This window comes from Chiloscyllium punctatum, unplaced genomic scaffold (genome assembly GCF_047496795.1).
Source record: "Chiloscyllium punctatum isolate Juve2018m unplaced genomic scaffold, sChiPun1.3 scaffold_54, whole genome shotgun sequence".
Classification (NCBI taxonomy): Eukaryota; Metazoa; Chordata; class Chondrichthyes; order Orectolobiformes; family Hemiscylliidae; genus Chiloscyllium; species Chiloscyllium punctatum.
Genome location: NW_027309789.1, coordinates 4360552 through 4500328, shown reverse-complemented (window position 1 = coordinate 4500328; position 139777 = coordinate 4360552).

The following is a 139777-nucleotide window of genomic DNA, read 5'->3' as shown; positions in this document are numbered from 1 at the left end:
GAAACAGAGAGCGCGAAACAGAGGGGCTGAAACAGATGGCGAGAAACAGAGGGACTGAAACAGAGGTCAAGAAACAGAGGGGCTGAAACAGAGGGCAAGAAACAGAGGGGCTGAAACAGAGGGGCTGAAACAGAAGGGCTGAAACAGAGGGGCTGAAACAGAGGGCGAGAAACAGAGGGGCTGAATCAGAGGGGCTGAATCAGAAGGGCTGAAACAGAGGGGCTGAATCAGAGGGGCTGAAACAGAAGGCGAGAAACAGAGGGGCTGAAACAGAGGGCGAGAAACTGAGGGGCAGAAACAGAGGGCGAGAAACAGAGTGGCTGAAACAGAGGGTCTGAAACAGAGGGCGAGAAACAGAGGGGCTGAAACAGAGGGCGAGAAACAGAGGGGCTGGAACAATGGGGCTGAAACAGAGGGCGAGAAACAGAGGGGCAGAAACTGAGGGCGAGAAACAGAGGGGCTGAAACAGAGGGGCTGAAACAGAGGTTCTGAATCAGAGGGGCTGAAACAGAGGGCGAGAAACAAAGGGGCTGAAACAGCGGGCGAGAAACAGAGGGCGAGAAACAGAGGGGCTGAAACAGAGGGGCTGAAACAGACGGGCTGAAACAGAGAGCCTGAAACAGAGGGCGAGAAACAGAGTGGCTGAAACAGAGGGCGAAAAACAGAGGGGCTGAAACAGAGGGCGAGAAACAGAGGGGCTGAAACAGAGGGGCAGAAACAGAGGGGCTGAAACAGAGGGGCTGAAACAGAGGGCGAGAAACAGAGGGGCTGAAACAGAGGGCCAGAAACAGAGGGGCTAAAACAAAGGGGCTGAAACAGTGGGGCTAAAACAGAGGGGCTGAAACAGAGGGCGAGAAATAGAGGGGCTGAAACAGAGGGCGAGAAACAGAGGGGCTGAAACAGAGGGCGAGAAACAGAGGGGCTGAAACAGAGGGCGAGAAACAGAGGGGCTGAAACAGAGGGGCTGAAACAGAGGGGCTGAAACAGAGGGCGAGAAACAGAGGGGCTGAAACAGAGGGCGAGAAACAGAGGGGCTGAAACAGAGGGCGAGAAACAGAGGGGCTGAATCAGAGGGGCTGAAACAGAGGGCGAGAAACAGAGGGGCTGAAACAGAGAGCGAGAAGCAGAGGGGCTGAAACAGAGGGGCTGAAACAGAGGGGCTGAAACAGAGGGCGAGAAACAGAGGGGCTGAAACAGAGGGGCTGAAACAGAGGGGCTGAAACAGAGGGCGAGAAACAGAGGGGCTGAAACAGAGGGCGAGAAACAGAGGGGCTGATCAGAGGGGCTGAAACAGAGGGCGAGAAACAGAGGGGCTGAAACAGAGAGCGAGAAGCAGAGGGGCTGAATCAGAGGGGCTGAAACAGAGGGCGAGAAAAAGAGGGGCTGAAACAGAGGGGCTGAAACAGAGGGTGAGAAACAGAGGGGCTGAAACAGAGGGCGAGAAACAGAGGGGCTGAAACAGAGGGGCTGAAACAGAGGGGCTGAATCAGAGGGGCTGATTCAGAGGTGCTGAATCAGAGGGGCTTAATCAGAGGGGCTGAAACAGAGGGGCTTAATCAGAGGGGCTGAAACACAGGGCGAGAAACAGAGGGGCTGAAACAGAGGGCGAGAAACAGAGGGGCAGAAACAAAGGGCGAGAAACAGAGGAGCAGAAACAGAGGGGCTGAAACAGAGAGCGCGAAACAGAGGGGCTGAAACAGATGGCGAGAAACAGAGGGACTGAAACAGAGTTCGAGAAACAGAGGGGCTGAAACAGAGGGCAAGAAACAGAGGGGCTGAAACAGAGAGGCTGAAACAGAAGGGCAGAAACAGAGGGGCTGAAACAGAGGGCGAGAAACAGAGGGGCTGAATCAGAGGGGCTGAATCAGAAGAGCTGAAACAGAGGGCAAGAAACAGACGGGCTGAAACAGAGTGGCTGGAACAGAGGGCGAGAAACAGAGGGGCTGAATCAGACGGGCTGAATCAGAGGGGCTGAAACAGAGGGACTGAAACAGAGGGAGAGAAACAGAGGGGCTGAAACAGAGGGGCTGAAACAAAGCGGCTGATGCAGAGGGCGAGAAATAGAGGGGCTGAAACAGTGGGGCTGAAACAGAGGGGCTGAAACAGAGGGCGAGAAACAGAGAGGCTGAAACAGAGGGCGAGAAACAGAGGGGCTGAAACAGAGGGCGAGAGACAGAGGGGCTGAAACAGACGGGCTGAAACAGAGGGGCTGAAACAGGGGGTCTGAAACAGAGGGCGAGAAATAGAGAGGCTGAAACAGAGGGCGAGAAACAGAGTGGCTGAAACAGAGGGCAAGAAACAGTGGGGCTGAAACAGAGGGCGAGAAACAGAGGGGCTGAAACAGAGTGGCTGAAACAGAGGGGCTGAAACAGAGGGGCTGAAACAGAGAGCGAGAAACAGAGGGGCTGAAACAGAGGGCCAGAAACAGAGGGGCTGAAACAAAGGGGCTGAAACAGTGGGGCTAAAACAGAGGGGCTGAAACAGAGGGCGAGAAATAGAGGGGCTGAAACAGAGGGCGAGAAACAGAGGGGCTGAAACAGAGGGCGAGAAACAGAGGGGCTGAAACAGAGGGCGAGAAACAGAGGGGCTGAATCAGGGGGGCTGAAACAGAGAGCGAGAAACAGAGGGGCTGAAACAGAGGGCCAGAAACAGAGGGGCTGAAACAAAGGGGCTGAAACAGTGGGGCTAAAACAGAGGGGCTGAAACAGAGGGCGAGAAACAGAGGGGCTGAAACAGAGGGCGAGAAACAGAGGGGCTGAAACAGAGGGCGAGAAACAGAGGGGCTGAATCAGAGGGGCTGAAACAGAGGGCGAGAAACAGAGGGGCTGAAACAGAGGGCAAGAAACAGAGGGGCTGAAACAGAGAGGCTGAAACAGAAGGGCAGAATCAGAGGGGCTGAAACAGAGGGCGAGAAACAGAGGGGCTGAATCAGAGGGGCTGAATCAGAAGAGCTGAAACAGAGGACAAGAAACAGACGGGCTGAAACAGAGTGGCTGGAACAGAGGGCGAGAAACAGAGGGGCTGAATCAGACGGGCTGAATCAGAGGGGCTGAAACAGAGGGACTGAAACAGAGGGCGAGAAACAGAGGGGCTGAAACAGAGGGGCTGAAACAAAGCGGCTGATGCAGAGGGCGAGAAATAGAGGGGCTGAAACAGAGGGGCTGAAACAGAGGGGCTGAAACAGAGGGCGAGAAACAGAGAGGCTGAAACAGAGGGCGAGAGACAGAGGGGCTGAAACAGACGGGCTGAAACAGAGGGGCTGAAACAGGTGGTCTGAAACAGAGGGCGAGAAACAGAGAGGCTGAAACAGAGGGCGAGAAACAGAGTGGCTGAAACCGAGGGCAAGAAACAGAGGGGCTGAAACAGAGGGCGAGAAACAGAGGGGCTGAAACAGCGGGGCTGAAACAGAGGGGCTGAAACAGAGGGGCTGAAACAGAGAGCGAAAAACAGAGGGGCTGAAACAGAGGGCCAGAAACAGAGGGGCTGAAACAAAGGGGCTGAAACAGTGGGGCTAAAACAGAGGGGCTGAAACAGAGGGCGAGAAATAGAGGGGCTGAAACAGAGGGCGAGAAACAGAGGGGCTGAAACAGAGGGCGAGAAACAGAGGGGCTGAAACAGAGGGCGAGAAACAGAGGGGTTGAAACAGAGGGGCTGAAACAGAGGGGCTGAAACAGAGGCCGAGAAACAGAGGGGCTGAAACATAGGGCGAGAAACAGAGGGGTTGAAACAGAGGGGCTGAAACAGAGGGGCTGAAACAGAGGGCGAGAAACAGAGGGGCTGAAACAGAGGGCGAGAAACAGAGGGGCTGAAACAGAGGGCGAGAAACAGAGGGGCTGAATCAGAGGGGCTGAAACAGAGGGCGAGAAACAGAGGGGCTGAAACAGAGAGCGAGAAACAGAGGGGCTGAAACAGAGGGGCTGAAACAGAGGGGCTGAAACAGAGGGGCTGAAACAGAGGGCGAGAAACAGAGGGGCTGAAACAGAGGGGCTGAAACAGAGGGGCTGAATCAGAGGGGCTGATTCAGAGGGGCTGAAACAGAGGGGCTTAATCAGAGGGGCTGAAACAGAGGGCGAGAAACAGAGGGGCTGAAACACAGGGCGAGAAACAGAGGGGCAGAAAAAGAGGGCGAGAAACAGAGGAGCTGAAACAGAGGGGCTGAAACAGAGAGCGCGAAACAGAGGGGCTGAAACAGATGGCGAGAAACAGAGGGACTGAAACAGAGGTCAAGAAACAGAGGGGCTGAAACAGAGGGCAAGAAACAGAGGGGCTGAAACAGAGGGGCTGAAACAGAAGGGCTGAAACAGAGGGGCTGAAACAGAGGGCGAGAAACAGAGGGGCTGAATCAGAGGGGCTGAATCAGAAGGGCTGAAACAGAGGGGCTGAATCAGAGGGGCTGAAACAGAAGGCGAGAAACAGAGGGGCTGAAACAGAGGGCGAGAAACTGAGGGGCAGAAACAGAGGGCGAGAAACAGAGTGGCTGAAACAGAGGGTCTGAAACAGAGGGCGAGAAACAGAGGGGCTGAAACAGAGGGCGAGAAACAGAGGGGCTGGAACAATGGGGCTGAAACAGAGGGCGAGAAACAGAGGGGCAGAAACTGAGGGCGAGAAACAGAGGGGCTGAAACAGAGGGGCTGAAACAGAGGTTCTGAATCAGAGGGGCTGAAACAGAGGGCGAGAAACAAAGGGGCTGAAACAGCGGGCGAGAAACAGAGGGCGAGAAACAGAGGGGCTGAAACAGAGGGGCTGAAACAGACGGGCTGAAACAGAGAGCCTGAAACAGAGGGCGAGAAACAGAGTGGCTGAAACAGAGGGCGAAAAACAGAGGGGCTGAAACAGAGGGCGAGAAACAGAGGGGCTGAAACAGAGGGGCAGAAACAGAGGGGCTGAAACAGAGGGGCTGAAACAGAGGGCGAGAAACAGAGGGGCTGAAACAGAGGGCCAGAAACAGAGGGGCTAAAACAAAGGGGCTGAAACAGTGGGGCTAAAACAGAGGGGCTGAAACAGAGGGCGAGAAATAGAGGGGCTGAAACAGAGGGCGAGAAACAGAGGGGCTGAAACAGAGGGCGAGAAACAGAGGGGCTGAAACAGAGGGCGAGAAACAGAGGGGCTGAAACAGAGGGGCTGAAACAGAGGGGCTGAAACAGAGGGCGAGAAACAGAGGGGCTGAAACAGAGGGCGAGAAACAGAGGGGCTGAATCAGAGGGGCTGAAACAGAGGGCGAGAAACAGAGGGGCTGAAACAGAGAGCGAGAAGCAGAGGGGCTGAAACAGAGGGGCTGAAACAGAGGGGCTGAAACAGAGGGCGAGAAACAGAGGGGCTGAAACAGAGGGGCTGAAACAGAGGGGCTGAAACAGAGGGCGAGAAACAGAGGGGCTGAAACAGAGGGCGAGAAACAGAGGGGCTGATCAGAGGGGCTGAAACAGAGGGCGAGAAACAGAGGGGCTGAAACAGAGAGCGAGAAGCAGAGGGGCTGAATCAGAGGGGCTGAAACAGAGGGCGAGAAAAAGAGGGGCTGAAACAGAGGGGCTGAAACAGAGGGTGAGAAACAGAGGGGCTGAAACAGAGGGCGAGTAACAGAGGGGCTGAAACAGAGGGGCTGAAACAGAGGGGCTGAATCAGAGGGGCTGATTCAGAGGTGCTGAATCAGAGGGGCTTAATCAGAGGGGCTGAAACAGAGGGGCTTAATCAGAGGGGCTGAAACACAGGGCGAGAAACAGAGGGGCTGAAACAGAGGGCGAGAAACAGAGGGGCAGAAACAGAGGGCGAGAAACAGAGGAGCAGAAACAGAGGGGCTGAAACAGAGAGCGCGAAACAGAGGGGCTGAAACAGATGGCGAGAAACAGAGGGACTGAAACAGAGTTCGAGAAACAGAGGGGCTGAAACAGAGGGCAAGAAACAGAGGGGCTGAAACAGAGAGGCTGAAACAGAAGGGCAGAAACAGAGGGGCTGAAACAGAGGGCGAGAAACAGAGGGGCTGAATCAGAGGGGCTGAATCAGAAGAGCTGAAACAGAGGGCAAGAAACAGACGGGCTGAAACAGAGTTGCTGGAACAGAGGGCGAGAAACAGAGGGGCTGAATCAGACGGGCTGAATCAGAGGGGCTGAAACAGAGGGACTGAAACAGAGGGAGAGAAACAGAGGGGCTGAAACAGAGGGGCTGAAACAAAGCGGCTGATGCAGAGGGCGAGAAATAGAGGGGCTGAAACAGTGGGGCTGAAACAGAGGGGCTGAAACAGAGGGCGAGAAACAGAGAGGCTGAAACAGAGGGCGAGAAACAGGGGGTCTGAAACAGAGGGCGAGAAACAGAGAGGCTGAAACAGAGGGCGAGAAACAGAGTGGCTGAAACAGAGGGCAAGAAACAGTGGGGCTGAAACAGAGGGCGAGAAACAGAGGGGCTGAAACAGAGTGGCTGAAACAGAGGGGCTGAAACAGAGGGGCTGAAACAGAGAGCGAGAAACAGAGGGGCTGAAACAGAGGGCCAGAAACAGAGGGGCTGAAACAAAGGGGCTGAAACAGTGGGGCTAAAACAGAGGGGCTGAAACAGAGGGCGAGAAATAGAGGGGCTGAAACAGAGGGCGAGAAACAGAGGGGCTGAAACAGAGGGCGAGAAACAGAGGGGCTGAAACAGAGGGCGAGAAACAGAGGGGCTGAATCAGGGGGGCTGAAACAGAGAGCGAGAAACAGAGGGGCTGAAACAGAGGGCCAGAAACAGAGGGGCTGAAACAAAGGGGCTGAAACAGTGGGGCTAAAACAGAGGGGCTGAAACAGAGGGCGAGAAACAGAGGGGCTGAAACAGAGGGCGAGAAACAGAGGGTTTGAAACAGAGGGGCTGAAACAGAGGGGCTGAAACAGAGGCCGAGAAACAGAGGGGCTGAAACATAGGGCGAGAAACAGAGGGGTTGAAACAGAGGGGCTGAAACAGAGGGCGAGAAACAGAGGGGCTGAAACAGAGGGCGAGAAACAGAGGGGCTGAAACAGAGGGCGAGAAACAGAGGGGCTGAATCAGAGGGGCTGAAACAGAGGGCGAGAAATAGAGGGGCTGAAACAGAGAGCGAGAAACAGAGGGGCTGAAACAGAGGGGCTGAAACAGAGGGTGAGAAACAGAGGGGCTGAAACAGAGGGCGAGAAACAGAGGGGCTGAAACAGAGGGGCTGAAACAGAGGGGCTGAATCAGAGGGGCTGATTCAGAGGGGCTGAAACAGAGGGGCTTAATCAGAGGGGCTGAAACAGAGGGCGAGAAACAGAGGGGCTGAAACACAGGGCGAGAAACAGAGTGGCAGAAAAAGAGGGCGAGAAACAGAGGAGCTGAAACAGAGGGGCTGAAACAGAGAGCGCGAAACAGAGGGGCTGAAACAGATGGCGAGAAACAGAGGGACTGAAACAGAGGTCAAGAAACAGAGGGGCTGAAACAGAGGGCAAGAAACAGAGGGGCTGAAACAGAGGGGCTGAAACAGAAGGGCTGAAACAGAGGGGCTGAAACAGAGGGTCTGAAACAGAGGGCGAGAAACAGAGAGGCTGAAACAGAGGGCGAGAAACAGAGGGGCTGAAACAGAGGGGCTGAAGCAGAGGGGCTGAAACAGACGGGCTGGAACAGAGAGCGAGAAACAGAGTGGCTGAAACAGAGGGCAAGAAACAGAGGGCCAGAAACAGAGGGCGAGAAACAGAGGGACTGAAACAGTGGGGCTGAAACAGAGGGGCTGATACAGAGGGCGAGAAACAGAGCGGCTGAAACAGAGGGCGAGAAACAGAGGGGCTGAAACAAAGGGGCTGAAACAGTGGGGCTAAAACAGATGGGCTGAAACAGAGGGCGAGAAATAGAGGGGCTGAAGCAGAGGTCGAGAAACAGAGGGGCTGAAACAGAGGGCGAGAAACAGAGGGGCTGAAACAGAGGGCGAGAAACAGAGGGGCTGAAACAGAGGGGCTGAAACAGAGGGGCTGAAACAAAGCGGCTGATGCAGAGGGCGAGAAATAGAGGGGCTGAAACAGTGGGGCTGAAACAGAGGGGCTGAAACAGAGGGCGAGAAACAGAGAGGCTGAAACAGAGGGCGAGAAACAGAGGGGCTGAAACAGAGGGCGAGAGACAGAGGGGCTGAAACAGACGGGCTGAAACAGAGGGGCTGAAACAGGGGGTCTGAAACAGAGGGCGAGAAACAGAGAGGCTGAAACAGAGGGCGAGAAACAGAGTGGCTGAAACAGAGGGCAAGAAACAGTGGGGCTGAAACAGAGGGCGAGAAACAGAGGGGCTGAAACAGAGTGGCTGAAACAGAGGGGCTGAAACAGAGGGGCTGAAACAGAGAGCGAGAAACAGAGGGGCTGAAACAGAGGGCCAGAAACAGAGGGGCTGAAACAAAGGGGCTGAAACAGTGGGGCTAAAACAGAGGGGCTGAAACAGAGGGCGAGAAATAGAGGGGCTGAAACAGAGGGCGAGAAACAGAGGGGCTGAAACAGAGGGCGAGAAACAGAGGGGCTGAAACAGAGGGCGAGAAACAGAGGGGCTGAATCAGGGGGGCTGAAACAGAGAGCGAGAAACAGAGGGGCTGAAACAGAGGGCCAGAAACAGAGGGGCTGAAACAAAGGGGCTGAAACAGTGGGGCTAAAACAGAGGGGCTGAAACAGAGGGCGAGAAACAGAGGGGCTGAAACAGAGGGCGAGAAACAGAGGGTTTGAAACAGAGGGGCTGAAACAGAGGGGCTGAAACAGAGGCCGAGAAACAGAGGGGCTGAAACATAGGGCGAGAAACAGAGGGGTTGAAACAGAGGGGCTGAAACAGAGGGCGAGAAACAGAGGGGCTGAAACAGAGGGCGAGAAACAGAGGGGCTGAAACAGAGGGCGAGAAACAGAGGGGCTGAATCAGAGGGGCTGAAACAGAGGGCGAGAAATAGAGGGGCTGAAACAGAGAGCGAGAAACAGAGGGGCTGAAACAGAGGGGCTGAAACAGAGGGTGAGAAACAGAGGGGCTGAAACAGAGGGCGAGAAACAGAGGGGCTGAAACAGAGGGGCTGAAACAGAGGGGCTGAATCAGAGGGGCTGATTCAGAGGGGCTGAAACAGAGGGGCTTAATCAGAGGGGCTGAAACAGAGGGCGAGAAACAGAGGGGCTGAAACACAGGGCGAGAAACAGAGTGGCAGAAAAAGAGGGCGAGAAACAGAGGAGCTGAAACAGAGGGGCTGAAACAGAGAGCGCGAAACAGAGGGGCTGAAACAGATGGCGAGAAACAGAGGGACTGAAACAGAGGTCAAGAAACAGAGGGGCTGAAACAGAGGGCAAGAAACAGAGGGGCTGAAACAGAGGGGCTGAAACAGAAGGGCTGAAACAGAGGGGCTGAAACAGAGGGTCTGAAACAGAGGGCGAGAAACAGAGAGGCTGAAACAGAGGGCGAGAAACAGAGGGGCTGAAACAGAGGGGCTGAAGCAGAGGGGCTGAAACAGACGGGCTGGAACAGAGAGCGAGAAACAGAGGGGCTGAAACAGAGGGCAAGAAACAGAGGGCCAGAAACAGAGGGCGAGAAACAGAGGGACTGAAACAGTGGGGCTGAAACAGAGGGGCTGATACAGAGGGCGAGAAACAGAGCGGCTGAAACAGAGGGCGAGAAACAGAGGGGCTGAAACAAAGGGGCTGAAACAGTGGGGCTAAAACAGATGGGCTGAAACAGAGGGCGAGAAATAGAGGGGCTGAAGCAGAGGTCGAGAAACAGAGGGGCTGAAACAGAGGGCGAGAAACAGAGGGGCTGAAACAGAGGGCGAGAAACAGAGGGGCTGAAACAGAGGGGCTGAAACAGAGGGGCTGAAACAGAGGGCGAGAAACAGAGGGGCTGAAACAGAGGGCGAGAAACAGAGGGGCTGAAACAGAGGGCGAGAAACAGAGGGGCTGAATCAGAGGGGCTGAAACAGAGGGCGAGAAACAGAGGGGCTTAAACAGAGGGGCTGAAACAGAGGGGCTTAATCAGAGGGGCTGAAACAGAGGGCGAGAAACAGAGGGGCTGAAACAGAGGGCGAGAAACAGAGGGGCAGAAAAAGAGGGCGAGAAACAGAGGAGCTGAAACAGAGGGGCTGAAACAGAGAGCGCGAAACAGAGGGTCTGAAACAGATGGCGAGAAACAGAGGGACTGAAACAGAGGTCGAGAAACAGAGGGGCTGAGACAGAGGGCAAGAAACAGAGGGGCTGAAACAGAGTGGCTGAAACAGAAGGGCTGAAACAGAGGGGCTGAAACAGAGGGCTAGAAACAGAGGGGCTGAATCAGAGGGGCTGAATCAGAAGTGCTGAAACAGAGGGGCTGAATCAGAGGGGCTGAAACAGAAGGCGAGAAACAGAGGGGCTGAAACAGAGAGCGAGAAACTGAGGGGCAGAAACAGAGGGCGAGAAACAGAGTGGCTAAAACAGAGGGTCTGAAACAGAGGGGCTGAAACAGAGGGGCTGAATCAGAGGGGCTGATTCAGAGGTGCTGAATCAGAGGGGCTTAATCAGAGGGGCTGAAACAGAGGGGCTGAAACAGAGGGGCTGAAACAGAGAGCGCGAAACAGAGGGGCTGAAACAGATGGCGAGAAACAGAGGGACTGAAACAGAGTTCGAGAAACAGAGGGGCTGAAACAGAGGGCAAGAAACAGAGGGGCTGAAACAGAGAGGCTGAAACAGAAGGGCAGAATCAGAGGGGCTGAAACAGAGGGCGAGAAACAGAGGGGCTGAATCAGAGGGGCTGAATCAGAAGAGCTGAAACAGAGGGCAAGAAACAGACGGGCTGAAACAGAGTGGCTGGAACAGAGGGCGAGAAACAGAGGGGCTGAATCAGACGGGCTGAATCAGAGGGGCTGAAACAGAGGGACTGAAACAGAGGGCGAGAAACAGAGGGGCTGAAACAGAGGGGCTGAAACAAAGCGGCTGATGCAGAGGGCGAGAAATAGAGGGGCTGAAACAGAGGGGCTGAAACAGAGGGGCTGAAACAGAGGGCGAGAAACAGAGAGGCTGAAACAGAGGGCGAGAGACAGAGGGGCTGAAACAGACGGGCTGAAACAGAGGGGCTGAAACAGGTGGTCTGAAACAGAGGGCGAGAAACAGAGAGGCTGAAACAGAGGGCGAGAAACAGAGTGGCTGAAACCGAGGGCAAGAAACAGAGGGGCTGAAACAGAGGGCGAGAAACAGAGGGGCTGAAACAGAGGGGCTGAAACAGAGGGGCTGAAACAGAGGGGCTGAAACAGAGAGCGAAAAACAGAGGGGCTGAAACAGAGGGCCAGAAACAGAGGGGCTGAAACAAAGGGGCTGAAACAGTGGGGCTAAAACAGACGGGCTGAAACAGAGGGCGAGAAATAGAGGGGCTGAAACAGAGGGCGAGAAACAGAGGGGCTGAAACAGAGGGCGAGAAACAGAGGGGCTGAAACAGAGGGCGAGAAACAGAGGGGTTGAAACAGAGGGGCTGAAACAGAGGGGCTGAAACAGAGGCCGAGAAACAGAGGGGCTGAAACATAGGGCGAGAAACAGAGGGGTTGAAACAGAGGGGCTGAAACAGAGGGGCTGAAACAGAGGGCGAGAAACAGAGGGGCTGAAACAGAGGGCGAGAAACAGAGGGGCTGAAACAGAGGGCGAAAAACAGAGGGGCTGAATCAGAGGGGCTGAAACAGAGGGCGAGAAACAGAGGGGCTGAAACAGAGAGCGAGAAACAGAGGGGCTGAAACAGAGGGGCTGAAACAGAGGGTGAGAAACAGAGGGGCTGAAACAGAGGGCGAGAAACAGAGGGGCTGAAACAGAGGGGCTGAAACAGAGGGGCTGAATCAGAGGGGCTGATTCAGAGGGGCTGAAACAGAGGGGCTTAATCAGAGGGGCTGAAACAGAGGGCGAGAAACAGAGGGGCTGAAACACAGGGCGAGAAACAGAGGGGCTGAAACAGAGAGGCTGAAACAGAAGGGCAGAATCAGAGGGGCTGAAACAGAGGGCGAGAAACAGAGGGGCTGAATCAGAGGGGCTGAATCAGAAGAGCTGAAACAGAGGGCAAGAAACAGACGGGCTGAAACAGAGTGGCTGGAACAGAGGGCGAGAAACAGAGGGGCTGAATCAGACGGGCTGAATCAGAGGGGCTGAAACAGAGGGACTGAAACAGAGGGCGAGAAACAGAGGGGCTGAAACAGAGGGGCTGAAACAAAGCGGCTGATGCAGAGGGCGAGAAATAGAGGGGCTGAAACAGAGGGGCTGAAACAGAGGGGCTGAAACAGAGGGCGAGAAACAGAGAGGCTGAAACAGAGGGCGAGAGACAGAGGGGCTGAAACAGACGGGCTGAAACAGAGGGGCTGAAACAGGTGGTCTGAAACAGAGGGCGAGAAACAGAGAGGCTGAAACAGAGGGCGAGAAACAGAGTGGCTGAAACCGAGGGCAAGAAACAGAGGGGCTGAAACAGAGGGCGAGAAACAGAGGGGCTGAAACAGAGGGGCTGAAACAGAGGGGCTGAAACAGAGGGGCTGAAACAGAGAGCGAAAAACAGAGGGGCTGAAACAGAGGGCCAGAAACAGAGGGGCTGAAACAAAGGGGCTGAAACAGTGGGGCTAAAACAGAGGGGCTGAAACAGAGGGCGAGAAATAGAGGGGCTGAAACAGAGGGCGAGAAACAGAGGGGCTGAAACAGAGGGCGAGAAACAGAGGGGCTGAAACAGAGGGCGAGAAACAGAGGGGTTGAAACAGAGGGGCTGAAACAGAGGGGCTGAAACAGAGGCCGAGAAACAGAGGGGCTGAAACATAGGGCGAGAAACAGAGGGGTTGAAACAGAGGGGCTGAAACAGAGGGGCTGAAACAGAGGGCGAGAAACAGAGGGGCTGAAACAGAGGGCGAGAAACAGAGGGGCTGAAACAGAGGGCGAGAAACAGAGGGGCTGAATCAGAGGGGCTGAAACAGAGGGCGAGAAACAGAGGGGCTGAAACAGAGAGCGAGAAACAGAGGGGCTGAAACAGAGGGGCTGAAACAGAGGGTGAGAAACAGAGGGGCTGAAACAGAGGGCGAGAAACAGAGGGGCTGAAACAGAGGGGCTGAAACAGAGGGGCTGAATCAGAGGGGCTGATTCAGAGGGGCTGAAACAGAGGGGCTTAATCAGAGGGGCTGAAACAGAGGGCGAGAAACAGAGGGGCTGAAACACAGGGCGAGAGACAGAGGGGCTGATACAGACGGGCTGAAACAGAGGGGCTGAAACAGGGGGTCTGAAACAGAGGGCGAGAAACAGAGAGGCTGAAACAGAGGGCAAGAAACAGTGGGGCTGAAACAGAGGGCGAGAAACAGAGGGGCTGAAACAGAGTGGCTGAAACAGAGGGGCTGAAACAGAGGGGCTGAAACAGAGAGCGAGAAACAGAGGGGCTGAAACAGAGGGCCAGAAACAGAGGGGCTGAAACAAAGGGGCTGAAACAGTGGGGCTAAAACAGAGGGGCTGAAACAGAGGGCGAGAAATAGAGGGGCTGAAACAGAGGGCGAGAAACAGAGGGGCTGAAACAGAGGGCGAGAAACAGAGGGGCTGAAACAGAGGGCGAGAAACAGAGGGGCTGAATCAGAGGGGCTGAAACAGAGGGCGAGAAACAGAGGGGCTGAAACAGAGAGCGAGAAACAGAGGGGCTGAAACAGAGGGGCTGAAACAGAGGGTGAGAAACAGAGGGGCTGAAAGAGAGGGCGAGAAACAGAGGGGCTGAAACAGAGGGGCTGAAACAGAGGGGATGAATCAGAGGGGCTGATTCAGAGGGGCTGAAACAGAGGGCTTAATCAGAGGGACTGAAACAGAGGGCGAGAAACAGAGGGGCTGAAACACAGGGCGAGAAACAGAGGGGCAGAAAAAGAGGGCGAGAAACAGAGGAGCTGAAACAGAGGGGCTGAAACAGAGAGCGCGAAACAGAGGGGCTGAAACAGATGGCGAGAAACAGAGGGACTGAAACAGAGGTCAAGAAACAGAGGGGCTGAAACAGAGGGCAAGAAACAGAGGGGCTGAAACAGAGGGGCTGAAACAGAAGGGCTGAAACAGAGGGGCTGAAACAGAGGGTCTGAAACAGAGGGCGAGAAACAGAGAGGCTGAAACAGAGGGCGAGAAACAGAGTGGCTGAAACAGAGGGCAAGAAACAGAGGGGCTGAAACAGAGGGCGAGAAACAGAGGGGCTGAAACAGAGGGGCTGAAACAGAGGGGCTGAAACAGAGGGGCTGAAACAGAGAGCGAGAAACAGAGGGGCTGAAACAGAGGGCAAGAAACAGAGGGCCAGAAACAGAGGGCGAGAAACAGAGGGACTGAAACAGTGGGGCTGAAACAGAGGGGCTGATACAGAGGGCGAGAAACAGAGCGGCTGAAACAGAGGGCGAGAAACAGAGGGGCTGAAACAAAGGGGCTGAAACAGTGGGGCTAAAACAGATGGGCTGAAACAGAGGGCGAGAAATAGAGGGGCTGAAGCAGAGGTCGAGAAACAGAGGGGCTGAAACAGAGGGCGAGAAACAGAGGGGCTGAAACAGAGGGCGAGAAACAGAGGGGCTGAAACAGAGGGGCTGAAACAGAGGGGCTGAAACAGAGGGCGAGAAACAGAGGGGCTGAAACAGAGGGCGAGAAACAGAGGGGCTGAAACAGAGGGCGAGAAACAGAGGGGCTGAATCAGAGGGGCTGAAACAGAGGGCGAGAAACAGAGGGGCTTAAACAGAGGGGCTGAAACAGAGGGGCTTAATCAGAGGGGCTGAAACAGAGGGCGAGAAACAGAGGGGCTGAAACAGAGGGCGAGAAACAGAGGGGCAGAAAAAGAGGGCGAGAAACAGAGGAGCTGAAACAGAGGGGCTGAAACAGAGAGCGCGAAACAGAGGGGCTGAAACAGATGGCGAGAAACAGAGGGACTGAAACAGAGGTCGAGAAACAGAGGGGCTGAAACAGAGGGCAAGAAACAGAGGGGCTGAAACAGAGTGGCTGAAACAGAAGGGCTGAAACAGAGGGGCTGAAACAGAGGGCTAGAAACAGAGGGGCTGAATCAAAGGGGCTGAATCCGAAGTGCTGAAACAGAGGGGCTGAATCAGAGGGGCTGAAACAGAAGGCGAGAAACAGAGGGGCTGAAACAGAGAGCGAGAAACTGAGGGGCAGAAACAGAGGGCGAGAAACAGAGTGGCTAAAACAGAGGGTCTGAAACAGAGGGGCTGAAACAGAGGGGCTGAATCAGAGGGGCTGATTCAGAGGTGCTGAATCAGAGGGGCTTAATCAGAGGGGCTGAAACAGAGGGGCTGAAACAGAGGGGCTTAATCAGAGGGGCTGAAACAGAGGGCGAGAAACAGAGGGGCTGAAACAGAGGGCGAGAAACAGAGGGGCAGAAACAGAGGGCGAGAAACAGAGGAGCAGAAACAGAGGGGCTGAAACAGAGAGCGCGAAACAGAGGGGCTGAAACAGATGGCGAGAAACAGAGGGACTGAAACAGAGTTCGAGAAACAGAGGGACTGAAACAGAGGGCAAGAAACAGAGGGGCTGAAACAGAGAGGCTGAAACAGAAGGGCAGAAACAGAGGGGCTGAAACAGAGGGCGAGAAACAGAGGGGCTGAATCAGAGGGGCTGAATCAGAAGAGCTGAAACAGAGGGCAAGAAACAGACGGGCTGAAACAGAGTGGCTGGAACAGAGGGCGAGAAACAGAGGGGCTGAATCAGACGGGCTGAATCAGAGGGGCTGAAACAGAGGGACTGAAACAGAGGGCGAGAAACAGGGGCTGAAACAGAGGGGCTGAAACAAAGCGGCTGATGCAGAGGGCGAGAAATAGAGGGGCTGAAACAGAGGGGCTGAAACAGAGGGGCTGAAACAGAGGGCGAGAAACAGAGAGGCTGAAACAGAGGGCGAGAGACAGAGGGGCTGAAACAGACGGGCTGAAACAGAGGGGCTGAAACAGGTGGTCTGAAACAGAGGGCGAGAAACAGAGAGGCTGAAACAGAGGGCGAGAAACAGAGTGGCTGAAACAGAGGGCAAGAAACAGAGGGGCTGAAACAGAGGGCGAGAAACAGAGGGGCTGAAACAGAGGGGCTGAAAGAGAGGGGCTGAAACAGAGAGCGAGAAACAGAGGGGCTGAAACAGAGGGCCAGAAACAGAGGGGCTGAAACAAAGGGGCTGAAACAGTGGGGCTAAAACAGAGGGGCTGAAACAGAGGGCGAGAAATAGAGGGGCTGAAACAGAGGGCGAGAAACAGAGGGGCTGAAACAGAGGGCGAGAAACAGAGGGGCTGAAACAGAGGGCGAGAAACAGAGGGGTTGAAACAGAGGGGCTGAAACAGAGGGGCTGAAACAGAGGCCGAGAAACAGAGGGGCTGAAACATAGGGCGAGAAACAGAGGGGTTGAAACAGAGGGGCTGAAACAGAGGGGCTGAAACAGAGGGCGAGAAACAGAGGGGCTGAAACAGAGGGCGAGAAACAGAGGGGCTGAAACAGAGGGCGAGAAACAGAGGGGCTGAATCAGAGGGGCTGAAACAGAGGGCGAGAAACAGAGGGGCTGAAACAGAGAGCGAGAAACAGAGGGGCTGAAACAGAGGGGCTGAATCAGAGGGGCTGAAACAGTGTGGCTGAAACAGAGGGCGAGAAACAGAGGGGCTGAAACAGAGGGGCTGAAACAGAGGGGCTGAATCAGAGGGGCTGATTCAGAGGGGCTGAAACAGAGGGGCTTAATCAGAGGGGCTGAAACAGAGGGCGAGAAACAGAGGGGCTGAAACACAGGGCGAGAAACAGAGGGGCAGAAAAAGAGGGCGAGAAACAGAGGAGCTGAAACAGAGGGGCTGAAACAGAGAGCGCGAAACAGAGGGGCTGAAACAGATGGCGAGAAACAGAGGGACTGAAACAGAGGTCAAGAAACAGAGGGGCTGAAACAGAGGGCAAGAAACAGAGGGGCTGAAACAGAGGGGCTGAAACAGAAGGGCTGAAACAGAGGGGCTGAAACAGAGGGCGAGAAACAGAGGGGCTGAATCAGAGGGGCTGAATCAGAAGGGCTGAAACAGAGGGGCTGAATCAGAGGGGCTGAAACAGAAGGCGAGAAACAGAGGGGCTGAAACAGAGGGCGAGAAACTGAGGGGCAGAAACAGAGGGCGAGAAACAGAGTGGCTGAAACAGAGGGTCTGAAACAGAGGGCGAGAAACAGAGGGGCTGAAACAGAGGGCGAGAAACAGAGGGGCTGAAACAGAGGGGCTGAAACAGAGGTTCTGAATCAGAGGGGCTGAAACAGAGGGCGAGAAACAAAGGGGCTGAAACAGCGGGCGAGAAACAGAGGGCGAGAAACAGAGGGGCTGAAACAGAGGGACTGAAACAGACGGGCTGAAACAGAGAGCCTGAAACAGAGGGCGAGAAACAGAGTGGCTGAAACAGAGGGCGAAAAACAGAGGGGCTGAAACAGAGGGCGAGAAACAGAGGGGCTGAAACAGAGGGGCAGAAACAGAGGGGCTGAAACAGAGGGGCTGAAACAGAGGGCGAGAAACAGAGGGGCTGAAACAGAGGGCCAGAAACAGAGGGGCTAAAACAAAGGGGCTGAAACAGTGGGGCTAAAACAGAGGGGCTGAAACAGAGGGCGAGAAATAGAGGGGCTGAAACAGAGGGCGAGAAACAGAGGGGCTGAAACAGAGGGCGAGAAACAGAGGGGCTGAAACAGAGGGCGAGAAACAGAGGGGCTGAAACAGAGGGGCTGAAACAGAGGGGCTGAAACAGAGGGCGAGAAACAGAGGGGCTGAAACAGAGGGCGAGAAACAGAGGGGCTGAAACAGAGGGCGAGAAACAGAGGGGCTGAATCAGAGGGGCTGAAACAGAGGGCGAGAAACAGAGGGGCTGAAACAGAGAGCGAGAAGCAGAGGGGCTGAAACAGAGGGGCTGAAACAGAGGGGCTGAAACAGAGGGCGAGAAACAGAGGGGCTGAAACAGAGGGGCTGAAACAGAGGGGCTGAAACAGAGGGCGAGAAACAGAGGGGCTGAAACAGAGGGCGAGAAACAGAGGGGCTGAAACAGAGGGCGAGAAACAGAGGGGCTGAATCAGAGAGGCTGAAACAGAGGTTGAGAAACAGAGGGGCTGAAACAGAGAGCGAGAAGCAGAGGGGCTGAATCAGAGGGGCTGAAACAGAGGGCGAGAAAAAGAGGGGCTGAAACAGAGGGGCTGAAACAGAGGGTGAGAAACAGAGGGGCTGAAACAGAGGGCGAGAAACTGAGGGGCTGAAACAGAGGGGCTGAAACAGAGGGGCTGAATCAGAGGGGCTGATTCAGAGGTGCTGAATCAGAGGGGCTTAATCAGAGGGGCTGAAACAGATGGGCTTAATCAGAGGAGCTGAAACACAGGGCGAGAAATAGAGGGGCAGAAACAGAGGGCGAGAAACAGAGGAGCAGAAACAGAGGGGCTGAAACAGAGAGCGCGAAACAGAGGGGCTGAAACAGATGGCGAGAAACAGAGGGACTGAAACAGAGTTCGAGAAACAGAGGGGCTGAAACAGAGGGCAAGAAACAGAGGGGCTGAAACAGAGAGGCTGAAACAGAAGGGCAGAAACAGAGGGGCTGAAACAGAGGGCGAGAAACAGAGGGGCTGAATCAGAGGGGCTGAATCAGAAGAGCTGAAACAGAGGGCAAGAAACAGACGGGCTGAAACAGAGTGGCTGGAATAGAGGGCGAGAAACAGAGGGGCTGAATCAGACGGGCTGAATCAGAGGGGCTGAAACAGAGGGACTGAAACAGAGGGAGAGAAACAGAGGGGCTGAAACAGAGGGGCTGAAACAAAGCGGCTGATGCAGAGGGCGAGAAATAGAGGGGCTGAAACAGTGGGGCTGAAACAGAGGGGCTGAAACAGAGGGCGAGAAACAGAGAGGCTGAAACAGAGGGCGAGAAACAGAGGGGCTGAAACAGAGGGCGAGAGACAGAGGGGCTGAAACAGACGGGCTGAAACAGAGGGGCTGAAACAGGGGGTCTGAAACAGAGGGCGAGAAACAGAGAGGCTGAAACAGAGGGCGAGAAACAGAGTGGCTGAAACAGAGGGCAAGAAACAGAGGGGCTGAAACAGAGGGCGAGAAACAGAGGGGCTGAAACAGAGTGGCTGAAACAGAGGGGCTGAAACAGAGGGGCTGAAACAGAGAGCGAGAAACAGAGGGGCTGAAACAGAGGGCCAGAAACAGAGGGGCTGAAACAAAGGGGCTGAAACAGTGGGGCTAAAACAGAGGGGCTGAAACAGAGGGTGAGAAATAGAGGGGCTGAAACAGAGGGCGAGAAACAGAGGGGCTGAAACAGAGGGCGAGAAACAGAGGGGCTGAAACAGAGGGCGAGAAACAGAGGGGTTGAAACAGAGGGGCTGAAACAGAGGGGCTGAAACAGAGGGCGAGAAACAGAGGGGCTGAAACAGAGGGCGAGAAACAGAGGGGTTGAAACAGAGGAGCTGAAACAGAGGGGCTGAAACAGAGGGCGAGAAACAGAGGGGCTGAAACAGAGGGCGAGAAACAGAGGGGCTGAAACAGAGGGCGAGAAACCGAGGGGCTGAATCAGAGGGGCTGAAACAGAGGGCGCTAAACAGAGGGGCTGAAACAGAGAGCGAGAAACAGAGGGGCTGAAACAGAGGGGCTGAAACAGAGGGTGAGAAACAGAGGGGCTGAAACAGAGGGCGAGAAACAGAGGGGCTGAAACAGAGGAGCTGAAACAGAGGGGCTGAAACAGAGGGGCTGATTCAGAGGGGCTGAAACAGAGGGGCTTAATCAGAGGGGCTGAAACAGAGGGCGAGAAACTGAGGGGCTGAAACACAGGGCGAGAAACAGAGGGGCAGAAAAAGAGGGCGAGAAACAGATGAGCTGAAACAGAGGGGCTGAAACAGAGAGCGCGAAACAGAGGGGCTGAAACAGATGGCGAGAAACAGAGGGACTGAAACAGAGGTCGAGAAACAGAGGGGCTGAAACAGAGTGGCTGAAACAGAGGGGCTGAAACAGAGGGGCTGAAACAGAGAGCGAGAAACAGAGGGGCTGAAACAGAGGGCCAGAAACAGAGGGGCTGAAACAAAGGGGCTGAAACAGTGGGGCTAAAACAGAGGGGCTGAAACAGAGGGCGAGAAATAGAGGGGCTGAAACAGAGGGCGAGAAACAGAGGGGCTGAAACAGAGGGCGAGAAACAGAGGGGCTGAAACAGAGGGCGAGAAACAGAGGGGTTGAAACAGAGGGGCTGAAACAGAGGGGCTGAAACAGAGGGCGAGAAACAGAGGGGCTGAAACAGAGGGCGAGAAACAGAGGGGTTGAAACAGAGGAGCTGAAACAGAGGGGCTGAAACAGAGGGCGAGAAACAGAGGGGCTGAAACAGAGGGCGAGAAACAGAGGGGCTGAAACAGAGGGCGAGAAACCGAGGGGCTGAATCAGAGGGGCTGAAACAGAGGGCGCTAAGCAGAGGGGCTGAAACAGAGAGCGAGAAACAGAGGGGCTGAAACAGAGGGGCTGAAACAGAGGGTGAGAAACAGAGGGGCTGAAACAGAGGGCGAGAAACAGAGGGGCTGAAACAGAGGAGCTGAAACAGAGGGGCTGAAACAGAGGGGCTGATTCAGAGGGGCTGAAACAGAGGGGCTTAATCAGAGGGGCTGAAACAGAGGGCGAGAAACAGAGGGGCTGAAACACAGGGCGAGAAACAGAGGGGCAGAAAAAGAGGGCGAGAAACAGATGAGCTGAAACAGAGGAGCTGAAACAGAGAGCGCGAAACAGAGGGGCTGAAACAGATGGCGAGAAACAGAGGGACTGAAACAGAGGTCGAGAAACAGAGGGGCTGAAACAGAGGGCAAGAAACAGAGGGGCTGAAACAGAGGGGCTGAAACAGAGGGCGAGAAACAGAGGGGCTGAAACAGAGGGCGAGAAACAGAGGGGCTGAAACAGAGGGGCTGAAACAGAGGGCGAGAAACAGAGGGGCAGAAACTGAGGGCGAGAAACAGAGGGGCTGAAACAGAGGGGCTGAAACAGACGGGCTGAAACAGAGAGCCTGAAACTGAGGGCGAGAAACAGAGGGGCTGAAACAGAGGGCGAAAAACAGAGGGGCTGAAACAGAGGGCGAGAAACAAAGGGGCTGAAACAGAGGGGGAGAAACAGAGGGGCTGAAACAGAGGGGCTGAAACAGACGGGCTGAAACAGAGAGCCTGAAACAGAGTGGCTGAAACAGAGAGCGAGAAACAGAGGGGCTGAAACAGAGGGCCAGAAACAGAGGGGCTGAAACAAAGGGGCTGAAACAGTGGGGCTAAAACAGAGGGGCTGAAACAGAGGGCGAGAAATAGAGGGGCTGAAACAGAGGGCGAGAAACAGAGGGGATGAAACAGAGGGCGAGAAACAGAGGGGCTGAAACAGAGGGCGAGAAACAGAGGGGTTGAAACAGAGGGGCTGAAACAGAGGGGCTGAAACAGAGGGCGAGAAACAGAGGGGCTGAAACAGAGGGCGAGAAACAGAGGGGTTGAAACAGAGGAGCTGAAACAGAGGGGCTGAAACAGAGGGCGAGAAACAGAGGGGCTGAAACAGAGGGCGAGAAACAGAGGGGCTGAAACAGAGGGCGAGAAACCGAGGGGCTGAATCAGAGGGGCTGAAACAGAGGGCGCTAAACAGAGGGGCTGAAACAGAGAGCGAGAAACAGAGGGGCTGAAACAGAGGGGCTGAAACAGAGGGTGAGAAACAGAGGGGCTGAAACAGAGGGCGAGAAACAGAGGGGCTGAAACAGAGGAGCTGAAACAGAGGGGCTGAAACAGAGGGGCTGATTCAGAGGGGCTGAAACAGAGGGGCTTAATCAGAGGGGCTGAAACAGAGGGCGAGAAACAGAGGGGCTGAAACACAGGGCGAGAAACAGAGGGGCAGAAAAAGAGGGCGAGAAACAGATGAGCTGAAACAGAGGGGCTGAAACAGAGAGCGCGAAACAGAGGGGCTGAAACAGATGGCGAGAAACAGAGGGACTGAAACAGAGGTCGAGAAACAGAGGGGCTGAAACAGAGGGCAAGAAACAGAGGGGCTGAAACAGAGGGGCTGAAACAGAGGGCGAGAAACAGAGGGGCTGAAACAGAGGGCGAGAAACAGAGGGGCTGAAACAGAGGGGCTGAAACAGAGGGCGAGAAACAGAGGGGCAGAAACTGAGGGCGAGAAACAGAGGGGCTGAAACAGAGGGGCTGAAACAGACGGGCTGAAACAGAGAGCCTGAAACTGAGGGCGAGAAACAGAGGGGCTGAAACAGAGGGCGAAAAACAGAGGGGCTGAAACAGAGGGCGAGAAACAAAGGGGCTGAAACAGAGGGGCAGAAACAGAGGGGCTGAAACAGAGGGGCTGAAACAGAGGGCGAGAAACAGAGGGGCTGAAACAGAGGGGCAGAAACAGAGGGGCTGAAACAAAGGGGCTGAAACAGTGGGGCTAAAACAGAGGGGCTGAAACAGAGGGCGAGAAATAGAGGGGCTGAAACAGAGGGCGAGAAACAGAGGGGCTGAAACAGAGGGCGAGAAACAGAGGGGCTGAAACAGAGGGCGAGAAACAGAGGGGCTGAAACAGAGGGGCTGAAACAGAGGGGCTGAAACAGAGGGCGAGAAACAGAGGGGCTGAAACAGAGGGCGAGAAACAGAGGGGCTGAAACAGAGGGCGAGAAACAGAGGGGCTGAATCAGAGGGGCTGAAACAGAGGGCGAGAAACAGAGGGGCTGAAACAGAGAGCGAGAAGCAGAGGGGCTGAAACAGAGGGGCTGAAACAGAGGGTGAGAAACAGAGGGGCTGAAACAGCGGGCGAGAAACAGAGGGGCTGAAACAGAGGGGCTGAAACAGAGAGGCTGAATCAGAGGGGCTGATTCAGAGGGGCTGAAACAGAGGGGCTTAATCAGAGGGGCGGAAACAGAGGGCGAGAAACAGAGGGGCTGAAACAGAGGGCGAGAAACAGAGGGGCAGAAAAAGAGGGCGAGAAACAGAGGAGCTGAAACAGAGGGGCTGAAACAGAGAGCGCGAAACAGAGGGGCTGAAACAGATGGCGAGAAACAGAGGGACTGAAACAGAGGTCGAGAAACAGAGGGGCTGAAACAGAGGGCAAGAAACAGAGGGGCTGAAACAGAGGGGCTGAAACAGAAGGGCTGAAACAGAGGGGCTGAAACAGAGGGCGAGAAACAGAGGGGCTGAATCAGAGGGGCTGAATCAGAAGGGCTGAAACAGAGGGGCTGAATCAGAGGGGCTGAAATAGAAGGCGAGAAACAGAGGGGCTGAAACAGAGGGCGAGAAACTGAGGGGCAGAAACAGAGGGTGAGAATCAGAGTGGCTGAACCAGAGGGTCTGAAACAGAGGGCGAGAAACAGAGGGGCTGAAACAAAGGGGCTGAAACAGAGGGCGAGAAACAGAGGGGCAGAAACTGAGGGCGAGAAACAGAGGGGCTGAAACAGAGGTTCTGAATCAGAGGGGCTGAAACAGAGGGCGAGAAACAAAGGGGCTGAAACAGCGGGCGTGAAACAGAGGGCGCTAAACAGAGGGGCTGAAACAGAGGGGCTGAAACAGAGAGCGAGATACAGAGAGGCTGAAACAGAGGGCGAGAAACAGAGTGGCTGAAACAGAGGGCAAGAAACAGAGGGGCTGAAACAGAGGGCGAGAAACAGAGGGGCTGAAACAGAGGGGCTGAATCAGAGGGGCTGAATCAGAGGGACTGAAACAGAGGGGCTGAAACAGAGGGCGAAAAACAGAGGGGCTGAAACAGAGGGCGAGAAACAGAGGGGCTGAAACAGAGGGGCAGAAACAGAGGGGCTGAAACAGAGGGGCTGAAACAGAGGGCGAGAAACAGAGGGGCTGAAACAGAGGGGCTGAAACAGAGGGGCTGAAACAGAGGGCGAGATACAGAGAGGCTGAAACAGAGGGCGAGAAACAGAGTGGCTGAAACAGAGGGCAAGAAACAGAGGGGCTGAAACAGAGGGCGAGAAACAGAGGGGCTGAAACAGAGGGGCTGAATCAGAGGGGCTGAATCAGAGGGACTGAAACAGAGGGGCTGAAACAGTGGGCGAGAAACAAAGGGGCTGAAACAGCGGGCGAGAAACAGAGGGCGAGAAACAGAGGGGCTGAAACAGAGGGGCTGAAACAGACGGGCTGAAACAGAGAGCCTGAAACAGAGGGCGAGAAACAGAGGGGCTGAAACAGAGGGCGAAAAACAGAGGGGCTGAAACAGAGGGCGAGAAACAGAGGGTGAGAAACAGAGGGCGAGAAACAGAGTGGATGAAACAGAGGAGCTGAAACAGAGAGCGAGAAGCAGAGGGGCTGAAACAGAGAGGCTGGAGCAGAGGGCGAGAAACAGAGGGGCTGCATCAGACGGGCTGAATCAGAGGGGCTGAAACAGAGGGGCTGAAACAGAGGGCGAGAAACAGAGGGGCTGAAACAGAGGGCGAGAAACAGAGGACGAGAAACAGAGGGGCTGAAAAAGAGGGGCTGAAACAGAGGTGCTGAAACAAAGCGGCTGATGCAGAGGGCGAGAAATAGAGGGGCTGAAACAGAGGGGCTGAAACAGAGGGGCTGAAACAGAGGGCGAGAAACAGAGAGGCTGAAACAGAGGGCGAGAAACAGAGGGGCTGAAACAGAGGGCGAGAAACAGAGGGGCTGAAACAGAGGGGCTGAAACAGAGTGCGAGAAACAGAGGGCGAGAAACAGAGGGACTGAAACAGAGGGGCTGAAACAGAGGGGCTGAAACAGAGGGCGAGAAACAGAGGGGCTGAAACAGAGGGCGAGAAACAGAGGGGCTGAAACAGAGGGCGAGAAACAGAGGGGCTGAAACAGAGGGGCTGAAACAGACGGGCTGAAACAGAGAGCCTGAAACAGAGGGCGAGAAACAGAGGGGCTGAAACAGAGGGCGAAAAACAGAGGGGCTGAAACAGAGGGCGAGAAACAGAGGGGCTGAAACAGAGGGGCAGAAACAGAGGGCGAGAAACAGAGGGGCTGAATCAGAGGGGCTTAATCAGAAGGGCTGAAACAGAGGGGCTGAATCAGAGGGGCTGAAACAGAAGGCGAGAAACAGAGGGGCTGAAACAGAGGGCGAGAAACTGAGGGGCAGAAACAGAGGGCGAGAAACAGAGTGGCTGAAACAGAGGGTCTGAAACAATGGGCGAGAAACAGAGGGGCTGAAACAGAGGGGCTGAAACAGAGGGCGAGAAACAGAGGGGCAGAAACTGAGGGCGAGAAACAGAGGGGCTGAAACAGAGGGGCTGAAACAGAGGTTCTGAATCAGAGGGGCTGAAACAGAGGGCGAGAAACAAAGGGGCTGAAACAGCGGGCGAGAAACAGAGGGCGGGAAACAGAGGGGCTGAAACAGAGGGGCTGAAACAGACGGGCTGAAACAGAGAGCGAGATACATAGAGGCTGAAAAAGAGGGCGAGAAACAGAGTGGCTGAAACAGAGGGTAAGAAACAGAGGGGCTGAAACAGAGGGCGAGAAACAGAGGGGCTGAAACAGAGGGGCTGAATCAGAGGGGCTGAATCAGAGGGACTGAAACAGAGGGGCTGAAACAGAGGGCGAAAAACAGAGGGGCTGAAACAGAGGGCGAGAAACACAGGGGCTGAAACAGAGGGGCAGAAACAGAGGGGCTGAAACAGAGGGGCTGAAACAGAGGGCGAGAAACAGAGGGGCTGAAACAGAGGGCGAGAAACAGAGGGGCTGAAACAGAGGGCGAGAAACAGAGGGGCTGAATCAGAGGGGCTGAAACAGAGGGCGAGAAACAGAGGGGCTGAAACAGAGAGCGAGAAGCAGAGGGTCTGAAACAGAGGGGCTGAAACAGAGGGTGAGAAACAGAGGGGCTGAAACAGAGGGCGAGAAACAGAGGGGCTGAAACAGAGGGGCTGAAACAGAGGGGCTGAATCAGAGGGGCTGATTCAGAGGGGCTGAAACAGAGGGGCTTAATCAGAGGGGCGGAAACAGAGGGCGAGAAACAGAGGGGCTGAAACAGAGGGCGAGAAACAGAGGGGCAGAAACAGAGGGCGAGAAACAGAGGAGCTGAAACAGAGGGGCTGAAACAGAGAGCGCGAAACAGAGGGGCTGAAACAGATGGCGAGAAACAGAGGGACTGAAACAGAGGTCGAGAAACAGAGGGGCTGAAACAGAGGGCAAGAAACAGAGGGGCTGAAACAGAGGGGCTGAAACAGAAGGGCTGAAACAGAGGGGTTTGAAACAGAGGGCGAGAAACAGAGGGGCTGAATCAGAGGGGCTGAATCAGAAGGGCTGAAACAGAGGGGCTGAATCAGAGGGGCTGAAACAGAAGGCGAGAAACAGAGGGTCTGAAACAGACGGCGAGAAACTGAGGGGCAGAAACAGAGGGCGAGAAACAGAGTGGCTGAAACAGAGGGTCTGAAACAGAGGGCGAGAAACAGAGGGGCTGAAACAGAGGGGCTGAAACAGATGGCGAGAAACAGAGGGGCAGAAACTGAGGGCGAGAAACAGAGGGGCTGAAACAGAGGGGCTGAAACAGAGGTTCTGAATCAGAGGGGCTGAAACAGAGGGCGAGAAACAAAGGGGCTGAAACAGCGGGCGAGAAACAGAGGGCGAGAAACAGAGGGGCTGAAACAGAGGGGCTGAAACAGACGGGCTGAAACAGAGATCGAGATACAGAGAGGCTGAAACAGAGGGCGAGAAACAGAGTGGCTGAAACAGAGGGCAAGAAACAGAGGGGCTGAAACAGAGGGCGAGAAACAGAGGGGCTGAAACAGAGGGGCTGAATCAGAGGGGCTGAATCAGAGGGACTGAAACAGAGGGGCTGAAACAGAGGGCGAAAAACAGAGGGGCTGAAACAGAGGGCGAGAAACAGAGGGGCTGAAACAGAGGTGCAGAAACAGAGGGGCTGAAACAGAGGGGCTGAAACAGAGGGCGAGAAACAGAGGGGCTGAAACAGAGGGGCTGAAACAGAGGGGCTGAAACAGAGGGCGAGATACAGAGAGGCTGAAACAGAGGGCGAGAAACAGAGTGGCTGAAACAGAGGGCAAGAAACAGAGGGGCTGAAACAGAGGGCGAGAAACAGAGTGGCTGAAACAGAGGGGCTGAATCAGAGGGGCTGAATCAGAGGGACTGAAACAGAGGGTGAGAAACAGTGGGCGAGAAACAAAGGGGCTGAAACAGCGGGCGCGAAACAGAGGGGCTGAAACAGAGGGGCTGAAACAGACGGGCTGAAACAGAGAGCCTGAAACAGAGGGCGAGAAACAGAGGGGCTGAAACAGAGGGCGAAAAACAGAGGGGCTGAAACAGAGGGCGAGAAACAGAGGGTGAGAAACAGAGGGCGAGAAACAGAGTGGATGAAACAGAGGGGCTGAAATAAAGGGGCTGAAATAGAGGGGCTGAAACAGAGGGGCTGAATCAGAGGGGCTGAAACAGAGTGGCTGAATCAGAGGGGCTGATTGAGAGGGGCAGAAACAGTGGGGCTGAAACAGAGGGGCTGAAACAGAGGGCGAAAAACAGAGCGGCTGAAACAGAGGGCGAGAAACAGAGGGGCTGAAACTGAGGGCGAGAAACAGAGGGGCTGAAACAGAAGGCGAGAAACAGTGGGGCTGAAACAGAGGGGCTGAAACAGAGGGGCTGAAACAGAGGGGCTGAATCCGAGGTCGAGAAACAGAGAGGCTGAAACAGAGGGCGAGAAACAGAGTGGCTGAAACAGAGGGCAAGAAACAGAGGGGCTGAAACAGAGGGCGAGAAACAGAGGGGCTGAAACAGAGGGGCTGAAACAGAGGGGCTGAAACAGAGGGGCTGAAACAGAGGGCGAGAAACAGAGGGGCAGAAACAGAGGGCGAGAAACAGAGGGGCTGAAACAGAGTGCGAGAAACAGAGGGCGAGAAACAGAGGGACTGAAAAAGAGGGGCTGAAACAGAGGGGCTGAAACAGAGGGCGAGAAACAGAGGGGCTGAAACAGAGGGCGAGAAACAGAGGGGCTGAAACAGAGGGCGAGAAACAGAGGGGCTGAAACAGAGGGGCTGAAACAGTGGGGCTGAAACAGAGCGGCTGAAACAGAGGGCGAGAAATAGAGGGGCTGAAATACAGGGCGAGAAACAGAGGGGCTGAAACAGAGGGCGAGAAACAGAGGGGCCGAAACAGAGGGGTTGAAACAGAGGGGCTGAAACAGAGGGCGAGAAACAGAGGGGCTGAAAAAGAGGGCGAGAAACAGAGTGGCTGAAACAGAGGGCGAGAAACAGAGTGGCTGAATCAGAGGAGCTGAAACAGAGGGCGTGAAACAGAGGGGCTGAAACAGAGGGCGAGAAACAGTGGGGCTGAAACAGAGGGGCTGAAACAGAGGGTGAGAAACAGAGGGGCTGAAACAGAGGGCGAGAAACAGAGGGGCTGAAACAGAGGGTCTGAAAGAGAGGGGCTGAATCGGAGGGGCTGATTCAGAGGGGCTGAAACAGTGGGGCTGAAACAGAGGGGCTGAAACAGAGGGCGAGAAACAGAGGGGCTGAAACAGAGGGCGAGAAACAGAGGGGCTGAAACTGAGGGCGAGAAACAGAGGGGCTGAATCAGAGGGGCTGAAACAGAGGGCGAGAAACAGATGGGCTGAAACAGAGAGCGAGAAACAGAGGGGCTGAAACAGAGGGGCTGAAACAGAGGGTGAGAAACAGAGGGGCTGAAACAGAGGGCGAGAAACAGAGGGGCTGAAACAGAGGGGCTGAAACCGAGGGGCTGAATCAGAGGGGCTGATTCAGAGGGGCTGAATCAGAGGGGCTTAATCAGAGGGGCTGAAACAGAGGGGCTTAATCAGAGGGGTTGAAACAGAGGGCGAGAAACAGAGGGGCTGAAACAGAGGGCGAGAAACAGAGGGGCAGAAACAGAGGGCGAGAAACAGAGGAGCAGAAAAAGAGGGGCTGAAACAGAGAGCGCGAAACAGAGGGGCTGAAACAGATGGCGAGAAACAGAGGGACTGAAACAGAGGTCGAGAAACAGAGGGGCTGAAACAGAGGGCAAGAAACAGAGGGGCTGAAACAGAGAGGCTGAAACAGAAGGGCAGAAACAGAGGGGCTGAAACAGAGGGCGAGAAACAAAGGGGCTGAATCAGAGGGGCTGAATCAGAGGGGCTGAAACAGAGGGGCTGAATCAGAGGGGCTGAATCAGAAGGGCTGAAACAGAGGGCAAGAAACAGAGGGGCTGAAACAGAGAGGCTGGAACAGAGGGCGAGAAACAGAGGGGCTGAAACAGAGGGGCTGAATCAGAGGGGCAGAAACAGAGGGGCTGAAACAGAGGGCGAGAAACAGAGGGGCTGAAACAGAGGGCGAGAAACAGAGGGCGAGAAACAGAGGGGCTGAAAAAGAGGGGCTGAAACAGAGGTGCTGAAACAAAGCGGCTGATGCAGAGGGCGAGAAATAGAGGGGCTGAAACAGAGGGGCTGAAACAGAGGGCGAGAAACAGAGAGGCTGAAACAGAGGGCGAGAAACAGAGGGGCTGAAACAGAGGGCGAGAAACAGAGGGGCTGAAACAGAGGGGCTGAAACAGAGTGCGAGAAACAGAGGGCGAGAAACAGAGGGACTGAAACAGAGGGGCTGAAACAGAGGGGCTGAATCAGAGGGGCTGAATCAGAGGGACTGAAACAGAGGGGCTGAAACAGTGGGCGAGAAACAAAGGGGCTGAAACAGCGGGCGAGAAACAGAGGGCGAGAAACAGAGGGGCTGAAACAGAGGGGCTGAAACAGATGGGCTGAAACAGAGAGCCTGAAACAGAGGGCGAGAAACAGAGGGGCTGAAACAGAGGGCGAAAAACAGAGGGGCTGAAACAGAGGGCGAGAAACAGAGGGTGAGAAACAGAGGGCGAGAAACAGAGTGGATGAAACAGAGGAGCTGAAACAGAGAGCGAGAAGCAGAGGGGCTGAAACAGAGAGGCTGGAGCAGAGGGCGAGAAACAGAGGGGCTGCATCAGACGGGCTGAATCAGAGGGGCTGAAACAGAGGGGCTGAAACAGAGGGCGAGAAACAGAGGGGCTGAAACAGAGGGCGAGAAACAGAGGACGAGAAACAGAGGGGCTGAAAAAGAGGGGCTGAAACAGAGGTGCTGAAACAAAGCGGCTGATGCAGAGGGCGAGAAATAGAGGGGCTGAAACAGAGGGGCTGAAACAGAGGGGCTGAAACAGAGGGCGAGAAACAGAGAGGCTGAAACAGAGGGCGAGAAACAGAGGGGCTGAAACAGAGGGCGAGAAACAGAGGGGCTGAAACAGAGGGGCTGAAACAGAGTGCGAGAAACAGAGGGCGAGAAACAGAGGGACTGAAACAGAGGGGCTGAAACAGAGGGGCTGAAACAGAGGGCGAGAAACAGAGGGGCTGAAACAGAGGGCGAGAAACAGAGGGGCTGAAACAGAGGGCGAGAAACAGAGGGGCTGAAACAGAGGGGCTGAAACAGACGGGCTGAAACAGAGAGCCTGAAACAGAGGGCGAGAAACAGAGGGGCTGAAACAGAGGGCGAAAAACAGAGGGGCTGAAACAGAGGGCGAGAAACAGAGGGGCTGAAACAGAGGGGCAGAAACAGAGGGCGAGAAACAGAGGGGCTGAATCAGAGGGGCTGAATCAGAAGGGCTGAAACAGAGGGGCTGAATCAGAGGGGCTGAAACAGAAGGCGAGAAACAGAGGGGCTGAAACAGAGGGCGAGAAACTGAGGGGCAGAAACAGAGGGCGAGAAACAGAGTGGCTGAAACAGAGGGTCTGAAACAGAGGGCGAGAAACAGAGGGGCTGAAACAGAGGGGCTGAAACAGAGGGCGAGAAACAGAGGGGCAGAAACTGAGGGCGAGAAACAGAGGGGCTGAAACAGAGGGGCTGAAACAGAGGTTCTGAATCAGAGGGGCTGAAACAGAGGGCGAGAAACAAAGGGGCTGAAACAGCGGGCGAGAAACAGAGGGCGGGAAACAGAGGGGCTGAAACAGAGGGGCTGAAACAGACGGGCTGAAACAGAGAGCGAGATACATAGAGGCTGAAAAAGAGGGCGAGAAACAGAGTGGCTGAAACAGAGGGTAAGAAACAGAGGGGCTGAAACAGAGGGCGAGAAACAGAGGGGCTGAAACAGAGGGGCTGAATCAGTGGGGCTGAATCAGAGGGACTGAAACAGAGGGGCTGAAACAGAGGGCGAAAAACAGAGGGGCTGAAACAGAGGGCGAGAAACACAGGGGCTGAAACAGAGGGGCAGAAACAGAGGGGCTGAAACAGAGGGGCTGAAACAGAGGGCGAGAAACAGAGGGGCTGAAACAGAGGGCGAGAAACAGAGGGGCTGAAACAGAGGGCGAGAAACAGAGGGGCTGAATCAGAGGGGCTGAAACAGAGGGCGAGAAACAGAGGGGCTGAAACAGAGAGCGAGATGCAGAGGGGCTGAAACAGAGGGGCTGAAACAGAGGGTGAGAAACAGAGGGGCTGAAACAGAGGGCGAGAAACAGAGGGGCTGAAACAGAGGGGCTGAAACAGAGGGGCTGAATCAGAGGGGCTGATTCAGAGGGGCTGAAACAGAGGGGCTTAATCAGAGGGGCGGAAACAGAGGGCGAGAAACAGAGGGGCTGAAACAGAGGGCGAGAAACAGAGGGGCAGAAAAAGAGGGCGAGAAACAGAGGAGCTGAAACAGAGGGGCTGAAACAGAGAGCGCGAAACAGAGGGGCTGAAACAGATGGCGAGAAACAGAGGGACTGAAACAGAGGTCGAGAAACAGAGGGGCTGAAACAGAGGGCAAGAAACAGAGGGGCTGAAACAGAGGGGCTGAAACAGAAGGGCTGAAACAGAGGGGTTTGAAACAGAGGGCGAGAAACAGAGGGGCTGAATCAGAGGGGCTGAATCAGAAGGGCTGAAACAGAGGGGCTGAATCAGAGGGGCTGAAACAGAAGGCGAGAATCAGAGGGTCTGAAACAGACGGCGAGAAACTGAGGGGCAGAAACAGAGGGCGAGAAACAGAGTGGCTGAAACAGAGGGTCTGAAACAGAGGGCGAGAAACAGAGGGGCTGAAACAGAGGTCGAGAAACAGAGGGGCTGAAACAGAGGGCAAGAAACAGAGGGGCTGAAACAGAGGGGCTGAAACAGAAGGGCTGAAACAGAGGGGTTTGAAACAGAGGGCGAGAAACAGAGGGGCTGAATCAGAGGGGCTGAATCAGAAGGGCTGAAACAGAGGGGCTGAATCAGAGGGGCTGAAACAGAAGGCGAGAAACAGAGGGTCTGAAACAGACGGCGAGAAACTGAGGGGCAGAAACAGAGGGCGAGAAACAGAGTGGCTGAAACAGAGGGTCTGAAACAGAGGGCGAGAAACAGAGGGGCTGAAACAGAGGGGCTGAAACAGATGGCGAGAAACAGAGGGGCAGAAACTGAGGGCGAGAAACAGAGGGGCTGAAACAGAGGGGCTGAAACAGAGGTTCTGAATCAGAGGGGCTGAAACAGAGGGCGAGAAACAAAGGGGCTGAAACAGCGGGCGAGAAACAGAGGGCGAGAAACAGAGGGGCTGAAACAGAGGGGCTGAAACAGACGGGCTGAAACAGAGATCGAGATACAGAGAGGCTGAAACAGAGGGCGAGAAACAGAGTGACTGAAACAGAGGGCAAGAAACAGAGGGGCTGAAACAGAGGGCGAGAAACAGAGGGGCTGAAACAGAGGGGCTGAATCAGAGGGGCTGAATCAGAGGGACTGAAACAGAGGGGCTGAAACAGAGGGCGAAAAACAGAGGGGCTGAAACAGAGGGCGAGAAACAGAGGGGCTGAAACAGAGGTGCAGAAACAGAGGGGCTGAAACAGAGGGGCTGAAACAGAGGGCGAGAAACAGAGGGGCTGAAACAGAGGGGCTGAAACAGAGGGGCTGAAACAGAGGGCGAGATACAGAGAGGCTGAAACAGAGGGCGAGAAACAGAGTGGCTGAAACAGAGGGCAAGAAACAGAGGGGCTGAAACAGAGGGCGAGAAACAGAGGGGCTGAAACAGAGGGGCTGAATCAGAGGGGCTGAATCAGAGGGACTGAAACAGAGGGGCTGAAACAGTGGGCGAGAAACAAAGGGGCTGAAACAGCGGGCGCGAAACAGAGGGGCTGAAACAGAGGGGCTGAAACAGACGGGCTGAAACAGAGAGCCTGAAACAGAGGGCGAGAAACAGAGGGGCTGAAACAGAGGGCGAAAAACAGAGGGGCTGAAACAGAGGGCGAGAAACAGAGGGTGAGAAACAGAGGGCGAGAAACAGAGTGGATGAAACAGAGGGGCTGAAATAAAGGGGCTGAAATAGAGGGGCTGAAACAGAGGGGCTGAATCAGAGGGGCTGAAACAGAGTGGCTGAATCAGAGGGGCTGATTGAGAGGGGCTGAAACAGTGGGGCTGAAACAGAGGGGCTGAAACAGAGGGCGAGAAACAGAGCGGCTGAAACAGAGGGCGAGAAACAGAGGGGCTGAAACTGAGGGCGAGAAACAGAGGGGCTGAAACAGAAGGCGAGAAACAGTGGGGCTGAAACAGAGGGGCTGAAACAGAGGGGCTGAAACAGAGGGGCTGAATCCGAGGTCGAGAAACAGAGAGGCTGAAACAGAGGGCGAGAAACAGAGGGGCTGAAACAGAGGGCAAGAAACAGAGGGGCTGAAACAGAAGGCGAGAAACAGAGGGGCTGAAACAGAGGGGCTGAAACAGAGGGGCTGAAACAGAGGGGCTGAAACAGAGGGCGAGAAACAGAGGGGCTGAAACAGAGGGCGAGAAACAGAGGGGCTGAAACAGAGTGCGAGAAACAGAGGGCGAGAAACAGAGGGACTGAAACAGAGGGGCTGAAACAGAGGGGCTGAAACAGAGGGCGAGAAACAGAGGGGCTGAAACAGAGGGCGAGAAACAGAGGGGCTGAAACAGAGGGCGAGAAACAGAGGGGCTGAAACAGAGGGGCTGAAACAGTGGGGCTGAAACAGAGCGGCTGAAACAGAGGGCGAGAAATAGAGGGGCTGAAATACAGGGCGAGAAACAGAGGGGCTGAAACAGAGGGCGAGAAACAGAGGGGCTGAAACAGAGGGGTTGAAACAGAGGGGCTGAAACAGAGGGCGAGAAACAGAGGGGCTGAAAAAGAGGGCGAGAAACAGAGTGGCTGAAACAGAGGGCGAGAAACAGAGTGGCTGAATCAGAGGAGCTGAAACAGAGGGCGAGAAACAGAGGGGCTGAAACAGAGGGCGAGAAACAGTGGGGCTGAAACAGAGGGGCTGAAACAGAGGGTGAGAAACAGAGGGGCTGAAACAGAGGGCGAGAAACAGAGGGGCTGAAACAGAGGGTCTGAAAGAGAGGGGCTGAATCAGAGGGGCTGATTCAGAGGGGCTGAAACAGTGGGGCTGAAACAGAGGGGCTGAAACAGAGGGCGAGAAACAGAGGGGCTGAAACTGAGGGCGAGAAACAGAGGGGCTGAATCAGAGGGGCTGAAACAGAGGGCGAGAAACAGATGGGCTGAAACAGAGAGCGAGAAACAGAGGGGCTGAAACAGAGGGGCTGAAACAGAGGGTGAGAAACAGAGGGGCTGAAACAGAGGGCGAGAAACAGAGGGGCTGAAACAGAGGGGCTGAAACCGAGGGGCTGAATCAGAGGGGCTGATTCAGAGGGGCTGAATCAGAGGGGCTTAATCAGAGGGGCTGAAACAGAGGGGCTTAATCAGAGGGGTTGAAACAGAGGGCGAGAAACAGAGGGGCTGAAACAGAGGGCGAGAAACAGAGGGGCAGAAACAGAGGGCGAGAAACAGAGGAGCAGAAAAAGAGGGGCTGAAACAGAGAGCGCGAAACAGAGGGGCTGAAACAGATGGCGAGAAACAGAGGGACTGAAACAGAGGTCGAGAAACAGAGGGGCTGAAACAGAGGGGCTGAAACAGAGAGGCTGAAACAGAAGGGCAGAAACAGAGGGGCTGAAACAGAGGGCGAGAAACAAAGGGGCTGAATCAGAGGGGCTGAATCAGAGGGGCTGAAACAGAGGGGCTGAATCAGAGGGGCTGAATCAGAAGGGCTGAAACAGAGGGCAAGAAACAGAGGGGCTGAAACAGAGAGGCTGGAACAGAGGGCGAGAAACAGAGGGGCTGAAACAGAGGGGCTGAATCAGAGGGGCTGAAACAGAGGGGCTGAAACAGAGGGCGAGAAACAGAGGGGCTGAAACAGAGGGCGAGAAACAGAGGGCGAGAAACAGAGGGGCTGAAAAAGAGGGGCTGAAACAGAGGTGCTGAAACAAAGCGGCTGATGCAGAGGGCGAGAAATAGAGGGGCTGAAACAGAGGGGCTGAAACAGAGGGCGAGAAACAGAGAGGCTGAAACAGAGGGCGAGAAACAGAGGGGCTGAAACAGAGGGCGAGAAACAGAGGGGCTGAAACAGAGGGGCTGAAACAGAGTGCGAGAAACAGAGGGCGAAAAACAGAGGGACTGAAACAGAGGGGCTGAAACAGAGGGGCTGAAACAGAGGGCGAGAAACAGAGGGGCTGAAACAGAGGGCGAGAAACAGAGGAGCTGAAACAGAGGGGCTGAAACAGTGGGGCTGAAACAGAGCGGCTGAAACAGAGGGCGAGAAATAGAGGGGCTGAAACACAGGGCGAGAAACAGAGGGGCTGAAACAGAGGGCGAGAAACAGAGGGGCTGAAACAGAGGGGCTGAAACAGAGTGGCTGAAACAGAGGGCGAGAAACAGAGGGGCTGAATCAGAGGAGCTGAAACAGAGAGCGAGAAACAGAGGGGCTGAAACAGAGGGCGAGATACAGTGGGGCTGAAACAGAGGGTGAGAAACAGAGGGGCTGAAACAGAGGGCGAGAAACAGAGGGGCTGAAACAGAGGGTCTGAAACAGAGGGGCTGAATCAGAGGGGCTGATTCAGAGGGGCTGAAACAGTGGGGCTGAAACAGAGGGGCTGAAACAGAGGGCGAGAAACAGAGGGGCTGAAACAGAGGGCGAGAAACAGAGGGGCTGAAACAGAGGGCGAGAAACAGAGGGGCTGAATCAGAGTGGCTGAAACAGAGGGCGAGAAACAGATGGGCTGAAACAGAGAGCGAGAAACAGAGGGGCTGAAACAGAGGGGCTGAAACAGAGGGTGAGAAACAGAGGGGCTGAAACAGAGGGCGAGAAACAGAGGGGCTGAAACAGAGGGGCTGAAACAGAGGGGCTGAATCAGAGGGGCTGATTCAGAGGGGCTGAATCAGAGGGGCTGAATCAGAGGGGTTGAAACAGAGGGTGAGAAACAGAGGGGCTGAAACAGAGGGCGAGAAACAGAGGGGCAGAAACAGAGGGCGAGAAACAGAGGAGCAGAAACAGAGGGGCTGAAACAGAGAGCGCGAAACAGAGGGGCTGAAACAGATGGCGAGAAACAGAGGGACTGAAACAGAGGTCGAGAAACAGAGTGGCTGAAACAGAGGGCAAGAAACAGAGGGGCTGAAACAGAGAGGCTGAAACAGAAGGGCAGAAACAGAGTGGCTGGAACAGAGGGCGAGAAACAGAGGGGCTGAATCAGACGGGCTGAATCAGAGGGGCTGAAACAGAGGGGCTGAAACAGAGGGCGAGAAACAGAGGGGCTGAAACAGAGGGCGAGAAACAGAGGGCGAGAAACAGAGGGGCTGAAACAGAGGGGCTGAAACAGAGGGGCTGAATCAGAGGGGCTGATTCAGAGGGGCTGAAACAGAGGGGATTAATCAGAGGGGCGGAAACAGAGGGCGAGAAACAGAGGGGCTGAAACAGAGGGCGAGAAACAGAGGGGCAGAAAAAGAGGGCGAGAAACAGAGGAGCTGAAACAGAGGGGCTGAAACAGAGAGCGCGAAACAGAGGGGCTGAAACAGATGGCGAGAAACAGAGGGACTGAAACAGAGGTCGAGAAACAGAGGGGCTGAAACAGAGGGCAAGAAACAGAGGGGCTGAAACAAAGGGGCTGAAACAGAAGGGCTGAAACAGAGGGGCTGAAACAGAGGGGCTGAATCAGAGGGGCTGAATCAGAAGGGCTGAAACAGAGGGGCTGAATCAGAGGGGCTGAAACAGAAGGCGAGAAACAGAGGGGCTGAAACAGAGGGCGAGAAACTGAGGGGCAGAAACAGAGGGCGAGAAACAGAGGACGAGAAACAGAGGGGCTGAAAAAGAGGGGCTGAAACAGAGGTGCTGAAACAAAGCGGCTGATGCAGAGGGCGAGAAATAGAGGGGCTGAAACAGAGGGGCTGAAACAGAGGGGCTGAAACAGAGGGCGAGAAACAGAGAGGCTGAAACAGAGGGCGAGAAACAGAGGGGCTGAAACAGAGGGCGAGAAACAGAGGGGCTGAAACAGAGGGGCTGAAACAGAGTGCGAGAAACAGAGGGCGAGAAACAGAGGGACTGAAACAGAGGGGCTGAAACAGAGGGGCTGAAACAGAGGGCGAGAAACAGAGGGGCTGAAACAGAGGGCGAGAAACAGAGGGGCTGAAACAGAGGGCGAGAAACAGAGGGGCTGAAACAGAGGGGCTGAAACAGACGGGCTGAAACAGAGAGCCTGAAACAGAGGGCGAGAAACAGAGGGGCTGAAACAGAGGGCGAAAAACAGAGGGGCTGAAACAGAGGGCGAGAAACAGAGGGGCTGAAACAGAGGGGCAGAAACAGAGGGCGAGAAACAGAGGGGCTGAATCAGAGGGGCTGAATCAGAAGGGCTGAAACAGAGGGGCTGAATCAGAGGGGCTGAAACAGAAGGCGAGAAACAGAGGGGCTGAAACAGAGGGCGAGAAACTGAGGGGCAGAAACAGAGGGCGAGAAACAGAGTGGCTGAAACAGAGGGTCTGAAACAGAGGGCGAGAAACAGAGGGGCTGAAACAGAGGGGCTGAAACAGAGGGCGAGAAACAGAGGGGCAGAAACTGAGGGCGAGAAACAGAGGGGCTGAAACAGAGGGGCTGAAACAGAGGGGCTGAAACAGAGGTTCTGAATCAGAGGGGCTGAAACAGAGGGCGAGAAACAAAGGGGCTGAAACAGCGGGCGAGAAACAGAGGGCGGGAAACAGAGGGGCTGAAACAGAGGGGCTGAAACAGACGGGCTGAAACAGAGAGCGAGATACATAGAGGCTGAAAAAGAGGGCGAGAAACAGAGTGGCTGAAACAGAGGGTAAGAAACAGAGGGGCTGAAACAGAGGGCGAGAAACAGAGGGGCTGAAACAGAGGGGCTGAATCAGAGGGGCTGAATCAGAGGGACTGAAACAGAGGGGCTGAAACAGAGGGCGAAAAACAGAGGGGCTGAAACAGAGGGCGAGAAACACAGGGGCTGAAACAGAGGGGCAGAAACAGAGGGGCTGAAACAGAGGGGCTGAAACAGAGGGCGAGAAACAGAGGGGCTGAAACAGAGGGCGAGAAACAGAGGGGCTGAAACAGAGGGCGAGAAACAGAGGGGCTGAATCAGAGGGGCTGAAACAGAGGGCGAGAAACAGAGGGGCTGAAACAGAGAGCGAGAAGCAGAGGGGCTGAAACAGAGGGGCTGAAACAGAGGGTGAGAAACAGAGGGGCTGAAACAGAGGGCGAGAAACAGAGGGGCTGAAACAGAGGGGCTGAAACAGAGGGGCTGAATCAGAGGGGCTGATTCAGAGGGGCTGAAACAGAGGGGCTTAATCAGAGGGGCGGAAACAGAGGGCGAGAAACAGAGGGGCTGAAACAGAGGGCGAGAAACAGAGGGGCAGAAAAAGAGGGCGAGAAACAGAGGAGCTGAAACAGAGGGGCTGAAACAGAGAGCGCGAAACAGAGGGGCTGAAACAGATGGCGAGAAACAGAGGGACTGAAACAGAGGTCGAGAAACAGAGGGGCTGAAACAGAGGGCAAGAAACAGAGGGGCTGAAACAGAGGGGCTGAAACAGAAGGGCTGAAACAGAGGGGTTTGAAACAGAGGGCGAGAAACAGAGGGGCTGAATCAGAGGGGCTGAATCAGAAGGGCTGAAACAGAGGGGCTGAATCAGAGGGGCTGAAACAGAAGGCGAGAATCAGAGGGTCTGAAACAGACGGCGAGAAACTGAGGGGCAGAAACAGAGGGCGAGAAACAGAGTGGCTGAAACAGAGGGTCTGAAACAGAGGGCGAGAAACAGAGGGGCTGAAACAGAGGTCGAGAAACAGAGGGGCTGAAACAGAGGGCAAGAAACAGAGGGTCTGAAACAGAGGGGCTGAAACAGAAGGGCTGAAACAGAGGGGTTTGAAACAGAGGGCGAGAAACAGAGGGGCTGAATCAGAGGGGCTGAATCAGAAGGGCTGAAACAGAGGGGCTGAATCAGAGGGGCTGAAACAGAAGGCGAGAAACAGAGGGTCTGAAACAGACGGCGAGAAACTGAGGGGCAGAAACAGAGGGCGAGAAACAGAGTGGCTGAAACAGAGGGTCTGAAACAGAGGGCGAGAAACAGAGGGGCTGAAACAGAGGGGCTGAAACAGATGGCGAGAAACAGAGGGGCAGAAACTGAGGGCGAGAAACAGAGGGGCTGAAACAGAGGGGCTGAAACAGAGGTTCTGAATCAGAGGGGCTGAAACAGAGGGCGAGAAACAAAGGGGCTGAAACAGCGGGCGAGAAACAGAGGGCGAGAAACAGAGGGGCTGAAACAGAGGGGCTGAAACAGACGGGCTGAAACAGAGATCGAGATACAGAGAGGCTGAAACAGAGGGCGAGAAACAGAGTGGCTGAAACAGAGGGCAAGAAACAGAGGGGCTGAAACAGAGGGCGAGAAACAGAGGGGCTGAAACAGAGGGGCTGAATCAGAGGGGCTGAATCAGAGGGACTGAAACAGAGGGGCTGAAACAGAGGGCGAAAAACAGAGGGGCTGAAACAGAGGGCGAGAAACAGAGGGGCTGAAACAGAGGTGCAGAAACAGAGGGGCTGAAACAGAGGGGCTGAAACAGAGGGCGAGAAACAGAGGGGCTGAAACAGAGGGGCTGAAACAGAGGGGCTGAAACAGAGGGCGAGATACAGAGAGGCTGAAACAGAGGGCGAGAAACAGAGTGGCTGAAACAGAGGGCAAGAAACAGAGGGGCTGAAACAGAGGGCGAGAAACAGAGGGGCTGAAACAGAGGGGCTGAATCAGAGGGGCTGAATCAGAGGGACTGAAACAGAGGGGCTGAAACAGTGGGCGAGAAACAAAGGGGCTGAAACAGCGGGCGCGAAACAGAGGGGCTGAAACAGAGGGGCTGAAACAGACGGGCTGAAACAGAGAGCCTGAAACAGAGGGCGAGAAACAGAGGGGCTGAAACAGAGGGCGAGATACAGAGAGGCTGAAACAGAGGGCGAGAAACAGAGTGGCTGAAACAGAGGGCAAGAAACAGAGGGGCTGAAACAGCGGGCGCGAAACAGAGGGGCTGAAACAGAGGGGCTGAAACAGACGGGCTGAAACAGAGAGCCTGAAACAGAGGGCGAGAAACAGAGGGGCTGAAACAGAGGGCGAAAAACAGAGGGGCTGAAACAGAGGGCGAGAAACAGAGGGTGAGAAACAGAGGGCGAGAAACAGAGTGGATGAAACAGAGGGGCTGAAATAAAGGGGCTGAAATAGAGGGGCTGAAACAGAGGGGCTGAATCAGAGGGGCTGAAACAGAGTGGCTGAATCAGAGGGGCTGATTGAGAGGGGCTGAAACAGTGGGGCTGAAACAGAGGGGCTGAAACAGAGGGCGAGAAACAGAGCGGCTGAAACAGAGGGCGAGAAACAGAGGGGCTGAAACTGAGGGCGAGAAACAGAGGGGCTGAAACAGAAGGCGAGAAACAGTGGGGCTGAAACAGAGGGGCTGAAACAGAGGGGCTGAAACAGAGGGGCTGAATCCGAGGTCGAGAAACAGAGAGGCTGAAACAGAGGGCGAGAAACAGAGGGGCTGAAACAGAGGGCAAGAAACAGAGGGGCTGAAACAGAAGGCGAGAAACAGAGGGGCTGAAACAGAGGGGCTGAAACAGAGGGGCTGAAACAGAGGGGCTGAAACAGAGGGCGAGAAACAGAGGGGCTGAAACAGAGGGCGAGAAACAGAGGGGCTGAAACAGAGTGCGAGAAACAGAGGGCGAGAAACAGAGGGACTGAAACAGAGGGGCTGAAACAGAGGGGCTGAAACAGAGGGCGAGAAACAGAGGGGCTGAAACAGAGGGCGAGAAACAGAGGGCGAGAAACAGAGGGGCTGAAACAGAGGGGCTGAAACAGTGGGGCTGAAACAGAGCGGCTGAAACAGAGGGCGAGAAATAGAGGGGCTGAAATACAGGGCGAGAAACAGAGGGGCTGAAACAGAGGGCGAGAAACAGAGGGGCTGAAACAGAGGGGTTGAAACAGAGGGGCTGAAACAGAGGGCGAGAAACAGAGGGCGAGAAACAGAGGGCGAGAAACAGAGTGGCTGAAACAGAGGGCGAGAAACAGAGTGGCTGAATCAGAGGAGCTGAAACAGAGGGCGAGAAACAGAGGGGCTGAAACAGAGGGCGAGAAACAGTGGGGCTGAAACAGAGGGGCTGAAACAGAGGGTGAGAAACAGAGGGGCTGAAACAGAGGGCGAGAAACAGAGGGGCTGAAACAGAGGGTCTGAAAGAGAGGGGCTGAATCAGAGGGGCTGATTCAGAGGGGCTGAAACAGTGGGGCTGAAACAGAGGGGCTGAAACAGAGGGCGAGAAACAGAGGGGCTGAAACAGAGGGCGAGAAACAGAGGGGCTGAAACTGAGGGCGAGAAACAGAGGGGCTGAATCAGAGGGGCTGAAACAGAGGGCGAGAAACAGATGGGCTGAAACAGAGAGCGAGAAACAGAGGGGCTGAAACAGAGGGGCTGAAACAGAGGGTGAGAAACAGAGGGGCTGAAACAGAGGGCGAGAAACAGAGGGGCTGAAACAGAGGGGCTGAAACCGAGGGGCTGAATCAGAGGGGCTGATTCAGAGGGGCTGAATCAGAGGGGCTTAATCAGAGGGGCTGAAACAGAGGGGCTTAATCAGAGGGGTTGAAACAGAGGGCGAGAAACAGAGGGGCTGAAACAGAGGGCGAGAAACAGAGGGGCAGAAACAGAGGGCGAGAAACAGAGGAGCAGAAAAAGAGGGGCTGAAACAGAGAGCGCGAAACAGAGGGGCTGAAACAGATGGCGAGAAACAGAGGGACTGAAACAGAGGTCGAGAAACAGAGGGGCTGAAACAGAGGGCAAGAAACAGAGGGGCTGAAACAGAGAGGCTGAAACAGAAGGGCAGAAACAGAGGGGCTGAAACAGAGGGCGAGAAACAAAGGGGCTGAATCAGAGGGGCTGAATCAGAGGGGCTGAAACAGAGGGGCTGAATCAGAGGGGCTGAATCAGAAGGGCTGAAACAGAGGGCAAGAAACAGAGGGGCTGAAACAGAGAGGCTGGAACAGAGGGCGAGAAACAGAGGGGCTGAAACAGAGGGGCTGAATCAGAGGGGCTGAAACAGAGGGGCTGAAACAGAGGGCGAGAAACAGAGGGGCTGAAACAGAGGGCGAGAAACAGAGGGCGAGAAACAGAGGGGCTGAAAAAGAGGGGCTGAAACAGAGGTGCTGAAACAAAGCGGCTGATGCAGAGGGCGAGAAATAGAGGGGCTGAAACAGAGGGGCTGAAACAGAGGGCGAGAAACAGAGAGGCTGAAACAGAGGGCGAGAAACAGAGGGGCTGAAACAGAGGGCGAGAAACAGAGGGGCTGAAACAGAGGGGCTGAAACAGAGTGCGAGAAACAGAGGGCGAAAAACAGAGGGACTGAAACAGAGGGGCTGAAACAGAGGGGCTGAAACAGAGGGCGAGAAACAGAGGGGCTGAAACAGAGGGCGAGAAACAGAGGGGCTGAAACAGAGGGCGAGAAACAGAGGGGCTGAAACAGAGGGGCTGAAACAGTGGGGCTGAAACAGAGCGGCTGAAACAGAGGGCGAGAAATTGAGGGGCTGAAACACAGGGCGAGAAACAGAGGGGCTGAAACAGAGGGCGAGAAACAGAGGGGCTGAAACAGAGGGGCTGAAACAGAGTGGCTGAAACAGAGGGCGAGAAACAGAGGGGCTGAATCAGAGGAGCTGAAACAGAGAGCGAGAAACAGAGGGGCTGAAACAGAGGGCGAGATACAGTGGGGCTGAAACAGAGGGTGAGAAACAGAGGGGCTGAAACAGAGGGCGAGAAACAGAGGGGCTGAAACAGAGGGTCTGAAACAGAGGGGCTGAATCAGAGGGGCTGATTCAGAGGGGCTGAAACAGTGGGGCTGAAACAGAGGGGCTGAAACAGAGGGCGAGAAACAGAGGGGCTGAAACAGAGGGCGAGAAACAGAGGGGCTGAAACAGAGGGCGAGAAACAGAGGGGCTGAATCAGAGTGGCTGAAACAGAGGGCGAGAAACAGATGGGCTGAAACAGAGAGCGAGAAACAGAGGGGCTGAAACAGAGGGGCTGAAACAGAGGGTGAGAAACAGAGGGGCTGAAACAGAGGGCGAGAAACAGAGGGGCTGAAACAGAGGGGCTGAAACAGAGGGGCTGAATCAGAGGGGCTGATTCAGAGGGGCTGAATCAGAGGGGCTGAATCAGAGGGGTTGAAACAGAGGGTGAGAAACAGAGGGGCTGAAACAGAGGGCGAGAAACAGAGGGGCAGAAACAGAGGGCGAGAAACAGAGGAGCAGAAACAGAGGGGCTGAAACAGAGAGCGCGAAACAGAGGGGCTGAAACAGATGGCGAGAAACAGAGGGACTGAAACAGAGGTCGAGAAACAGAGTGGCTGAAACAGAGGGCAAGAAACAGAGGGGCTGAAACAGAGAGGCTGAAACAGAAGGGCAGAAACAGAGTGGCTGGAACAGAGGGCGAGAAACAGAGGGGCTGAATCAGACGGGCTGAATCAGAGGGGCTGAAACAGAGGGGCTGAAACAGAGGGCGAGAAACAGAGGGGCTGAAACAGAGGGCGAGAAACAGAGGGCGAGAAACAGAGGGGCTGAAACAGAGGGGCTGAAACAGAGGGGCTGAATCAGAGGGGCTGATTCAGAGGGGCTGAAACAGAGGGGATTAATCAGAGGGGCGGAAACAGAGGGCGAGAAACAGAGGGCGAGAAACAGAGGGGCAGAAAAAGAGGGCGAGAAACAGAGGAGCTGAAACAGAGGGGCTGAAACAGAGAGCGCGAAACAGAGGGGCTGAAACAGATGGCGAGAAACAGAGGGACTGAAACAGAGGTCGAGAAACAGAGGGGCTGAAACAGAGGGCAAGAAACAGAGGGGCTGAAACAGAGGGGCTGAAACAGAAGGGCTGAAACAGAGGGGCTGAAACAGAGGGGCTGAATCAGAGGGGCTGAATCAGAAGGGCTGAAACAGAGGGGCTGAATCAGAGGGGCTGAAACAGAAGGCGAGAAACAGAGGGGCTGAAACAGAGGGCGAGAAACTGAGGGGCAGAAACAGAGGGCGAGAAACAGAGTGGCTGAAACAGAGGGTCTGAAACAGAGGGCGAGAAACAGAGGGGCTGAAACAGAGGGGCTGAAACAGAGGGCGAGAAACAGAGGGGCAGAAACTGAGGGCGAGAAACAGAGGGGCTGAAACAGAGGGGCTGAAACAGAGGGTCTGAATCAGAGGGGCTGAAACAGAGGGCGAGAAACAAAGGGGCTGAAACAGCGGGCGAGAAACAGAGGGCGGGAAACAGAGGGGCTGAAACAGAGGGGCTGAAACAGACGGGCTGAAACAGAGAGCGAGATACAGAGAGGCTGAAACAGAGGGCGAGAAACAGAGTGGCTGAAACAGAGTGTAAGAAACAGAGGGGCTGAAACAGAGGGCGAGAAACAGAGGGGCTGAAACAGAGGGGCTGAATCAGAGGGGCTGAATCAGAGGGACTGAAACAGAGGGGCTGAAACAGAGGGCGAAAAACAGAGGGGCTGAAACAGAGGGCGAGAAACAGAGGGGCTGAAACAGAGGGGCAGAAACAGAGGGGCTGAAACAGAGGGGCTGAATCAGAGGGCGAGAAACAGAGGGGCTGAAACAGAGGGCGAGAAACAGAGGGGCTGAAACAGAGGGCGAGAAACAGAGGGGCTGAAACAGAGGGGCTGAAACAGAGGGCGAGAAACAGAGGGGCTGAAACAGAGAGCGAGAAGCAGAGTGGCTGAAACAGAGGGGCTGAAACAGAGGGTGAGAAACAGAGGGGCTGAAACAGAGGGCGAGAAACAGAGGGGCTGAAACAGAGGGGCTGAAACAGAGGGGCTGAATCAGAGGGGCTGATTCAGAGGGGCTGAAACAGAGGGGCTTAATCAGAGGGGCGGAAACAGAGGGCGAGAAACAGAGGGGCTGAAACAGAGGGCGAGAAACAGAGGGGCAGAAAAAGAGGGCGAGAAACAGAGGAGCTGAAACAGAGGGGCTGAAACAGAGAGCGCGAAACAGAGGGGCTGAAACAGATGGCGAGAAACAGAGGGACTGAAACAGAGGTCGAGAAACAGAGGGGCTGAAACAGAGGGCAAGAAACAGAAGGGCTGAAACAGAGGGGCTGAAACAGAAGGGCTGAAACAGAGGGGTTTGAAACAGAGGGCGAGAAACAGAGGGGCTGAATCAGAGGGGCTGAATCAGAAGGGCTGAAACAGAGGGGCTGAATCAGAGGGGCTGAAACAGAAGGCGAGAAACAGAGGGTCTGAAACAGACGGCGAGAAACTGAGGGGCAGAAACAGAGGGCGAGAAACAGAGTGGCTGAAACAGAGGGTCTGAAACAGAGGGCGAGAAACAGAGGGGCTGAAACAGAGGGGCTGAAACAGAGGGCGAGAAACAGAGGGGCAGAAACTGAGGGCGAGAAACAGAGGGGCTGAAACAGAGGGGCTGAAACAGAGGTTCTGAATCAGAGGGGCTGAAACAGAGGGCGAGAAACAAAGGGGCTGAAACAGCGGGCGAGAAACAGAGGGCGAGAAACAGAGGGGCTGAAACAGAGGGGCTGAAACAGACGGACTGAAACAGAGATCGAGATACAGAGAGGCTGAAACAGAGGGCGAGAAACAGAGTGGCTGAAACAGAGGACAAGAAACAGAGGGGCTGAAACAGAGGGCGAGAAACAGAGGGGCTGAAACAGAGGGGCTGTATCAGAGGGGCTGAATCAGAGGGACTGAAACAGAGGGGCTGAAACAGAGGGCGAAAAACAGAGGGGCTGAAACAGAGGGCGAGAAACAGAGGGGCTGAAACAGAGGGGCAGAAACAGAGGGGCTGAAACAGAGGGGCTGAAACAGAGGGCGAGAAACAGAGGGGCTGAAACAGAGGGGCTGAAACAGAGGGGCTGAAACAGAGGGCGAGATACAGAGAGGCTGAAACAGAGGGCGAGAAACAGAGTGGCTGAAACAGAGGGGCTGAAACAGAGGGGCTGAAACAGAGGGGCTGAAACAGAGGGCAAGAAACAGAGGGGCTGAAACAGTGGGCGAGAAACAAAGGGGCTGAAACAGCGGGCGAGAAACAGAGGGGCTGAAACAGAGGGGCTGAAACAGACGGGCTGAAACAGAGAGCCTGAAACAGAGGGCGAGAAACAGAGGGGCTGAAACAGAGGGCGAAAAACAGAGGGGCTGAAACAGAGGGCGAGAAACAGAGGGTGAGAAACAGAGGGCGAGAAACAGAGTGGATGAAACAGAGGGGCTGAAATAAAGGGGCTGAAATAGAGGGGCTGAAACAGAGGGGCTGAATCAGAGGGGCTGAAACAGAGTGGCTGAATCAGAGGGGCTGATTGAGAGGGGCTGAAACAGTGGGGCTGAAACAGAGGGGCTGAAACAGAGGGCGAGAAACAGAGGGGCTGAAACAGAGGGCGAGAAACAGAGGGGCTGAAACTGAGGGCGAGAAACAGAGGGGCTGAAACAGAAGGCGAGAAACAGTGGGGCTGAAACAGAGGGGCTGAAACAGAGGGGCTGAAACAGAGGGGCTGAATCCGAGGTCGAGAAACAGAGAGGCTGAAACAGAGGGCGAGAAACAGAGGGGCTGAAACAGAGGGCAAGAAACAGAGGGGCTGAAACAGAGGGCGAGAAACAGAGGGGCTGAAACAGAGGGGCTGAAACAGAGGGGCTGAAACAGAGGGCGAGAAACAGAGGGGCTGAAACAGAGGGCGAGAAACAGAGGGGCTGAAACAGAGTGCGAGAAACAGAGGGCGAGAAACAGAGGGACTGAAACAGAGGGGCTGAAACAGAGGGGCTGAAACAGAGGGCGAGAAACAGAGGGGCTGAAACAGAGGGCGAGAAACAGAGGGGCTGAAACAGAGGGCGAGAAACAGAGGGGCTGAAACAGAGGGGCTGAAACAGTGGGGCTGAAACAGAGCGGCTGAAACAGAGGGCGAGAAACAGAGGGGCAGAAACAGAGGGCGAGAAACAGAGGAGCAGAAAAAGAGGGGCTGAAACAGAGAGCGCGAAACAGAGGGGCTGAAACAGATGGCGAGAAACAGAGGGACTGAAACAGAGGTCGAGAAACAGAGGGGCTGAAACAGAGGGCAAGAAACAGAGGGGCTGAAACAGAGAGGCTGAAACAGAAGGGCAGAAACAGAGGGGCTGAAACAGAGGGCGAGAAACAAAGGGGCTGAATCAGAGGGGCTGAATCAGAGGGGCTGAAACAGAGGGGCTGAATCAGAGGGGCTGAATCAGAAGGGCTGAAACAGAGGGCAAGAAACAGAGGGGCTGAAACAGAGAGGCTGGAACAGAGGGCGAGAAACAGAGGGGCTGAAACAGAGGGGCTGAATCAGAGGGGCTGAAACAGAGGGGCTGAAACAGAGGGCGAGAAACAGAGGGGCTGAAACAGAGGGCGAGAAACAGAGGGCGAGAAACAGAGGGGCTGAAAACGAGGGGCTGAAACAGAGGTGCTGAAACAAAGCGGCTGATGCAGAGGGCGAGAAATAGAGGGGCTGAAACAGAGGGGCTGAAACAGAGGGCGAGAAACAGAGAGGCTGAAACAGAGGGCGAGAAACAGAGGGGCTGAAACAGAGGGCGAGAAACAGAGGGGCTGAAACAGAGGGGCTGAAACAGAGTGCGAGAAACAGAGGGCGAAAAACAGAGGGACTGAAACAGAGGGGCTGAAACAGAGGGGCTGAAACAGAGGGCGAGAAACAGAGGGGCTGAAACAGAGGGCGAGAAACAGAGGGGCTGAAACAGAGGGCGAGAAACAGAGGGGCTGAAACAGAGGGGCTGAAACAGTGGGGCTGAAACAGAGCGGCTGAAACAGAGGGCGAGAAATAGAGGGGCTGAAACACAGGGCGAGAAACAGAGGGGCTGAAACAGAGGGCGAGAAACAGAGGGGCTGAAACAGAGGGGCTGAAACAGAGTGGCTGAAACAGAGGGCGAGAAACAGAGGGGCTGAATCAGAGGAGCTGAAACAGAGAGCGAGAAACAGAGGGGCTGAAACAGAGGGCGAGATACAGTGGGGCTGAAACAGAGGGTGAGAAACAGAGGGGCTGAAACAGAGGGCGAGAAACAGAGGGGCTGAAACAGAGGGTCTGAAACAGAGGGGCTGAATCAGAGGGGCTGATTCAGAGGGGCTGAAACAGTGGGGCTGAAACAGAGGGGCTGAAACAGAGGGCGAGAAACAGAGGGGCTGAAACAGAGGGCGAGAAACAGAGGGGCTGAAACAGAGGGCGAGAAACAGAGGGGCTGAATCAGAGTGGGTGAAACAGAGGGCGAGAAACAGATGGGCTGAAACAGAGAGCGAGAAACAGAGGGGCTGAAACAGAGGGGCTGAAACAGAGGGTGAGAAACAGAGGGGCTGAAACAGAGGGCGAGAAACAGAGGGGCTGAAACAGAGGGGCTGAAACAGAGGGGCTGAATCAGAGGGGCTGATTCAGAGGGGCTGAATCAGAGGGGCTGAATCAGAGGGGTTGAAACAGAGGGTGAGAAACAGAGGGGCTGAAACAGAGGGCGAGAAACAGAGGGGCAGAAACAGAGGGCGAGAAACAGAGGAGCAGAAACAGAGGGGCTGAAACAGAGAGCGCGAAACAGAGGGGCTGAAACAGATGGCGAGAAACAGAGGGACTGAAACAGAGGTCGAGAAACAGAGTGGCTGAAACAGAGGGCAAGAAACAGAGGGGCTGAAACAGAGAGGCTGAAACAGAAGGGCAGAAACAGAGTGGCTGGAACAGAGGGCGAGAAACAGAGGGGCTGAATCAGACGGGCTGAATCAGAGGGGCTGAAACAGAGGGGCTGAAACAGAGGGCGAGAAACAGAGGGGCTGAAACAGAGGGCGAGAAACAGAGGGCGAGAAACAGAGGGGCTGAAACAGAGGGGCTGAAACAGAGGGGCTGAATCAGAGGGGCTGATTCAGAGGGGCTGAAACAGAGGGGATTAATCAGAGGGGCGGAAACAGAGGGCGAGAAACAGAGGGGCTGAAACAGAGGGCGAGAAACAGAGGGGCAGAAAAAGAGGGCGAGAAACAGAGGAGCTGAAACAGAGGGGCTGAAACAGAGAGCGCGAAACAGAGGGGCTGAAACAGATGGCGAGAAACAGAGGGACTGAAACAGAGGTCGAGAAACAGAGGGGCTGAAACAGAGGGCAAGAAACAGAGGGGCTGAAACAGAGGGGCTGAAACAGAAGGGCTGAAACAGAGGGGCTGAAACAGAGGGGCTGAATCAGAGGGGCTGAATCAGAAGGGCTGAAACAGAGGGGCTGAATCAGAGGGGCTGAAACAGAAGGCGAGAAACAGAGGGGCTGAAACAGAGGGCGAGAAACTGAGGGGCAGAAACAGAGGGCGAGAAACAGAGTGGCTGAAACAGAGGGTCTGAAACAGAGGGCGAGAAACAGAGGGGCTGAAACAGAGGGGCTGAAACAGAGGGCGAGAAACAGAGGGGCAGAAACTGAGGGCGAGAAACAGAGGGGCTGAAACAGAGGGGCTGAAACAGAGGTTCTGAATCAGAGGGGCTGAAACAGAGGGCGAGAAACAAAGGGGCTGAAACAGCGGGCGAGAAACAGAGGGCGGGAAACAGAGGGGCTGAAACAGAGGGGCTGAAACAGACGGGCTGAAACAGAGAGCGAGATACAGAGAGGCTGAAACAGAGGGCGAGAAACAGAGTGGCTGAAACAGAGTGTAAGAAACAGAGGGGCTGAAACAGAGGGCGAGAAACAGAGGGGCTGAAACAGAGGGGCTGAATCAGAGGGGCTGAATCAGAGGGACTGAAACAGAGGGGCTGAAACAGAGGGCGAAAAACAGAGGGGCTGAAACAGAGGGCGAGAAACAGAGGGGCTGAAACAGAGGGGCTGAAACAGAGGGGCTGAAACAGAGGGGCTGAATCAGAGGGCGAGAAACAGAGGGGCTGAAACAGAGGGCGAGAAACAGAGGGGCTGAAACAGAGGGCGAGAAACAGAGGGGCTGAAACAGAGGGGCTGAAACAGAGGGCGAGAAACAGAGGGGCTGAAACAGAGAGCGAGAAGCAGAGTGGCTGAAACAGAGGGGCTGAAACAGAGGGTGAGAAACAGAGGGGCTGAAACAGAGGGCGAGAAACAGAGGGGCTGAAACAGAGGGGCTGAAACAGAGGGGCTGAATCAGAGGGGCTGATTCAGAGGGGCTGAAACAGAGGGGCTTAATCAGAGGGGCGGAAACAGAGGGCGAGAAACAGAGGGGCTGAAACAGAGGGCGAGAAACAGAGGGGCAGAAAAAGAGGGCGAGAAACAGAGGAGCTGAAACAGAGGGGCTGAAACAGAGAGCGCGAAACAGAGGGGCTGAAACAGATGGCGAGAAACAGAGGGACTGAAACAGAGGTCGAGAAACAGAGGGGCTGAAACAGAGGGCAAGAAACAGAAGGGCTGAAACAGAGGGGCTGAAACAGAAGGGCTGAAACAGAGGGGTTTGAAACAGAGGGCGAGAAACAGAGGGGCTGAATCAGAGGGGCTGAATCAGAAGGGCTGAAACAGAGGGGCTGAATCAGAGGGGCTGAAACAGAAGGCGAGAAACAGAGGGTCTGAAACAGACGGCGAGAAACTGAGGGGCAGAAACAGAGGGCGAGAAACAGAGTGGCTGAAACAGAGGGTCTGAAACAGAGGGCGAGAAACAGAGGGGCTGAAACAGAGGGGCTGAAACAGAGGGCGAGAAACAGAGGGGCAGAAACTGAGGGCGAGAAACAGAGGGGCTGAAACAGAGGGGCTGAAACAGAGGTTCTGAATCAGAGGGGCTGAAACAGAGGGCGAGAAACAAAGGGGCTGAAACAGCGGGCGAGAAACAGAGGGCGAGAAACAGAGGGGCTGAAACAGAGGGGCTGAAACAGACGGACTGAAACAGAGATCGAGATACAGAGAGGCTGAAACAGAGGGCGAGAAACAGAGTGGCTGAAACAGAGGGCAAGAAACAGAGGGGCTGAAACAGAGGGCGAGAAACAGAGGGGCTGAAACAGAGGGGCTGAATCAGAGGGGCTGAATCAGAGGGACTGAAACAGAGGGGCTGAAACAGAGGGCGAAAAACAGAGGGGCTGAAACAGAGGGCGAGAAACAGAGGGGCTGAAACAGAGGGGCAGAAACAGAGGGGCTGAAACAGAGGGGCTGAAACAGAGGGCGAGAAACAGAGGGGCTGAAACAGAGGGGCTGAAACAGAGGGGCTGAAACAGAGGGCGAGATACAGAGAGGCTGAAACAGAGGGCGAGAAACAGAGTGGCTGAAACAGAGGGGCTGAAACAGAGGGGCTGAAACAGAGGGGCTGAAACAGAGGGCAAGAAACAGAGGGGCTGAAACAGAGGGGCTGAAACAGACGGGCTGAAACAGAGAGCCTGAAACAGAGGGCGAGAAACAGAGGGGCTGAAACAGAGGGCGAAAAACAGAGGGGCTGAAACAGAGGGCGAGAAACAGAGGGTGAGAAACAGAGGGCGAGAAACAGAGTGGATGAAACAGAGGGGCTGAAATAAAGGGGCTGAAATAGAGGGGCTGAAACAGAGGGGCTGAATCAGAGGGGCTGAAACAGAGTGGCTGAATCAGAGGGGCTGATTGAGAGGGGCTGAAACAGTGGGGCTGAAACAGAGGGGCTGAAACAGAGGGCGAGAAACAGAGGGGCTGAAACAGAGGGCGAGAAACAGAGGGGCTGAAACTGAGGGCGAGAAACAGAGGGGCTGAAACAGAAGGCGAGAAACAGTGGGGCTGAAACAGAGGGGCTGAAACAGAGGGGCTGAAACAGAGGGGCTGAATCCGAGGTCGAGAAACAGAGAGGCTGAAACAGAGGGCGAGAAACAGAGGGGCTGAAACAGAGGGCAAGAAACAGAGGGGCTGAAACAGAGGGCGAGAAACAGAGGGGCTGAAACAGAGGGGCTGAAACAGAGGGGCTGAAACAGAGGGGCTGAAACAGAGGGCGAGAAACAGAGGGGCTGAAACAGAGGGCGAGAAACAGAGGGGCTGAAACAGAGTGCGAGAAACAGAGGGCGAGAAACAGAGGGACTGAAACAGAGGGGCTGAAACAGAGGGGCTGAAACAGAGGGCGAGAAACAGAGGGGCTGAAACAGAGGGCGAGAAACAGAGGGGCTGAAACAGAGGGCGAGAAACAGAGGGGCTGAAACAGAGGGGCTGAAACAGTGGGGCTGAAACAGAGCGGCTGAAACAGAGGGCGAGAAATAGAGGGGCTGAAATACAGGGGGAGAAACAGAGGGGCTGAAACAGAGGGTGAGAAACAGAGGGGCTGAAACAGAGGGGTTGAAACAGAGGGGCTGAAACAGAGGGCGAGAAACAGAGGGGCTGAAAAAGAGGGCGAGAAACAGAGTGGCTGAAACAGAGGGCGAGAAACAGAGTGGCTGAATCAGAGGAGCTGAAACAGAGGGCGAGAAACAGAGGGGCTGAAACAGAGGGCGAGAAACAGTGGGGCTGAAACAGAGGGGCTGAAACAGAGGGTGAGAAACAGAGGGGCTGAAACAGAGGGCGAGAAACAGAGGGGCTGAAACAGAGGGTCTGAAAGAGAGGGGCTGAATCAGAGGGGCTGATTCAGAGGGGCTGAAACAGTGGGGCTGAAACAGAGGGGCTGAAACAGAGGGCGAGAAACAGAGGGGCTGAAACAGAGGGCGAGAAACAGAGGGGCTTAAACTGAGGGCGAGAAACAGAGGGGCTGAATCAGAGGGGCTGAAACAGAGGGCGAGAAACAGATGGGCTGAAACAGAGAGCGAGAAACAGAGGGGCTGAAACAGAGGGGCTGAAACAGAGGTTGAGAAACCGAGGGGCTGAAACAGAGGGCGAGAAACAGAGGGGCTGAAACAGAGGGGCTGAAACCGAGGGGCTGAATCAGAGGGGCTGATTCAGAGGGGCTGAATCAGAGGGGCTTAATCAGAGGGGCTGAAACAGAGGGGCTTAATCAGAGGGGTTGAAACAGAGGGCGAGAAACAGAGGGGCTGAAACAGAGGGCGAGAAACAGAGGGGCAGAAACAGAGGGCGAGAAACAGAGGAGCAGAAACAGAGGGGCTGAAACAGAGAGCGCGAAACAGAGGGGCTGAAACAGATGGCGAGAAACAGAGGGACTGAAACAGAGGTCGAGAAACAGAGGGGCTGAAACAGAGGGCAAGAAACAGAGGGGCTGAAACAGAGAGGCTGAAACAGAAGGGCAGAAACAGAGGGGCTGAAACAGAGGGCGAGAAACAAAGGGGCTGAATCAGAGGGGCTGAATCAGAAGGGCTGAAACAGAGGGCAAGAAACAGAGGGGCTGAAACAGAGAGGCTGGAACAGAGGGCGAGAAACAGAGGGGCTGAATCAGACGGGCTGAATCAGAGGGGCTGAAACAGAGGGCGAGAAACAGAGGGGCTGAAACAGAGGGCGAGAAACAGAGGGCGAGAAACAGAGGGGCTGAAAAAGAGGGGCCGAAACAGAGGTGCTGAAACAAAGCGGCTGATGCAGAGGGCGAGAAATAGAGGGGCTGAAACAGAGGGGCTGAAACAGAGGGCGAGAAACAGAGAGGCTGAAACAGAGGGCGAGAAACAGAGGGGCTGAAACAGAGGGCGAGAAACAGAGGGGCTGAAACAGAGGGGCTGAAACAGAGTGCGAGAAACAGAGTGCGAGAAACAGAGGGACTGAAACAGAGGGGCTGAAACAGAGGGGCTGAAACAGAGGGCGAGAAACAGAGGGGCTGAAACAGAGGGCGAGAAACAGAGGGGCTGAAACAGAGGGCGAGAAACAGAGGGGCTGAAACAGAGGGGCTGAAACAGTGGGGCTGAAACAGAGCGGCTGAAACAGAGGGCGAGAAATAGAGGGGCTGAAACACAGGGCGAGAAACAGAGGGGCTGAAACAGAGGGCGAGAAACAGAGGGGCTGAAACAGAGGGGCTGAAACAGAGTGGCTGAAACAGAGGGCGAGAAACAGAGGGGCTGAATCAGAGGAGCTGAAACAGAGAGCGAGAAACAGAGGGGCTGAAACAGAGGGCGAGATACAGTGGGGCTGAAACAGAGGGTGAGAAACAGAGGGGCTGAAACAGAGGGCGAGAAACAGAGGGGCTGAAACAGAGGGTCTGAAACAGAGGAGCTGAATCAGAGGGGCTGATTCAGAGGGGCTGAAACAGTGGGGCTGAAACAGAGGGGCTGAAACAGAGGGCGAGAAACAGAGGGGCTGAAACAGAGGGCGAGAAACAGAGGGGCTGAAACAGAGGGCGAGAAACAGAGGGGCTGAATCAGAGTGGCTGAAACAGAGGGCGAGAAACAGATGGGCTGAAACAGAGAGCGAGAAACAGAGGGGCTGAAACAGAGGGGCTGAAACAGAGGGTGAGAAACAGAGGGGCTGAAACAGAGGGCGAGAAACAGAGGGGCTGAAACAGAGGGGCTGAAACAGAGTGGCTGAATCAGAGGGGCTGATTCAGAGGGGCTGAATCAGAGGGGCTTAATCAGAGGGGCTGAAACAGAGGGGCTTAATCAGAGGGGTTGAAACAGAGGGTGAGAAACAGAGGGGCTGAAACAGAGGGCGAGAAACAGAGGGGCAGAAACAGAGGGCGAGAAACAGAGGAGCAGAAACAGAGGGGCTGAAACAGAGAGCGCGAAACAGAGGGGCTGAAACAGATGGCGAGAAACAGAGGGACTGAAACAGAGGTCGAGAAACAGAGGGGCTGAAACAGAGGGCAAGAAACAGAGGGGCTGAAACAGAGGGGCTGAAACAGAAGGGCTGAAACAGAGGGGTTTGAAACAGAGGGCGAGAAACAGAGGCGCTGAATCAGAGGGGCTGAATCAGAAGGGCTGAAACAGAGGGGCTGAATCAGAGGGGCTGAAACAGAAGGCGAGAAACAGAGGGTCTGAAACAGACGGCGAGAAACTGAGGGGCAGAAACAGAGGGCGAGAAACAGAGTGGCTGAAACAGAGGGTCTGAAACAGAGGGCGAGAAACAGAGGGGCTGAAACAGAGGGGCTGAAACAGATGGCGAGAAACAGAGGGGCAGAAACTGAGGGCGAGAAACAGAGGGGCTGAAACAGAGGGGCTGAAACAGAGGTTCTGAATCAGAGGGGCTGAAACAGAGGGCGAGAAACAAAGGGGCTGAAACAGCGGGCGAGAAACAGAGGGCGAGAAACAGAGGGGCTGAAACAGAGGGGCTGAAACAGACGGGCTGAAACAGAGATCGAGATACAGAGAGGCTGAAACAGAGGGCGAGAAACAGAGTGGCTGAAACAGAGGGCAAGAAACAGAGGGGCTGAAACAGAGGGCGAGAAACAGAGGGGCTGAAACAGAGGGGCTGAATCAGAGGGGCTGAATCAGAGGGACTGAAACAGAGGGGCTGAAACAGAGGGCGAAAAACAGAGGGGCTGAAACAGAGGGCGAGAAACAGAGGGGCTGAAACAGAGGTGCAGAAACAGAGGGGCTGAAACAGAGGGGCTGAAACAGAGGGCGAGAAACAGAGGGGCTGAAACAGAGGGGCTGAAACAGAGGGGCTGAAACAGAGGGCGAGATACAGAGAGGCTGAAACAGAGGGCGAGAAACAGAGTGGCTGAAACAGAGGGCAAGAAACAGAGGGGCTGAAACAGAGGGCGAGAAACAGAGGGGCTGAAACAGAGGGGCTGAATCAGAGGGGCTGAATCAGAGGGACTGAAACAGAGGGGCTGAAACAGTGGGCGAGAAACAAAGGGGCTGAAACAGCGGGCGCGAAACAGAGGGGCTGAAACAGAGGGGCTGAAACAGACGGGCTGAAACAGAGAGCCTGAAACAGAGGGCGAGAAACAGAGGGGCTGAAACAGAGGGCGAAAAACAGAGGGGCTGAAACAGAGGGGCTGAAATAAAGGGGCTGAAATAGAGGGGCTGAAACAGAGGGGCTGAATCAGAGGGGCTGAAACAGAGTGGCTGAATCAGAGGGGCTGATTGAGAGGGGCTGAAACAGTGGGGCTGAAACAGAGGGGCTGAAACAGAGGGCGAGAAACAGAGCGGCTGAAACAGAGGGCGAGAAACAGAGGGGCTGAAACTGAGGGCGAGAAACAGAGGGGCTGAAACAGAAGGCGAGAAACAGTGGGGCTGAAACAGAGGGGCTGAAACAGAGGGGCTGAAACAGAGGGGCTGAATCCGAGGTCGAGAAACAGAGAGGCTGAAACAGAGGGCGAGAAACAGAGGGGCTGAAACAGAGGGCAAGAAACAGAGGGGCTGAAACAGAGGGCGAGAAACAGAGGGGCTGAAACAGAGGGGCTGAAACAGAGGGGCTGAAACAGAGGGGCTGAAACAGAGGGCGAGAAACAGAGGGGCTGAAACAGAGGGCGAGAAACAGAGGGGCTGAAACAGAGTGCGAGAAACAGAGGGCGAGAAACAGAGGGACTGAAACAGAGGGGCTGAAACAGAGGGGCTGAAACAGAGGGCGAGAAACAGAGGGGCTGAAACAGAGGGCGAGAAACAGAGGGGCTGAAACAGAGGGCGAGAAACAGAGGGGCTGAAACAGAGGGGCTGAAACAGTGGGGCTGAAACAGAGCGGCTGAAACAGAGGGCGAGAAATAGAGGGGCTGAAATACAGGGCGAGAAACAGAGGGGCTGAAACAGAGGGCGAGAAACAGAGGGGCTGAAACAGAGGGGTTGAAACAGAGGGGCTGAAACAGAGGGCGAGAAACAGAGGGGCTGAAAAAGAGGGCGAGAAACAGAGTGGCTGAAACAGAGGGCGAGAAACAGAGTGGCTGAATCAGAGGAGCTGAAACAGAGGGCGAGAAACAGAGGGGCTGAAACAGAGGGCGAGAAACAGTGGGGCTGAAACAGAGGGGCTGAAACAGAGGGTGAGAAACAGAGGGGCTGAAACAGAGGGCGAGAAACAGAGGGGCTGAAACAGAGGGTCTGAAAGAGAGGGGCTGAATCAGAGGGGCTGATTCAGAGGGGCTGAAACAGTGGGGCTGAAACAGAGGGGCTGAAACAGAGGGCGAGAAACAGAGGGGCTGAAACAGAGGGCGAGAAACAGAGGGGCTGAAACTGAGGGCGAGAAACAGAGGGGCTGAATCAGAGGGGCTGAAACAGAGGGCGAGAAACAGATGGGCTGAAACAGAGAGCGAGAAACAGAGGGGCTGAAACAGAGGGGCTGAAACAGAGGGTGAGAAACAGAGGGGCTGAAACAGAGGGCGAGAAACAGAGGGGCTGAAACAGAGGGGCTGAAACCGAGGGGCTGAATCAGAGGGGCTGATTCAGAGGGGCTGAATCAGAGGGGCTTAATCAGAGGGGCTGAAACAGAGGGGCTTAATCAGAGGGGTTGAAACAGAGGGCGAGAAACAGAGGGGCTGAAACAGAGGGCGAGAAACAGAGGGGCAGAAACAGAGGGCGAGAAACAGAGGAGCAGAAAAAGAGGGGCTGAAACAGAGAGCGCGAAACAGAGGAGCTGAAACAGATGGCGAGAAACAGAGGGACTGAAACAGAGGTCGAGAAACAGAGGGGCTGAAACAGAGGGCAAGAAACAGAGGGGCTGAAACAGAGAGGCTGAAACAGAAGGGCAGAAACAGAGGGGCTGAAACAGAGGGCGAGAAACAAAGGGGCTGAATCAGAGGGGCTGAATCAGAGGGGCTGAAACAGAGGGGCTGAAACAGAGGGCGAGAAACAGAGGGGCTGAAACAGAGGGCGAGAAACAGAGGGCGAGAAACAGAGGGGCTGAAAAAGAGGGGCTGAAACAGAGGTGCTGAAACAAAGCGGCTGATGCAGAGGGCGAGAAATAGAGGGGCTGAAACAGAGGGGCTGAAACAGAGGGCGAGAAACAGAGAGGCTGAAACAGAGGGCGAGAAACAGAGGGGCTGAAACAGAGTGCGAGAAACAGAGGGGCTGAAACAGAGGGGCTGAAACAGAGTGCGAGAAACAGAGGGCGAGAAACAGAGGGACTGAAACAGAGGGGCTGAAACAGAGGGGCTGAAACAGAGGGCGAGAAACAGAGGGGCTGAAACAGAGGGCGAGAAACAGAGGGGCTGAAACAGAGGACGAGAAACAGAGGGGCTGAAACAGAGGGGCTGAAACAGTGGGGCTGAAACAGAGCGGCTGAAACAGAGGGCGAGAAATAGAGGGGCTGAAACACAGGGCGAGAAACAGAGGGGCTGAAACAGAGGGCGAGAAACAGAGGGGCTGAAACAGAGGGGCTGAAACAGAGTGGCTGAAACAGAGGGCGAGAAACAGAGGGGCTGAATCAGAGGAGCTGAAACAGAGAGCGAGAAACAGAGGGGCTGAAACAGAGGGCGAGATACAGTGGGGCTGAAACAGAGGGTGAGAAACAGAGGGGCTGAAACAGAGGGCGAGAAACAGAGGGGCTGAAACAGAGGGTCTGAAACAGAGGGGCTGAATCAGAGGGGCTGATTCAGAGGGGCTGAAACAGTGGGGCTGAAACAGAGGGGCTGAAACAGAGGGCGAGAAACATAGGGGCTGAAACAGAGGGCGAGAAACAGAGGGGCTGAAACAGAGGGCGAGAAACAGAGGGGCTGAATCAGAGTGGCTGAAACAGAGGGCGAGAAACAGATGGGCTGAAACAGAGAGCGAGAAACAGAGGGGCTGAAACAGAGGGGCTGAAACAGAGGGTGAGAAACAGAGGGGCTGAAACAGAGGGCGAGAAACAGAGGGGCTGAAACAGAGGGGCTGAAACAGAGGGGCTGAATCAGAGGGGCTGATTCAGAGGGGCTGAATCAGAGGGGCTGAATCAGAGGGGTTGAAACAGAGGGTGAGAAACAGAGGGGCTGAAACAGAGGGCGAGAAACAGAGGGGCAGAAACAGAGGGCGAGAAACAGAGGAGCAGAAACAGAGGGGCTGAAACAGAGAGCGCGAAACAGAGGGGCTGAAACAGATGGCGAGAAACAGAGGGACTGAAACAGAGGTCGAGAAACAGAGTGGCTGAAACAGAGGGCAAGAAACAGAGGGGCTGAAACAGAGAGGCTGAAACAGAAGGGCAGAAACAGAGTGGCTGGAACAGAGGGCGAGAAACAGAGGGGCTGAATCAGACGGGCTGAATCAGAGGGGCTGAAACAGAGGGGCTGAAACAGAGGGCGAGAAACAGAGGGGCTGAAACAGAGGGCGAGAAACAGAGGGCGAGAAACAGAGGGGCTGAAACAGAGGGGCTGAAACAGAGGGGCTGAATCAGAGGGGCTGATTCAGAGGGGCTGAAACAGAGGGGATTAATCAGAGGGGCGGAAACAGAGGGCGAGAAACAGAGGGGCTGAAACAGAGGGCGAGAAACAGAGGGGCAGAAAAAGAGGGCGAGAAACAGAGGAGCTGAAACAGAGGGGCTGAAACAGAGAGCGCGAAACAGAGGGGCTGAAACAGATGGCGAGAAACAGAGGGACTGAAACAGAGGTCGAGAAACAGAGGGGCTGAAACAGAGGGCAAGAAACAGAGGGGCTGAAACAGAGGGGCTGAAACAGAAGGGCTGAAACAGAGGGGCTGAAACAGAGGGGCTGAATCAGAGGGGCTGAATCAGAAGGGCTGAAACAGAGGGGCTGAATCAGAGGGGCTGAAACAGAAGGCGAGAAACAGAGGGGCTGAAACAGAGGGCGAGAAACTGAGGGGCAGAAACAGAGGGCGAGAAACAGAGTGGCTGAAACAGAGGGTCTGAAACAGAGGGCGAGAAACAGAGGGGCTGAAACAGAGGGGCTGAAACAGAGGGCGAGAAACAGAGGGGCAGAAACTGAGGGCGAGAAACAGAGGGGCTGAAACAGAGGGGCTGAAACAGAGGTTCTGAATCAGAGGGGCTGAAACAGAGGGCGAGAAACAAAGGGGCTGAAACAGCGGGCGAGAAACAGAGGGCGGGAAACAGAGGGGCTGAAACAGAGGGGCTGAAACAGACGGGCTGAAACAGAGAGCGAGATACAGAGAGGCTGAAACAGAGGGCGAGAAACAGAGTGGCTGAAACAGAGTGTAAGAAACAGAGGGGCTGAAACAGAGGGCGAGAAACAGAGGGGCTGAAACAGAGGGGCTGAATCAGAGGGGCTGAATCAGAGGGACTGAAACAGAGGGGCTGAAACAGAGGGCGAAAAACAGAGGGGCTGAAACAGAGGGCGAGAAACAGAGGGGCTGAAACAGAGGGGCAGAAACAGAGGGGCTGAAACAGAGGGGCTGAATCAGAGGGCGAGAAACAGAGGGGCTGAAACAGAGGGCGAGAAACAGAGGGGCTGAAACAGAGGGCGAGAAACAGAGGGGCTGAAACAGAGGGGCTGAAACAGAGGGCGAGAAACAGAGGGGCTGAAACAGAGAGCGAGAAGCAGAGTGGCTGAAACAGAGGGGCTGAAACAGAGGGTGAGAAACAGAGGGGCTGAAACAGAGGGCGAGAAACAGAGGGGCTGAAACAGAGGGGCTGAAACAGAGGGGCTGAATCAGAGGGGCTGATTCAGAGGGGCTGAAACAGAGGGGCTTAATCAGAGGGGCGGAAACAGAGGGCGAGAAACAGAGGGGCTGAAACAGAGGGCGAGAAACAGAGGGGCAGAAAAAGAGGGCGAGAAACAGAGGAGCTGAAACAGAGGGGCTGAAACAGAGAGCGCGAAACAGAGGGGCTGAAACAGAAGGGCTGAAACAGAGGGGTTTGAAACAGAGGGCGAGAAACAGAGGGGCTGAATCAGAGGGGCTGAATCAGAAGGGCTGAAACAGAGGGGCTGAATCAGAGGGGCTGAAACAGAAGGCGAGAAACAGAGGGTCTGAAACAGACGGCGAGAAACTGAGGGGCAGAAACAGAGGGCGAGAAACAGAGTGGCTGAAACAGAGGGTCTGAAACAGAGGGCGAGAAACAGAGGGGCTGAAACAGAGGGGCTGAAACAGAGGGCGAGAAACAGAGGGGCAGAAACTGAGGGCGAGAAACAGAGGGGCTGAAACAGAGGGGCTGAAACAGAGGTTCTGAATCAGAGGGGCTGAAACAGAGGGCGAGAAACAAAGGGGCTGAAACAGCGGGCGAGAAACAGAGGGCGAGAAACAGAGGGGCTGAAACAGAGGGGCTGAAACAGACGGACTGAAACAGAGATCGAGATACAGAGAGGCTGAAACAGAGGGCGAGAAACAGAGTGGCTGAAACAGAGGGCAAGAAACAGAGGGGCTGAAACAGAGGGCGAGAAACAGAGGGGCTGAAACAGAGGGGCTGAATCAGAGGGGCTGAATCAGAGGGACTGAAACAGAGGGGCTGAAACAGAGGGCGAAAAACAGAGGGGCTGAAACAGAGGGCGAGAAACAGAGGGGCTGAAACAGAGGGGCAGAAACAGAGGGGCTGAAACAGAGGGGCTGAAACAGAGGGCGAGAAACAGAGGGGCTGAAACAGAGGGGCTGAAACAGAGGGGCTGAAACAGAGGGCGAGAAACAGAGGGGCTGAAACAGAGGGCGAGAAACAGAGGGGCTGAAACACAGGGCGAGAAACAGAGGGGCTGAAACAGAGGGGCTGAAACAGTGGGGCTGAAACAGAGCGGCTGAAACAGAGGGCGAGAAATAGAGGGGCTGAAACACAGGGCGAGAAACAGAGGGGCTGAAACAGAGGGCGAGAAACAGAGGGGCTGAAACAGAGGGGCTGAAACAGAGTGGCTGAAACAGAGGGCGAGAAACAGAGGGGCTGAATCAGAGGAGCTGAAACAGAGAGCGAGAAACAGAGGGGCTGAAACAGAGGGCGAGATACAGTGGGGCTGAAACAGAGGGTGAGAAACAGAGGGGCTGAAACAGAGGGCGAGAAACAGAGGGGCTGAAACAGAGGGTCTGAAACAGAGGAGCTGAATCAGAGGGGCTGATTCAGAGGGGCTGAAACAGTGGGGCTGAAACAGAGGGGCTGAAACAGAGGGCGAGAAACAGAGGGGCTGAAACAGAGGGCGAGAAACAGAGGGGCTGAAACAGAGGGCGAGAAACAGAGGGGCTGAATCAGAGTGGCTGAAACAGAGGGCGAGAAACAGATGGGCTGAAACAGAGAGCGAGAAACAGAGGGGCTGAAACAGAGGGGCTGAAACAGAGGGTGAGAAACAGAGGGGCTGAAACAGAGGGCGAGAAACAGAGGGGCTGAAACAGAGGGGCTGAAACAGAGGGGCTGAATCAGAGGGGCTGATTCAGAGGGGCTGAAACAGAGGGGCTTAATCAGAGGGGCGGAAACAGAGGGCGAGAAACAGAGGGGCTGAAACAGAGGGCGAGAAACAGAGGGGCAGAAAAAGAGGGCGAGAAACAGAGGAGCTGAAACAGAGGGGCTGAAACAGAGAGCGCGAAACAGAGGGGCTGAAACAGAAGGGCTGAAACAGAGGGGTTTGAAACAGAGGGCGAGAAACAGAGGGGCTGAATCAGAGGGGCTGAATCAGAAGGGCTGAAACAGAGGGGCTGAATCAGAGGGGCTGAAACAGAAGGCGAGAAACAGAGGGTCTGAAACAGACGGCGAGAAACTGAGGGGCAGAAACAGAGGGCGAGAAACAGAGTGGCTGAAACAGAGGGTCTGAAACAGAGGGCGAGAAACAGAGGGGCTGAAACAGAGGGGCTGAAACAGAGGGCGAGAAACAGAGGGGCAGAAACTGAGGGCGAGAAACAGAGGGGCTGAAACAGAGGGGCTGAAACAGAGGTTCTGAATCAGAGGGGCTGAAACAGAGGGCGAGAAACAAAGGGGCTGAAACAGCGGGCGAGAAACAGAGGGCGAGAAACAGAGGGGCTGAAACAGAGGGGCTGAAACAGACGGACTGAAACAGAGATCGAGATACAGAGAGGCTGAAACAGAGGGCGAGAAACAGAGTGGCTGAAACAGAGGGCAAGAAACAGAGGGGCTGAAACAGAGGGCGAGAAACAGAGGGGCTGAAACAGAGGGGCTGAATCAGAGGGGCTGAATCAGAGGGACTGAAACAGAGGGGCTGAAACAGAGGGCGAAAAACAGAGGGGCTGAAACAGAGGGCGAGAAACAGAGGGGCTGAAACAGAGGGGCAGAAACAGAGGGGCTGAAACAGAGGGGCTGAAACAGAGGGCGAGAAACAGAGGGGCTGAAACAGAGGGGCTGAAACAGAGGGGCTGAAACAGAGGGCGAGATACAGAGAGGCTGAAACAGAGGGCGAGAAACAGAGTGGCTGAAACAGAGGGGCTGAAACAGAGGGGCTGAAACAGAGGGGCTGAAACAGAGGGCAAGAAACAGAGGGGCTGAAACAGTGGGCGAGAAACAAAGGGGCTGAAACAGCGGGCGAGAAACAGAGGGGCTGAAACAGAGGGGCTGAAACAGACGGGCTGAAACAGAGAGCCTGAAACAGAGGGCAAGAAACAGAGGGGCTGAAACAGAGGGCGAGAAACAGAGGGTGAGAAACAGAGGGCGAGAAACAGAGTGGATGAAACAGAGGGGCTGAAATAAAGGTGCTGAAATAGAGGGGCTGAAACAGAGGGGCTGAATCAGAGGGGCTGAAACAGAGTGGCTGAATCAGAGGGGCTGATTGAGAGGGGCTGAAACAGTGGGGCTGAAACAGAGGGGCTGAAACAGAGGGCGAGAAACAGAGGGGCTGAAACAGAGGGCGAGAAACAGAGGGGCTGAAACTGAGGGCGAGAAACAGAGGGGCTGAAACAGAAGGCGAGAAACAGTGGGGCTGAAACAGAGGGGCTGAAACAGAGGGGCTGAAACAGAGGGCGAGAAACAGAGGGGCTGAAACAGAGGGCAAGAAACAGAGGGGCTGAAACAGAGGGCGAGAAACAGAGGGGCTGAAACAGAGGGGCTGAAACAGAGGGGCTGAAACAGAGGGGCTGAAACAGAGGGCGAGAAACAGAGGGGCTGAAACAGAGGGCGAGAAACAGAGGGGCTGAAACAGAGTGCGAGAAACAGAGGGCGAGAAACAGAGGGACTGAAACAGAGGGGCTGAAACAGGGGGGCTGAAACAGAGGGCGAGAAACAGAGGGGCTGAAACAGAGGGCGAGAAACAGAGGGGCTGAAACAGAGGGCGAGAAACAGAGGGGCTGAAACAGAGGGGCTGAAACAGTGGGGCTGAAACAGAGCGGCTGAAACAGAGGGCGAGAAATAGAGGGGCAGAAATACAGGGCGAGAAACAGAGGGGCTGAAACAGAGGGTGAGAAACAGAGGGGCTGAAACAGAGGGGTTGAAACAGAGGGGCTGAAACAGAGGGCGAGAAACAGAGGGGCTGAAAAAGAGGGCGAGAAACAGAGTGGCTGAAACAGAGGGCGAGAAACAGAGTGGCTGAATCAGAGGAGCTGAAACAGAGGTCGAGAAACAGAGGGGCTGAAACAGAGGGCGAGAAACAGTGGGGCTGAAACAGAGGGGCTGAAACAGAGGGTGAGAAACAGAGGGGCTGAAACAGAGGGCGAGAAACAGAGGGGCTGAAACAGAGGGTCTGAAAGAGAGGGGCTGAATCAGAGGGGCTGATTCAGAGGGGCTGAAACAGTGGGGCTGAAACAGAGGGGCTGAAACAGAGGGCGAGAAACAGAGGGGCTGAAACAGAGGGCGAGAAACAGAGGGGCTGAAACTGAGGGCGAGAAACAGAGGGGCTGAATCAGAGGGGCTGAAACAGAGGGCGAGAAACAGATGGGCTGAAACAGAGAGCGAGAAACAGAGGGGCTGAAACAGAGGGGCTGAAACAGAGGTTGAGAAACAGAGGGGCTGAAACAGAGGGCGAGAAACAGAGGGGCTGAAACAGAGGGGCTGAAACCGAGGGGCTGAATCAGAGGGGCTGATTCAGAGGGGCTGAATCAGAGGGGCTTAATCAGAGGGGCTGAAACAGAGGGGCTTAATCAGAGGGGTTGAAACAGAGGGCGAGAAACAGAGGGGCTGAAACAGAGGGCGAGAAACAGAGGGGCAGAAACAGAGGGCGAGAAACAGAGGAGCAGAAACAGAGGGGCTGAAACAGAGAGCGCGAAACAGAGGGGCTGAAACAGATGGCGAGAAACAGAGGGACTGAAACAGAGGTCGAGAAACAGAGGGGCTGAAACAGAGGGCAAGAAACAGAGGGGCTGAAACAGAGAGGCTGAAACAGAAGGGCAGAAACAGAGGGGCTGAAACAGAGGGCGAGAAACAAAGGGGCTGAATCAGAGGGGCTGAATCAGAAGGGCTGAAACAGAGGGCAAGAAACAGAGGGGCTGAAACAGAGAGGCTGGAACAGAGGGCGAGAAACAGAGGGGCTGAATCAGACGGGCTGAATCAGAGGGGCTGAAACAGAGGGCGAGAAACAGAGGGGCTGAAACAGAGGGCGAGAAACAGAGGGCGAGAAACAGAGGTGCTGAAAAAGAGGGGCTGAAACAGAGGTGCTGAAACAAAGCGGCTGATGCAGAGGGCGAGAAATAGAGGGGCTGAAACAGAGGGGCTGAAACAGAGGGCGAGAAACAGAGAGGCTGAAACAGAGGGCGAGAAACAGAGGGGCTGAAACAGAGGGCGAGAAACAGAGGGGCTGAAACAGAGGGGCTGAAACAGAGTGCGAGAAACAGAGTGCGAGAAACAGAGGGACTGAAACAGAGGGGCTGAAACAGAGGGGCTGAAACAGAGGGCGAGAAACAGAGGGGCTGAAACAGAGGGCGAGAAACAGAGGGGCTGAAACAGAGGGGCTGAAACAGTGGGGCTGAAACAGAGCGGCTGAAACAGAGGGCGAGAAATAGAGGGGCTGAAACACAGGGCGAGAAACAGAGGGGCTGAAACAGAGGGCGAGAAACAGAGGGGCTGAAACAGAGGGGCTGAAACAGAGTGGCTGAAACAGAGGGCGAGAAACAGAGGGGCTGAATCAGAGGAGCTGAAATAGAGAGCGAGAAACAGAGGGGCTGAAACAGAGGGCGAGATACAGTGGGGCTGAAACAGAGGGTGAGAAACAGAGGGGCTGAAACAGAGGGCGAGAAACAGAGGGGCTGAAACAGAGGGTCTGAAACAGAGGAGCTGAATCAGAGGGGCTGATTCAGAGGGGCTGAAACAGTGGGGCTGAAACAGAGGGGCTGAAACAGAGGGCGAGAAACAGAGGGGCTGAAACAGAGGGCGAGAAACAGAGGGGCTGAAACAGAGGCCGAGAAACAGAGGGGCTGAATCAGAGTGGCTGAAACAGAGGGCGAGAAACAGATGGGCTGAAACAGAGAGCGAGAAACAGAGGGGCTGAAACAGAGGGGCTGAAACAGAGGGTGAGAAACAGAGGGGCTGAAACAGAGGGCGAGAAACAGAGGGGCTGAAACAGAGGGGCTGAAACAGAGTGGCTGAATCAGAGGGGCTGATTCAGAGGGGCTGAATCAGAGGGGCTTAATCAGAGGGGCTGAAACAGAGGGGCTTAATCAGAGGGGTTGAAACAGAGGGTGAGAAACAGAGGGGCTGAAACAGAGGGCGAGAAACAGAGGGGCAGAAACAGAGGGCGAGAAACAGAGGAGCAGAAACAGAGGGGCTGAAACAGAGAGCGCGAAACAGAGGGGCTGAAACAGATGGCGAGAAACAGAGGGACTGAAACAGAGGTCGAGAAACAGAGGGGCTGAAACAGAGGGCAAGAAACAGAGGGGCTGAAACAGAGGGGCTGAAACAGAAGGGCTGAAACAGAGGGGTTTGAAACAGAGGGCGAGAAACAGAGGCGCTGAATCAGAGGGGCTGAATCAGAAGGGCTGAAACAGAGGGGCTGAATCAGAGGGGCTGAAACAGAAGGCGAGAAACAGAGGGTCTGAAACAGACGGCGAGAAACTGAGGGGCAGAAACAGAGGGCGAGAAACAGAGTGGCTGAAACAGAGGGTCTGAAACAGAGGGCGAGAAACAGAGGGGCTGAAACAGAGGGGCTGAAACAGATGGCGAGAAACAGAGGGGCAGAAACTGAGGGCGAGAAACAGAGGGGCTGAAACAGAGGGGCTGAAACAGAGGTTCTGAATCAGAGGGGCTGAAACAGAGGGCGAGAAACAAAGGGGCTGAAACAGCGGGCGAGAAACAGAGGGCGAGAAACAGAGGGGCTGAAACAGAGGGGCTGAAACAGACGGGCTGAAACAGAGATCGAGATACAGAGAGGCTGAAACAGAGGGCGAGAAACAGAGTGGCTGAAACAGAGGGCAAGAAACAGAGGGGCTGAAACAGAGGGCGAGAAACAGAGGGGCTGAAACAGAGGGGCTGAATCAGAGGGGCTGAATCAGAGGGACTGAAACAGAGGGGCTGAAACAGAGGGCGAAAAACAGAGGGGCTGAAACAGAGGGCGAGAAACAGAGGGGCTGAAACAGAGGGCAAGAAACAGAGGGGCTGAAACAGAGGGCGAGAAACAGAGGGGCTGAAACAGAGGGGCTGAAACAGAGGGGCTGAAACAGAGGGGCTGAAACAGAGGGCGAGAAACAGAGGGGCTGAAACAGAGGGCGAGAAACAGAGGGGCTGAAACAGAGTGCGAGAAACAGAGGGCGAGAAACAGAGGGACTGAAACAGAGGGGCTGAAACAGAGGGGCTGAAACAGAGGGCGAGAAACAGAGGGGCTGAAACAGAGGGCGAGAAACAGAGGGGCTGAAACAGAGGGCGAGAAACAGAGGGGCTGAAACAGAGGGGCTGAAACAGTGGGGCTGAAACAGAGCGGCTGAAACAGAGGGCGAGAAATAGAGGGGCTGAAATACAGGGCGAGAAACAGAGGGGCTGAAACAGAGGGCGAGAAACAGAGGGGCTGAAACAGAGGGGTTGAAACAGAGGGGCTGAAACAGAGGGCGAGAAACAGAGGGGCTGAAAAAGAGGTCGAGAAACAGAGTGGCTGAAACAGAGGGCGAGAAACAGAGTGGCTGAATCAGAGGAGCTGAAACAGAGGGCGAGAAACAGAGGGGCTGAAACAGAGGGCGAGAAACAGTGGGGCTGAAACAGAGGGGCTGAAACAGAGGGTGAGAAACAGAGGGGCTGAAACAGAGGGCGAGAAACAGAGGGGCTGAAACAGAGGGTCTGAAAGAGAGGGGCTGAATCAGAGGGGCTGATTCAGAGGGGCTGAAACAGTGGGGCTGAAACAGAGGGGCTGAAACAGAGGGCGAGAAACAGAGGGGCTGAAACAGAGGGCGAGAAACAGAGGGGCTGAAACTGAGGGCGAGAAACAGAGGGGCTGAATCAGAGGGGCTGAAACAGAGGGCGAGAAACAGATGGGCTGAAACAGAGAGCGAGAAACAGAGGGGCTGAAACAGAGGGGCTGAAACAGAGGGTGAGAAACAGAGGGGCTGAAACAGAGGGCGAGAAACAGAGGGGCTGAAACAGAGGGGCTGAAACCGAGGGGCTGAATCAGAGGGGCTGATTCAGAGGGGCTGAATCAGAGGGGCTTAATCAGAGGGGCTGAAACAGAGGGGCTTAATCAGAGGGGTTGAAACAGAGGGCGAGAAACAGAGGGGCTGAAACAGAGGGCGAGAAACAGAGGGGCAGAAACAGAGGGCGAGAAACAGAGGAGCAGAAAAAGAGGGGCTGAAACAGAGAGCGCGAAACAGAGGGGCTGAAACAGATGGCGAGAAACAGAGGGACTGAAACAGAGGTCGAGAAACAGAGGGGCTGAAACAGAGGGCAATAAACAGAGGGGCTGAAACAGAGAGGCTGAAACAGAAGGGCAGAAACAGAGGGGCTGAAACAGAGGGCGAGAAACAAAGGGGCTGAATCAGAGGGGCTGAATCAGAGGGGCTGAAACAGAGGGGCTGAAACAGAGGGCGAGAAACAGAGGGGCTGAAACAGAGGGCGAGAAACAGAGGGCGAGAAACAGAGGGGCTGAAAAAGAGGGGCTGAAACAGAGGTGCTGAAACAAAGCGGCTGATGCAGAGGGCGAGAAATAGAGGGGCTGAAACAGAGGGGCTGAAACAGAGGGCGAGAAACAGAGAGGCTGAAACAGAGGGCGAGAAACAGAGGGGCTGAAACAGAGGGCGAGAAACAGAGGGGCTGAAACAGAGGGGCTGAAACAGAGTGCGAGAAACAGAGGGCGAGAAACAGAGGGACTGAAACAGAGGGGCTGAAACAGAGGGGCTGAAACAGAGGGCGAGAAACAGAGGGGCTGAAACAGAGGGCGAGAAACAGAGGGGCTGAAACAGAGGACGAGAAACAGAGGGGCTGAAACAGAGGGGCTGAAACAGTGGGGCTGAAACAGAGCGGCTGAAACAGAGGGCGAGAAATAGAGGGGCTGAAACACAGGGCGAGAAACAGAGGGGCTGAAACAGAGGGCGAGAAACAGAGGGGCTGAAACAGAGGGGCTGAAACAGAGTGGCTGAAACAGAGGGCGAGAAACAGAGGGGCTGAATCAGAGGAGCTGAAACAGAGAGCGAGAAACAGAGGGGCTGAAACAGAGGGCGAGATACAGTGGGGCTGAAACAGAGGGTGAGAAACAGAGGGGCTGAAACAGAGGGCGAGAAACAGAGGGGCTGAAACAGAGGGTCTGAAACAGAGGGGCTGAATCAGAGGGGCTGATTCAGAGGGGCTGAAACAGTGGGGCTGAAACAGAGGGGCTGAAACAGAGGGCGAGAAACAGAGGGGCTGAAACAGAGGGCGAGAAACAGAGGGGCTGAAACAGAGGGCGAGAAACAGAGGGGCTGAATCAGAGTGGCTGAAACAGAGGGCGAGAAACAGATGGGCTGAAACAGAGAGCGAGAAACAGAGGGGCTGAAACAGAGGGGCTGAAACAGAGGGTGAGAAACAGAGGGGCTGAAACAGAGGGCGAGAAACAGAGGGGCTGAAACAGAGGGGCTGAAACAGAGGGGCTGAATCAGAGGGGCTGATTCAGAGGGGCTGAATCAGAGGGGCTGAATCAGAGGGGTTGAAACAGAGGGTGAGAAACAGAGGGGCTGAAACAGAGGGCGAGAAACAGAGGGGCAGAAACAGAGGGCGAGAAACAGAGGAGCAGAAACAGAGGGGCTGAAACAGAGAGCGCGAAACAGAGGGGCTGAAACAGATGGCGAGAAACAGAGGGACTGAAACAGAGGTCGAGAAACAGAGTGGCTGAAACAGAGGGCAAGAAACAGAGGGGCTGAAACAGAGAGGCTGAAACAGAAGGGCAGAAACAGAGTGGCTGGAACAGAGGGCGAGAAACAGAGGGGCTGAATCAGACGGGCTGAATCAGAGGGGCTGAAACAGAGGGGCTGAAACAGAGGGCGAGAAACAGAGGGGCTGAAACAGAGGGCGAGAAACAGAGGGGCTGAAACAGAGGGGCTGAAACAGAGGGGCTGAATCAGAGGGGCTGATTCAGAGGGGCTGAAACAGAGGGGATTAATCAGAGGGGCGGAAACAGAGGGCGAGAAACAGAGGGGCTGAAACAGAGGGCGAGAAACAGAGGGGCAGAAAAAGAGGGCGAGAAACAGAGGAGCTGAAACAGAGGGGCTGAAACAGAGAGCGCGAAACAGAGGGGCTGAAACAGATGGCGAGAAACAGAGGGACTGAAACAGAGGTCGAGAAACAGAGGGGCTGAAACAGAGGGCAAGAAACAGAGGGGCTGAAACAGAGGGGCTGAAACAGAAGGGCTGAAACAGAGGGGCTGAAACAGAGGGGCTGAATCAGAGGGGCTGAATCAGAAGGGCTGAAACAGAGGGGCTGAATCAGAGGGGCTGAAACAGAAGGCGAGAAACAGAGGGGCTGAAACAGAGGGCGAGAAACTGAGGGGCAGAAACAGAGGGCGAGAAACAGAGTGGCTGAAACAGAGGGTCTGAAACAGAGGGCGAGAAACAGAGGGGCTGAAACAGAGGGGCTGAAACAGAGGGCGAGAAACAGAGGGGCAGAAACTGAGGGCGAGAAACAGAGGGGCTGAAACAGAGGGGCTGAAACAGAGGTTCTGAATCAGAGGGGCTGAAACAGAGGGCGAGAAACAAAGGGGCTGAAACAGCGGGCGAGAATCAGAGGGCGGGAAACAGAGGGGCTGAAACAGAGGGGCTGAAACAGACGGGCTGAAACAGAGAGCGAGATACAGAGAGGCTGAAACAGAGGGCGAGAAACAGAGTGGCTGAAACAGAGTGTAAGAAACAGAGGGGCTGAAACAGAGGGCGAGAAACAGAGGGGCTGAAACAGAGGGGCTGAATCAGAGGGGCTGAATCAGAGGGACTGAAACAGAGGGGCTGAAACAGAGGGCGAAAAACAGAGGGGCTGAAACAGAGGGCGAGAAACAGAGGGGCTGAAACAGAGGGGCAGAAACAGAGGGGCTGAAACAGAGGGGCTGAATCAGAGGGCGAGAAACAGAGGGGCTGAAACAGAGGGCGAGAAACAGAGGGGCTGAAACAGAGGGCGAGAAACAGAGGGGCTGAAACAGAGGGGCTGAAACAGAGGGCGAGAAACAGAGGGGCTGAAACAGAGAGCGAGAAGCAGAGTGGCTGAAACAGAGGGGCTGAAACAGAGGGTGAGAAACAGAGGGGCTGAAACAGAGGGCGAGAAACAGAGGGGCTGAAACAGAGGGGCTGAAACAGAGGGGCTGAATCAGAGGGGCTGATTCAGAGGGGCTGAAACAGAGGGGCTTAATCAGAGGGGCGGAAACAGAGGGCGAGAAACAGAGGGGCTGAAACAGAGGGCGAGAAACAGAGGGGCAGAAAAAGAGGGCGAGAAACAGAGGAGCTGAAACAGAGGGGCTGAAACAGAGAGCGCGAAACAGAGGGGCTGAAACAGAAGGGCTGAAACAGAGGGGTTTGAAACAGAGGGCGAGAAACAGAGGGGCTGAATCAGAGGGGCTGAATCAGAAGGGCTGAAACAGAGGGGCTGAATCAGAGGGGCTGAAACAGAAGGCGAGAAACAGAGGGTCTGAAACAGACGGCGAGAAACTGAGGGGCAGAAACAGAGGGCGAGAAACAGAGTGGCTGAAACAGAGGGTCTGAAACAGAGGGCGAGAAACAGAGGGGCTGAAACAGAGGGGCTGAAACAGAGGGCGAGAAACAGAGGGGCAGAAACTGAGGGCGAGAAACAGAGGGGCTGAAACAGAGGGGCTGAAACAGAGGTTCTGAATCAGAGGGGCTGAAACAGAGGGCGAGAAACAAAGGGGCTGAAACAGCGGGCGAGAAACAGAGGGCGAGAAACAGAGGGGCTGAAACAGAGGGGCTGAAACAGACGGACTGAAACAGAGATCGAGATACAGAGAGGCTGAAACAGAGGGCGAGAAACAGAGTGGCTGAAACAGAGGGCAAGAAACAGAGGGGCTGAAACAGAGGGGCTGAAACAGAGGGGCTGAATCAGAGGGGCTGATTCAGAGGGGCTGAAACAGAGGGGATTAATCAGAGGGGCGGAAACAGAGGGCGAGAAACAGAGGGGCTGAAACAGAGGGCGAGAAACAGAGGGGCAGAAAAAGAGGGCGAGAAACAGAGGAGCTGAAACAGAGGGGCTGAAACAGAGAGCGCGAAACAGAGGGGCTGAAACAGATGGCGAGAAACAGAGGGACTGAAACAGAGGTCGAGAAACAGAGGGGCTGAAACAGAGGGCAAGAAACAGAGGGGCTGAAACAGAGGGGCTGAAACAGAAGGGCTGAAACAGAGGGGCTGAAACAGAGGGGCTGAATCAGAGGGGCTGAATCAGAAGGGCTGAAACAGAGGGGCTGAATCAGAGGGGCTGAAACAGAAGGCGAGAAACAGAGGGGCTGAAACAGAGGGCGAGAAACTGAGGGGCAGAAACAGAGGGCGAGAAACAGAGTGGCTGAAACAGAGGGTCTGAAACAGAGGGCGAGAAACAGAGGGGCTGAAACAGAGGGGCTGAAACAGAGGGCGAGAAACAGAGGGGCAGAAACTGAGGGCGAGAAACAGAGGGGCTGAAACAGAGGGGCTGAAACAGAGGTTCTGAATCAGAGGGGCTGAAACAGAGGGCGAGAAACAAAGGGGCTGAAACAGCGGGCGAGAATCAGAGGGCGGGAAACAGAGGGGCTGAAACAGAGGGGCTGAAACAGACGGGCTGAAACAGAGAGCGAGATACAGAGAGGCTGAAACAGAGGGCGAGAAACAGAGTGGCTGAAACAGAGTGTAAGAAACAGAGGGGCTGAAACAGAGGGCGAGAAACAGAGGGGCTGAAACAGAGGGGCTGAATCAGAGGGGCTGAATCAGAGGGACTGAAACAGAGGGGCTGAAACAGAGGGCGAAAAACAGAGGGGCTGAAACAGAGGGCGAGAAACAGAGGGGCTGAAACAGAGGGGCAGAAACAGAGGGGCTGAAACAGAGGGGCTGAATCAGAGGGCGAGAAACAGAGGGGCTGAAACAGAGGGCGAGAAACAGAGGGGCTGAAACAGAGGGCGAGAAACAGAGGGGCTGAAACAGAGGGGCTGAAACAGAGGGCGAGAAACAGAGGGGCTGAAACAGAGAGCGAGAAGCAGAGTGGCTGAAACAGAGGGGCTGAAACAGAGGGTGAGAAACAGAGGGGCTGAAACAGAGGGCGAGAAACAGAGGGGCTGAAACAGAGGGGCTGAAACAGAGGGGCTGAATCAGAGGGGCTGATTCAGAGGGGCTGAAACAGAGGGGCTTAATCAGAGGGGCGGAAACAGAGGGCGAGAAACAGAGGGGCTGAAACAGAGGGCGAGAAACAGAGGGGCAGAAAAAGAGGGCGAGAAACAGAGGAGCTGAAACAGAGGGGCTGAAACAGAGAGCGCGAAACAGAGGGGCTGAAACAGAAGGGCTGAAACAGAGGGGTTTGAAACAGAGGGCGAGAAACAGAGGGGCTGAATCAGAGGGGCTGAATCAGAAGGGCTGAAACAGAGGGGCTGAATCAGAGGGGCTGAAACAGAAGGCGAGAAACAGAGGGTCTGAAACAGACGGCGAGAAACTGAGGGGCAGAAACAGAGGGCGAGAAACAGAGTGGCTGAAACAGAGGGTCTGAAACAGAGGGCGAGAAACAGAGGGGCTGAAACAGAGGGGCTGAAACAGAGGGCGAGAAACAGAGGGGCAGAAACTGAGGGCGAGAAACAGAGGGGCTGAAACAGAGGGGCTGAAACAGAGGTTCTGAATCAGAGGGGCTGAAACAGAGGGCGAGAAACAAAGGGGCTGAAACAGCGGGCGAGAAACAGAGGGCGAGAAACAGAGGGGCTGAAACAGAGGGGCTGAAACAGACGGACTGAAACAGAGATCGAGATACAGAGAGGCTGAAACAGAGGGCGAGAAACAGAGTGGCTGAAACAGAGGGCAAGAAACAGAGGGGCTGAAACAGAGGGCGAGAAACAGAGGGGCTGAAACAGAGGGGCTGAATCAGAGGGGCTGAATCAGAGGGACTGAAACAGAGGGGCTGAAACAGAGGGCGAAAAACAGAGGGGCTGAAACAGAGGGCGAGAAACAGAGGGGCTGAAACAGAGGGGCAGAAACAGAGGGGCTGAAACAGAGGGGCTGAAACAGAGGGCGAGAAACAGAGGGGCTGAAACAGAGGGGCTGAAACAGAGGGGCTGAAACAGAGGGCGAGATACAGAGAGGCTGAAACAGAGGGCGAGAAACAGAGTGGCTGAAACAGAGGGGCTGAAACAGAGGGGCTGAAACAGAGGGGCTGAAACAGAGGGCAAGAAACAGAGGGGCTGAAACAGTGGGCGAGAAACAAAGGGGCTGAAACAGCGGGCGAGAAACAGAGGGGCTGAAACAGAGGGGCTGAAACAGACGGGCTGAAACAGAGAGCCTGAAACAGAGGGCGAGAAACAGAGGGGCTGAAACAGAGGGCGAAAAACAGAGGGGCTGAAACAGAGGGCGAGAAACAGAGGGTGAGAAACAGAGGGCGAGAAACAGAGTGGATGAAACAGAGGGGCTGAAATAAAGGGGCTGAAATAGAGGGGCTGAAACAGAGGGGCTGAATCAGAGGGGCTGAAACAGAGTGGCTGAATCAGAGGGGCTGATTGAGAGGGGCTGAAACAGTGGGGCTGAAACAGAGGGGCTGAAACAGAGGGCGAGAAACAGAGGGGCTGAAACAGAGGGCGAGAAACAGAGGGGCTGAAACTGAGGGCGAGAAACAGAGGGGCTGAAACAGAAGGCGAGAAACAGTGGGGCTGAAACAGAGGGGCTGAAACAGAGGGGCTGAAACAGAGGGGCTGAATCCGAGGTCGAGAAACAGAGAGGCTGAAACAGAGGGCGAGAAACAGAGGGGCTGAAACAGAGGGCAAGAAACAGAGGGGCTGAAACAGAGGGCGAGAAACAGAGGGGCTGAAACAGAGGGGCTGAAACAGAGGGGCTGAAACAGAGGGGCTGAAACAGAGGGCGAGAAACAGAGGGGCTGAAACAGAGGGCGAGAAACAGAGGGGCTGAAACAGAGTGCGAGAAACAGAGGGCGAGAAACAGAGGGACTGAAACAGAGGGGCTGAAACAGAGGGGCTGAAACAGAGGGCGAGAAACAGAGGGGCTGAAACAGAGGGCGAGAAACAGAGGGGCTGAAACAGAGGGCGAGAAACAGAGGGGCTGAAACAGAGGGGCTGAAACAGTGGGGCTGAAACAGAGCGGCTGAAACAGAGGGCGAGAAATAGAGGGGCTGAAATACAGGGGGAGAAACAGAGGGGCTGAAACAGAGGGTGAGAAACAGAGGGGCTGAAACAGAGGGGTTGAAACAGAGGGGCTGAAACAGAGGGCGAGAAACAGAGGGGCTGAAAAAGAGGGCGAGAAACAGAGTGGCTGAAACAGAGGGCGAGAAACAGAGTGGCTGAATCAGAGGAGCTGAAACAGAGGTCGAGAAACAGAGGGGCTGAAACAGAGGGCGAGAAACAGTGGGGCTGAAACAGAGGGGCTGAAACAGAGGGTGAGAAACAGAGGGGCTGAAACAGAGGGCGAGAAACAGAGGGGCTGAAACAGAGGGTCTGAAAGAGAGGGGCTGAATCAGAGGGGCTGATTCAGAGGGGCTGAAACAGTGGGGCTGAAACAGAGGGGCTGAAACAGAGGGCGAGAAACAGAGGGGCTGAAACAGAGGGCGAGAAACAGAGGGGCTGAAACTGAGGGCGAGAAACAGAGGGGCTGAATCAGAGGGGCTGAAACAGAGGGCGAGAAACAGATGGGCTGAAACAGAGAGCGAGAAACAGAGGGGCTGAAACAGAGGGGCTGAAACAGAGGTTGAGAAACAGAGGGGCTGAAACAGAGGGCGAGAAACAGAGGGGCTGAAACAGAGGGGCTGAAACCGAGGGGCTGAATCAGAGGGGCTGATTCAGAGGGGCTGAATCAGAGGGGCTTAATCAGAGGGGCTGAAACAGAGGGGCTTAATCAGAGGGGTTGAAACAGAGGGCGAGAAACAGAGGGGCTGAAACAGAGGGCGAGAAACAGAGGGGCAGAAACAGAGGGCGAGAAACAGAGGAGCAGAAACAGAGGGGCTGAAACAGAGAGCGCGAAACAGAGGGGCTGAAACAGATGGCGAGAAACAGAGGGACTGAAACAGAGGTCGAGAAAGAGAGGGGCTGAAACAGAGGGCAAGAAACAGAGGGGCTGAAACAGAGAGGCTGAAACAGAAGGGCAGAAACAGAGGGGCTGAAACAGAGGGCGAGAAACAAAGGGGCTGAATCAGAGGGGCTGAATCAGAAGGGCTGAAACAGAGGGCAAGAAACAGAGGGGCTGAAACAGAGAGGCTGGAACAGAGGGCGAGAAACAGAGGGGCTGAATCAGACGGGCTGAATCAGAGGGGCTGAAACAGAGGGCAAGAAACAGAGGGGCTGAAACAGAGGGGCTGAAACAGAGGGCGAGAAACAGAGGGCGAGAAACAGAGGGGCTGAAAAAGAGGGGCTGAAACAGAGGTGCTGAAACAAAGCGGCTGATGCAGAGGGCGAGAAATAGAGGGGCTGAAACAGAGGGGCTGAAACAGAGGGCGAGAAACAGAGAGGCTGAAACAGAGGGCGAGAAACAGAGGGGCTGAAACAGAGGGCGAGAAACAGAGGGGCTGAAACAGAGGGGCTGAAACAGAGTGCGAGAAACAGAGGGCGAGAAACAGAGGGACTGAAACAGAGGGGCTGAAACAGAGGGGCTGAAACAGAGGGCGAGAAACAGAGGGGCTGAAACAGAGGGCGAGAAACAGAGGGGCTGAAACAGAGGGCGAGAAACAGAGGGGCTGAAACAGAGGGGCTGAAACAGTGGGGCTGAAACAGAGCGGCTGAAACAGAGGGCGAGAAATAGAGGGGCTGAAACACAGGGCGAGAAACAGAGGGGCTGAAACAGAGGGCGAGAAACAGAGGGGCTGAAACAGAGGGCGAGAAACAGAGGGGCTGAATCAGAGGAGCTGAAACAGAGAGCGAGAAACAGAGGGGCTGAAACAGAGGGCGAGATACAGTGGGGCTGAAACAGAGGGTGAGAAACAGAGGGGCTGAAACAGAGGGCGAGAAACAGAGGGGCTGAAACAGAGGGTCTGAAACAGAGGAGCTGAATCAGAGGGGCTGATTCAGAGGGGCTGAAACAGTGGGGCTGAAACAGAGGGGCTGAAACAGAGGGCGAGAAACAGAGGGGCTGAAACAGAGGGCGAGAAACAGAGGGGCTGAAACAGAGGGCGAGAAACAGAGGGGCTGAAACAGAGAGCGAGAAACAGAGGGGCTGAAACAGAGGGGCTGAAACAGAGGGTGAGAAACAGAGGGGCTGAAACAGAGGGCGAGAAACAGAGGGGCTGAAACAGAGGGGCTGAAACAGAGGGGCTGAATCAGAGGGGCTGATTCAGAGGGGCTGAATCAGAGGGGCTTAATCAGAGGGGCTGAAACAGAGGGGCTTAATCAGAGGGGTTGAAACAGAGGGTGAGAAACAGAGGGGCTGAAACAGAGGGCGAGAAACAGAGGGGCAGAAACAGAGGGCGAGAAACAGAGGAGCAGAAACAGAGGGGCTGAAACAGAGAGCGCGAAACAGAGGGGCTGAAACAGATGGCGAGAAACAGAGGGACTGAAACAGAGGTCGAGAAACAGAGGGGCTGAAACAGAGGGCAAGAAACAGAGGGGCTGAAACAGAGAGGCTGAAACAGAAGGGCAGAAACAGAGTGGCTGGAACAAAGGGCGAGAAACAGAGGGGCTGAATCAGACGGGCTGAATCAGAGGGGCTGAAACAGAGGGGCTGAAACAGAGGGGCTGAAACAGAGAGCGCGAAACAGAGGGGCTGAAACAGAGGGCGAGAAACAGAGGGCGAGAAACAGAGGGGCTGAAAAAGAGGGGCTGAAACAGAGGTGCTGAAACAAAGCGGCTGATGCAGAGGGCGAGAAATAGAGGGGCTGAAACAGAGGGGCTGAAACAGAGGGGCTGAAACAGAGGGCGAGAAACAGAGAGGCTGAAACAGAGGGCGAGAAACAGAGTGGCTGAAACAGAGGGCAAGAAACAGAGGGGCTGAAACAGAGGGCGAGAAACAGAGGGGCTGAAACAGAGGGCGAGAAACAGAGGGGCTGAAACAGAGGGTGAGAAACAGACGGGCAGAAACAGAGGGCGAGAAACAGAGGGACTGAAACAGAGGGGCTGAAACAGAGAGCGCGAAACAGAGGGACTGAAACAGAGGGCGAGAAACAGAGGGGCTGAAACAGAGGGCGAGAAACAGAGGGGCTTAAACAGAGGGCGAGAAACAGAGGGGCTGAAACAGAGGGCAAGAAACAGAGGGGCTGAAACAGAGTGGCTGAAACAGAGGGCGAGAAACAGAGGGGCTGAATCAGACGGGCTGAATCAGAGGGGCTGAAACAGAGGGGCTGAAACAGAGGGCGAGAAACAGAGGGGCTGAAACAGAGGGCGAGAAACAGAGGGCGAGATACAGAGGGGCTGAAACAGAGGGGCTGAAACAGAGGGGCTGAAACAGAGGGCGAGAAACAGAGGGGCTGAAACAGAGGGCGAGAAACAGAGGGGCTGAAACAGAGGGCGAGAAACAGAGGGGCTGAAACAGAGGGGCTGAAACAGAGGGTGAGAAACAGAGGGGCTGAAACAGAGGGAGAAACATAGGGGCTGAAACAGAGGGGCTGAAACAGAGGGGCTGAATCAGAGGGGCTGATTCAGAGGGGCTGAAACAGAGGGGCTGAATCAGAGGGGCTGAAACAGAGGGCGAGAAACAGAGGGACTGAAAAAGAGGGCGAGAAACAGAGTGGCTGAAACAGAGGGCGAGAAACAGACGTGCAGAAACAGAGGGCGAGAAACAGAGGGACTGAAACAAAGGGGCTGGAACAGAGAGCGCGAAACAGAGGGACTGAAACAGAGGGCGAGAAACAGAGGGGCTGAAACAGAGGGCGAGAAACAGAGGGACTGAAACAGAGGGCGAGAAACAGAGGGGCTGAAACAGAGGGGCTGAATCAGACGGGCTGAATCAGAGGGGCTGAAACAGAGGGGCTGAAACAGAGGGCGAGAAACAGAGGGGCTGAAACAGAGGGGCTGAAACAGAGGGCGAGAAACAGAGGGAGTGAAACAGAGGGGCTGAAACAGTGGGCGAGATACAGAGGGGCTGAAAGAGAGGGGCTGAAACAGAGGGCGAGAAACAGAGAGGCTGAAACAGAGGGCGAGAAACAGAGGGGCTGATTCAGAGGGCGAGAAACAGAGGGCGAGATACAGAGGGGCTGAAACAGAGGGGCTGAAACAGAGGGCGAGAAACAGAGGTGCTGAAACAGAGGGTGAGAAACAGAGGGGCTGAAACAGAGGGCGAGAAACAGAGGGGCTGAAACAGAGGGGCTGAAACAGAGGGTGAGAAACAGAGGGGCTGAAACAGAGGGAGAAACATAGGGGCTGAAACAGAGGGGCTGAAACAGAGGGGCTGAAACAGAGGGGCTGAAACAGAGGGGCTGAAACAGAGGGCGAGAAACAGAGGGGCTGAAACAGAGGGCGAGAAACAGAGGGGCTTAAACAGAGGGCGAGAAACAGAGGGGCTGAAACAGAGGGCAAGAAACAGAGGGGCTGAAACAGAGTGGCTGAAACAGAGGGCGAGAAACAGAGGGGCTGAATCAGAGGGGCTGAAACAGAGGGGCTGAAACAGAGGGCGAGAAACAGAGGGGCTGAAACAGAGGGTGAGAAACAGAGGGCGAGATACAGAGGGGCTGAAACAGAGGGGCTGAAACAGAGGGCGAGAAACAGAGGGGCTGAAACAGAGGGCGAGAAACAGAGGGGCTGAATCAGAGGGGCTGAAACAGAGGGCGAGAAACAGATGGGCTGAAACAGAGAGCGAGAAACAGAGGGGCTGAAACAGAGGGGCTGAAACAGAGGGTGAGAAACAGAGGGGCTGAAACAGAGGGCGAGAAACAGAGGGGCTGAAACAGAGGGGCTGAAACCGAGGGGCTGAATCAGAGGGGCTGATTCAGAGGGGCTGAATCAGAGGGGCTTAATCAGAGGGGCTGTAACAGAGGGGCTTAATCAGAGGGGTTGAAACAGAGGGCGAGAAACAGAGGGGCTGAAACAGAGGGCGAGAAACAGAGGGGCAGAAACAGAGGGCGAGAAACAGAGGAGCAGAAACAGAGGGGCTGAAACAGAGAGCGCGAAACAGAGGGGCTGAAACAGATGGCGAGAATCAGAGGGACTGAAACAGAGGTCGAGAAACAGAGGGGCTGAAACAGAGGGCAAGAAACAGAGGGGCTGAAACAGAGAGGCTGAAACAGAAGGGCAGAAACAGAGGGGCTGAAACAGAGGGCGAGAAACAAAGGGGCTGAATCAGAGGGGCTGAATCAGAAGGGCTGAAACAGAGGGCAAGAAACAGAGGGGCTGAAACAGAGAGGCTGGAACAGAGGGCGAGAAACAGAGGGGCTGAATCAGACGGGCTGAATCAGAGGGGCTGAAACAGAGGGGCTGAAACAGAGGGCGAGAAACAGAGGGGCTGAAACAGAGGGCGAGAAACAGAGGGCGAGAAACAGAGGGGCTGAAAAAGAGGGGCTGAAACAGAGGTGCTGAAACAAAGCGGCTGATGCAGAGGGCGAGAAATAGAGGGGCTGAAACAGAGGGGCTGAAACAGAGGGCGAGAAACAGAGAGGCTGAAACAGAGGGCGAGAAACAGAGGGGCTGAAACAGAGGGCGAGAAACAGAGGGGCTGAAACAGAGGGGCTGAAACAGAGTGCGAGAAACAGAGGGCGAGAAACAGAGGGACTGAAACAGAGGGGCTGAAACAGAGGGGCTGAAACAGAGGGCGAGAAACAGAGGGGCTGAAACAGAGGGCGAGAAACAGAGGGGCTGAAACAGAGGGCGAGAAACAGAGGGGCTGAAACAGAGGGGCTGAAACAGTGGGGCTGAAACAGAGCGGCTGAAACAGAGGGCGAGAAATTGAGGGGCTGAAACACAGGGCGAGAAACAGAGGGGCTGAAACAGAGGGCGAGAAACAGAGGGGCTGAAACAGAGGGGCTGAAACAGAGTGGCTGAAACAGAGGGCGAGAAACAGAGGGGCTGAATCAGAGGAGCTGAAACAGAGAGCGAGAAACAGAGGGGCTGAAACAGAGGGCGAGATACAGTGGGGCTGAAACAGAGGGTGAGAAACAGAGGGGCTGAAACAGAGGGCGAGAAACAGAGGGGCTGAAACAGAGGGTCTGAAACAGAGGAGCTGAATCAGAGGGGCTGATTCAGAGGGGCTGAAACAGTGGGGTTGAAACAGAGGGGCTGAAACAGAGGGCGAGAAACAGAGGGGCTGAAACAGAGGGCGAGAAACAGAGGGGCTGAAACAGAGGGCGAGAAACAGAGGGGCTGAATCAGAGTGGCTGAAACAGAGGGCGAGAAACAGATGGGCTGAAACAGAGAGCGAGAAACAGAGGGGCTGAAACAGAGGGGCTGAAACAGAGGGTGAGAAACAGAGGGGCTGAAACAGAGGGCGAGAAACAGAGGGGCTGAAACAGAGGGGCTGAAACAGAGGGGCTGAATCAGAGGGGCTGATTCAGAGGGGCTGAATCAGAGGGGCTTAATCAGAGGGGCTGAAACAGAGGGGCTTAATCAGAGGGGTTGAAACAGAGGGTGAGAAACAGAGGGGCTGAAACAGAGGGCGAGAAACAGAGGGGCAGAAACAGAGGGCGAGAAACAGAGGAGCAGAAACAGAGGGGCTGAAACAGAGAGCGCGAAACAGAGGGGCTGAAACAGATGGCGAGAAACAGAGGGACTGAAACAGAGGTCGAGAAACAGAGGGGCTGAAACAGAGGGCAAGAAACAGAGGGGCTGAAACAGAGAGGCTGAAACAGAAGGGCAGAAACAGAGTGGCTGGAACAGAGGGCGAGAAACAGAGGGGCTGAATCAGACGGGCTGAATCAGAGGGGCTGAAACAGAGGGGCTGAAACAGAGGGGCTGAAACAGAGAGCGCGAAACAGAGGGGCTGAAACAGAGGGCGAGAAACAGAGGGCGAGAAACAGAGGGGCTGAAAAAGAGGGGCTGAAACAGAGGTGCTGTAACAAAGCGGCTGATGCAGAGGGCGAGAAATAGAGGGGCTGAAACAGAGGGGCTGAAACAGAGGGCGAGAAACAGAGAGGCTGAAACAGAGGGCGAGAAACAGAGTGGCTGAAACAGAGGGCAAGAAACAGAGGGGCTGAAACAGAGGGCGAGAAACAGAGGGGCTGAAACAGAGGGCGAGAAACAGAGGGGCTGAAACAGAGGGTGAGAAACAGACGGGCAGAAACAGAGGGCGAGAAACAGAGGGACTGAAACAGAGGGGCTGAAACAGAGAGCGCGAAACAGAGGGACTGAAACAGAGGGCGAGAAACAGAGGGGCTGAAACAGAGGGCGAGAAACAGAGGGGCTTAAACAGAGGTCGAGAATCAGAGGGGCTGAAACAGAGGGCAAGAAACAGAGGGGCTGAAACAGAGTGGCTGAAACAGAGGGCGAGAAACAGAGGGGCTGAATCAGACGGGCTGAATCAGAGGGGCTGAAACAGAGGGGCTGAAACAGAGGGCGAGAAACAGAGGGGCTGAAACAGAGGGCGAGAAACAGAGGGCGAGATACAGAGGGGCTGAAACAGAGGGGCTGAAACAGAGGGGCTGAAACAGAGGGGCTGAAACAGAGGGCGAGAAACAGAGGGGCTGAAACAGAGGGCGAGAAACAGAGGGGCTGAAACAGAGGGCGAGAAACAGAGGGGCTGAAACAGAGGGGCTGAAACAGAGGGTGAGAAACAGAGGGGCTGAAACAGAGGGAGAAACATAGGGGCTGAAACAGAGGGGCTGAAACAGAGGGGCTGAATCAGAGGGGCTGATTCAGAGGGGCTGAAACAGAGGGGCTGAATCAGAGGGGCTGAAACAGAGGGCGAGAAACAGAGGGACTGAAAAAGAGGGCGAGAAACAGAGTGGCTGAAACAGAGGGCGAGAAACAGACGTGCAGAAACAGAGGGCGAGAAACAGAGGGACTGAAACAAAGGGGCTGGAACAGAGAGCGCGAAACAGAGGGGCTGAAACAGAGGGTGAGAAACAGAGGGGCTGAAACAGAGGGCGAGAAACAGAGGGGCAGAAACAGAGGGCGAGAAACAGAGGAGCAGAAACAGAGGGGCTGAAACAGAGAGCGCGAAACAGAGGGGCTGAAACAGATGGCGAGAAACAGAGGGACTGAAACAGAGGTCGAGAAACAGAGGGGCTGAAACAGAGGGCAAGAAACAGAGGGGCTGAAACAGAGAGGCTGAAACAGAAGGGCAGAAACAGAGTGGCTGGAACAAAGGGCGAGAAACAGAGGGGCTGAATCAGACGGGCTGAATCAGAGGGGCTGAAACAGAGGGGCTGAAACAGAGGGGCTGAAACAGAGAGCGCGAAACAGAGGGGCTGAAACAGAGGGCGAGAAACAGAGGGCGAGAAACAGAGGGGCTGAAAAAGAGGGGCTGAAACAGAGGGGCTGAAACAGAGGGGCTGAAACAGAGGGCGAGAAACAGAGAGGCTGAAACAGAGGGCGAGAAACAGAGTGGCTGAAACAGAGGGCAAGAAACAGAGGGGCTGAAACAGAGGGCGAGAAACAGAGGGGCTGAAACAGAGGGCGAGAAACAGAGGGGCTGAAACAGAGGGTGAGAAACAGACGGGCAGAAACAGAGGGCGAGAAACAGAGGGACTGAAACAGAGGGGCTGAAACAGAGAGCGCGAAACAGAGGGACTGAAACAGAGGGCGAGAAACAGAGGGGCTGAAACAGAGGGCGAGAAACAGAGGGGCTTAAACAGAGGGCGAGAAACAGAGGGGCTGAAACAGAGGGCAAGAAACAGAGGGGCTGAAACAGAGTGGCTGAAACAGAGGGCGAGAAACAGAGGGGCTGAATCAGACGGGCTGAATCAGAGGGGCTGAAACAGAGGGGCTGAAACAGAGGGCGAGAAACAGAGGGGCTGAAACAGAGGGCGAGAAACAGAGGGCGAGATACAGAGGGGCTGAAACAGAGGGGCTGAAACAGAGGGGCTGAAACAGAGGGGCTGAAACAGAGGGCGAGAAACAGAGGGGCTGAAACAGAGGGCGAGAAACAGAGGGGCTGAAACAGAGGGCGAGAAACAGAGGGGCTGAAACAGAGGGGCTGAAACAGAGGGTGAGAAACAGAGGGGCTGAAACAGAGGGAGAAACATAGGGGCTGAAACAGAGGGGCTGAAACAGAGGGGCTGAATCAGAGGGGCTGATTCAGAGGGGCTGAAACAGAGGGGCTGAATCAGAGGGGCTGAAACAGAGGGCGAGAAACAGAGGGACTGAAAAAGAGGGCGAGAAACAGAGTGGCTGAAACAGAGGGCGAGAAACAGACGTGCAGAAACAGAGGGCGAGAAACAGAGGGACTGAAACAAAGGGGCTGGAACAGAGAGCGCGAAACAGAGGGACTGAAACAGAGGGCGAGAAACAGAGGGGCTGAAACAGAGGGCGAGAAACAGAGGGACTGAAACAGAGGGCGAGAAACAGAGGGGCTGAAACAGAGGGGCTGAATCAGACGGGCTGAATCAGAGGGGCTGAAACAGAGGGGCTGAAACAGAGGGCGAGAAACAGAGGGGCTGAAACAGAGGGGCTGAAACAGAGGGCGAGAAACAGAGGGACTGAAACAGAGGGGCTGAAACAGTGGGCGAGATACAGAGGGGCTGAAAGAGAGGGCCTGAAACAGAGGGCGAGAAACAGAGAGGCTGAAACAGAGGGCGAGAAACAGAGGGGCTGATTCAGAGGGCGAGAAACAGAGGGCGAGATACAGAGGGGCTGAAACAGAGGGGCTGAAACAGAGGGCGAGAAACAGAGGGTGAGAAACAGAGGGGCTGAAACAGAGGGCGAGAAAGAGAGGGGCTGAAACAGAGGGGCTGAAACAGAGGGTGAGAAACAGAGGGGCTGAAACAGAGGGAGAAACATAGGGGCTGAAACAGAGGGGCTGAAACAGAGGGGCTGAAACAGAGGGGCTGAAACAGAGGGGCTGAAACAGAGGGCGAGAAACAGAGGGGCTGAAACAGAGGGCGAGAAACAGAGGGGCTTAAACAGAGGGCGAGAAACAGAGGGGCTGAAACAGAGGGCAAGAAACAGAGGGGCTGAAACAGAGTGGCTGAAACAGAGGGCGAGAAACAGAGGGGCTGAATCAGAGGGGCTGAAACAGAGGGGCTGAAACAGAGGGCGAGAAACAGAGGGGCTGAAACAGAGGGTGAGAAACAGAGGGCGAGATACAGAGGGGCTGAAACAGAGGGGCTGAAACAGAGGGCGAGAAACAGAGGGGCTGAAACAGAGGGCGAGAAACAGAGGGGCTGAATCAGAGGGGCTGAAACAGAGGGCGAGAAACAGATGGGCTGAAACAGAGAGCGAGAAACAGAGGGGCTGAAACAGAGGGGCTGAAACAGAGGGTGAGAAACAGAGGGGCTGAAACAGAGGGCGAGAAACAGAGGGGCTGAAACAGAGGGGCTGAAACCGAGGGGCTGAATCAGAGGGGCTGATTCAGAGGGGCTGAATCAGAGGGGCTTAATCAGAGGGGCTGAAACAGAGGGTGAGAAACAGAGGGGCTGAAACAGAGGGCGAGAAACAGAGGGGCTGAAACAGAGGTGCTGAAACCGAGGGGCTGAATCAGAGGGGCTTAATCAGAGGGGCTGAAACAGAGGGGCTTAATCAGAGGGGTTGAAACAGAGGGCGAGAAACAGAGGGGCTGAAACAGAGGGCGAGAAACAGTGGGGCAGAAACAGAGGGCGAGAAACAGAGGAGCAGAAACAGAGGGGCTGAAACAGAGAGCGCGAAACAGAGGGGCTGAAACAGATGGCGAGAAACAGAGGGACTGAAACAGAGGTCGAGAAACAGAGGGGCTGAAACAGAGGGCAAGAAACAGAGGGGCTGAAACAGAGAGGCTGAAACAGAAGGGCAGAAACAGAGGGGCTGAAACAGAGGGCGAGAAACAAAGGGGCTGAATCAGAGGGGCTGAATCAGAAGGGCTGAAACAGAGGGCAAGAAACAGAGGGGCTGAAACAGAGAGGCTGGAACAGAGGGCGAGAAACAGAGGGGCTGAATCAGACGGGCTGAATCAGAGGGGCTGAAACAGAGGGGCTGAAACAGAGGGCGAGAAACAGAGGGGCTGAAACAGAGGGCGAGAAACAGAGGGCGAGAAACAGAGGGGCTGAAAAAGAGGGGCTGAAACAGAGGTGCTGAAACAAAGCGGCTGATGCAGAGGGCGAGAAATAGAGGGGCTGAAACAGAGGGGCTGAAACAGAGGGCGAGAAACAGAGAGGCTGAAACAGAGGGCGAGAAACAGAGGGGCTGAAACAGAGGGCGAGAAACAGAGGGGCTGAAACAGAGGGGCTGAAACAGAGTGCGAGAAACAGAGGGCGAGAAACAGAGGGACTGAAACAGAGGGGCTGAAACAGAGGGGCTGAAACAGAGGGCGAGAAACAGAGGGGCTGAAACAGAGGGCGAGAAACAGAGGGGCTGAAACAGAGGGCGAGAAACAGAGGGGCTGAAACAGAGGGGCTGAAACAGTGGGGCTGAAACAGAGCGGCTGAAACAGAGGGCGAGAAATAGAGGGGCTGAAACACAGGGCGAGAAACAGAGGGGCTGAAACAGAGGGCGAGAAACAGAGGGGCTGAAACAGAGGGGCTGAAACAGAGTGGCTGAAACAGAGGGCGAGAAACAGAGGGGCTGAATCAGAGGAGCTGAAACAGAGAGCGAGAAACAGAGGGGCTGAAACAGAGGGCGAGATACAGTGGGGCTGAAACAGAGGGTGAGAAACAGAGGGGCTGAAACAGAGGGCGAGAAACAGAGGGGCTGAAACAGAGGGTCTGAAACAGAGGAGCTGAATCAGAGGGGCTGATTCAGAGGGGCTGAAACAGTGGGGTTGAAACAGAGGGGCTGAAACAGAGGGCGAGAAACAGAGGGGCTGAAACAGAGGGCGAGAAACAGAGGGGCTGAAACAGAGGGCGAGAAACAGAGGGGCTGAATCAGAGTGGCTGAAACAGAGGGCGAGAAACAGATGGGCTGAAACAGAGAGCGAGAAACAGAGGGGCTGAAACAGAGGGGCTGAAACAGAGGGTGAGAAACAGAGGGGCTGAAACAGAGGGCGAGAAACAGAGGGGCTGAAACAGAGGGGCTGAAACAGAGGGGCTGAATCAGAGGGGCTGATTCAGAGGGGCTGAATCAGAGGGGCTTAATCAGAGGGGCTGAAACAGAGGGGCTTAATCAGAGGGGTTGAAACAGAGGGTGAGAAACAGAGGGGCTGAAACAGAGGGCGAGAAACAGAGGGGCAGAAACAGAGGGCGAGAAACAGAGGAGCAGAAACAGAGGGGCTGAAACAGAGAGCGCGAAACAGAGGGGCTGAAACAGATGGCGAGAAACAGAGGGACTGAAACAGAGGTCGAGAAACAGAGGGGCTGAAACAGAGGGCAAGAAACAGAGGGGCTGAAACAGAGAGGCTGAAACAGAAGGGCAGAAACAGAGTGGCTGGAACAGAGGGCGAGAAACAGAGGGGCTGAATCAGACGGGCTGAATCAGAGGGGCTGAAACAGAGGGGCTGAAACAGAGGGCGAGAAACAGAGGGGCTGAAACAGAGGGGCTGAAACAGAGGGCGAGAAACAGAGGGACTGAAACAGAGGGGCTGAAACAGTGGGCGAGATACAGAGGGGCTGAAAGAGAGGGGCTGAAACAGAGGGCGAGAAACAGAGAGGCTGAAACAGAGGGCGAGAAACAGAGGGGCTGATTCAGAGGGCGAGAAACAGAGGGCGAGATACAGAGGGGCTGAAACAGAGGGGCTGAAACAGAGGGCGAGAAACAGAGGGTGAGAAACAGAGGGGCTGAAACAGAGGGCGAGAAAGAGAGGGGCTGAAACAGAGGGGCTGAAACAGAGGGTGAGAAACAGAGGGGCTGAAACAGAGGGAGAAACATAGGGGCTGAAACAGAGGGGCTGAAACAGAGGGGCTGAAACAGAGGGGCTGAAACAGAGGGGCTGAAACAGAGGGCGAGAAACAGAGGGGCTGAAACAGAGGGCGAGAAACAGAGGGGCTTAAACAGAGGGCGAGAAACAGAGGGGCTGAAACAGAGGGCAAGAAACAGAGGGGCTGAAACAGAGTGGCTGAAACAGAGGGCGAGAAACAGAGGGGCTGAATCAGAGGGGCTGAAACAGAGGGGCTGAAACAGAGGGCGAGAAACAGAGGGGCTGAAACAGAGGGTGAGAAACAGAGGGCGAGATACAGAGGGGCTGAAACAGAGGGGCTGAAACAGAGGGCGAGAAACAGAGGGGCTGAAACAGAGGGCGAGAAACAGAGGGGCTGAATCAGAGGGGCTGAAACAGAGGGCGAGAAACAGATGGGCTGAAACAGAGAGCGAGAAACAGAGGGGCTGAAACAGAGGGGCTGAAACAGAGGGTGAGAAACAGAGGGGCTGAAACAGAGGGCGAGAAACAGAGGGGCTGAAACAGAGGGGCTGAAACCGAGGGGCTGAATCAGAGGGGCTGATTCAGAGGGGCTGAATCAGAGGGGCTTAATCAGAGGGGCTGAAACAGAGGGTGAGAAACAGAGGGGCTGAAACAGAGGGCGAGAAACAGAGGGGCTGAAACAGAGGTGCTGAAACCGAGGGGCTGAATCAGAGGGGCTTAATCAGAGGGGCTGAAACAGAGGGGCTTAATCAGAGGGGTTGAAACAGAGGGCGAGAAACAGAGGGGCTGAAACAGAGGGCGAGAAACAGAGGGGCAGAAACAGAGGGCGAGAAACAGAGGAGCAGAAACAGAGGGGCTGAAACAGAGAGCGCGAAACAGAGGGGCTGAAACAGATGGCGAGAAACAGAGGGACTGAAACAGAGGTCGAGAAACAGAGGGGCTGAAACAGAGGGCAAGAAACAGAGGGGCTGAAACAGAGAGGCTGAAACAGAAGGGCAGAAACAGAGGGGCTGAAACAGAGGGCGAGAAACAAAGGGGCTGAATCAGAGGGGCTGAATCAGAAGGGCTGAAACAGAGGGCAAGAAACAGAGGGGCTGAAACAGAGAGGCTGGAACAGAGGGCGAGAAACAGAGGGGCTGAATCAGACGGGCTGAATCAGAGGGGCTGAAACAGAGGGGCTGAAACAGAGGGCGAGAAACAGAGGGGCTGAAACAGAGGGCGAGAAACAGAGGGCGAGAAACAGAGGGGCTGAAAAAGAGGGGCTGAAACAGAGGTGCTGAAACAAAGCGGCTGATGCAGAGGGCGAGAAATAGAGGGGCTGAAACAGAGGGGCTGAAACAGAGGGCGAGAAACAGAGAGGCTGAAACAGAGGGCGAGAAACAGAGGGGCTGAAACAGAGGGCGAGAAACAGAGGGGCTGAAACAGAGGGGCTGAAACAGAGTGCGAGAAACAGAGGGCGAGAAACAGAGGGACTGAAACAGAGGGGCTGAAACAGAGGGGCTGAAACAGAGGGCGAGAAACAGAGGGGCTGAAACAGAGGGCGAGAAACAGAGGGGCTGAAACAGAGGGCGAGAAACAGAGGGGCTGAAACAGAGGGGCTGAAACAGTGGGGCTGAAACAGAGCGGCTGAAACAGAGGGCGAGAAATAGAGGGGCTGAAACACAGGGCGAGAAACAGAGGGGCTGAAACAGAGGGCGAGAAACAGAGGGGCTGAAACAGAGGGGCTGAAACAGAGTGGCTGAAACAGAGGGCGAGAAACAGAGGGGCTGAATCAGAGGAGCTGAAACAGAGAGCGAGAAACAGAGGGGCTGAAACAGAGGGCGAGATACAGTGGGGCTGAAACAGAGGGTGAGAAACAGAGGGGCTGAAACAGAGGGCGAGAAACAGAGGGGCTGAAACAGAGGGTCTGAAACAGAGGAGCTGAATCAGAGGGGCTGATTCAGAGGGGCTGAAACAGTGGGGTTGAAACAGAGGGGCTGAAACAGAGGGCGAGAAACAGAGGGGCTGAAACAGAGGGCGAGAAACAGAGGGGCTGAAACAGAGGGCGAGAAACAGAGGGGCTGAATCAGAGTGGCTGAAACAGAGGGCGAGAAACAGATGGGCTGAAACAGAGAGCGAGAAACAGAGGGGCTGAAACAGAGGGGCTGAAACAGAGGGTGAGAAACAGAGGGGCTGAAACAGAGGGCGAGAAACAGAGGGGCTGAAACAGAGGGGCTGAAACAGAGGGGCTGAATCAGAGGGGCTGATTCAGAGGGGCTGAATCAGAGGGGCTTAATCAGAGGGGCTGAAACAGAGGGGCTTAATCAGAGGGGTTGAAACAGAGGGTGAGAAACAGAGGGGCTGAAACAGAGGGCGAGAAACAGAGGGGCAGAAACAGAGGGCGAGAAACAGAGGAGCAGAAACAGAGGGGCTGAAACAGAGAGCGCGAAACAGAGGGGCTGAAACAGATGGCGAGAAACAGAGGGACTGAAACAGAGGTCGAGAAACAGAGGGGCTGAAACAGAGGGCAAGAAACAGAGGGGCTGAAACAGAGAGGCTGAAACAGAAGGGCAGAAACAGAGTGGCTGGAACAGAGGGCGAGAAACAGAGGGGCTGAATCAGACGGGCTGAATCAGAGGGGCTGAAACAGAGGGGCTGAAACAGAGGGGCTGAAACAGAGGGCGAGAAACAGAGGGGCTGAAACAGAGGGTGAGAAACAGAGGGCGAGATACAGAGGGGCTGAAACAGAGGGGCTGAAACAGAGGGCGAGAAACAGAGGGGCTGAAACAGAGGGCGAGAAACAGAGGGGCTGAATCAGAGGGGCTGAAACAGAGGGCGAGAAACAGATGGGCTGAAACAGAGAGCGAGAAACAGAGGGGCTGAAACAGAGGGGCTGAAACAGAGGGTGAGAAACAGAGGGGCTGAAACAGAGGGCGAGAAACAGAGGGGCTGAAACAGAGGGGCTGAAACCGAGGGGCTGAATCAGAGGGGCTGATTCAGAGGGGCTGAATCAGAGGTGCTTAATCAGAGGGGCTGTAACAGAGGGGCTTAATCAGAGGGGTTGAAACAGAGGGCGAGAAACAGAGGGGCTGAAACAGAGGGCGAGAAACAGAGGGGCAGAAACAGAGGGCGAGAAACAGAGGAGCAGAAACAGAGGGGCTGAAACAGAGAGCGCGAAACAGAGGGGCTGAAACAGATGGCGAGAAACAGAGGGACTGAAACAGAGGTCGAGAAACAGAGGGGCTGAAACAGAGGGCAAGAAACAGAGGGGCTGAAACAGAGAGGCTGAAACAGAAGGGCAGAAACAGAGGGGCTGAAACAGAGGGCGAGAAACAAAGGGGCTGAATCAGAGGGGCTGAATCAGAAGGGCTGAAACAGAGGGCAAGAAACAGAGGGGCTGAAACAGAGAGGCTGGAACAGAGGGCGAGAAACAGAGGGGCTGAATCAGACGGGCTGAATCAGAGGGGCTGAAACAGAGGGGCTGAAACAGAGGGCGAGAAACAGAGGGGCTGAAACAGAGGGCGAGAAACAGAGGGCGAGAAACAGAGGGGCTGAAAAAGAGGGGCTGAAACAGAGGTGCTGAAACAAAGCGGCTGATGCAGAGGGCGAGAAATAGAGGGGCTGAAACAGAGGGGCTGAAACAGAGGGCGAGAAACAGAGAGGCTGAAACAGAGGGCGAGAAACAGAGGGGCTGAAACAGAGGGCGAGAAACAGAGGGGCTGAAACAGAGGGGCTGAAACAGAGTGCGAGAAACAGAGGGCGAGAAACAGAGGGACTGAAACAGAGGGGCTGAAACAGAGGGGCTGAAACAGAGGGCGAGAAACAGAGGGGCTGAAACAGAGGGCGAGAAACAGAGGGGCTGAAACAGAGGGCGAGAAACAGAGGGGCTGAAACAGAGGGGCTGAAACAGTGGGGCTGAAACAGAGCGGCTAAAACAGAGGGCGAGAAATAGAGGGGCTGAAACACAGGGCGAGAAACAGAGGGGCTGAAACAGAGGGCGAGAAACAGAGGGGCTGAAACAGAGGGGCTGAAACAGAGTGGCTGAAACAGAGGGCGAGAAACAGAGGGGCTGAATCAGAGGAGCTGAAACAGAGAGCGAGAAACAGAGGGGCTGAAACAGAGGGCGAGATACAGTGGGGCTGAAACAGAGGGTGAGAAACAGAGGGGCTGAAACAGAGGGCGAGAAACAGAGGGGCTGAAACAGAGGGTCTGAAACAGAGGAGCTGAATCAGAGGGGCTGATTCAGAGGGGCTGAAACAGTGGGGTTGAAACAGAGGGGCTGAAACAGAGGGCGAGAAACAGAGGGGCTGAAACAGAGGGCGAGAAACAGAGGGGCTGAAACAGAGGGCGAGAAACAGAGGGGCTGAATCAGAGTGGCTGAAACAGAGGGCGAGAAACAGATGGGCTGAAACAGAGAGCGAGAAACAGAGGGGCTGAAACAGAGGGGCTGAAACAGAGGGTGAGAAACAGAGGGGCTGAAACAGAGGGCGAGAAACAGAGGGGCTGAAACAGAGGGGCTGAAACAGAGGGGCTGAATCAGAGGGGCTGATTCAGAGGGGCTGAATCAGAGGGGCTTAATCAGAGGGGCTGAAACAGAGGGGCTTAATCAGAGGGGTTGAAACAGAGGGTGAGAAACAGAGGGGCTGAAACAGAGGGCGAGAAACAGAGGGGCAGAAACAGAGGGCGAGAAACAGAGGAGCAGAAACAGAGGGGCTGAAACAGAGAGCGCGAAACAGAGGGGCTGAAACAGATGGCGAGAAACAGAGGGACTGAAACAGAGGTCGAGAAACAGAGGGGCTGAAACAGAGGGCAAGAAACAGAGGGGCTGAAACAGAGAGGCTGAAACAGACGGGCAGAAACAGAGGGGCTGAAACAGAGGGCGAGAAACAAAGGGGCTGAATCAGAGGGGCTGAATCAGAAGGGCTGAAACAGAGGGCAAGAAACAGAGGGGCTGAAACAGAGAGGCTGGAACAGAGGGCGAGAAACAGAGGGGCTGAATCAGACGGGCTGAATCAGAGGGGCTGAAACAGAGGGGCTGAAACAGAAGGGCTGAAACAGAGAGCGCGAAACAGAGGGGCTGAAACAGAGGGCGAGAAACAGAGGGCGAGAAACAGAGGGGCTGAAAAAGAGGGGCTGAAACAGAGGTGCTGTAACAAAGCGGCTGATGCAGAGGGCGAGAAATAGAGGGGCTGAAACAGAGGGGCTGAAACAGAGGGGCTGAAACAGAGGGCGAGAAACAGAGAGGCTGAAACAGAGGGCGAGAAACAGAGTGGCTGAAACAGAGGGCAAGAAACAGAGGGGCTGAAACAGAGGGCGAGAAACAGAGGGGCTGAAACAGAGGGCGAGAAACAGAGGGGCTGAAACAGAGGGTGAGAAACAGACGGGCAGAAACAGAGGGCGAGAAACAGAGGGACTGAAACAGAGGGGCTGAAACAGAGAGCGCGAAACAGAGGGACTGAAACAGAGGGCGAGAAACAGAGGGGCTGAAACAGAGGGCGAGAAACAGAGGGGCTTAAACAGAGGTCGAGAAACAGAGGGGCTGAAACAGAGGGCAAGAAACAGAGGGGCTGAAACAGAGTGGCTGAAACAGAGGGCGAGAAACAGAGGGGCTGAATCAGACGGGCTGAATCAGAGGGGCTGAAACAGAGGGGCTGAAACAGAGGGCGAGAAACAGAGGGGCTGAAACAGAGGGCGAGAAACAGAGGGCGAGATACAGAGGGGCTGAAACAGAGGGGCTGAAACAGAGGGGCTGAAACAGAGGGGCTGAAACAGAGGGCGAGAAACAGAGGGGCTGAAACAGAGGGCGAGAAACAGAGGGGCTGAAACAGAGGGCGAGAAACAGAGGGGCTGAAACAGAGGGGCTGAAACAGAGGGTGAGAAACAGAGGGGCTGAAACAGAGGGAGAAACATAGGGGCTGAAACAGAGGGGCTGAAACAGAGGGGCTGAATCAGAGGGGCTGATTCAGAGGGGCTGAAACAGAGGGGCTGAATCAGAGGGGCTGAAACAGAGGGCGAGAAACAGAGGGACTGAAAAAGAGGGCGAGAAACAGAGTGGCTGAAACAGAGGGCGAGAAACAGACGTGCAGAAACAGAGGGCGAGAAACAGAGGGACTGAAACAAAGGGGCTGGAACAGAGAGCGCGAAACAGAGGGGCTGAAACAGAGGGCGAGAAACAGAGGGGCTGAAACAGAGGGCGAGAAACAGAGGGACTGAAACAGAGGGTGAGAAACAGAGGGGCTGAAACAGAGGGGCTGAATCAGACGGGCTGAATCAGAGGGGCTGAAACAGAGGGGCTGAAACAGAGGGCGAGAAACAGAGGGGCTGAAACAGAGGGGCTGAAACAGAGGGCGAGAAACAGAGGGACTGAAACAGAGGGGCTGAAACAGTGGGCGAGATACAGAGGGGCTGAAAGAGAGGGGCTGAAACAGAGGGCGAGAAACAGAGAGGCTGAAACAGAGGGCGAGAAACAGAGGGGCTGAAACAGAGGGCGAGAAACAGAGGGCGAGATACAGAGGGGCTGAAACAGAGGGGCTGAAACAGAGGGCGAGAAACAGAGGGGCTGAAACAGAGGGCGAGAAACAGAGGGGCTGAAACAGAGGGCGAGAAACAGAGGGGCTGAAACAGAGGAGCTGAAACAGAGGGTGAGAAACAGAGGGGCTGAAACAGAGGGAGAAACATAGGGGCTGAAACAGAGGGGCTGAAACAGAGGGGCTGAAACAGAGGGGCTGAAACAGAGTGGCTGAAACAGAGGGCGAGAAACAGAGGGGCTGAAACAGAGGGCGAGAAACAGAGGGGCTTAAACAGAGGGCGAGAAACAGAGGGGCTGAAACAGAGGGCAAGAAACAGAGGGGCTGAAACAGAGTGGCTGAAACAGAGGGCGAGAAACAGAGGGGCTGAATCAGAGGGGCTGAAACAGAGGGGCTGAAACAGAGGGCGAGAAACAGAGGGGCTGAAACAGAGGGCGAGAAACAGAGGGCGAGATACAGAGGGGCTGAAACAGAGGGGCTGAAACAGAGGGCGAGAAACAGAGGGGCTGAAACAGAGGGCGAGAAACAGAGGGGCTGAAACAGAGGGCGAGAAACAGAGGGGCTGAAACAGAGGGGCTGAAACAGAGGGTGAGAAACAGAGGGGCTGAAACAGAGGGAGAAACATAGGTGCTGAAACAGAGGGGCTGAAACAGAGGGGCTGAATCAGAGGGGCTGATTCAGAGGGGCTGAAACAGAGGGGCTGAATCAGAGGGGCTGAAACAGAGGGCGAGAAACAGAGGAACTGAAAGAGAGGGCGAGAAACAGAGTGGCTGAAACAGAGGGCGAGAAACAGACGTGCAGAAACAGAGGGCGAGAAACAGAGGGACTGAAACAAAGGGGCTGGAACAGAGAGCGCGAAACAGAGGGACTGAAACAGAGGGCGAGAAACAGAGGGGCTGAAACAGAGGGCGAGAAACAGAGGGACTGAAACAGAGGGCGAGAAACAGAGGGGCTGAAACAGAGGGGCTGAATCAGACGGGCTGAATCAGAGGGGCTGAAACAGAGCGGCTGAAACAGAGGGCGAGAAACAGAGGGGCTGAAACAGAGGGGCTGAAACAGAGGGCGAGAAACAGAGGGACTGAAACAGAGGGGCTGAAACAGTGGGCGAGATACAGAGGGGCTGAAAGAGAGGGGCTGAAACAGAGGGCGAGAAACAGAGAGGCTGAAACAGAGGGCGAGAAACAGAGGGCCTGAAACAGAGGGCGAGAAACAGAGGGCTGAAACAGAGGGGCTGAAACAGAGGGGCTGAAACAGAGGGGCTGAAACAGAGGGGCTGAAACAGAGAGCGAGAAACAGAGGGGCTGAAACAGAGGGGCTGAAACAGAGGGCGAGAAACAGAGGGACTGAAACAGAGGGGCTGAAACAGAGGGGCTGAAACAAAGCGGCTGATACAGGGGGCGAGAAACAGAGGGGCTGAAACAGAGGGCGAGATACAGAGGGGCTGAAAGAGAGGGGCTGAAACAGAGGGCGAGAAACAGAGAGTCTGAAACAGAGGGCGAGAAACAGAGGGCCTGAAACAGAGGGCGAGAAACAGAGGGCTGAAACAGAGGGGCTGAAACAGAGGGGCTGAAACAGAGGGGTGAAACAGAGGGCGAGATACAGAGAGGCTGAAACAGAGGGCGAGAAACAGAGTGGCTGAAACAGAGGGCAAGAAACAGAGGGGCTGAAACAGAGGGCGAGAAACAGAGGGGCTGAAACAGAGGGGCTGAAACAGAGGGGCTGAAACAGAGGGGCTGAAACAGAGGGCGAGAAACAGAGGGGCTGAAACAGAGGGCGAGAAACAGAGGGGCTGAAACAGAGTGCGAGAAACAGAGGGCGAGAAACAGAGTGACTGAAACAGAGGGGCTGAAACAGAGGGGCTGAAACAGAGGGCGAGAAACAGAGGGGCTGAAACAGAGGGCGAGAAACAGAGGGGCTGAAACAGAGGGCGAGAAACAGAGGGGCTGAAACAGAGGGGCTGAAACAGTGGGGCTGAAACAGAGCGTCTGAAACAGAGGGCGAGAAATAGAGGGGCTGAAATACAGGGCGAGAAACAGAGGGGCTGAAACAGAGGGCGAGAAACAGAGGGGCTGAAACAGATGGCGAGAAACAGAGGGACTGAAACAGAGTTCGAGAAACAGAGGGGCTGAAACAGAGGGCAAGAAACAGAGGGGCTGAAACAGAGAGGCTGAGACAGAAGGGCAGAAACAGAGGGGCTGAAACAGAGGGCGAGAAACAGAGGGGCTGAATGAGAGGGGCTGAATCAGAAGGGCTGAAACAGAAGGTGAGAAACAGAGGAGCTGAAACAGAGGGAGAAACATAGGGGCTGAAACAGAGGGGCTGAAACAGAGGGGCTGAATCAGAGGGGCTGATTCAGAGGGGCTGAAACAGAGGGGCTGAATCAGAGGGGCTGAAACAGAGGGCGAGAAACAGAGGGACTGAAAGAGAGGGCGAGAAACAGAGTGGCTGAAACAGAGGGCGAGAAACAGACGTGCAGAAACAGAGTGCGAGAAACAGAGGGACTGAAACAAAGGGGCTGGAACAGAGAGCGCGAAACAGAGGGACTGAAACAGAGGGCGAGAAACAGAGGGGCTGAAACAGAGGGTGAGAAACAGAGGGACTGAAACAGAGGGCGAGAAACAGAGGTGCTGAAACAGAGGGGCTGAATCAGACGGGCTGAATCAGAGGGGCTGAAACAGAGGGGCTGAAACAGAGGGCGAGAAACAGAGGGACTGAAACAGAGGGTGAGAAACAGAGGGACTGAAACAGAGGGCGAGAAACAGAGGGGCTGAAACAGAGGGGCTGAATCAGAGGGCGAGATACAGAGGGGCTGGAAGAGAGGGGCTGAAATAGAGGGCGAGAAACAGAGAGGCTGAAACAGAGGGCGAGAAACAGAGGGCCTGAAACAGAGGGCGAGAAACAGAGGGCTGAAACAGAGGGGCTGAAACAGAGGGGCTGAAACAGAGGGGCTGAAACAGAGGGCGAGAAACAGAGGGGCTGAAACAGAGGGCGAGAAACAGAGGGACTGAAACAGTGGGGCTGAAACAGAGGGGCTGATACAGAGGGCGAGAAACAGAGCGGCTGAACCAGAGGGCGAGAAACAGAGGGGCTGAAACAAAGGGGCTGAAACAGTGGGGCTAAAACAGAGGGGCTGAAACAGATGGCGAGAAATAGAGGGGCTGAAACAGAGGGCGAGAAACAGAGGGGCTGAAACAGAGGGCGAGAAACAGAGGGGCTGAAACAGAGGGGCTGAAACAGAGGGGCTGAAACAGAGGGCGAGAAACAGAGGGGCTGAAACAGAGGGCGAGAAACAGAGGGGCTGAAACAGAGGACGAGAAACAGAGGGGCTGAATCAGAGGGGCTGAAACAGAGGGCGACAAACAGATGGGCTGAAACAGAGAGCGAGAAACAGAGGGGCTGAAACAGAGGGGCTGAAACAGAGGGTGAGAAACAGAGGGGCTGAAACAGAGGGCGAGAAACAGAGGGGCTGAAACAGAGGGGCTGAAACAGAGGGGCTGAATCAGAGGGGCTGATTCAGAGGGGCTGAATCAGAGGGGCTTAATCAGAGGGGCTGAAACAGAGGGGCTTAATCAGAGGGGCTGAAACAGAGGGCGAGAAACAGAGGGGCTGAAACAGAGGGCGAGAAACAGTGGGGCAGAAACAGAGGGCGAGAAACAGAGGAGCAGAAACAGAGGGGCTGAAACAGAGAGCGCGAAACAGAGGGGCTGAAACAGATGGCGAGAAACAGAGGGACTGAAACAGAGTTCGAGAAATAGAGGGGCTGAAACAGAGGGGCTGAAACAGAGAGGCTGAGACAGAAGGGCAGAAACAGAGGGGCTGAAACAGAGGGCGAGAAACAGAGGGGCTGAATGAGAGGGGCTGAATCAGAAGGGCTGAAACAGAGGGTGAGAAACAGAGGGGCTGAAACAGAGGGAGAAACATAGGGGCTGAAACAGAGGGGCTGAAACAGAGGGGCTGAATCAGAGGGGCTGATTCAGAGTGGCTGAAACAGAGGGGCTGAATCAGAGGGGCTGAAACAGAGGGCGAGAAACAGAGGGACTGAAAGAGAGGGCGAGAAACAGAGTGGCTGAAACAGAGGGCGAGAAACAGACGTGCAGAAACAGAGTGCGAGAAACAGAGGGACTGAAACAAAGGGGCTGGAACAGAGAGCGCGAAACAGAGGGACTGAAACAGAGGGCGAGAAACAGAGGGGCTGAAACAGAGGGTGAGAAACAGAGGGACTGAAACAGAGGGCGAGAAACAGAGGGGCTGAAACAGAGGGGCTGAATCAGACGGGCTGAATCAGAGGGGCTGAAACAGAGGGGCTGAAACAGAGGGCGAGAAACAGAGGGGCTGAAACAGAGGGGCTGAAACACAGGGCGAGAAACAGAGGGACTGAAACAGAGGGGCTGAAACAGTGGGCGAGATACAGAGGGGCTGAAAGAGAGGGGCTGAAACAGAGGGCGAGAAACAGAGAGGCTGAAACAGAGCGGCTGAAACAGAGGGGCTGAAACAGAGGGCGAGAAACAGAGGGGCTGAAACAGAGGGGCTGAAACAGAGGGCGAGAAACAGAGGGCGAGAAACAGAGGGGCTGAAACAGTGGGGCTGAAACAAAGCGGCTGATACAGAGGGCGAGAAACAGAGGGGCTGAAACAGAGGGCGAGATACACAGGGGCTGAAAGAGAGGGGCTGAAACAGAGGGCGAGAAACAGAGAGGCTGAAACAGAGGGCGAGAAACAGAGGGCCTGAAACAGAGGGCGAGAAACAGAGGGCTGAAACAGAGGGGCTGAAACAGAGGGGCTCAAACAGAGGGGCTGAAACAGAGGGCGAGATACAGAGAGGCTGAAACAGAGGGCGAGAAACAGAGTGGCTGAAACAGAGGGCAAGAAACAGAGGGGCTGAAACAGAGGGCGAGAAACAGAGGGGCTGAAACAGAGGGGCTGAAACAGAGGGCGAGAAACAGAGGGACTGAAACAGAGGGGCTGAAACAGAGGCGCTGATACAGAGGGCGAGAAACAGAGCGGCTGAAACAGAGGGTGAGAAACAGAGGGGCTGAAACAAAGGGGCTGAAACAGTGGGGCTAAAACAGAGGGGCTGAAACAGAGGGCGAGAAATAGAGGGGCTGAAACAGAGGGCGAGAAACAGAGGGGCTGAAAGAGAGGGGCTGAAACAGAGGGCGAGAAACAGAGAGGCTGAAACAGAGGGCGAGAAACAGAGGGCCTGAAACAGAGGGCGAGAAACAGAGGGCTGAAACAGAGGGCGAGAAACAGAGGGGCTGAAACAGAGGGAGAGATACAGAGAGGCTGAAACAGAGGGCGAGAAACAGAGTGGCTGAAACAGAGGGCAAGAAACAGAGGGGCTGAAACAGAGGGTGAGAAACAGAGGGGCTGAAACAGAGGGGCTGAAACAGAGGGCGAGAAACAGAGGGACTGAAACAGAGGGGCTGAAACAGAGGGGCTGATACAGAGGGCGAGAAACAGAGCGGCTGAACCAGAGGGCGAGAAACAGAGGGGCTGAAACAAAGGGGCTGAAACAGTGGGGCTAAAACAGAGGGGCTGAAACAGAGGGCGAGAAATAGAGGGGCTGAAACAGAGGGCGAGAAACAGAGGGGCTGAAACAGAGGGCGAGAAACAGAGGGGCTGAAACAGAGGGGCTGAAACACAGGGGCTGAAACAGAGGGCGAGAAACAGAGGGGCTGAAACAGAGGGCGAGAAACAGAGGGGCTGAAACAGAGGGCGAGAAACAGAGGGGCTGAATCAGAGGGGCTGAAACAGAGGGCGAGAAACAGATGGGCTGAAACAGAGAGCGAGAAACAGAGGGGCTGAAACAGAGGGGCTGAAACAGAGGGTGAGAAACAGAGCGGCTGAAACAGAGGGCGAGAAACAGAGGAGCTGAAACATAGGGGCTGAAACAGAGGGGCTGAATCAGAGGGGCTGATTCAGAGGGGCTGAATCAGAGGGGCTTAATCAGAGGGGCTGAAACAGAGGGGCTGAAACAGAGGGCGAGAAACAGAGGGGCTGAAACAGAGGGCGAGAAACAGAGGGGCAGAAACAGAGGGCGAGAAACAGAGGAGCAGAAACAGAGGGGCTGAAACAGAGAGCGCGAAACAGAGGGGCTGAAACAGATGGCGAGAAACAGAGGGACTGAAACAGAGTTCGAGAAACAGAGGGGCTGAAACAGAGGGCAAGAAACAGAGGGGCTGAAACAGAGAGGCTGAGACAGAAGGGCAGAAACAGAGGGGCTGAAACAGAGGGCGAGAAACAGAGGGGCTGAATGAGAGGGGCTGAATCAGACGGGCTGAATCAGAGGGGCTGAAACAGAGGGGCTGAAACAGAGGGCGAGAAACAGAGGGGCTGAAACAGAGGGCGAGAAACAGAGGGCGAGGAACAGGGGGCTGAAAAAGAGGGGCTGAAACAGAGGGGCTGAAACAAAGCGGCTGATGCAGAGGGCGAGAAATAGAGGGGCTGAAACAGAGGGGCTGAAACAGAGGGGCTGAAACAGAGGGCGAGAAACAGAGAGGCTGAAACAGAGGGCGAGAAACGGAGAGGCTGAAACAGAGGGCGAGAAACAGAGGGGCTGAAACAGAGGGGCTGAAACAGAGGGGCTGAAACAGAGGGGCTGAAACAGAGGGCGAGAAACAGAGGGACTGAAGCAGAGGGGCTGAAACAGAGGGGCTGATACAGAGGGCGAGAAACAGAGCGGCTGAATCAGAGGGGCTGAAACAGAGGGCGAGAAACAGAGGGGCTGATACAGAGAGCGAGAAACAGAGGGGCTGAAACAGAGGGGCTGAAACAGAGGGTGAGAAACAGAGGGGCTGAAACAGAGGGCGAGAAACAGAGGGGCTGAAACAGAGGGGCTGAAACAGAGGGGCTGAATCAGAGGGGCTGATTCAGAGGGGCTGAAACAGAGGGGCTTAATCAGAGGGGCTGAAACAGAGGGCGAGAAAAAGAGGGGCTGAAACAGAGGGGCTGAATCAGAAGGGCTGAAACAGAGGGGCTGAATCAGAGGGGCTGAAACAGAAGGCGAGAAACAGAGGGGCTGAAACAGAGGGCGAGAAACTGAGGGGCAGAAACAGAGGGCGAGAAACAGAGGGGCTGAAACAGAGGGTCTGAAACAGAGGGCGAGAAACAGAGGGGCTGAAACAGAGGGGCTGAAACAGAGGGCGAGAAACAGAGGGGCAGAAACTGAGGGCGAGAAACAGAGGGGCTGAAACAGAGGGGCTGAAACAGAGGGTCTGAATCAGAGGGGCTGAAACAGAGGGCGAGAAACAAAGGGGCTGAAACAGCGGGCGAGAAACAGAGGGCGAGAAACAGAGGGGCTGAAACAGAGGGGCTGAAACAGACGGGCTGAAACAGAGAGCCTGAAACAGAGGGCGAGAAACAGAGGGGCTGAAACAGAGGGCGAAAAACAGAGGGGCTGAAACAGAGGGCGAGAAACAGAGGGGCTGAAACAGAGGGGCAGAAACAGAGGGGCTGAAACAGAGGGGCTGAAACAGAGGGCGAGAAACAGAGGGGCTGAATCAGAGGGGCTGAATCACAGGGACTGAAACAGAGGGGCTGAAACAGTGGGCGAGAAACAAAGGGGCTGAAACAGCGGGCGAGAAACAGACGGCGAGAAACAGAGGGGCTGAAACAGAGGGGCTGAAACAGATGGGCTGAAACAGAGAGCCTGAAACAGAGGGCGAGAAACAGAGGTGCTGAAACAGAATGCGAAAAACAGAGGGGCTGAAACAGAGGGCGAGAAACAGAGGGTGAGAAACAGAGGGCGAGAAACAGAGTGGATGAAACAGAGGGGCTGAAACAAAGGGGCTGAAATAGAGGGGCTGAAAAAGAGGGGCTGAATCAGAGGGGCTGAATCAGAGGGGCTGATTCAGAGGGGCTGAAACAGAGGGGCTTAATCAGAGGGGCGGAAACAGAGGGCGAGAAACAGAGGGGCTGAAACAGAGGGCGAGAAACAGAGGGGCAGAAAAAGAGGGCGAGAAACAGAGGAGCTGAAACAGAGGGACAGAAACAGAGAGCGCGAAACAGAGGGGCTGAAACAGATGGCGAGAAACAGAGGGACTGAAACAGAGGTCGAGAAAGAGAGGGGCTGAAACAGAGGGCAAGAAACAGAGGGGCTGAAACAGAGGGGCTGAAACAGAAGGGCTGAAACAGAGGGGCTGAAACAGAGGGCGAGAAACAGAGGGGCTGAATCAGAGGGGCTGAATCAGAAGGGCTGAAACAGAGGGGCTGAATCAGAGGGGCTGAAACAGAAGGCGAGAAACAGAGGGTCTGAAACAGAGGGCGAGAAACTGAGGGGCAGAAACAGAGGGCGAGAAACAGAGGGGCTGAAACAGAGGGTCTGAAACAGAGGGCGAGAAACAGAGGGGCTGAAACAGAGGGCGAGAAACAGAGGGGCTGAAACAGAGGGGCTGAAACAGAGGGCGAGAAACAGAGGGGCAGAAACTGAGGGCGAGAAACAGAGGGGCTGAAACAGAGGGGCTGAAACAGAGGGTCTGAATCAGAGGGGCTGAAACAGAGGGCGAGAAACAAAGGGGCTGAAACAGCGGGCGAGAAACAGAGGGCGAGAAACAGAGGGGCTGAAACAGAGGGGCTGAAACAGACGGGCTGAAACAGAGAGCCTGAAACAGAGGGCGAGAAACAGAGGGGCTGAAACAGAGGGCGAAAAACAGAGGGGCTGAAACAGAGGGCGAGAAACAGAGGGGCTGATACAGAGGGGCAGAAACAGAGGGGCTGAAACAGAGGGGCTGAAACAGAGGGCGAGAAACAGAGGGGCTGAATCAGAGGGGCTGAATCAGAGTGACTGAAACAGAGGGGCTGAAACAGTGGGCGAGAAACAAAGGGGCTGAAACAGCGGGCGAGAAACAGAGGGCGAGAAACAGAGGGGCTGAAACAGAGGGGCTGAAACAGAGGGCGAGAAACAGAGAGCCTGAAACAGAGGGCGAGAAACAGAGGGTGAGAAACAGAGGGCGAGAAACAGAGTGGATGAAACAGAGGGGCTGAAACAAAGGGGCTGAAATAGAGGGGCTGAAAAAGAGGGTCTGAATCAGAGGGGCTGAAACAGAGTGGCTGAATCAGAGGGGCTGAAACAGAGGGCGAGAAACAGAGGGGCTGAAACAGAGTGCGAGAAACAGAGCGGCTGAAACAGAGGGGCTTAAACAGAGGGGCTGAAACAGAGGGGCTGAATCCGAGGGCGAGAAACAGAGGGGCTGAAACAGAGGGCGAGAAACAGAGGGGCTGAAACAGATGGCAAGAAACAGAGGGGCTGAAACAGAGGGCGAGAAACAGAGGGGCTGAAACAGAGGGCGAGAAACAGAGGGGCTGAAACAGAGGGCGAGAAACAGAGGGGCTGAAACAGAGTGCGAGAAACAGAGGGCGAGAAACAGAGGGACTGAAACAGAGGGGCTGAAACAGAGGGGCTGAAACAGAGGGCGAGAAACAGAGGGGCTGAAACAGAGGGCGAGAAACAGAGGGGCTGAAACAGAGGGCGAGAAACAGAGGGGCTGAAACAGTGGGGCTGAAACAAAGCGGCTGAAACAGAGGGCGAGAAATAGAGGGGCTGAAACACAGGGCGAGAAACAGAGGGGCTGAAACAGAGGGCGAGAAACAGAGGGGCTGAAACAGAGGGGCTGAAACAGAGGGGCTGAAACAGAGGGCGAGAAACAGAGGGCCTGAAAAAGAGGGCGAGAAACAGAGTGGCTGAAACAGAGGGCGAGAAACAGAGGGGCTGAATCAGAGGAGCTGAAACAGAGGGCGAGAAACAGAGGGGCTGAAACAGAGGGCGAGAAACAGTGGGGCTGAAACAGAGGGGCTGAAACAGAGGGTGAGAAACAGAGGGGCTGAAACAGAGGGCGAGAAACAGAGGGGCTGAAACAGAGGGTCTGAAACAGAGGGGCTGAATCAGAGGGTCTGATTCAGAGGGGCTGAAACAGTGGGGCTGAATAAGAGGGGCTGAAACAGAGGGCGAGAAACAGAGTGGCTGAAACAAACGGGCTGAAACAGTGGGGCTGAAACAGAGGGGCTGAAACAGAGGGCGAGAAATAGAGGGGCTGAAACAGAGGGCGAGAAACAGAGGGGCTAAAACAGAGGACCAGAAACAGAGGGGCTGAAACAGAGGGGCTGAAACAGAGGGGCTGAAACAGAGGGCGAGAAACAGAGGGGCTGAAAGAGATGGCGAGAAACAGGGGCTGAAACAGAGGGCGAGAAACAGAGGGGCTGAATCAGAGGGGCTGAAACAGAGGGCGAGAAACAGAGGGGCTGAAACAGAGGGGCTGAAACAGAGGGCGAGAAACAGAGGGGCTGAAACAGAGGGCGAGAAACAGTGGGGCTGAAACAGAGGGGCTGAAACAGTGGGGCTGAAACAGAGCGGCTGAAACAGAGGGCGAGAAATAGAGGGGCTGAAACACAGGGCGAGAAACAGAGGGGCTGAAACAGAGGGCGAGAAACAGAGGGGCTGAAACAGAGGGGCTGAAACAGAGGGGCTGAAACAGAGGGCGAGAAACAGAGGGGCTGAATAAGAGGGCGAGAAACAGAGTGGCTGAAACAGAGGGTGAGAAACAGAGGGGCTGAATCAGAGGAGCTGAAACAGAGGGCGAGAAACAGAGGGGCTGAAACAGAGGGCGAGAAACAGTGGGGCTGAAACAGAGGGGCTGAAACAGAGGGTGAGAAACAGAGGGGCTGAAACAGAGGGCGAGAAACAGAGGGGCTGAAACAGAGGGTCTGAAACAGAGGGGCTGAATCAGAGGGGCTGATTCAGAGGGGCTGAAACAGTGGGGCTGAATAAGAGGGGCTGAAACAGAGGGCGAGAAACAGAGGGGCTGAAACAAAGGGGCTGAAACAGTGGGGCTGAAACAGAGGGCGAGAAATAGAGGGGCTGAAACAGAGGGCGAGAAACAGAGGGGCTGAAACAGAGGGCCAGAAACAGAGGGGCTGAAACAGAGGGGCTGAAACAGAGGGGCTGAAACAGAGGGCGAGAAACAAAGGGGCTGAAAGGGATGGCGAGAAACAGAGGGGCTGAAACAGAGGGCGAGAAACAGAGGGGCTGAATCAGAGGGGCTGAAACAGAGGGCGAGAAACAGAGGGGCTGAAACAGAGGGCGAGAAACAGAGGGGCTGAAACAGAGGTGCTGAAACAGAGGGTGAGAAACAGAGGGGCTGAAACAGAGGGCGAGAAACAGAGGGGCTGAAACAGAGGGGCTGAAACAGAGGGGCTGATTCAGAGGGGCTGAAACAGAGGGGCTGAATCGGAGGGGCTGAAACTGAGGGCGAGAAACAGAGGGGCTGAAACAGAGGGCGAGAAACAGAGGAGCAGAAACAGAGGGCGAGAAACAGAGGGGCTGAAACAGAGGGGCTGAAACAGAGAGTGCGAAACAGAGGGGCTGAAACAGAGGGCGAGAAACAGAGGGGCTGAAACAGAGGGTCTGAAACAGAGGGGCTGAAACAGAGGGCTAGAAACAGAGGGGCTGAAACCGAGTGGCTGAAATAGAAGGGCTGAAACAGAGGGGCTGAAACAGAGGGCGAGAAACAGAGGGGCTGAATCAGAGGGGCTGAATCAGAGGTGCTGAAACAGAGGGGCTGAATCAGAGGGGCTGAAACAGACGGCGAGAAACAGAGGGGCTGAAACATAGGGCGAGAAACAGTGGGGCAGAAACAAAGGGCGAGAAACAGAGGGGCTGAAACAGAGGGGATGAAACAGAGGGCAAGAAACAGAGGGGCTGAAACAGAGGGCGAGAAACAGAGGGACTGAAACTGAGGGGCTGAAACAGAGGGGCTGACACAGAGGGCGAGAAACAGACGGGCTGAAACAGAGGGCGACAAACAGAGGGGCTGAAACAAAGGGCGAGACACAGAGGGGCTGAAACAGAGGGGCTGAACCAGAGGGGCTGAAACAGAGGGGCTGAAACGGAGGGGCTGAAACAGAGGGGCTGGAACAGAGGGGCTGAAACAGAGGGCAAGAAACAGAGGGGCTGAAACAGAGGGGCTGAAACAGATGGGCAGAAACAGAGGGCGAGAAACAGAGGGCGAGAAACAGAGGGGCTGAATCAGAGGGGCTGAAACAGAGGGCGAGAAACAGAGGGGCTGAATCAGAGGGGCTGAATCAGAGGGGCTGAAACAGAGGGGCTGAAACAGAGGGCGAGAAACTAAGGTACTGAATCAGAGGGGCTGAAACAGAGGGGCTGAAACAGAGGGGCTGAAACAGAGGGGCTGAAACAGACGGGCTGAAACAGAGAGCCTGAAACAGAGTGGCTGAAACAGAGGGGCTGAAATAGAGGGTCTGAAACAGAGGGGCTGAATCAGAGGGGCTGAAACAGAGGGGCTGAATCAGACGTGCTGAAACAGAGGGCGAGAAACAGAGGGGCTGAAACAGAGGGGCTGAATCAGAGGGGTTGAAACAGAGGGGCTGACACAGAGGGCGAGAAACAGAGAGGCTGAAACAGAGGGCGAGAAACAGAGGGGCTGAAACAGGGCCAGAAACAGAGGGGCTGAAACAGAGGGGCTGAAACAGAGGGCGAGAAACAGAGGGGCTGAAACAGATGTGGAGAAACAGAGGGGCTGAAACAGAGGGCGAGAAACAGAGAGGCTGAATCAGAGGGGCTGAAACAGAGGGCGAGAAACAGAGGGGCTGAAACAGAGGGGCTGAAACAGAGGGTCTGAATCAGAAGGGCTGAAACAGAGGGCGAGAAACAAAGGGGCTGAAACAGCGGGCGAGAAACAGAGGGCGAGAAACAGAGGGGCTGAAACAGAGGGGCTGAAACAGGCGGGCTGAAACAGAGAGCCTGAAACAGAGGGCGAGAAACAGAGGGGCTGAAACAGAGGGCGAAAAACAGAGGGGCTGAAACAGAGGGCGAGAAACAGAGGTGCTGAAACAGAGGGGCAGAAACAGAGGGGCTGAAACAGAGGGGCTGAAACAGAGGGCGAGAAACAGAGGGGCTGATTCAGAGGGGCAGAATCAGAGGGACTGAAACAGAGGGGCTGAAACAGTGGGCGAGAAACAAAGGGGCTGAAACAGCGGGCGAGAAACAGACGGCGAGAAACAGAGGGGCTGAAACAGAGGGGCTGAAACAGATGGGCTGAAACAGAGAGCCTGAAACAGAGGGCGAGAAACAGAGGGGCTGAAACAGAGGGCGAAAAACAGAGGGGCTGAAACAGAGGGCGAGAAACAGAGGGTGAGAAACAGAGGGCGAGAAACAGAGTGGATGAAACAGAGGGGCTGAAACAAAGGGGCTGAAATAGAGGGGCTGAAAAAGAGGGGCTGAATCAGAGGGGCTGAAACAGAGTGGCTGAATCAGAGGGGCTGAAACAGAGGGCGAGAAACAGAGGGGCTGAAACAGAGGGCGAGAAACAGAGCGGCTGAAACAGAGGGGCTTAAACAGAGGGGCTGAAACAGAGGGGCTGAATCCGAGGGCGAGAAACAGAGAGGCTGAAACAGAGGGCGAGAAACAGAGGGGCTGAAACAGATGGCAAGAAACAGAGGGGCTGAAACAGAGGGCGAGAAACAGAGGGGCTGAAACAGTGGGGCTGAAACAGAGGGGCTGAAACAGAGGGCGAGAAACAGAGGGGCTGAAACAAAGGGGCTGAAACAGTGGGGCTGAAACAGAGGGGCTGAAACAGAGGGCGAGAAACAGAGGGGCTGAAACAGAGGGCCAGAAACAGAGGGGCTGAAACAGAGGGGCTGAAACAGAGGGGCTGAAACAGAGGGCGGGAAACAGAGGGGCTGAAAGAGATGGCGAGAAACAGAGGGGCTGAATCAGAGGGCGAGAAACAGAGGGGCTGAATCAGAGGGGCTGAAACAGAGGGCGACATACAGAGGGGCTGAAACAGAGGGCGAGAAACAGAGGGGCTGAAACAGAGGTGCTGAAACAGAGGGTGAGAAACAGAGGGGCTGAAACAGAGGGCGAGAAACAGAGGGGCTGAAACAGAGGGGCTGAAACAGAGGGGCTGATTCAGAGGGGCTGAAACAGAGGGGCTGAATCGGAGGGGCTGAAACAGAGGGCGAGAAACAGAGGGGCTGAAACAGAGGGCGAGAAACAGAGGAGCAGAAACAGAGGGCGAGAAACAGAGGGCGAGAAACAGAGGGGCTGAAACAGAGTGGCTGAATCAGAGGGGCTTAAACAGAGGGGCTGAAACAGAGGGGCTGAATCCGAGGGCGAGAAACAGAGAGGCTGAAACAGAGGGCGAGAAACAGAGGGGCTGAAACAGATGGCAAGAAACAGAGGGGCTGAAACAGAGGGCGAGAAACAGAGGGGCTGAAACAGAGGGGCTGAAACAGAGGGGCTGAAACAGAGGGCGAGGAACAGAGGGGCTGAAACAAAGGGGCTGAAACAGTGGGGCTGAAACAGAGGGGCTGAAACAGAGGGCGAGAAATAGAGGGGCTGAAACAGAGGGCGAGAAACAGAGGGGCTGAAACAGAGGGGCTGAATCAGAGGTGCTGAAACAGAGGGCGAGAAACAGAGGGGCTGAAACAGAGGGGCTGAATCAGAGGGGTTGAAACAGAGGGGCTGACACAGAGGGCGAGAAACAGAGAGGCTGAAACAGAGGGCGAGAAACAGAGGGGCTGAAACAGGGCCAGAAACAGAGGGGCTGAAACAGAGGGGCTGAAACAGAGGGCGAGAAACAGAGGGGCTGAAACAGATGTGGAGAAACAGAGGGGCTGAAACAGAGGGCGAGAAACAGAGAGGCTGAATCAGAGGGGCTGAAACAGAGGGCGAGAAACAGAGGGGCTGAAACAGAGGGGCTGAAACAGAGGGTCTGAATCAGAGGGGCTGAAACAGAGGGCGAGAAACAAAGGGGCTGAAACAGCGGGCGAGAAACAGAGGGCGAGAAACAGAGGGGCTGAAACAGAGGGGCTGAAACAGACGGGCTGAAACAGAGAGCCTGAAACAGAGGGCGAGAAACAGAGGGGCTGAAACAGAGGGCGAAAAACAGAGGGGCTGAAACAGAGGGCGAGAAACAGAGGGGCTGAAACAGAGGGGCAGAAACAGAGGGGCTGAAACAGAGGGGCTGAAACAGAGGGCGAGAAACAGAGGGGCTGAATCAGAGGGGCAGAATCAGAGGGACTGAAACAGAGGGGCTGAAACAGAGGGGCTGAATCGGAGGGGCTGAAACAGAGGGCGAGAAACAGAGGGGCTGAAACAGAGGGCGAGAAACAGAGGAGCAGAAACAGAGGGCGAGAAACAGAGGGGCTGAAACAGAGGGGCTGAAACAGAGTGGCTGAATCAGAGGGGCTTAAACAGAGGGGCTGAAACAGAGGGGCTGAATCCGAGGGCGAGAAACAGAGAGGCTGAAACAGAGGGCGAGAAACAGAGGGGCTGAAACAGATGGCAAGAAACAGAGGGGCTGAAACACAGGGCAAGAAACAGAGGGGCTGAAACAGAGGGCGAGAAACAGAGGGACTGAAACTGAGGGGCTGAAACAGAGGGGCTGACACAGAGGGCGAGAAACAGAGGGGCTGAAACAGAGGGCGACAAACAGAGGGGCTGAAACAAAGGGCGAGAAACAGAGGGGCTGAAACAGAGGGGCTGAACCAGAGGGGCTGAAACAGAGGGGCTGAAACGGAGGGGCTGAAACAGAGGGGCTGGAACAGAGGGGCTGAAACAGAGGGCAAGAAACAGAGGGGCTGAAACAGAGGGGCTGAAACAGATGGGCAGAAACAGAGGGCGAGAAACAGAGGGCGAGAAACAGAGGGGCTGAATCAGAGGGGCTGAAACAGAGGGCGAGAAACAGAGGGGCTGAATCAGAGGGGCTGAATCAGAGGGGCTGAAACAGAGGGGCTGAAACAGAGGGCGAGAAACTAAGGTACTGAATCAGAGGGGCTGAAACAGAGGGGCTGAAACAGAGGGGCTGAAACAGAGGGGCTGAAACAGACGGGCTGAAACAGAGAGCCTGAAACAGAGTGGCTGAAACAGAGGGGCTGAAATAGAGGGTCTGAAACAGAGGGGCTGAATCAGAGGGGCTGAAACAGAGGGGCTGAATCAGACGTGCTGAAACAGAGGGCGAGAAACAGAGGGGCTGAAACAGAGGGGCTGAATCAGAGGGGTTGAAACAGAGGGGCTGACACAGAGGGCAAGAAACAGAGAGGCTGAAACAGAGGGCGAGAAACAGAGGGGCTGAAACAGGGCCAGAAACAGAGGGGCTGAAACAGAGGGGCTGAAACAGAGGGCGAGAAACAGAGGGGCTGAAACAGATGTGGAGAAACAGATGGGCTGAAACAGAGGGCGAGAAACAGAGAGGCTGAATCAGAGGGGCTGAAACAGAGGGCGAGAAACAGAGGGGCTGAAACAGAGGGGCTGAAACAGAGGGTCTGAATCAGAAGGGCTGAAACAGAGGGCGAGAAACAAAGGGGCTGAAACAGCGGGCGAGAAACAGAGGGCGAGAAACAGAGGGGCTGAAACAGAGGGGCTGAAACAGACGGGCTGAAACAGAGAGCCTGAAACAGAGGGCGAGAAACAGAGGGGCTGAAACAGAGGGCGAAAAACAGAGGGGCTGAAACAGAGGGCGAGAAACAGAGGTGCTGAAACAGAGGGGCAGAAACAGAGGGGCTGAAACAGAGGGGCTGAAACAGAGGGCGAGAAACAGAGGGGCTGATTCAGAGGGGCAGAATCAGAGGGACTGAAACAGAGGGGCTGAAACAGTGGGCGAGAAACAAAGGGGCTGAAACAGCGGGCGAGAAACAGACGGCGAGAAACAGAGGGGCTGAAACAGAGGGGCTGAAACAGATGGGCTGAAACAGAGAGCCTGAAACAGAGGGCGAGAAACAGAGGGGCTGAAACAGAGGGCGAAAAACAGAGGGGCTGAAACAGAGGGCGAGAAACAGAGGGTGAGAAACAGAGGGCGAGAAACAGAGTGGATGAAACAGAGGGGCTGAAACAAAGGGGCTGAAATAGAGGGGCTGAAAAAGAGGGGCTGAATCAGAGTGGCTGAAACAGAGTGGCTGAATCAGAGGGGCTGAAACAGAGGGCGAGAAACAGAGGGGCTGAAACAGAGGGCGAGAAACAGAGCGGCTGAAACAGAGGGGCTTAAACAGAGGGGCTGAAACAGAGGGGCTGAATCCGAGGGCGAGAAACAGAGAGGCTGAAACAGAGGGCGAGAAACAGAGGGGCTGAAACAGATGGCAAGAAACAGAGGGGCTGAAACAGAGGGCGAGAAACAGAGGGGCTGAAACAGTGGGGCTGAAACAGAGGGGCTGAAACAGAGGGCGAGAAACAGAGGGGCTGAAACAAAGGGGCTGAAACAGTGGGGCTGAAACAGAGGGGCTGAAACAGAGGGCGAGAAACAGAGGGGCTGAAACAGAGGGCCAGAAACAGAGGGGCTGAAACAGAGGGGCTGAAACAGAGGGGCTGAAACAGAGGGCGAGAAACAGAGGGGCTGAAAGAGATGGCGAGAAACAGAGGGGCTGAATCAGAGGGCGAGAAACAGAGGGGCTGAATCAGAGGGGCTGAAACAGAGGGCGACATACAGAGGGGCTGAAACAGAGGGCGAGAAACAGAGGGGCTGAAACAGAGGTGCTGAAACAGAGGGTGAGAAACAGAGGGGCTGAAACAGAGGGCGAGAAACAGAGGGGCTGAAACAGAGGGGCTGAAACAGAGGGGCTGATTCAGAGGGGCTGAAACAGAGGGGCTGAATCGGAGGGGCTGAAACAGAGGGCGAGAAACAGAGGGGCTGAAACAGAGGGCGAGAAACAGAGGAGCAGAAACAGAGGGCGAGAAACAGAGGGCGAGAAACAGAGGGGCTGAAACAGAGTGGCTGAATCAGAGGGGCTTAAACAGAGGGGCTGAAACAGAGGGGCTGAATCCGAGGGCGAGAAACAGAGAGGCTGAAACAGAGGGCGAGAAACAGAGGGGCTGAAACAGATGGCAAGAAACAGAGGGGCTGAAACAGAGGGCGAGAAACAGAGGGGCTGAAACAGAGGGGCTGAAACAGAGGGGCTGAAACAGAGGGCGAGGAACAGAGGGGCTGAAACAAAGGGGCTGAAACAGTGGGGCTGAAACAGAGGGGCTGAAACAGAGGGCGAGAAATAGAGGGGCTGAAACAGAGGGCGAGAAACAGAGGGGCTGAAACAGAGGGGCTGAATCAGAGGTGCTGAAACAGAGGGCGAGAAACAGAGGGGCTGAAACAGAGGGGCTGAATCAGAGGGGTTGAAACAGAGGGGCTGACACAGAGGGCGAGAAACAGGGAGGCTGAAACAGAGGGCGAGAAACAGAGGGGCTGAAACAGGGCCAGAAACAGAGGGGCTGAAACAGAGGGGCTGAAACAGAGGGCGAGAAACAGAGGGGCTGAAACTGATGTGGAGAAACAGAGGGGCTGAAACAGAGGGCGAGAAACAGAGAGGCTGAATCAGAGGGGCTGAAACAGAGGGCGAGAAACAGAGGGGCTGAAACAGAGGGGCTGAAACAGAGGGTCTGAATCAGAGGGGCTGAAACAGAGGGCGAGAAACAAAGGGGCTGAAACAGCGGGCGAGAAACAGAGGGCGAGAAACAGAGGGGCTGAAACAGAGGGGCTGAAACAGACGGGCTGAAACAGAGAGCCTGAAACAGAGGGCGAGAAACAGAGGGGCTGAAACAGAGGGCGAAAAACAGAGGGGCTGAAACAGAGGGCGAGAAACAGAGGGGCTGAAACAGAGGGGCAGAAACAGAGGGGCTGAAACAGAGGGGCTGAAACAGAGGGCGAGAAACAGAGGGGCTGAATCAGAGGGGCAGAATCAGAGGGACTGAAACAGAGGGGCTGAAACAGAGGGGCTGAATCGGAGGGGCTGAAACAGAGGGCGAGAAACAGAGGGGCTGAAACAGAGGGCGAGAAACAGAGGAGCAGAAACAGAGGGCGAGAAACAGAGGGGCTGAAACAGAGGGGCTGAAACAGAGTGGCTGAATCAGAGGGGCTTAAACAGAGGGGCTGAAACAGAGGGGCTGAATCCGAGGGCGAGAAACAGAGAGGCTGAAACAGAGGGCGAGAAACAGAGGGGCTGAAACAGATGGCAAGAAACAGAGTGGCTGAAACACAGGGCAAGAAACAGAGGGGCTGAAACAGAGGGCGAGAAACAGAGGGACTGAAACTGAGGGGCTGAAACAGAGGGGCTGACACAGAGGGCGAGAAACAGAGGGGCTGAAACAGAGGGCGACAAACAGAGGGGCTGAAACAAAGGGCGAGAAACAGAGGGGCTGAAACAGAGGGGCTGAACCAGAGGGGCTGAAACAGAGGGGCTGAAACGGAGGGGCTGAAACAGAGGGGCTCGAACAGAGGGGCTGAAACAGAGGGCAAGAAACAGAGGGGCTGAAACAGAGGGGCTGAAACAGATGGGCAGAAACAGAGGGCGAGAAACAGAGGGCGAGAAACAGAGGGGCTGAATCAGAGGGGCTGAAACAGAGGGCGAGAAACAGAGGGGCTGAATCAGAGGGGCTGAATCAGAGGGGCTGAAACAGAGGGGCTGAAACAGAGGGCGAGAAACTAAGGTACTGAATCAGAGTGGCTTAAACAGAGGGGCTGAAACAGAGGGGCTGAAACAGAGGGGCTGAAACAGACGGGCTGAAACAGAGTGCCTGAAACAGAGTGGCTGAAACAGAGGGGCTGAAATAGAGGGTCTGAAACAGAGGGGCTGAATCAGAGGGGCTGAAACAGAGGGGCTGAATCAGAGGTGCTGAAACAGAGGGCGAGAAACAGAGGGGCTGAAACAGAGGGGCTGAATCAGAGGGGTTGAAACAGAGGGGCTGACACAGAGGGCGAGAAACAGAGAGGCTGAAACAGAGGGCGAGAAACAGAGGGGCTGAAACAGGGCCAGAAACAGAGGGGCTGAAACAGAGGGGCTGAAACAGAGGGCGAGAAACAGAGGGGCTGAAACAGATGTGGAGAAACAGAGGGGCTGAAACAGATGGCGAGAAACAGAGAGGCTGAATCAGAGGGGCTGAAACAGAGGGCGAGAAACAGAGGGGCTGAAACAGAGGGGCTGAAACAGAGGGTCTGAATCAGAGGGGCTGAAACAGAGGGCGAGAAACAAAGGGGCTGAAACAGCGGGCGAGAAACAGAGGGCGAGAAACAGAGGGGCTGAAACAGAGGGGCTGAAACAGACGGGCTGAAACAGAGAGCCTGAAACAGAGGGCGAGAAACAGAGGGGCTGAAACAGAGGGCGAAAAACAGAGGGGCTGAAACAGAGGGCGAGAAACAGAGGGTGAGAAACAGAGGGCGAGAAACAGAGTGGATGAAACAGAGGGGCTGAAACAAAGGGGCTGAAATAGAGGGGCTGAAAAAGAGGGGCTGAATCAGAGGGGCTGAAACAGAGGGGCTGAATCAGAGGGGCTGAAACAGAGGGCGAGAAACAGAGGGGCTGAAACAGAGGGCGAGAAACAGAGCGGCTGAAACAGAGGGGCTTAAACAGAGGGGCTGAAACAGAGGGGCTGAAGCCGAGGGCGAGAAACAGAGAGGCTGAAACAGAGGGCGAGAAACAGAGGGGCTGAAACAGAAGGCAAGAAACAGAGGGGCTGAAACAGAGGGCGAGAAACAGAGGGGCTGAAACAGAGGGGCTGAAACAGAGGGGCTGAAAGAGAGGGCGAGAAACAGAGGGGCTGAAACAAAGGGGCTGAAACAGTGGGGCTGAAACAGAGGGGCTGAAACAGAGGGCGAGAAATAGAGGGGCTGAAACAGAGGGCGAGAAACAGAGGGGCTGAAACAGAGGGCCAGAAACAGAGGGGCTGAAACAGAGGGGCTGAAACAGAGGGGCTGAAACAGAGGGCGAGAAACAGAGGGGCTGAAAGAGATGGCGAGAAACAGAGGGGCTGAAACAGAGGGCGAGAAACAGAGGGGCTGAATCAGAGGGGCTGAAACAGAGGGCGAGAAACAGAGGGGCTGAAACAGAGGGCGAGAAACAGAGGGGCTGAAACAGAGGTGCTGAAACAGAGGGTGAGAAACAGAGGGGCTGAAACAGAGGGCGAGAAACAGAGGGGCTGAAACAGAGGGGCTGAAACAGAGGGGCTGATTCAGAGGCACTGAAACAGAGGGGCTGAATCGGAGGGGCTGAAACAGAGGGCGAGAAACAGAGGGGCTGAAACAGAGGGCGAGAAACAGAGGAGCAGAAACAGAGGGCGAGAAACAGAGGGCGTGAAACAGAGGGGCTGAAACAGAGTGGCTGAATCAGAGGGGCTTAAACAGAGGGGCTGAAACAGAGGGGCTGAATCCGAGGGCGAGAAACAGAGAGGCTGAAACAGAGGGCGAGAAACAGAGGGGCTGAAACAGATGGCAAGAAACAGAGGGGCTGAAACAGAGGGCGAGAAACAGAGGGGCTGAAACAGTGGGGCTGAAACAGAGGGGCTGAAACAGAGGGCGAGAAACAGAGGGGCTGAAACAAAGGGGCTGAAACAGTGGGGCTGAAACAGAGGGGCTGAAACAGAGGGCGAGAAATAGAGGGGCTGAAACAGAGGGCGAGAAACAGAGGGGCTGAAACAGAGGGCCAGAAACAGAGGGGCTGAAACAGAGGGGCTGAAACAGAGGGCGAGAAACAGAGGGGCTGAAACAGAGGGCGAGAAATAGAGGGGCTGAAACAGAGGGCGAGAAACAGAGGGGCTGAAACAGAGGGCCAGAAACAGAGGGGCTGAATCAGAGGGGCTGAAACAGAGGGGCTGAATCAGACGTGCTGAAACAGAGGGCGAGAAACAGAGGGGCTGAAACAGAGGGGCTGAATCAGAGGGGTTGAAACAGAGGGGCTGACACAGAGGGCGAGAAACAGAGAGGCTGAAACAGAGGGCGAGAAACAGAGGGGCTGAAACAGGGCCAGAAACAGAGGGGCTGAAACAAGAGGGGCTGAAACAGAGGGCGAGAAACAGAGGGGCTGAAACAGATGTGGAGAAACAGAGGGGCTGAAACAGAGGGCGAGAAACAGAGAGGCTGAATCAGAGGGGCTGAAACAGAGGGCGAGAAACAGAGGGGCTGAAACAGAGGGGCTGAAACAGAGGGTCTGAATCAGAAGGGCTGAAACAGAGGGCGAGAAACAAAGGGGCTGAAACAGCGGGCGAGAAACAGAGGGCGAGAAACAGAGGGGCTGAAACAGAGGGGCTGAAACAGACGGGCTGAAACAGAGAGCCTGAAACAGAGGGCGAGAAACAGAGGGGCTGAAACAGAGGGCGAAAAACAGAGGGGCTGAAACAGAGGGCGAGAAACAGAGGTGCTGAAACAGAGGGGCAGAAACAGAGGGGCTGAAACAGAGGGGCTGAAACAGAGGGCGAGAAACAGAGGGGCTGATTCAGAGGGGCAGAATCAGAGGGACTGAAACAGAGGGGCTGAAACAGTGGGCGAGAAACAAAGGGGCTGAAACAGCGGGCGAGAAACAGACGGCGAGAAACAGAGGGGCTGAAACAGAGGGGCTGAAACAGATGGGCTGAAACAGAGAGCCTGAAACAGAGGGCGAGAAACAGAGGGGCTGAAACAGAGGGCGAAAAACAGAGGGGCTGAAACAGAGGGCGAGAAACAGAGGGTGAGAAACAGAGGGCGAGAAACAGAGTGGATGAAACAGAGGGGCTGAAACAAAGGGGCTGAAATAGAGGGGCTGAAAAAGAGGGGCTGAATCAGAGGGGCTGAAACAGAGTGGCTGAATCAGAGGGGCTGAAACAGAGGGCGAGAAACAGAGGGGCTGAAACAGAGGGCGAGAAACAGAGCGGCTGAAACAGAGGGGCTTAAACAGAGGGGCTGAAACAGAGGGGCTGAATCCGAGGGCGAGAAACAGAGAGGCTGAAACAGAGGGCGAGAAACAGAGGGGCTGAAACAGATGGCAAGAAACAGAGGGGCTGAAACAGAGGGCGAGAAACAGAGGGGCTGAAACAGTGGGGCTGAAACAGAGGGGCTGAAACAGAGGGCGAGAAACAGAGGGGCTGAAACAAAGGGGCTGAAACAGTGGGGCTGAAACAGAGGGGCTGAAACAGCGGGCGAGAAACAGACGGCGAGAAACAGAGGGGCTGAAACAGAGGGGCTGAAACAGATGGGCTGAAACAGAGAGCCTGAAACAGAGGGCGAGAAACAGAGGGGCTGAAACAGAGGGCGAAAAACAGAGGGGCTGAAACAGAGGGCGAGAAACAGAGGGTGAGAAACAGAGGGCGAGAAACAGAGTGGATGAAACAGAGGGGCTGAAACAAAGGGGCTGAAATAGAGGGGCTGAAAAAGAGGGGCTGAATCAGAGGGGCTGAAACAGAGTGGCTGAATCAGAGGGGCTGAAACAGAGGGCGAGAAACAGAGGGGCTGAAACAGAGGGCGAGAAACAGAGCGGCTGAAACAGAGGGGCTTAAACAGAGGGGCTGAAACAGAGGGGCTGAATCCGAGGGCGAGAAACAGAGAGGCTGAAACAGAGGGCGAGAAACAGAGGGGCTGAAACAGATGGCAAGAAACAGAGGGGCTGAAACAGAGGGCGAGAAACAGAGGGGCTGAAACAGTGGGGCTGAAACAGAGGGGCTGAAACAGAGGGCGAGAAACAGAGGGGCTGAAACAAAGGGGCTGAAACAGTGGGGCTGAAACAGAGGGGCTGAAACAGAGGGCGAGAAACAGAGGGGCTGAAACAGAGGGCCAGAAACAGAGGGGCTGAAACAGAGGGGCTGAAACAGAGGGGCTGAAACAGAGGGCGAGAAACAGAGGGGCTGAAAGAGATGGCGAGAAACAGAGGGGCTGAATCAGAGGGCGAGAAACAGAGGGGCTGAATCAGAGGGGCTGAAACAGAGGGCGACATACAGAGGGGCTGAAACAGAGGGCGAGAAACAGAGGGGCTGAAACAGAGGTGCTGAAACAGAGGGTGAGAAACAGAGGGGCTGAAACAGAGGGCGAGAAACAGAGGGGCTGAAACAGAGGGGCTGAAACAGAGGGGCTGATTCAGAGGGGCTGAAACAGAGGGGCTGAATCGGAGGGGCTGAAACAGAGGGCGAGAAACAGAGGGGCTGAAACAGAGGGCGAGAAACAGAGGAGCAGAAACAGAGGGCGAGAAACAGAGGGCGAGAAACAGAGGGGCTGAAACAGAGTGGCTGAATCAGAGGGGCTTAAACAGAGGGGCTGAAACAGAGGGGCTGAATCCGAGGGCGAGAAACAGAGAGGCTGAAACAGAGGGCGAGAAACAGAGGGGCTGAAACAGATGGCAAGAAACAGAGGGGCTGAAACAGAGGGCGAGAAACAGAGGGGCTGAAACAGAGGGGCTGAAACAGAGGGGCTGAAACAGAGGGCGAGGAACAGAGGGGCTGAAACAAAGGGGCTGAAACAGTGGGGCTGAAACAGAGGGGCTGAAACAGAGGGCGAGAAATAGAGGGGCTGAAACAGAGGGCGAGAAACAGAGGGGCTGAAACAGAGGGGCTGAATCAGAGGTGCTGAAACAGAGGGCGAGAAACAGAGGAGCAGAAACAGAGGGCGAGAAACAGAGGGCGTGAAACAGAGGGGCTGAAACAGAGTGGCTGAATCAGAGGGGCTTAAACAGAGGGGCTGAAACAGAGGGGCTGAATCCGAGGGCGAGAAACAGAGAGGCTGAAACAGAGGGCGAGAAACAGAGGGGCTGAAACAGATGGCAAGAAACAGAGGGGCTGAAACAGAGGGCGAGAAACAGAGGGGCTGAAACAGTGGGGCTGAAACAGAGGGGCTGAAACAGAGGGCGAGAAACAGAGGGGCTGAAACAAAGGGGCTGAAACAGTGGGGCTGAAACAGAGGGGCTGAAACAGAGGGCGAGAAATAGAGGGGCTGAAACAGAGGGCGAGAAACAGAGGGGCTGAAACAGAGGGCCAGAAACAGAGGGGCTGAAACAGAGGGGCTGAAACAGAGGGCGAGAAACAGAGGGGCTGAAACAGAGGGCGAGAAATAGAGGGGCTGAAACAGAGGGCGAGAAACAGAGGGGCTGAAACAGAGGGCCAGAAACAGAGGGGCTGAATCAGAGGGGCTGAAACAGAGGGGCTGAATCAGACGTGCTGAAACAGAGGGCGAGAAACAGAGGGGCTGAAACAGAGGGGCTGAATCAGAGGGGTTGAAACAGAGGGGCTGACACAGAGGGCGAGAAACAGAGAGGCTGAAACAGAGGGCGAGAAACAGAGGGGCTGAAACAGGGCCAGAAACAGAGGGGCTGAAACAAGAGGGGCTGAAACAGAGGGCGAGAAACAGAGGGGCTGAAACAGATGTGGAGAAACAGAGGGGCTGAAACAGAGGGCGAGAAACAGAGAGGCTGAATCAGAGGGGCTGAAACAGAGGGCGAGAAACAGAGGGGCTGAAACAGAGGGGCTGAAACAGAGGGTCTGAATCAGAAGGGCTGAAACAGAGGGCGAGAAACAAAGGGGCTGAAACAGCGGGCGAGAAACAGAGGGCGAGAAACAGAGGGGCTGAAACAGAGGGGCTGAAACAGACGGGCTGAAACAGAGAGCCTGAAACAGAGGGCGAGAAACAGAGGGGCTGAAACAGAGGGCGAGAAACAGAGGGGCTGAAACAGAGGGCGAGAAACAGAGGTGCTGAAACAGAGGGGCAGAAACAGAGGGGCTGAAACAGAGGGGCTGAAACAGAGGGCGAGAAACAGAGGGGCTGATTCAGAGGGGCAGAATCAGAGGGACTGAAACAGAGGGGCTGAAACAGTGGGCGAGAAACAAAGGGGCTGAAACAGCGGGCGAGAAACAGACGGCGAGAAACAGAGGGGCTGAAACAGAGGGGCTGAAACAGATGGGCTGAAACAGAGAGCCTGAAACAGAGGGCGAGAAACAGAGGGGCTGAAACAGAGGGCGAAAAACAGAGGGGCTGAAACAGAGGGCGAGAAACAGAGGGTGAGAAACAGAGGGCGAGAAACAGAGTGGATGAAACAGAGGGGCTGAAACAAAGGGGCTGAAATAGAGGGGCTGAAAAAGAGGGGCTGAATCAGAGGGGCTGAAACAGAGTGGCTGAATCAGAGGGGCTGAAACAGAGGGCGAGAAACAGAGGGGCTGAAACAGAGGGCGAGAAACAGAGCGGCTGAAACAGAGGGGCTTAAACAGAGGGGCTGAAACAGAGGGGCTGAATCCGAGGGCGAGAAACAGAGAGGCTGAAACAGAGGGCGAGAAACAGAGGGGCTGAAACAGATGGCAAGAAACAGAGGGGCTGAAACAGAGGGCGAGAAACAGAGGGGCTGAAACAGTGGGGCTGAAACAGAGGGGCTGAAACAGAGGGCGAGAAACAGAGGGGCTGAAACAAAGGGGCTGAAACAGTGGGGCTGAAACAGAGGGGCTGAAACAGAGGGCGAGAAACAGAGGGGCTGAAACAGAGGGCCAGAAACAGAGGGGCTGAAACAGAGGGGCTGAAACAGAGGGGCTGAAACAGAGGGCGAGAAACAGAGGGGCTGAAAGAGATGGCGAGAAACAGAGGGGCTGAATCAGAGGGCGAGAAACAGAGGGGCTGAATCAGAGGGGCTGAAACAGAGGGCGACATACAGAGGGGCTGAAACAGAGGGCGAGAAACAGAGGGGCTGAAACAGAGGTGCTGAAACAGAGGGTGAGAAACAGAGGGGCTGAAACAGAGGGCGAGAAACAGAGGGGCTGAAACAGAGGGGCTGAAACAGAGGGGCTGATTCAGAGGGGCTGAAACAGAGGGGCTGAATCGGAGGGGCTGAAACAGAGGGCGAGAAACAGAGGGGCTGAAACAGAGGGCGAGAAACAGAGGAGCAGAAACAGAGGGCGAGAAACAGAGGGCGAGAAACAGAGGGGCTGAAACAGAGTGGCTGAATCAGAGGGGCTTAAACAGAGGGGCTGAAACAGAGGGGCTGAATCCGAGGGCGAGAAACAGAGAGGCTGAAACAGAGGGCGAGAAACAGAGGGGCTGAAACAGATGGCAAGAAACAGAGGGGCTGAAACAGAGGGCGAGAAACAGAGGGGCTGAAACAGAGGGGCTGAAACAGAGGGGCTGAAACAGAGGGCGAGGAACAGAGGGGCTGAAACAAAGGGGCTGAAACAGTGGGGCTGAAACAGAGGGGCTGAAACAGAGGGCGAGAAATAGAGGGGCTGAAACAGAGGGCGAGAAACAGAGGGGCTGAAACAGAGGGGCTGAATCAGAGGTGCTGAAACAGAGGGCGAGAAACAGAGGGGCTGAAACAGAGGGGCTGAATCAGAGGGGTTGAAACAGAGGGGCTGACACAGAGGGCGAGAAACAGAGAGGCTGAAACAGAGGGCGAGAAACAGAGGGGCTGAAACAGGGCCAGAAACAGAGGGGCTGAAACAGAGGGGCTGAAACAGAGGGCGAGAAACAGAGGGGCTGAAACTGATGTGGAGAAACAGAGGGGCTGAAACAGAGGGCGAGAAACAGAGAGGCTGAATCAGAGGGGCTGAAACAGAGGGCGAGAAACAGAGGGGCTGAAACAGAGGGGCTGAAACAGAGGGTCTGAATCAGAGGGGCTGAAACAGAGGGCGAGAAACAAAGGGGCTGAAACAGCGGGCGAGAAACAGAGGGCGAGAAACAGAGGGGCTGAAACAGAGGGGCTGAAACAGACGGGCTGAAACAGAGAGCCTGAAACAGAGGGCGAGAAACAGAGGGGCTGAAACAGAGGGCGAAAAACAGAGGGGCTGAAACAGAGGGCGAGAAACAGAGGGGCTGAAACAGAGGGGCAGAAACAGAGGGGCTGAAACAGAGGGGCTGAAACAGAGGGCGAGAAACAGAGGGGCTGAATCAGAGGGGCAGAATCAGAGGGACTGAAACAGAGGGGCTGAAACAGAGGGGCTGAATCGGAGGGGCTGAAACAGAGGGCGAGAAACAGAGGGGCTGAAACAGAGGGCGAGAAACAGAGGAGCAGAAACAGAGGGCGAGAAACAGAGGGGCTGAAACAGAGGGGCTGAAACAGAGTGGCTGAATCAGAGGGGCTTAAACAGAGGGGCTGAAACAGAGGGGCTGAATCCGAGGGCGAGAAACAGAGAGGCTGAAACAGAGGGCGAGAAACAGAGGGGCTGAAACAGATGGCAAGAAACAGAGTGGCTGAAACACAGGGCAAGAAACAGAGGGGCTGAAACAGAGGGCGAGAAACAGAGGGACTGAAACTGAGGGGCTGAAACAGAGGGGCTGACACAGAGGGCGAGAAACAGAGGGGCTGAAACAGAGGGCGACAAACAGAGGGGCTGAAACAAAGGGCGAGAAACAGAGGGGCTGAAACAGAGGGGCTGAACCAGAGGGGCTGAAACAGAGGGGCTGAAACGGAGGGGCTGAAACAGAGGGGCTGGAACAGAGGGGCTGAAACAGAGGGCAAGAAACAGAGGGGCTGAAACAGAGGGGCTGAAACAGATGGGCAGAAACAGAGGGCGAGAAACAGAGGGCGAGAAACAGAGGGGCTGAATCAGAGGGGCTGAAACAGAGGGCGAGAAACAGAGGGGCTGAATCAGAGGGGCTGAATCAGAGGGGCTGAAACAGAGGGGCTGAAACAGAGGGCGAGAAACTAAGGTACTGAATCAGAGGGGCTGAAACAGAGGGGCTGAAACAGAGGGGCTGAAACAGAGGGGCTGAAACAGACGGGCTGAAACAGAGAGCCTGAAACAGAGTGGCTGAAACAGAGGGGCTGAAATAGAGGGTCTGAAACAGAGGGGCTGAATCAGAGGGGCTGAAACAGAGGGGCTGAATCAGACGTGCTGAAACAGAGGGCGAGAAACAGAAGGGCTGAAACAGAGGGGCTGAATCAGAGGGGTTGAAACAGAGGGGCTGACACAGAGGGCGAGAAACAGAGAGGCTGAAACAGAGGGCGAGAAACAGAGGGGCTGAAACAGGGCCAGAAACAGAGGGGCTGAAACAGAGGGGCTGAAACAGAGGGCGAGAAACAGAGGGTCTGAAACAGATGTGGAGAAACAGAGGGGCTGAAACAGAGGGCGAGAAACAGAGAGGCTGAATCAGAGGGGCTGAAACAGAGGGCGAGAAACAGAGGGGCTGAAACAGAGGGGCTGAAACAGAGGGTCTGAATCAGAAGGGCTGAAACAGAGGGCGAGAAAAAAAGGGGCTGAAACAGCGGGCGAGAAACAGAGGGCGAGAAACAGAGGGGCTGAAACAGAGGGGCTGAAACAGACGGGCTGAAACAGAGAGCCTGAAACAGAGGGCGAGAAACAGAGGGGCTGAAACAGAGGGCGAAAAACAGAGGGGCTGAAACAGAGGGCGAGAAACAGAGGTGCTGAAACAGAGGGGCAGAAACAGAGGGGCTGAAACAGAGGGGCTGAAACAGAGGGCGAGAAACAGAGGGGCTGATTCAGAGGGGCAGAATCAGAGGGACTGAAACAGAGGGGCTGAAACAGTGGGCGAGAAACAAAGGGGCTGAAACAGCGGGCGAGAAACAGACGGCGAGAAACAGAGGGGCTGAAACAGAGGGGCTGAAACAGATGGGCTGAAACAGAGAGCCTGAAACAGAGGGCGAGAAACAGAGGGGCTGAAACAGAGGGCGAAAAACAGAGGGGCTGAAACAGAGGGCGAGAAACATAGGGTGAGAAACAGAGGGCGAGAAACAGAGTGGATGAAACAGAGGGGCTGAAACAAAGGGGCTGAAATAGAGGGGCTGAAAAAGAGGGGCTGAATCAGAGGGGCTGAAACAGAGTGGCTGAATCAGAGGGGCTGAAACAGAGGGCGAGAAACAGAGGGGCTGAAACAGAGGGCGAGAAACAGAGCGGCTGAAACAGAGGGGCTTAAACAGAGGGGCTGAAACAGAGGGGCTGAATCCGAGGGCGAGAAACAGAGAGGCTGAAACAGAGGGCGAGAAACAGAGGGGCTGAAACAGATGGCAAGAAACAGAGGGGCTGAAACAGAGGGCGAGAAACAGAGGGGCTGAAACAGTGGGGCTGAAACAGAGGGGCTGAAACAGAGGGCGAGAAACAGAGGGGCTGAAACAAAGGGGCTGAAACAGTGGGGCTGAAACAGAGGGGCTGAAACAGAGGGCGAGAAACAGAGGGGCTGAAACAGAGGGCCAGAAACAGAGGGGCTGAAACAGAGGGGCTGAAACAGAGGGGCTGAAACAGAGGGCGAGAAACAGAGGGGCTGAAAGAGATGGCGAGAAACAGAGGGGCTGAATCAGAGGGCGAGAAACAGAGGGGCTGAATCAGAGGGGCTGAAACAGAGGGCGACATACAGAGGGGCTGAAACAGAGGGCGAGAAACAGAGGGGCTGAAACAGAGGTGCTGAAACAGAGGGTGAGAAACAGAGGGGCTGAAACAGAGGGCGAGAAACAGAGGGGCTGAAACAGAGGGGCTGAAACAGAGGGGCTGATTCAGAGGGGCTGAAACAGAGGGGCTGAATCGGAGGGGCTGAAACAGAGGGCGAGAAACAGAGGGGCTGAAACAGAGGGCGAGAAACAGAGGAGCAGAAACAGAGGGCGAGAAACAGAGGGCGAGAAACAGAGGGGCTGAAACAGAGTGGCTGAATCAGAGGGGCTTAAACAGAGGGGCTGAAACAGAGGGGTTGAATCCGAGGGCGAGAAACAGAGAGGCTGAAACAGAGGGCGAGAAACAGAGGGGCTGAAACAGATGGCAAGAAACAGAGGGGCTGAAACAGAGGGCGAGAAACAGAGGGGCTGAAACAGAGGGGCTGAAACAGAGGGGCTGAAACAGAGGGCGAGGAACAGAGGGGCTGAAACAAAGGGGCTGAAACAGTGGGGCTGAAACAGAGGGGCTGAAACAGAGGGCGAGAAATAGAGGGGCTGAAACAGAGGGCGAGAAACAGAGGGGCTGAAACAGAGGGGCTGAATCAGAGGTGCTGAAACAGAGGGCGAGAAACAGAGGGGCTGAAACAGAGGGGCTGAATCAGAGGGGTTGAAACAGAGGGGCTGACACAGAGGGCGAGAAACAGAGAGGCTGAAACAGAGGGCGAGAAACAGAGGGGCTGAAACAGGGCCAGAAACAGAGGGGCTGAAACAGAGGGGCTGAAACAGAGGGCGAGAAACAGAGGGGCTGAAACTGATGTGGAGAAACAGAGGGGCTGAAACAGAGGGCGAGAAACAGAGAGGCTGAATCAGAGGGGCTGAAACAGAGGGCGAGAAACAGAGGGGCTGAAACAGAGGGGCTGAAACAGAGGGTCTGAATCAGAGGGGCTGAAACAGAGGGCGAGAAACAAAGGGGCTGAAACAGCGGGCGAGAAACAGAGGGCGAGAAACAGAGGGGCTGAAACAGAGGGGCTGAAACAGACGGGCTGAAACAGAGAGCCTGAAACAGAGGGCGAGAAACAGAGGGGCTGAAACAGAGGGCGAAAAACAGAGGGGCTGAAACAGAGGGCGAGAAACAGAGGGGCTGAAACAGAGGGGCAGAAACAGAGGGGCTGAAACAGAGGGGCTGAAACAGAGGGCGAGAAACAGAGGGGCTGAATCAGAGGGGCAGAATCAGAGGGACTGAAACAGAGGGGCTGAAACAGAGGGGCTGAATCGGAGGGGCTGAAACAGAGGGCGAGAAACAGAGGGGCTGAAACAGAGGGCGAGAAACAGAGGAGCAGAAACAGAGGGCGAGAAACAGAGGGGCTGAAACAGAGGGGCTGAAACAGAGTGGCTGAATCAGAGGGGCTTAAACAGAGGGGCTGAAACAGAGGGGCTGAATCCGAGGGCGAGAAACAGAGAGGCTGAAACAGAGGGCGAGAAACAGAGGGGCTGAAACAGATGGCAAGAAACAGAGTGGCTGAAACACAGGGCAAGAAACAGAGGGGCTGAAACAGAGGGCGAGAAACAGAGGGACTGAAACTGAGGGGCTGAAACAGAGGGGCTGACACAGAGGGCGAGAAACAGAGGGGCTGAAACAGAGGGCGACAAACAGAGGGGCTGAAACAAAGGGCGAGAAACAGAGGGGCTGAAACAGAGGGGCTGAACCAGAGGGGCTGAAACAGAGGGGCTGAAACGGAGGGGCTGAAACAGAGGGGCTGGAACAGAGGGGCTGAAACAGAGGGCAAGAAACAGAGGGGCTGAAACAGAGGGGCTGAAACAGATGGGCAGAAACAGAGGGCGAGAAACAGAGGGCGAGAAACAGAGGGGCTGAATCAGAGGGGCTGAAACAGAGGGCGAGAAACAGAGGGGCTGAATCAGAGGGGCTGAATCAGAGGGGCTGAAACAGAGGGGCTGAAACAGAGGGCGAGAAACTAAGGTACTGAATCAGAGGGGCTTAAACAGAGGGGCTGAAACAGAGGGGCTGAAACAGAGGGGCTGAAACAGACGGGCTGAAACAGAGTGCCTGAAACAGAGTGGCTGAAACAGAGGGGCTGAAATAGAGGGTCTGAAACAGAGGGGCTGAATCAGAGGGGCTGAAACAGAGGGGCTGAATCAGAGGTGCTGAAACAGAGGGCGAGAAACAGAGGGGCTGAAACAGAGGGGCTGAATCAGAGGGGTTGAAACAGAGGGGCTGACACAGAGGGCGAGAAACAGAGAGGCTGAAACAGAGGGCGAGAAACAGAGGGGCTGAAACAGGGCCAGAAACAGAGGGGCTGAAACAGAGGGGCTGAAAAAGAGGGCGAGAAACAGAGGGGCTGAAACAGATGTGGAGAAACAGAGGGGCTGAAACAGATGGCGAGAAACAGAGAGGCTGAATCAGAGGGGCTGAAACAGAGGGCGAGAAACAGAGGGGCTGAAACAGAGGGGCTGAAACAGAGGGTCTGAATCAGAGGGGCTGAAACAGAGGGCGAGAAACAAAGGGGCTGAAACAGCGGGCGAGAAACAGAGGGCGAGAAACAGAGGGGCTGAAACAGAGGGGCTGAAACAGACGGGCTGAAACAGAGAGCCTGAAACAGAGGGCGAGAAACAGAGGGGCTGAAACAGAGGGCGAAAAACAGAGGGGCTGAAACAGAGGGCGAGAAACAGAGGGTGAGAAACAGAGGGCGAGAAACAGAGTGGATGAAACAGAGGGGCTGAAACAAAGGGGCTGAAATAGAGGGGCTGAAAAAGAGGGGCTGAATCAGAGGGGCTGAAACAGAGGGGCTGAATCAGAGGGGCTGAAACAGAGGGCGAGAAACAGAGGGGCTGAAACAGAGGGCGAGAAACAGAGCGGCTGAAACAGAGGGGCTTAAACAGAGGGGCTGAAACAGAGGGGCTGAAGCCGAGGGCGAGAAACAGAGAGGCTGAAACAGAGGGCGAGAAACAGAGGGGCTGAAACAGAAGGCAAGAAACAGAGGGGCTGAAACAGAGGGCGAGAAACAGAGGGGCTGAAACAGAGGGGCTGAAACAGAGGGGCTGAAAGAGAGGGCGAGAAACAGAGGGGCTGAAACAAAGGGGCTGAAACAGTGGGGCTGAAACAGAGGGGCTGAAACAGAGGGCGAGAAATAGAGGGGCTGAAACAGAGGGCGAGAAACAGAGGGGCTGAAACAGAGGGCCAGAAACAGAGGGGCTGAAACAGAGGGGCTGAAACAGAGGGGCTGAAACAGAGGGCGAGAAACAGAGGGGCTGAAAGAGATGGCGAGAAACAGAGGGGCTGAAACAGAGGGCGAGAAACAGAGGGGCTGAATCAGAGGGGCTGAAACAGAGGGCGAGAAACAGAGGGGCTGAAACAGAGGGCGAGAAACAGAGGGGCTGAAACAGAGGTGCTGAAACAGAGGGTGAGAAACAGAGGGGCTGAAACAGAGGGCGAGAAACAGAGGGGCTGAAACAGAGGGGCTGAAACAGAGGTGCTGAAACAGAGGGTGAGAAACAGAGGGGCTGAAACAGAGGGCGAGAAACAGAGGGGCTGAAACAGAGGGGCTGAAACAGAGGGGCTGATTCAGAGGCACTGAAACAGAGGGGCTGAATCGGAGGGGCTGAAACAGAGGGCGAGAAACATAGGGGCTGAAACAGAGGGCGAGAAACAGAGGAGCAGAAACAGAGGGCGAGAAACAGAGGGCGTGAAACAGAGGGGCTGAAACAGAGTGGCTGAATCAGAGGGGCTTAAACAGAGGGGCTGAAACAGAGGGGCTGAATCCGAGGGCGAGAAACAGAGAGGCTGAAACAGAGGGCGAGAAACAGAGGGGCTGAAACAGATGGCAAGAAACAGAGGGGCTGAAACAGAGGGCGAGAAACAGAGGGGCTGAAACAGTGGGGCTGAAACAGAGGGGCTGAAACAGAGGGCGAGAAACAGAGGGGCTGAAACAAAGGGGCTGAAACAGTGGGGCTGAAACAGAGGGGCTGAAACAGAGGGCGAGAAATAGAGGGGCTGAAACAGAGGGCGAGAAACAGAGGGGCTGAAACAGAGGGCCAGAAACAGAGGGGCTGAAACAGAGGGGCTGAAACAGAGGGCGAGAAACAGAGGGGCTGAAAGAGATGGCGAGAAACAGAGGGGCTGAAACAGAGGGCGAGAAACAGAGGGGCTGAATCAGAGGGGCTGAAACAGAGGGCGAGAAACAGAGGGGCTGAAACGGAGGGGCTGAACCAGAGGGGCTGAAACAGAGGGGCTGAAACGGAGGGGCTGAAACAGAGGGGCTGGAACAGAGGGGCTGAAACAGAGGGCAAGAAACAGAGGGGCTGAAACAGAGGGGCTGAAACAGAGGGGCTGAAACAGAGGGCGAGAAACAGAGGGGCTGAATCAGAGGGGCTGAATCAGAGGGGCTGAAACAGAGGGGCTGAAACAGAGGGCGAGAAACTAAGGTACTGAATCAGAGGGGCTGAAACAGAGGGGCTGAAACAGAGGGGCTGAAACAGAGGGGCTGAAACAGACGGGCTGAAACAGAGAGCCTGAAACAGAGTGGCTGAAACAGAGGGGCTGAAATAGAGGGTCTGAAACAGAGGGGCTGAATCAGAGGGGCTGAAACAGAGGGGCTGAATCAGAGGTGCTGAAACAGAGGGCGAGAAACAGAGGGGCTGAAACAGAGGGGCTGAATCAGAGGGGTTGAAACAGAGGGGCTGACACAGAGGGCGAGAAACAGAGAGGCTGAAACAGAGGGCGAGAAACAGAGGGGCTGAAACAGGGCCAGAAACAGAGGGGCAGAAACAGAGGGGCTGAAACAGAGGGCGAGAAACAGAGGGGCTGAAACAGATGTGGAGAAACAGAGGGGCTGAAACAGAGGGCGAGAAACAGAGAGGCTGAATCAGAGGGGCTGAAACAGAGGGCGAGAAACAGAGGGGCTGAAACAGAGGGGCTGAAACAGAGGGTTTGAATCAGAGGGGCTGAAACAGAGGGCGAGAAACAAAGGGGCTGAAACAGCGGGCGAGAAACAGAGGGCGAGAAACAGAGGGGCTGAAACAGAGGGGCTGAAACAGACGGGCTGAAACAGAGAGCCTGAAACAGAGGGCGAGAAACAGAGGGGCTGAAACAGAGGGCGAAAAACAGAGGGGCTGAAACAGAGGGCGAGAAACAGAGGGGCTGAAACAGAGGGGCAGAAACAGAGGGGCTGAAACAGAGGGGCTGAAACAGAGGGCGAGAAACAGAGGGGCTGAATCAGAGGGGCAGAATCAGAGGGACTGAAACAGAGGGGCTGAAACAGCGGGCGAGAAACAGACGGCGAGAAACAGAGGGGCTGAAACAGAGGGGCTGAAACAGATGGGCTGAAACAGAGAGCCTGAAACAGATGGCGAGAAACAGAGGGGCTGAAACAGAGGGCGAAATACAGAGGGGCTGAAACAGAGGGCGAGAAACAGAGGGTGAGAAACAGAGGGTGAGAAACAGAGTGGATGAAACAGAGGGGCTGAAACAAAGGGGCTGAAATAGAGGGGCTGAAAAAGAGGGGCTGAATCAGAGGGGCTGAATCAGAGTGGCTGAAGCAGAGGGGCTGAAACAGAGGGCGAGAAACAGAGGGGCTGAAACAGAGGGCGAGAAACAGAGCGGCTGAAACAGAGGGGCTTAAACAGAGGGGCTGAAACAGAGGGGCTGAATCCGAGGGCGAGAAACAGAGAGGCTGAAACAGAGGGCGAGAAACAGAGGGGCTGAAACAGATGGCAAGAAACAGAGGGGCTGAAACAGAGGGCGAGAAACAGAGGGGCTGAAACAGAGGGGCTGAAACAGAGGGGCTGAAACAGAGGGCGAGAAACAGAAGGGCTGAAACAAAGGGGCTGAAACAGTGGGGCTGAAACAGAGGGGCTGAAACAGAGGGCGAGAAATAGAGGGGCTGAAACAGAGGGCGAGAAACAGAGGGGCTGAAACAGAGGGCCAGAAACAGAGGGGCTGAAACAGAGGGGCTGAAACAGAGGGGCTGAAACAGAGGGCGAGAAACAGAGGGGCTGAAACGGAGGGGCTGAACCAGAGGGGCTGAAACAGAGGGGCTGAAACGGAGGGGCTGAAACAGAGGGGCTGGAACAGAGGGGCTGAAACAGAGGGCAAGAAACAGAGGGGCTGAAACAGAGGGGCTGAAACAGAGGGGCTGAAACAGAGGGCGAGAAACAGAGGGGCTGAATCAGAGGGGCTGAATCAGAGGGGCTGAAACAGAGGGGCTGAAACAGAGGGCGAGAAACTAAGGTACTGAATCAGAGGGGCTGAAACAGAGGGGCTGAAACAGAGGGGCTGAAACAGAGGGGCTGAAACAGACGGGCTGAAACAGAGAGCCTGAAACAGAGTGGCTGAAACAGAGGGGCTGAAATAGAGGGTCTGAAACAGAGGGGCTGAATCAGAGGGGCTGAAACAGAGGGGCTGAATCAGAGGTGCTGAAACAGAGGGCGAGAAACAGTGGGGCTGAAACAGAGGGGCTGAATCAGAGGGGTTGAAACAGAGGGGCTGACACAGAGGGCGAGAAACAGAGAGGCTGAAACAGAGGGCGAGAAACAGAGGGGCTGAAACAGGGCCAGAAACAGAGGGGCAGAAACAGAGGGGCTGAAACAGAGGGCGAGAAACAGAGGGGCTGAAACAGATGTGGAGAAACAGAGGGGCTGAAACAGAGGGCGAGAAACAGAGAGGCTGAATCAGAGGGGCTGAAACAGAGGGCGAGAAACAGAGGGGCTGAAACAGAGGGGCTGAAACAGAGGGTTTGAATCAGAGGGGCTGAAACAGAGGGCGAGAAACAAAGGGGCTGAAACAGCGGGCGAGAAACAGAGGGCGAGAAACAGAGGGGCTGAAACAGAGGGGCTGAAACAGACGGGCTGAAACAGAGAGCCTGAAACAGAGGGCGAGAAACAGAGGGGCTGAAACAGAGGGCGAAAAACAGAGGGGCTGAAACAGAGGGCGAGAAACAGAGGGGCTGAAACAGAGGGGCAGAAACAGAGGGGCTGAAACAGAGGGGCTGAAACAGAGGGCGAGAAACAGAGGGGCTGAATCAGAGGGGCAGAATCAGAGGGACTGAAACAGAGGGGCTGAAACAGCGGGCGAGAAACAGACGGCGAGAAACAGAGGGGCTGAAACAGAGGGGCTGAAACAGATGGGCTGAAACAGAGAGCCTGAAACAGATGGCGAGAAACAGAGGGGCTGAAACAGAGGGCGAAATACAGAGGGGCTGAAACAGAGGGCGAGAAACAGAGGGTGAGAAACAGAGGGTGAGAAACAGAGTGGATGAAACAGAGGGGCTGAAACAAAGGGGCTGAAATAGAGGGGCTGAAAAAGAGGGGCTGAATCAGAGGGGCTGAATCAGAGTGGCTGAAGCAGAGGGGCTGAAACAGAGGGCGAGAAACAGAGGGGCTGAAACAGAGGGCGAGAAACAGAGCGGCTGAAACAGAGGGGCTTAAACAGAGGGGCTGAAACAGAGGGGCTGAATCCGAGGGCGAGAAACAGAGAGGCTGAAACAGAGGGCGAGAAACAGAGGGGCTGAAACAGATGGCAAGAAACAGAGGGGCTGAAACAGAGGGCGAGAAACAGAGGGGCTGAAACAGAGGGGCTGAAACAGAGGGGCTGAAACAGAGGGCGAGAAACAGAAGGGCTGAAACAAAGGGGCTGAAACAGTGGGGCTGAAACAGAGGGGCTGAAACAGAGGGCGAGAAATAGAGGGGCTGAAACAGAGGGCGAGAAACAGAGGGGCTGAAACAGAGGGCCAGAAACAGAGGGGCTGAAACAGAGGGGCTGAAACAGAGGGGCTGAAACAGAGGGCGAGAAACAGAGGGGCTGAAAGAGATGGCGAGAAACAGAGGGGCTGAAACAGAGGGCGAGAAACAGAGGGGCTGAATCAGAGGGGCTGAAACAGAGGGCGACAAACAGAGGGGCTGAAACAGAGGGCGAGAAACAGAGGGGCTGAAACAGAGGTGCTGAAACAGAGGGTGAGAAACAGAGGGGCTGAAACAGAGGGCGAGAAACAGAGGGGCTGAAACAGAGGGGCTGAAACAGAGGGGCTGATTCAGAGGGGCTGAAACAGAGGGGCTGAATCGGAGGGGCTGAAACAGAGGGCGAGAAACAGAGGGGCTGAAACAGAGGGCGAGAAACAGAGGAGCAGAAACAGAGGGCGAGAAACAGAGGGGCTGAAACAGAGGGGCTGAAACAGAGTGGCTGAATCAGAGGGGCTGAAACAGAGGGCGAGAAACAGAGGGGCTGAAACAGAGGGCGAGAAACAGAGCGGCTGAAACAGAGTGGCTTAAACAGAGGGGCTGAAACAGAGGGGCTGAATCCGAGGGCGAGAAACAGAGAGGCTGAAACAGAGGGCGAGAAACAGAGGGGCAGAAACAGATGGCAAAAAACAGAGGGGCTGAAACAGAGGGCGAGAAACAGAGGGGCTGAAACAGAGGGGCTGAAACAGAGGGGCTGAAACAGAGGGCGAGAAACAGAGGGGCTGAAACAAAGGGGCTGAAACAGTGGGGCTGAAACAGAGGAGCTGAAACAGAGGGTGAGAAATAGAGGGGCTGAAACAGAGGGCGAGAAACAGAGGGGCTGAAACAGAGGGCGAGAAACAGAGGGGCTGAAACAGAGGGGCTGAAACAGAGGGGCTGAAACAGAGGGCGAGAAACAGAGGGGCTGAAAGAGATGGCGAGAAACAGAGGGGCTGAAACAGAGGGCGAGAAACAGAGGGGCTGAATCAGAGGGGCTGAAACAGAGGGCGAGAAACAGAGGGGCTGAAACAGAGGGCGAGAAACAGAGGGGCTGAAACAGAGGTGCTGAAACAGAGGGTGAGAAACAGAGGGGCTGAAACAGAGGGCGAGAAACAGAGGGGCTGAAACATAGGGGCTGAAACAGAGGGGCTGATTCAGAGGGGCTGAAACAGAGGGGCTGAATCGGAGGGGCTGAAACAGAGGGCGAGAAACAGAGGGGCTGAAACAGAGGGCGAGAAACAGAGGAGCAGAAACAGAGGGCGAGAAACAGAGGGGCTGAAACAGAGGGGCTGAAACAGAGAGTGCGAAACAGAGGGGCTGAAACAGAGGGCGAGAAACAGAGGGGCTGAAACAGAGGGTCTGAAACAGAGGGGCTGAAACAGAGGGCAAGAAACAGAGGGGCTGAAACCGAGTGGCTGAAAAAGAAGGGCTGAAACAGAGGAGCTGAAACAGAGGGCGAGAAACAGAGGGGCTGAATCAGAGGGGCTGAATCAGAGGGGCTGAAACAGAGGGGCTGAATCAGAGGGGCTGAAACAGAAGGCGAGAAACAGAGGGGCTGAAACATAGGGCGAGAAACAGAGGGGCAGAAACAAAGGGCGAGAAACAGAGGGGCTGAAACAGAGGGGATGAAACAGAGGGCAAGAAACAGAGGGGCTGAAACAGAGGGCGAGAAACAGAGGGACTGAAACAAAGGGCGAGAAACAGAGGGGCTGAAACAGAGGGGCTGAAGCAGAGGGGCTGAAACAGAGGGGCTGAAACGGAGGGGCTGAAACAGAGGGGCTGGAACAGAGGGGCTGAAACCGAGGGCAAGAAACAGAGGGGCTGAAACAGAGGGGCTGAAACAGATGGGCAGAAACAGAGGGCGAGAAACAGAGGGCGAGAAACAGAGGGGCTGAATCAGAGGGGCTGAAACAGAGGGCGAGAAACAGAGGGGCTGAATCAGAGGGGCTGAATCAGAGGGGCTGAAACAGAGGGGCTGAAACAGAGGGGCTGAAACAGAGGGCGAGGAACAGAGGGGCTGAAACAAAGGGGCTGAAACAGTGGGGCTGAAACAGAGGGGCTGAAACGGACGGGCTGAAACAGAGAGCCTGAAACAGAGTTTCTGAAACAGAGGGGCTGAAATAGAGGGTCTGAAACAGAGGGGCTGAATCAGAGGGGCTGAAACAGAGGGGCTGAATCAGAGGGGCTGAAACAGAGGGCGAGAAACAGAGGGGCTGAAACAGAGGGGCTGAATCAGAGGGGTTGAAACAGAGGGGCTGACACAGAGGGCGAGAAACAGAGAGGCTGAAACAGAGGGCGAGAAACAAAGGGGCTGAAACAGGGCCAGAAACAGAGGGGCTGAAACAGAGGGGCTGAAACAGAGGAGCTGAAACAGAGGGCGAGAAACAGAGGGGCTGAAACAGATGTGGAGAAACAGAGGGGCTGAAACAGAGGGCGAGAAACAGAGAGGCTGAATCAGAGGGGCTGAAACAGAGGGCGAGAAACAGAGGGGCTGAAACAGAGGGGCTGAAACAGAGGGTCTGAATCAGAGGGGCTGAAACAGAGGGCGAGAAACAAAGGGGCTGAAACAGCTGGCGAGAAACAGAGGGCGAGAAACAGAGGGGCTGAAACAGAGGGGCTGAAACAGACGGGCTGAAACAGAGAGCCTGAAACAGAGGGCGAGAAACAGAGGGGCTGAAACAGAGGGCGAAAAACAGAGGGGCTGAAACAGAGGGCGAGAAACAGAGGGGCTGAAACAGAGGGGCAGAAACAGAGGGGCTGAAACAGAGGGGCTGAAACAGAGGGCGAGAAACAGAGGGGCTGAATCAGAGGGGCAGAATCAGAGGGACTGAAACAGAGGGGCTGAAACAGTGGGCGAGAAACAAAGGGGCTGAAACAGCGGGCGAGAAACAGACGGCGAGAAACAGAGGGGCTGAAACAGAGGGGCTGAAACAGATGGGCTGAAACAGAGAGCCTGAAACAGAGGGCGAGAAACAGAGGGGCTGAAACAGAGGGCGAAAAACAGAGGGGCTGAAACAGAGGGCGAGAAACAGACGGTGAGAAACAGAGGGCGAGAAACAGAGTGGATGAAACAGAGGGGCTGAAACAAAGGGGCTGAAATAGAGGGGCTGAAAAAGAGGGGCTGAATCAGAGGGGCTGAAACAGAGTGGCTGAATCAGAGGGGCTGAAACAGAGGGCGAGAAACAGAGGGGCTGAAACAGAGGGCGAGAAACAGAGCGGCTGAAACAGAGGGGCTTAAACAGAGGGGCTGAAACAGAGGGGCTGAATCCGAGGGCGAGAAACAGAGAGGCTGAAACAGAGGGCGAGAAACAGAGGGGCTGAAACAGAGGGGCTGAAACAGAGGGCGAGAAACAGAGGGGCTGAAACAGAGGGGCTGAAACAGAGGGGCTGAAACAGAGGGCGAGAAACAGAGGGGCTGAAACAGAGGGCGAGAAACAGAGGGGCTGAAACAGAGTGCGAGAAACAGAGGGCGAGAAACAGAGGGACTGAAACAGAGGGGCTGAAACAGAGGGCGAGAAACAGAGGGGCTGAAACAGAGGGCGAGAAACAGAGGGGCTGAAACAGAGGGCGAGAAACAGAGGGGCTGAAACAGAGGGGCTGAAACAGTGGGGCTGAAACAGAGCGGCTGAAACAGAGGGCGAGAAATAGAGGGGCTGAAACACAGGGCGAGAAACAGAGGGGCTGAAACAGAGGGCCAGAAACAGAGGGGCTGAAACAGAGGTGCTGAAACAGAGTGGCTGAAACAGAGGGCGAGAAACAGAGGGGCTGAAAAAGAGGTCGAGAAACAGAGTGGCTGAAACAGAGGGCGAGAAACAAAGGGGCTGAATCAGAGGAGCTGAAACAGAGGGCGAGAAACAGAGGGGCTGAAACAGAGGGCGAGAAACAGTGGGGCTGAAACAGAGGGGCTGAAACAGAGGGTGAGAAACAGAGGGGCTGAAACAGAGGGCGAGAAACAGAGGGGCTGAAACAGAGGGTCTGAAACAGAGGGGCTGAATCAGAGGGGCTGTTTCAGAGGGGCTGAAACAGTGGGGCTGAATAAGAGGGGCTGAAACAGAGGGCGAGAAACAGAGGGGCTGAAACAAAGGGGCTGAAACAGTGGGGCTGAAACAGAGGGGCTGAAACAGAGGGCGAGAAACAGAGGGGCTGAAACAGAGGGCGAGAAACAGAGGGGCTGAAACAGAGGGCCAGAAACAGAGGGGCTGAAACAGAGGGCGAGAAACAGAGGGGCTGAATCAGAGGGGCTCAAACAGAGGGCGAGAAACAGAGGGGCTGAAACAGAGGGCGAGAAACAGAGGGGCTGAAACAGAGGGCCAGAAACAGAGGGGCTGAAACAGAGGGCGAGAAACAGAGGGGCTGAATCAGAGGGGCTCAAACAGAGGGCGAGAAACAGAGGGGCTGAAACAGAGGGCGAGAAACAGAGGGGCTGAAACAAAGGGGCTGAAACAGTGGGGCTGAAACAGAGGGGCTGAAACAGAGGGGCTGAAACAGAGGGGCTGAAACAGAGGGCGAGAAACAGAGGGGCTGAAAGAGATGGCGAGAAACAGAGGGGCTGAAACAGAGGGCGAGAAACAGAGGGGCTGAATCAGAGGGGCTCAAACAGAGGGCGAGAAACAGAGGGGCTGAAACAGAGGGCGAGAAACAGAGGGGCTGAAACAGAGGTGCTGAAACAGATGGTGAGAAACAGAGGGGCTGAAACAGAGGGCGAGAAACAGAGGGGCTGAAACAGAGGGGCTGAAACAGAGGGGCTGATTCAGAGGGGCTGAAACAGAGGGGCTGAATCGGAGGGGCTGAAACAGAGGGCGAGAAACAGAGGGGCTGAAACAGAGGGCGAGAAACAGAGGAGCAGAAACAGAGGGCGAGAAACAGAGGGGCTGAAACAGAGGGGCTGAAAGAGAGAGTGCGAAACAGAGGGGCTGAAACAGAGGGCGAGAAACAGAGCAGCTGAAACAGAGGGTCTGAAACAGAGGGGCTGAAACAGAGGGCAAGAAACAGAGGGGCTGAAACCGAGTGGCTGAAACAGAAGGGCTGAAACAGAGGGGCTGAAACAGAGGGCGAGAAACAGAGGAGCTGAATCAGAGGGGCTGAATCAGAGGGGCTGAAACAGAGGGGCTGAATCAGAGGGGCTGAAACAGAAGGCGAGAAACAGATGGGCTGAAACATAGGGCGAGAAACAGAGGGGCAGAAACAAAGGGCGAGAAACAGAGGGGCTGAAACAGAGGGGATGAAACAGAGGGCAAGAAACAGAGGGGCTGAAACAGAGGGCGAGAAACAGAGGGGCTGAAACAGAGGGGCTGAAACAGATGGGCAGAAACAGAGGGCGAGAAACAGAGGGCGAGAAACAGAGGGGCTGAATCAGAGGGGCTGAAACAGAGGGCGAGAAACAGAGGGGCTGAATCAGAGGGGCTGAATCAGAGGGGCTGAAACAGAGGGGCTGAAACAGAGGGCGAGAAACTAAGGTACTGAATCAGAGGGGCTGAAACAGAGGGGCTGAACCAGAGGGGCTGAAACAGACGGGCTGAAACAGAGAGCCTGAAACAGAGTGGCTGAAACAGTGGGGCTGAAATAGAGGGTCTGAAACAGAGGGGCTGAATCAGAGGGGCTGAAACAGAGGGGCTGAATCAGAGGTGCTGAAACAGAGGGCGAGAAACAGAGGGGCTGAAACAGAGGGGATGAATCAGAGGGGTTGAAACAGAGGGGCTGACACAGAGGGCGAGAAACAGAGAGGCTGAAACAGAGGGCGAGAAACAGAGAGGCTGAAACAAAGGGCGAGAAACAGAGGGGCTGAAACAGAGGGGCTGAACCAGAGGGGCTGAAACAGAGGGGCTGAAACGGAGGGGCTGAAACAGAGGGGCTGGAACAGAGGGGCTGAAACCGAGGGCAAGAAACAGAGGGGCTGAAACAGAGGGGCTGAATCCGAGGGCGAGAAACAGAGAGGCTGAAACAGAGGGCGAGAAACAGAGGGGCTGAAACAGATGGCAAGAAACAGAGGGGCTGAAACAGAGGGCGAGAAACAGAGGGGCTGAAACAGAGGGGCTGAAACAGAGGGGCTGAAACAGAGGGCGAGAAACAGAGGGGCTGAAACAGAGGGCGAGAAACAGAGTGGCTGAAACAGAGTGCGAGAAACAGAGGGCGAGAAACAGAGGGACTGAAACAGAGGGGCTGAAACAGAGGGGCTGAAACAGAGGGCGAGAAACAGAGGGGCTGAAACAGAGGGCGAGAAACAGAGGGGCTGAAACAGAGGGCGAGAAACAGAGGGGCTGAAACAGAGGGGCTGAAACAGTGGGGCTGAAACAGAGCGGCTGAAACAGAGGGAGAGAAATAGAGGGGCTGAAACACAGGGCGAGAAACAGAGAGGCTGAAACAGAGGGCGAGAAACAGAGGGGCTGAAACAGAGGGGCTGAAACTGAGGGGCTGAAACAGAGGGCGAGAAACAGAGGGGCTGAAAAAGACGTCGAGAAACAGAGTGGCTGAAACAGAGGGCGAGAAACAGAGGGGCTGAATCAGAGGAGCTGAAACAGAGGGGCTGAAACAGAGAGTGCGAAACAGAGGGGCTGAAACAGAGGGCGAGAAACAGAGCGGCTGAAACAGAGGGTCTGAAACAGAGGGGCTGAAACAGAGGGCAAGAAACAGAGGGGCTGAAACCGAGTGGCTGAAACAGAAGGGCTGAAACAGAGGGGCTGAAACAGAGGGCGAGAAACAGAGGGGCTGAATCAGAGGGGCTGAATCAGAGGGGCTGAAACAGAGGGGCTGAATCAGAGGGGCTGAAACAGAAGGCGAGAAACAGATGGGCTGAAACATAGGGCGAGAAACAGAGGGGCAGAAACAAAGGGCGAGAAACAGAGGGGCTGAAACAGAGGGGATGAAACAGAGGGCAAGAAACAGAGGGGCTGAAACAGAGGGCGAGAAACAGAGGGACTGAAACTGAGGGGCTGAAACAGAGGGGCTGACACAGAGGGCGAGAAACAGAGGGGCTGAAACAGAGGGCGACAAACAGAGGGGCTGAAACAAATGGCGAGAAACAGAGGGGCTGAAACAGAGTGGCTGAACCAGAGGGGCTGAAACAGAGGGGCTGAAACGGAGGGGCTGAAACAGAGGGGCTGGAACAGAGGGGCTGAAACAGAGGGCAAGAAACAGAGGGGCTGAAACAGAGGGGCTGAAACAGATGGGCAGAAACAGAGGGCGAGAAACAGAGGGCGAGAAACAGAGGGGCTGAATCAGAGGGGCTGAAACAGAGGGCGAGAAACAGAGGGGCTGAATCAGAGGGGCTGAATCAGAGGGGCTGAAACAGAGGGGCTGAAACAGAGGGCGAGAAACTAAGGTACTGAATCAGAGGGGCTGAAACAGAGGGGCTGAAACAGAGGGGCTGAAACAGACGGGCTGAAACAGAGAGCCTGAAACAGAGTGGCTGAAACAGTGGGGCTGAAATAGAGGGTCTGAAACAGAGGGGCTGAATCAGAGGGGCTGAAACAGAGGGGCTGAATCAGAGGTGCTGAAACAGAGGGCGAGAAACAGAGGGGCTGAAACAGAGGGGCTGAATCAGAGGGGTTGAAACAGAGGGCCTGACACAGAGGGCGAGAAACAGA